This window comes from Trachurus trachurus, assembly GCF_905171665.1.
Source record: "Trachurus trachurus genome assembly, chromosome: 2".
Lineage (NCBI taxonomy): Eukaryota > Metazoa > Chordata > Actinopteri > Carangiformes > Carangidae > Trachurus > Trachurus trachurus.
Window position 1 is genome coordinate 4,133,543 of NC_139914.1, and position 121,458 is coordinate 4,255,000.

Consider the following 121,458-nt stretch of genomic DNA (forward strand, 5'->3'; position numbering starts at 1 on the left):
TTGATACAGGTATGTGTGATGATATTATGAAAATCGAATATGAGAATGAATCAGATACACACAACAGTCCACCACAGAGCCCAGTTCACTGACAAAAGACAAGTGTAAATTTTCCAGAGGTTTATTTGACATAAATGTGAGTGTGAGAATTAGAATAATAAAGTGTTTGTCAACTTTGTTAATGTTTTCAATGTAAACTGCAGGTTTAAAACTAACCTGGTGTAATTCTATACTTTGACCAGCAGATGGCGCCAGATCACCAGCTGGAGCCAAGTGAGCCACCTCAATGTTTCTGGAGAAAACACAATGTAAGTGTGATTTGTAGCTTAAGTGTTGCAGCTCAAACATTTCTAAATGTCAGGATGAGTGTCCTTCAAACACGTTGGACACTTTTGTCCTATGTGGTACATGTGCCGGAAAAAAATACGAGAGTCCAGTGGACAAAATCAATGGTTTGGATCACTAGAGGAGAAGTGGACAAGAAGATTCATGCAAAAAAATGTGGTACATGTGCCGGAAAAAAGTTATCAAACCACAAAGGTGAAAGAGAACTAGCACTTTCATCATGTACATTCTCGCCTCGCACTTTTGCCAAAAGCTGCTACTGGCCCACCTTTTAGTGTTTTGTGTGTTCCTCCATTTTAAATGAAGAAATGTATGTCTGTATTATCAGTATTGTCAGAAGAGGAGGAGGAAGAGGGGAGTGTGGGGGGTCATACAAATGACTCACAGTCACAGGGTCAAAATTTAAAACTTTTATTTGTGAACCAATGAAATGAGCTTCAGTCCATCTGTGCCTTCTATCTCAGAGAATACTATCATGAAACTAAACAGACAAAAAAAAAACAGCATAACATGACAGCTGGTGCCAGAGCAGGCATCATCATCATCATCATCACACACTGCTGGTATACGCTCTTTGAACACAATACAAAAATATGAGCTGGAAGCACAGGATCTGTTCTGTTGTTGGTTTGTTTTTTCATCTGCTATGGCAAAACACAACGCTGACGACGGACACTGTGGAGTTGAACACAAAAGGCAGCCTTCAGTGTCTCGTTTCATACAAGTGCTTTAACTTTAAAACTCTTGATTAAAAAAAAAAAAACCTACACCAGCTGTCACATATGGCCGTAACAAATAATACCATAAACCTTTGTTTTTCTGTATTTATACATATAGAAACAAGGAAAACTTACTGTTTACTCATTTCAAAAATGCAAAATGCACCCTGGAACATTTTTCCACCCCACAAATAAAAAAAAAGGTGGAGTCCATTTGTTGTCTGAGCACAAACGACGTTGTTGGATAATTGGAGAATTTAGTTTCGGGGGGAAGAAATTGGCTGATTCTCCGTTTTATTCTGGAGAGATTTGAACACATCACAACAATAATAATAATAATAGTAATAGTCCCTTCACATTAACAACAACTCATATCTCATCTCTTTACAAACTCACAAGTGTCTCAGTCTGAAGATTTCACTCCTTTGGTTGTATGAGAGAGAGAGGGAAAGTTTTGTGCAGACTCTGAAGGCCATTTGAATTTGTATTTATTTTTATTTTTCACAAGAGAGCCTCCATTTAGGTTTGACGCTTCTTCATCTTCTAAAAAAAAAAAAAAAAAAAAAGGCTCTGTATAAGCGACATCATTTCATTTCATTCACCTTCCTCATTGTTTGGGATTATTTTCAGACAAAATGAGAATGAACAGAAACATCTGAGCGAGGCGAGGCCCGGAGGAGGAGGAGACCACCAGCTTCAAATGGAAGAAATAACTCCGTTTTAAAATAAATCTCACTTTATCGATGTGCAGCGACGAAGAAAAGAAGCTTGCATCGCCACAAAGACGAGAGGAAGGGAGGGAGGAAAGGAAGGAGGGAAGGAGGGAAGGGGATTAACACCCCGAGTGTTCGACTGTCAGTCACCACTGTGAACATTTCTGAGGTAGAGATTTGTCCCGGGTGGAGGACCGATGTTTTCATAAGCTCCCCAGCCAGAAAGGTGCCAGGCCCTTTAGCTTTACACACCTCTACACACACACACACACACACACACTGGACAGTCACACACACAGCATCACTCATCTGTCTGTTCTGTCTGTCCGACCCCGCGCTCCTTTGTGAGCTGGTAGGCAGAGAAAACCATCTATGGTGACTGGGAATGAAACACTGGGATGAAACAGGAAACACATACACACATTTACACTTACACACACAGACACACAACACACGGCTACGCAACTACCAATTAGCTTATCTTCATTAACACTTTCAAGCTGAGTGGCCGTCCCATCACCTCTGCATGTAAAACACTTTTCCCTTTTGTTACCTGTTGCTACATTCGTTCTCTTTTCACTTCGCAGAATAGTTTGTTTTTTTTAAATCAAATAATCGTTATCGTCTTGATAATTCACCTTAAATCGAACTATTAGAAATACTGCAACGTCGTTTCATACAGACCTACTGATATAGAGTGAAACTGGATGAGCATGTGTAGCAGGTGAAACGTTGTGACCTGATGTAACGTAGCAGCGCTTTGACACTGAGTGAAAAATAGTGACCTCATTTATTCCCAAAAACTCCTTGTTTGTGTTTGACAGACAAACTTAAAAAAAAAAAAAAGACGGGCATCATCGATTAAAACGAGTCAAACAAAAGCAGAGGGAGAAAAAAACAACTTAAAAACAAGGAGAGGACACGTGGACTCATACTAAAGCTTTGCATACAAGTTGTTAAGCAAACAAACAAAGAAAAACAAAAAAAAGGAGCTATCTATGGCCTCGTTTGCTCAAAATACAAAAAAAAAAAAAAAATCCAATTTCTTCCATTTTGGTTTTACAGTTTCTCTTTTCCCCTGTAGGTCTGCAGCTCCACAACGTGTTTTTGTTCAAAGTGGCGTGGAAGCAGCTCCGTGGAGACGTGGGACAAAACTTTGGCAAGAACATTTTGCAAGATTGCTCGGGGTCGGGGGGTTGTTTTATAAGAGGGGGGGGGCACTAGGACGGCAGCGTCTGTTGTCCGTGTAAATCGAGCGAGGGGAAAGTTCAGACACGGTCCGAGCCGAAGGAGGAGGAGGAGGAGGCGTCGTTCTCACATGGACTCGAACTCGTCGATGCGCTGCTTTGTGTTGCCGGATCGGATCTGACGCAGCGTTTTGTACTTGTCTCGGCCCGCTTTCACGTTCTCGGCGTGCAGCACGTCGTTCTGCGTCTTCTTGGTCTCGTCTCTGGCCTCGGCCAACTCCGAGCTCAACGTCTGAGGGATGAAAGCAGAAGAAAAAAAAAGGGATGAGAGGTTGATGAGGAGAGGAAGAAGAGTAGAGAAAAACAGCAGGATGAAAGAGGCACAGAAGTTGCAAAACAAAGAAAAAGGACAATGTGCGAAAGAGAAAAACAAAACAAAAACACACCATTTTTAAAAACGTAAACACGTGATTGACGCAAAGCCACTAATCGTCTCCTGCTGTGAATTCACTGGTTTCATGATTCATGATAAACCTCAGATTCTTCTTGCCATAGCTTCAGGTCCTGGCCTACACAGCAGCCCGGCTCACGTCCACAGCCTTTGTCACATGTTTCAGGTTGTGAAGAGATAACGGTTAACGGAAGGGGATTGGATATCAATAAATAGTGTGATCGATAATAATCATCAGTAGGTCTGCTTCACAGCCAGGCTGCAGTCTAAACCAGCACATCCCCTCCTGTAGAGAGCAGGAGGTCAGAGAGGAACGGACACACGGAGACGTCGTTGCCTTATCTTACCCTGATGTGCCATTGCCTGGCCGGTGTCTCTCCATTGCAACAAAACGGCTGTTAGAAAATAATATTATCTCATCGTTATTGTGTTTTTACTGAGATCTCTGAGGCTTTTGGTGATTTTTTAAATTTTAATTTAGATCATCTGCTCAGTTTTTGACCTCATTTCATTGATTCATGTGTTTTCATGTCATTTTCAGAAAGTGTGGCCGTTCCCTTCGTCCTGTGAAGGGAACTTTGTGGTGTACGCGTCGCCACGGCAACTTTTCCGTCTCCCCCCCCTCGTCCTCACCTGCAGCTGCTGCTTCACCCTCTCGTTCTTCTGGGCCTCGGTGACGCGCTCCTCCTCGCTGCGCAGGTCGAACTGGCTGACGCCCTCGTTGGACAGCTCGGCGCTGGCCTCCGCGTGGTTCTCGTCCTGCTCGTCGTGCTCGCTCTCGGCCTGGCCGTCCGGGGGCGCCGGCACCACGGTCATGGCCGTCTTCAGCTCCTCCTTCGTCTTCTCCAAATCCTCCTGGGCCGACAGAGCCTGGAGGAGGAAGAGGAGGAGGAGGAGGAGAGAGTCAACAAAGAAGAGTGGAGACGACACAACGGAGACAGTTTGACATAAAGACGGAGCAGCTCTGAACCTTGTGCTGCCATTCTGTGGCCTCGTCCTCCTTCTTCCTCTTGGCGTCTTCCAGCAGAGCGATCTTGGCTGTGAATTCAGCCAGTTCAGCCGCCTGGGGACAGAACAAAGGTCCGACTGTTACACACACACACACACTTTATGTGTATTGAAAAGACCTGGATTGCACTAGAGCTGTCAGAACGAACTTTGCTATTCAAACAGAATTCGTAATAATAAGCTGGTATAGGTGTATATCATGAGCTAAAACAAAAAGAAAACATTAAAAATTTGAATATAATTTGAATATTTAACATAAGAAGCATTAGATATATAGATTTATAATTTTACTTTGCACACAAACCCACCAGTTGCTCCTGGTTCTTCTGCTGGTCCTCCGCCTGCTTGGCCAGCTCTGCCTTGGCCTCCTCAGCCATCTTCCTGTCTCTCTCCAGCCTCTCCGCCTCCTCCCTCGCTCTCTTTCTTTCCTGTTCCAGCTCCATCGCCTTGCGAGTCTGTTCCTCCAGCTCTGTGGAAACACACACACACTTCACATGATCTTCTGGTCTTACAAACTGACTGATAGACATGAGAGAGCAGAAGAACACACACACCTTTCTGAGCTCTCATCGTCTGCTCCTCGATCTGCCTTAGTCTCTCCATCAGCTCGTCTTTCTCCCGCTCTATCCTCTCCTTCTCCTTCTCTGCATGCTCTCGCTTCTTCTTCTCGTTCTCCAGCTGCGCCCTGCAAGGTTTCACGAGAACATGTTTCAGATCATTTTGAGTGAGAAACATGAAAGTTGCAAATATAGAGAAACACAGCAAATCTCAAGCTGCAGGCAACTGTGTCAAAGAGGAAACACTGCCCTCTAGTGGACACACAGATCCATCTGCAGCTACTCATCTACACTTAGTTCAATGATTCTCAACAGGAAATACAGTAAATTCTCAAATAAAAACCGTTTCTATTTCTATTTTCTGCAAGTTCCTGTGAATGTATGAAACCCTTCCAAGCCCACGATCGCCCGTTTGATTAATGACTGATGTTGAAAGTTGAATAATTCGTGCTAGAGTTCTCAACGGGCCTGAATCAGTGCTGAATAAACTTGTAAATGAACGCTGCTCTGGATCCGGCTCATTCTTTCTGTTCTTACTCTTTTAAAAAGTAATAACAGAACCATTTGACACCATTTTCCGTCTTTGTTGAGCATAAGATTTGTTAAAAAAATTAAATAAAAGCCTGTCTTCTACCGGAGAATTTACGGTACACTGATTTAAACTTAAACAATTTCTTTTGCAGAAGACTTTTAATTATAAAAGGAATTTGTTACCTCTCCATCTGTTTGTGGTGCTTCTCCTCTCGGGCCTGAGCCTTCATCTGCTGCACCTCGATGGTGTCGGGCTTCCTCCTCCTCATGTACAGCTCGTGGTTGCCCATGCACAAGGCCAGGATTCGCTTGTTGATGCGCAGCCGCGGGGCGTAAAACACAAAGTCCTGAAAAAGGGACAAACGTATGAAACGTATTCTTCTCCTCACACATGAAGCAGGACATGTCGACTCTCTGCTCTGAGTCAAACAGATGAACGTGACTCACAGGTGCTTTCTTGTCAATGGGTTTGATGACAAACTTCTTGTCGTTGAAAGAGATGTTTCGGATCTCGCTCCAGGGGAAGCCGATCTTTGGTGTCAGCCTGGAAGACGCATCAAACTGTGATTAATGACCTGCATGTTAAACATTTCAACTTCCACCCTACACACCGTGCAGGGTGTTACACTTTATTTTTGATTGTGGCTTGTTTTTTATAAAATCCAGCCAGCAGATGGCGCCCAACATCAACACACCAGCTTCCTGGTGTCGAGGGACTTTTCACTTTACTTTTTCGATTTCACGTCTGTTTTGGCAGGAAACAGGAGGAGGTGGGTGAAAGAGGCAGAACAGAAAGTGGGAGATCGTGTAATAACGAACACAGAGACGGTGTCTTCCTCTTGTCCAGGTGACAAGATGGAGACACGATGTGATGTGATGACCCACGATAACAGACAGGAAGGGCAGAGCAGAGAGACAGTGGGAGGAAATGCTACAGGAGTTGTGATTACATCTATCCTTTCTTCCACAAAGGGAGAAAAAAAAGTCTGTGATCAGGAAAGACTCTCCCACAATGGACAGACACTTTCTCCACCCCTCCCTCGTTTTCCACGTCTAAAAATATCTTGCCCTGACCCTGTTGGACAGCAGGCATTGTGAATCCCTCGTATCAGTCTGTGACAGCAGCTGTAACTGTGATTTCCACTTCAAACCCAACACATAAAGATAGATATAAGATTTCCATCCTCCTAGTTTTCTCTGCTTACATTATTATCTTTTATTCCCATCACTTCTTGTGTCTCTGTTATTGATCTATTTCAGTGTCTGTGCCTCACTTGTCTTCGTGTTCGTAGATGTTGAGGCCGAGGGCGTCCACGCCCAGCCACAGCTGCGTGCCCTTCTTGTTTTTGATCTCAAAGTAGTTGACGCCGTACATCTCCAAGTCCTGGGCGATTTTAAGATACTCCATCATCGAGTCCTCTCTAAAGAAGAGGAGACACAGACCCAGGAGGAATATTTTATAATAACAGCCACAGTATCAAACAAATCAAATAAATCGAACACTCCCAGTGAAGGAAAGTGAAGGCATTGTTTGGCCGTATACAGACGGAGACGGCACAGACGGTGATGCACTTCCACATCCCAGCATGACATGACAAGTCCAAGACATGTAGACGCACAGATAGAAATGTCTCTGAGGCGGAGAGAATGTGATGGGAACAGTCTGACACACCTGAGCATTCCTCTGTGTTCTTCGTGCCAAGTCTGTATCCGGTCCTCCCACTGCTCCTTGGTCAGCTTGTGTTGCTCCAGCACTCTGCACACACACACACACACAATGAATCACAATGACTTTCACCTGAAGGAATGTCGATCGGCACAGAATTGTTTCCTCTGGAGGAAATCATAGACGACTCTAGCAGGGGAACGACACACATCCTATGTCTAGAGTCATGAGGAGACGTTCAGGTACCTCTGAGGCAGCAGTCGGTCGTGTGTCAGGTAGCCAGGCTTGTGGGCGTCCTTGTTGTAGTCTCCATACTTGGCCTGGACGGCGTACGATGCCAGTAACACGGCCGTCTCCGGAGGACAGTAGTTCTCATCGTTCAGGAGGGCCTCCTTCACCTGGAGGAGTGAGACAGAGGACACGAGTTAGTGCTCTCATTTCATCTGCCCATGAAGAGTTAAAAACATCATTCTGATAATGATAAAAAACATGATGTATTATTCTGGTTGTGTCCTAAACTGAACCTATTTTCAAACGAGATGTCCCACAAACCCCTATAATAACATTATTAGGAGCAGTTCCTATGGAAAGAACAGGGTTAAATGCCTCTTAAAAATACAAAATGCATAACTATCTGATGGTTAAAGATCCCCCTACATATAATGTATGGATTCAGAAAGTATGGGATATTTACCAGATGAAGCAGATCACATTATCATTAAGGCTTCAAAACCCTGTCTTTATTAAACGATGGAAACCTGTCGTAGCTTTATTAATGTACAAAGAGTCTGTGGCCTTGGACTCCTGGTCTGGTACTGGGATGGTTTTATTTTTATTTTATTATGATATAATTGTTACCGTTTTCTATTTATTACTTTATCTTATCATACATATATATTTTTTAATTTATAGTTATGTATTTATACTGTTTTCTTACATGATTCTTGATTATAAGTGTAAAGATTATGTGCAGCTGTAAAAAGGGGAAAAATGTAAATGAAAGGAAATGTACATGTCCTTTTACCATTATGAAAAATAAATTAAAAAAACCAAACAAAACATGATTCATAGGCAAGTGAAAACATGCACACACAGCACAAACAACCCCCCACGTATTATCATTTAAAACAAAATACAATCGAGTACAACTTGCAAAACAGTAGTGGGTGAAAACACTCAAGATTTCCTGTAAACTCTGTCACGGTTTCCACAACATCTGGATGACACCGTCGTTTAGTGAGCGGCCTGTTACCTGCAGGAAGAAGAGTCTCTGTGTGATCTCTTGGATCAGCTCCTCTGACACGTCCTCGGGGAAGAATTTGGCTCTGAACTTAAACTGCAGAGGGTTTTCTTTCTTCACATCCTGCTGGGTCACCTGCAAAACAAACACAACACTTATCTTTACTCTTCACACATCTTATGATGAGACATTTCATTTAGCTTCGTATGTCACCAGATTTCTGCTCATTACAAGTTTTTCAATAACTGTACACAACACAGACACACTGGTTTCATACAACTTCAGTGCAAGGGGTATTTTCCACCACATTTTTCTGCAGTGGGGGTTTATGCTGGAGGGCTTGTTGGCCTGAGTGAAAGAGGAAGCCTGTTACAGCTCATCTGACACACCAAACCACAGCAGCACTTCAAGGTCAGTCCCAGACAAGACAAACAACAGTGGATCCCAACAGACAAACTGAAAAGAGGAGACTAGAGGAGGAGAAAGTTCAAGATGTGGAAGAAGCGGAGCTCACCTTCTTGTTGAGTTTGAGCCAGGTGACGTAGCCTTTACTGTCGGTGTACTGCAGGCCGAAGAACCAGACCTCCCGCAGACCCACCGTCTTCACCACCTGAGGACAGAGTCAAATGTAAAGCAAGTTGTAAGTAAGTTGATTGGGAGTCGTGCAAATCTGACGATCGATGATGATTTAACGGGCGAGATTCAGGCGCAAAAATCCTGATTCACAACGTAATATCAGGTAACTGATGAAGGATGTGGGGGAAAGATGGAAGAAAGATGCTTTGTGGTGTCAACATCCTTTATTTTTTTACATCTGTGGTTGTGTCACTCATGCTCACCTGGTCAAAGAGCTGTTTTCCTGTCGTGTTCGGTTGGATGGCAAACTCCAACTCTGCATCCATGGTGGTGACTCGGACATTGATCTGGGAAAACAAACGACACGTTTACCACAGGAAACCATTGTTTTTTAATTAGCTTCATACATAAAGACACTGCAGGATGGAGCCACAGCATGAACAACACAGCTCAATCTTTCCATGCTACACTACTAGACAGAGCAACCCCCACTTTTTCAAGGCAGCCGACTACTCGAGGGCCTGCGATGGGGTGGAGTGGAGGATAAGACTCAGTCATTGGCTGTGCCCTGTTAAAGCAGCACTGGCAGGAGGCCTAGCAGCAGCTGATGGCAGTCGTACAGAGCGAGGCTGACCTCCGAAGCATCTCACATCCTTCCTACCACACCTACGTGCACACTTGCTGCCGAGCTGCGGCGGTTAACAAAATTGAAAAAGAGCGTGCATGTTGCTGAGGGAGACAAGAAGCACAATGAGGAGGAGTGTGCACGAGTACAGAGTTCGGTAACAGTAAGAGCACAAGATGAGCATGTAGTGCAACAGGAAACGAGAGCGATGGTCGGGGTTGTGCTCCTCTTTGAGATAAAAGTTTCTGTCAATGAGCCAAACACACAAACACCAAGGGAAAGGAAAAGAAACTGAGGCAATGAAACCTTCCTTTTCTAATTACACACTAAACCTCAGGAATGTTTACTTTGCATTTCTCTCTCTCTCCCCTTTATTTCCTCGCCATCTCTCCTGCTGTCACCCTCACTCTCTCTGTCTCTCTATGCAATGAATAATCTATGAAACCTGTGTGTACGCAGCATATATAGCTCCCACATGGAGCTCACACCACAATGTATGCGTCTCCGTGTCCCGCTCATTAATAATTACCCATGAAAAACGGCAACACTTTCTCCACACTACAGACATCTGAGCAGGCACACTGTCATTTTAAAAATGGACAAAATTTTACCCCACATTTTAATAATCTAGGCTTTATTTTGGTTGGCTTCCCACGAAAGTGACTAAGTGATTGTGTTTTGCCTTCAGTCAGGATCAATTTTGCTTTCGTTGCTGCATTAAAATAAAAATGCTGTTCTGCTCTCTGCCAGTATCTTCCAGTGCAAGAGAGGACTTTTATTTTTAGTCATCATCAAAACCAAGGCTTAGTCCAGTTCTGGGAATCTGATACAAGTTGTCTGCAGGGCTGGAAAAACTAAATAACAACAGGAGAGACATTCGTGCACACTTTCAAAGATGTGTTGAACTGAAGATCCTCACCAAATGTTCTCTTTTCAGTACAAATACAGAAATATTTAATTGTATTATGAGCACAGGAGTATGAGCTTTACTATTGATGACGGACGTCCAGTTACATTAGTGTCAACATCACTATGCTATGGCTATTGTTACATTATAGCAGAACATATTAGGGCTTTGGCTAACTTGGAAAAGCAGATGTTTGGCTTTGATCAGATGGAGATAACTTTTATAATATGAATACAAACAACAGATTAAGGATTAAATATTCATTTAAAAAAGACAAAGAAGAAAGTGTAAAGAAAAACATTCAGCAATTCATACTACTGCAGCACAACCCGAACAAAATAAAACTTCCTACCAAGAGGAACCATCGCCCAGAAATTTGGTTAACAGAGGTAGTGAGTACTGACACCTCCACCCTGCGCTTTTCACACCATGTGAAACTGATGGGGCCGGACTAGTGCTTATGTATTAGCTTTACATTTACAACACTGGGCCTCAATAATAAACATGACTTTCTTGACTTTTTTTAATTGGTACAAGGGCTCAATGCTTCAACAGGTAGATCTTACCTTTCACCAAGTTCAACATCAGGGTTCTTCAAACAGACTGATTTAAACCAAACCTATATGAAACCGTTTAAAACTGTCCATGCAAACCCACCTACTGATGATTTAGAGAGACTGAATGAAGCCACTGTTCCATATCCAACTACACCTTAAAGTGCACAAAACTAAACCCAGATAAAACAACCCGTTCATGGTTCACTGACACATGAAGTAAGACTTTATTTGTGTTGGTTTCAAGAGCAGCAGCCTCTCTGACTTTCTCAGACAAGAGCGGGTTATGGAGAAATGTAGTGCTGAGCTGAGCTGGGGTTTCCAAGTGACCGGCCTTGAATGCCCCCCCTCCCTCCTCTTCCTCCTCCGACCCCCCACTGTGTTTGTGTGGGGCCCCGCCCGCCTGCCATCAGCAATCAGCTGTGAAAGAGGCAGCTTTTGTGCTGCATGTGTGTTACGTGTCTCTGCCAAAACATGGGCAACCCACAGAGAGGTGGAATCCTGTATGGACCAGACGGTCGGTTAATCCTCTCTCTCTCCTGCAAAGAGGGGGAGGAGGAGGAGGAGGAGGAGGAGAGGGACAACAACATGCCGAGGCACTGACACAGCTAATCACATACAGCGACAACTGAGAAGTCTCAAAGGAGCGACTTTTGTGCAGTAAGCCTGTCCTTAGACAACACTGGCCGTCTGATGACACTAGACACACTGGGATCAGATCAGTTCAGAGTTACAGCAGCACTTCACTCCAGTCCAGTTCAGACAGAGACAAAGACATATTTCACAAGCTACCAGATCCTGTGGCAGGTCAAAGCTTGTACCCTCCCACAGATTCAGGTGTGTTACTGTTGTTAGACGGAGCATGGTGTAAACTGATGTGCTAGGTTGAGGTAAAATCCTAAAACTAGTTTTTAACACGGGACTGGACGTCCATCTGATGAGGCTGCTGTGTCATGTTCCAGTAGTGGCACTGCTCCAATACATCTCAATGTCAACTAGACGTGTTATAGAAGCTGAAGCCTTCAGGTCTTCAGTAGCCACAACTGATGACTCCATGTTACTGTTACGGCAACTTAAACCATCTTGTATTTTTCTGCAGTTCAGAAAAGCAGCAATAAAAACACATCTAACATCAGAAACACAAACTTGACTGGATGTGCTGATGCATCGTCAGTGAGTAGTCAGTCATCATTTAATATTAATTTAAGGCTCATCAGTTGAGACAGGACACACTCTTGCTCACACATCTGGTTGACACTGACCGGACTCACGACGCCACACAGCTGCATTTGGTGTGGAAATTGTTTATTCTGTGTTTATTGGCTTCACCCAGCCTCAAATATAAAAGTTCAGACTAGTTAAACCTCTCTTTTTGTACAGAGCTCCTGATATACTGTCTGCCGAAGGAATCGGAGGCGTGACGTGTAACACAACAGCGTCGATGTCCTGTCCCCGCAACGCCCGCTTTGACCTTTACACAGACGATGATCCAGCTCTGTGACTATGTCCTAAAAGCCCGAACAATGCCCCCTCTTCTCTTAATTGCATCTCTGACACAGGACAGCAGACGGACCAAACAACGCAACGACGTTCCCGACTCGAACTAAAGACACGAAACTACTTTATAAATGTCTTGTGAGCAACACAGCACGACAATCTCAACAACAAGTCACTGTTCAAAGGAATCAAATCAGGTTATAGGGCGACATCATTCATAAGTTTTGTGTTTTGTGGTTCAGACTGCAGTTTTGTGATGTTTTTAAAAAAACAAAACCTTCTCCATTTCAGTGGTGAAGACGAGTTCTCATTCAGACGGGCCCCCTTGTTAAATGTGCAGCTGTTTAGTTACTGTAAGCTGTTTAGAGGAGCTTTGCTGAGAGGAGGCCTTAAGAGAGAGACACATACACATACTTCAATCAGTAGAGCTGCTAATCTGGTCTGCTGGGCTCCGAGCAGCTGTCTGTCCCTCTGATTACCCCCCCCCCCACACACACACACACACACACCACCACCACCACCACCACCGCCACCACCAGCCTCCTGCAGGGTGAGGCAGGCGTCAGAGCTGAGGGAGCAATCACCGCTACCTACAAACACAAACATTCATCCAGTGGGGAAAGGGGAATTAGGGCCGTCTCTCCTAAACAGGTATTTTTGTCTCGATTTATCTATCGATTAGTCGATTAGTCAAACCATTAACTTTTTAGACTTATATGGCTATTATTTTTTTGGTTGACGATTATTAATTTACAAAAACACTTCTTATTCAAATTCTTCTTTTATCAATTTATTGTTTTCAAACCCAACAAAGTTTTGCAGTTCAAGCTTCAAATACCTTTTGAAATTGAAAAAACAAAACAAAAAACTGTTACAAACAGTTCAACCTAAGCCCAAATAAAAGAATTAACAAGAATAAATAACTCAAAATAAACACAAATATCAATGAAGTCAAATATTGAAGACACTAACTCACATGACGACCAAGTCATTTGGCTTCTCTTTAAAAACATTTCCACGGTTTTGACATTTTCAACTGTTTTTTTTTTTTGGCTGTTTGGTCTGAAACGGACCTGGAGCCTCTGCCATTTTCCCCCCGCTTCTGTTTGTGAACGTCAGCTGTACGTCACCGATTAAGTCGATTAATCGGGACAGCCGTAGGAAAGATGCATGTAATGTGTGGGAAGCATCCCAAACGCTGTGACTGAGTTTACAAGAAACACTGGAGGGATCATTAAAGCGGAGAAAGAAGAACTGTACTTGACTGTGGACGGAGCTTTTGTGTGGTAAATGAGGTGAAAGGTCGGACACAACTGTCTGGCAAACAAGAGTTTTAATGTCGCCCAACACTGCAACTCCTCCTATCCCATAATCCTTTGTGTTGTCCTACCTTTTCAACCATGAGCACTCAAATCTCTACTTTCTCTTTTTCTCGAATTTCCCGATATTGGTGAACTTTATGCTCATCTTTCTGACTCCTTTCACTGACAGCCCCCCCTCAGTCCTCTGGTGATAATCCTCGCTCTTCACCACTGCTTCCACTGAGGCAGGATGTTGACACAGACTGGGTCGACCCCAGTACACACACACGCACGCACACAGCAGGCCCCCTCATCGGCAAACAGGAAAACAGCCACAAGCTAGGAAGCCAGCGAGGGCGCTCTTCCTGTGGGTCGCTGTCACCTCATAACTTCCCCTGTGTGGCAGCGACAGCAATAAAGCACCTTCAAGGGCGCTGGTTTAAATGATCTCACTGTGAACGGCTCCACAAAATATATACAACCTTTGACCATTATACATGTGCTCACATCCTAAAAACTACTGACACGAAGGTCTGTTGTTGTGCAGAGTCTGGATGGTTTTTCTTTACAAGACGCTGTAAATCTCAGCTGTTAAACAGTCCATTTAAATCAATGGAAGAATGTGTTGTGTTGCTACACTGAAAGTCCACTGTCGGTCTTATTATAAAAAGTTATATTGAAATGTTGCTTGAGCAGGAACAAGAAATGCAACTTTGTCAAAAAAGCAAAAAACAACAACAATGTCATTACAGATGACATCATTAAAGGGATACTTCACCCAAAATCAATAAAAAGGGTTTGGAGAACTTTTAGAGTCATCAAAAGACTACTACTACTACAACAAGGCTAAAAACAGAGATCACATTAATGTTTTCTGAACAACTTTTTCATGTGGCGGCTTCAGGACACTTGGGTCAGTACGGACGAGCAGTATGGAGGTATCTGGATGTTTCATAGTGTGTGTTAGTGAGCTCTATCCACCACCATTACATAAAAATCAGCCGCCAGCCGGAAATTCAGTGACCCTGTGCGAGCTCAACAAACAGTTTTGTTACTCAAACTTGCAACTGTCTTATGCCAGATAAAAGTTTCAAGGTTTGGCGCCGGTCCCAGGGCAGGTCACGTCTGATAGGCCGCGCTCCCACATCCTCTGTGTATTATGTCAGTGTCTCTCTGCGACAAGCTGTACTTTCTGTCAGTTACTGTCTGTGGCAGAGATGTCACTCTCAGCAGACTGTCCGGCACTTTTTTTTTTTTTTTTTTTTGGGATGCTGCCCTGGTGACTCAGGGGACAAGAGGGGGAAGTGGAGAATGACATCAGTAGCTGGCTGCTGGCTGTGCTTTGCTGTCCTTCTTCCAGACACACACACACACACACAAACACCCACCACCTAAAGAGCTAGACAAGGGATGTGCTTCATTTGTAGCAAAGCCTGTTGTTGCCGTTTCCTCGGAAAGTTTCTGATGTAACCTTCAGCAACTTGACCCTGGCATCTCTCCAGCTCGTTGTTTCAAAGTCATCAAATAAGCCGGAGCGAGTCAACTAAGAATGCCAGATATGCCGAACAGCTGTGTCATATTTAGTTTGAGTAAAGTACAGAAGCGTGGCTCTGGAACATCTTACTAAAAAAGTGTGCAACGAGCAACATCCCACTTCCCAAGTCTGTTTGTGATGAGGAAGCGGCGTGCCAACGGTGGGAATCGGACAGCCATGAAAGGACTGCAACAAATTGGTTTTGATTTGGCGTTGTTCACATCCCAGGACTCTGGCATTCTCTCCACCCTTTGAGCAACAATGGCAGCAGTGTTGCAGTCGCAGGGCCTGTGGGCCAGGCCGTACACTTCACACTCTGGCTGTTGTTTACTTGGAAGAGGAGTATGAGGAGTGGGAGCAGCCGTGGGGATGAAACTGCCACTTTTCAGAATGCTAAAATGCAGCTTTGGGCAGTCGTGCATACCAACTATTACAACAATGAAAGATCACTTCTAAAAAAAATAAATAAAAGGCAGTTTATACAAGCAGCCTAAGCAGGAACAAGAAGGCAACTTTCATGTTTCCAGTTCATATCACATATCCTCAGCTATACGAGTGACTGCTTAATAATTGTAACACCACAGCATTTTTTTTTTCACCGTGCAAATTAGCAGGGAAAGAGCCTAAATCACATTTTTTCCCCTTAGCGATGCGTTTCTGTATGTCTCTGTTAAACACAGTATGATGAAAGCAGCTGACATTTCTATGCCAACTCTCATCTAGAGCTCATCTAGCTTTCAGCCACTTACCGGTTTCGGCATCTTTGCTTCCTCTCCTCCTTACACCCGACAGCTGAGAGGATAAATCCGTCAGAGGACGACAATAACACTTGTATAACAGGGCCTGAAAGCGAAACGGACAATTGTTTCATTAGGGCACAGTGTTCACATGACTGAAACAATATGAGCTGCTGCTTCAGTACAGGTTTATTCACTTGTGTTTTAGTATATCTTGAATTAAACTTCATTTACATGTAAAGATCTGCCAATAAAGGCCTGATTTCAGCAGTGTGGACAATATAAAAGCAGAAAGCAGAAACTAACAGAATACAGTTTCGGTAGAGAACAAACAAATTACTAAAAAGTAAGGTAACTTGGGGAAAAACCAAGATAAGAAAAAACAAAAATGGAATGAATCCCATGCCTAAATCTGTTAATGACTATGAGTCACAGAAACCCCACACAGCCAGAAGCAGAGGAAAGTGGTTTCACATTCAATCTCAAGGAAGCGTGACCACTTATTGTACATATGGTAACTATTGCATGGGTGCATGTGTGTGTGTGGGGAGGGGAAATACCTAACACATAATTTGTGTGGAGATAAAAAACTGAAAGACAGTGGGTGCGTTCTGCAGTGACTCATGAGAGTCAAATAATAACAATATTTGATTTCACAAAGCATGTTCACCATTAATCAGACAACTACAGAAACATGTTCAGTCATTTTTCTTCGCGACTTCCAGCCACACCTCCCTCTGACAGAAAGTGACAAGACCCTGAACACAGGCTCACACAACTGGAAACAACAGTTTATTGATCATGCTGATTATTACTACCAGGGGCTGCCTTATGTCAAAGTACCTAATGTATCTGACCTGAAAACACACCTGAACTGGCCTATTGTTTAAGATCTTCAAACAAATTTTAACATTTGACAAAGATAACCCAAGTAAAATCCAGTTTTTAAATGATGATTTCATTTCCTACCTACCTGGCCCTATGTGAAAAAGTAATTGTCCCCCTTTGTTAAATCACGAACTAACTGTGATAAACCTAATTTTTTGGGAAAGCTGAGTTCAATTTCACTGTCCACACCCAGACAGAGCTGTTGAATCAAGACATTACTTCAATAGAACAGTTTGAATGAAGTGAAGGAGGCTAAAGTATCTCAAAGACAACACATCATACTGTCATCTAAAGAAAGAAATTCAAGAACAGATGATAAAAACAAAATCGTTGACATCTATCAGTCTGGAGAGTGTTACAAAGACATTTCTCAAGCTGTGGGACTAAAGAGAATCACAGAATCCCAAAATATACAGTGGCACGGTGGCACCCCTGGTCGAAATAACTGTTAATGTGAAGTGGAAGATGAAATGATCTCCAAAAGGCATAACATTAAGCATGAACCACTCTTTTGCAAGATTTAAAGCAGCAACCTGCAAAAGAATGGGAAACCCAGGAGACTTGAGCTCTCAGATAACTTTGACCAAGGTATCAGACAAGCTATTTACTATTTACACACTGTGATAGTTTCCAATGAGGGGGGCTGCTAGGTACTAACTATGCAGGGTGGCCAAACCTTCGCTGAGGGCCCTTTTCCTTTTCTGTTATTTTGAAAATGAAAAATTCATATTGTTTAAAATGTAAAGGGAATGCGTCATCTGTAGCTTTATGCCTTTTGGAGATCATGAATAGTTCACTGTACACATTAACAGACATTTTTACCAGGGGTGCCCAGCCTTTTGCATGCCATTGTATATTATACAGTACATGAATCCAGGAAAGTGACATATGAAAAACGGTCAATTATGTTGGTCTTTCTTCCACAAATGTTCACGTTAAAACTTTTAGCAGAAGACTTGAGTGGTGGTGTGTTTGTAGGCTACTCTCACACACACAGACACACGAACACATGTATGCCCACTTGTAGCTTCCGAGAAAGAAAATGCGCTTTGCCTATAATTCACGCGCCGAGAGTTGGCTTCTTCTTCCGTTACGTTACGTTACGTCACAATTCAACTACAATTTAGTAAAACGGTAGTAAACGTAAACAACCGCCACGTTCTTAGCCGTTAACAAGAGTCTCTTCGTTCCAGAACGCTCGTCAAGTCAAAGGTGGCCCGTTGGAAAAGGCTGACATTTTTTTTTTTTTTTTTTTTACATAGTGGGTGTAGGCGAGATAACGGGACTGGTACATGTGAAGTTTCAAAGCAACACTTATCACCATGAATTGACCACATCTGACACCAGAAAGAAGCGACAACAACAGCAACAACAGCCATAAACATAAAAGTGACTTCATAGTAACCACGTACCGCAAACTGTGGTGCGTTTACGGACACAACTTAACGTACAAAACAAAAAACAACACCGTTTACATGCGTCACGTAAAAATAAGAAACGGTCGAGCACGAGGACATCCGCTATTGCATCAAACTTGAGGAGAAGCTCATCTTTTAGGGAGAGGCAACTCACCGGGGGGGGGGGACGAAGTATTATCTTTAAAAATAGAAAAAAAAAATTAAAAAGCCTGGTATCTTCGGGTGTGGCAGATAATCCACGACGGAAAAACCTCGTAGTAGTTCCCGTTCCTTATCTCTCCGCGCTGCTTCTGTCGAGACAAATTCCCACAGACATAGAAAAACCGTTGAAGTCTAAGCAACCATAAGGCGATTTGGGGTGCTGCCGTCGAGCCGGCCGGAATGAGATGCTGCGACTTCCGGTCTCGGCTTCCAAAATAAGAGCCCCCACAGAAACGTTAGGGGGAGGAATTGTAGTTTTTTGCAGTCTAATTTCTTTGTTCTTTTTTTTTTTTTTTTACTTCTTACTTACAAGCACAGCGATTATATCAAGTATCATTACAAAGTAACAAATAGAAAAATGTGAATAAAAATGCAAATTCTGCATTCCCCAAAACCCCCTTTTATCAGTGGTTTTCAACACTCCATTCAACTGCATTGCTGCTTCAACAAAAAAACATAATAATAATTTTTAAAAAAAGACTGACACGTAGAAAATCAGCAACATTTTCGACATGAGTTTCATTTCATACTTTTCTACTCGTCAGTTTCATGCTGTAATTTGAAATTTAATTACCTTATTTCCGTTCTTCATCCCAGTTTCTGTCTCCAACTTGACACTGCTAATGTGGAGATGTACAATATGGCTGTCAGTAGGCTAGAAGTGGATGCAAGGTATGTATGAGGCATGCATCGTGGTAGGTAAAGTATGGAGGGTGATTAATGCCAGTGCTGCACTAAACACGTGAGTTCTCCAGAAATTAAAGCTGAAACTGCCCCTGCACAAACATACTGATAACTTTGGAGTATTCATGTATTTTTTGAAACACACACAGAAGCCTGCTGTGCTCCCCCTGGCAGGCAGACTACAACAGTGCATTGGCTTGAACTGAAAGCTGTGGTTACTTTTTGTGCAACCATGCACTTTCAGGTTTTGCAATATTTGCAGTTAGTTTCACTTATTGCAGCTCATACATATGAGAGTGTGGATTGATGTACTTATTTCTTCTTCCAGCAGATGTCATAGTCTCCCTTCTGTTGGCATCCTCAAGGAGTTGAGGAGAGGACCTGACAAGAGACACACTCTTACAATCCACTTCACAATAGTTAAATATAAAATATAATAAAACAGAGCTGCTTAAAATGGTAATAGGCTCCACAAATCAATTTGTTTATGTGTTTAACTATTAAAAAACAATAATGTGACCAAATAAATAGACTTAAATGTGTGTGCAGTTTGGATTTTACAAATGTACACCATCTTGATATTAAAAAAGACAGTGACATTGAGTTTTCTTTCTCCCTAATATTTTATTTATGACTTTTTCAAACATGGAGTACAAGTGGTGGAGAAAAAGGAATTCACAACACGATCAAGGAGATATGCTGAAATGGAGGGGAAAACAAGAGAAACATTTAGCTACTACTACAACAAGGCTAAAAATAGAAATCTCCAAACCCTTCCTTGGCATGATAGTGAGTAGAAAATTGGTGAATTATAGATTCTGGGTGAATTGCCTTTACTATTGTAATTTCCTAACAGGACGCAAGGAGGCAGCACAGCTCTGTTGGTACAGTTGCTCCCTTTACAGAGGCATCACATTTCTTTATGTAGACAACAGCACACTAAACTCAATTTTTTGATTAGCTAATTAAAGTTGTGCATGTTGAAATAACAAAAACCATCAATCCTATTTAATTGAAGGCTGACATTTTCAAATGTTTAGGCTCACAATTTGGTAATAAATCTTGATTTTAATTAGACATTAATTTCTGTGTTCACGCCTGCTCCTTTTTTGTGTGCCTTCTGGCTTTGACTGGATGAACATGTTCAGAGTGAGGTGTCATGTCTTTCAGAACCTTGTGCAAGAAACTGAAAGTGAGTTTGCGCGCTTTTCCCTGGACAAAAAAAACAACAAACGTGCTCCTGAAATCTGTCGACTCCTCCATTTCCATGTGCTCTGGACATCCCCGCAGCCAATGTCCGTGAACTTGGCTGTTAGAAGTGTCACATTGTGTTGCATGAGGAGCTTGTCTTGGTCTTTATTTAGCCTGGCATATCACCACGTCACAAGATCTGGGACCATATGACTAAGGGCATGCTGCTCTATTGTCAAAGCCATGAAAGAAGCCACTGTGTGGGGGGGTGGGGGGGGACTGGTAATTGGTTGGGGAATTGGACAAATTTGCTTTGATTGTTCTGCCAGAAGTCATCAGGTGTGTGCGTATGTGTGTATCTCTCACTCTGTGTGTGTGTGCCTGAGAGATAGAGACAGAGAGAGAGAGTCTGTGTTGTAAGACCAGGTATTGATGCACACACCCCTCACGTGCCAGACAGCAGATTAAAACACTGATGAGCTGCTACTGTAGGACGACAATTAGGTGAAAACAACACGAGCATGAATCTATCTTCAGTGAATTTGATTCAAAAATATACTATCAGGACTTCCAGGTGTTGGCGCAGATCACAAATTGGAGGCTATTGATCTGTGAGCTTGCAAAATTCGTCATTTGAAAAGAAAAGAAAAAACGCTCCAAGTGGAAAATCAAGTGGAAACGACTGCATGAGCTGGTGCTGCTGCGGCGGAGATATTGTTTATCTGTTATCATAAATGAACAGTTTGACCTGAGCTGACCATGCAGCACGCCCCAAATGCCAAGATAAATTTGCTGCGCGGCTCAATTGAATAAAAAGATCAAATTGGCGTCAGCAACGTTGTTAACACCAGTGAGGACAGAGGTGTGTTCCTGGTACACAGAGGCATCAATGTTGTTAGGTGTTATGCAATTGCGAAAGTGCCGGCAGTGTGAAGGCATGAGTGTGTGTGTGTGTGTGTGTGTGTGTGTCTTCCTTCCTCCTCTCCTCTCCCCTCCCCTCCCCTCCCCTCCCACTCTGTGCACTGCTGACCAAATTAAATGGACAGTGCATCAGCCTCTTTCAGTTCTCATTATTCCCGCTGTGTCCTTTCACCTGAGTCTACTGCCAAGTACGCTCATGGTTCAAGTATTGTTTTTAGCCACTGATCGACTCTAAATCCTTGTTGCTTCAGTTAACGTTTAGCATCTCTGCTCTCTTAGGAGCTGTGTGAAGTTCATGTGAAGAAGAAAAAGCCAGCTGGAGTTTTGGTGTCCTGGAGCAAGGATGGGAGACCAGCAGTCGGTACCAGAGCAGCTGGAGCAGTCGGTGGACGCGCTGTCGACTATCAGCGGTAGGTCGCTCGCTCGCTGTGTCTGTGTTCGTCCTTTAACAACACAAAAGTCACATGTAAAATATTCACACTCCTTGAGCAGCAGGTGTTCAGGCGCTCGTCGGTCGCGGGGCCGTGTTTCACTAAAGCTCTGCGGCGCTGCCAGTGTCCTGTTTCACAAATGATCGGCTCTCTCTCACATGTCCATGCATGGGGGTTTGCAATTGCAGGTTCTGGTGTTTTTTCCCCTTGATTGGTGGTTAATTGTGAAAATGATGTTGAAGTTATGTTGCAAGTCTCGGCGTGCATGTTGCACATGTCCGGACGGGCCCGCGGTTTCTAAAAACGGGATTTCACCTCAGGTGTCGTTCAGTTGAGGGAGCTGCAGCCAAATAAAGAGGGAGAAATCTGACAGGGAGAGTTTTTGATTGTCATCTCTTTATATCATAGTTTACATGATGAGTCTGTGCCTCTGCCCGTTGTTAGCGCAGCGACAAGGACGTGATCTTTATTCGCTCACAGTCAGCTGAGAAGCATTGGCCGCTCAGCCAGACCTTTCTCTGGACTTAACCACTGTGAATTCCTGTGCATTTATCCTTTAAAGAAAGTATTAGCGTTTAAACGTACTTCCTTTTGTACCAATGCTCTTTATACCAGGACCATGCGCTAACTCTAACTAATGGTGTGACCGTCTTCAGTAGCAGTGACAGGTCTGCATCTCTTTGTTACTTGGTCCAGAAAAAGCCAGATTAATCCAATTTGTCATTGCTGTGATTAGTTTTGAAGCCATTTACGAGTAGGAGGGCAACAGGTTTTGATCTTTCGGACTTGAACTAAATCTAATCGAGAAAAATGCCACTTAATGAAAAGTGCATGACCACCACTGCTTGGTACTTTTGAAGTTTAAATGGGAACTGTTTGTGTGATTGTGTGATGATAAATTAGGTAAAATAAAGATAATGCGATAGACTAAGGGAGGAGGAGACCTTTACAGATGGCACCAGTGTAATTTTAGTGTTTTCCTCTCACCACTGATGCTCCAGTGAAGTCCAAACCCGCTTCATGCCACAGTCAGAGAGGCTCCTATTGTCTGGGACGCCGCCGGAGACTTCTTGGTAGTCATTAGCTCCTGGAAAAGAAAAATCACAAAGACAAACAGGACTATTGCGTTACCGTGAATATTCGGTTCACATCGAGAAGGAATTAATGCCAGCAAAACCTTACAGTATATAAACCAGATATACCAACCTTTTTACACCTGTAAATGTAAATATATCTGGATATTTTAAAGGCTTGATAGTCGGTTTAACAGAACGCATTTTGCGCAAATTGTTAAATAGTTAAATCCACATGCTGTGCAGTTAGCTCATGCTCATTTTCGACATTATACATAACAGTAGAGGATGTTTGTGATTTTCTACTTCATACCTTGGCAACCGTCACCTTTTCATAGTAAATTCCCCCCGGAAAAAAAAAAAAAAAAATCCCCTGATCAAATAACGCCCGTCTCATCACTTGACTGGGTAACACAATGTCCCAGATAACAGTCAGACGAGCTGATTACTTATTTTGGAGGCTGTCGATTATGGCGCTGTTAAACTGTATTGTGTTATACAATCACCCTCATTGATAAAAATAGGATGGATGAAACCGTAATCTAATACATGAGCTTTTTAAAAAACGCCTTTGTCATCTGTATGTATCGTGTTTGCTGGGTGAAGCCGTCCTGAAGGAGACGAGCAACGGTTTTGTTTAGTTTTCTAGCGTCAGACGTCTAAATCACTCATCACATGTGTGATTCAAATTCAGTAGAAGTGAAACAAAATGGCCAAAATTTGATGGAATAATCTTGTCAGCAGTTCTGCTACTTCCTGTGTGTGTGTGAAAACATAAAGGAATATGCAAATATGCCTGAATCTTCTCACTTTTACACATTTTGTTGTCATATTCAACTTTAAAAAAGAAAAAACCCGGTTTTGCAGGCGCAGTCTTGGGACACGCACACACATACATTTAGCCAAAGTCAGTGTAATTAGCTGTATGGGGATTGTGTCGTACTGTAGCGGACCCTCCACCCTCTCTTCCTGTGATAAACATGAAGTGAGATAAACAATCACACATTCACAAGAGCAAACACTGAGCGGGGGAGAGGCTGCTGGTGGTGGCGGTGGTGGTGGGGGGGTAGAGAGAGGCAGGCAGACGGCTGGAAGAGGCTCCATAGAGCAGATGTAGTGTAGTGTAGCACCAGGACAATAATGTCTCTTCTGGAGTTAATTCAAGAAGGACAGGAGGCGTTGAGTCTTCTGCTTCACAATCTGTCTGCGTCTGTCAGTGTGTTGACACGACACACACACCACAGCAGCAGGAACAATCCACGCTTCTGGAGAAGAGGTTAGTATAGTTTGTATGAGTGTGTGTGTGTGTGTGTGTGTTGAATCTGACGGGACATGTCCTATAAAAAAGAAAGAAAGAAAGAAAATAGAAGAAAAAGAAGAAGTGTGTCCTGGTTTTTTAGTGTCTGTTATTGAAATCAATGTGACAGGATGACTGACAGGATTTCCTACCACCACAGGGAGATCCCCCCCCCACCCCCACCCCCGCTGTGCTTCCCCGTCATTATTCCAACAAAATAGACGAACCTCTGTCTTTAACTCCCTGCTGATGCTGCGGTAGACGCCCGCTGTCGTTGGGATGACTTGGAATTTGACCGTAGGGATAAAAACAGAGAGAAAGGCTGCTCTATTCTGTGTGTAGATGATACTTATAAGAAATCTATTGTATGTGGTCATTGAGGGGAAAAAAAAGAACATTTGAAATATTATTATCAGATGAAAATCGAGGGAAACAATCTTCAGGTTTTGCATTTGTCTTAAAAAGATGAATGACTGTACCAAAATATGTGGCATAAATGAACGTAGTATCTTATTTTGAAGGGGTTTCTGTATGATTTGAGGTACATACAGTAAATGGAGCCCTGGTCTGGTCAATCTTTTTAAATATCTGGCTTTATTTAAATCATTCTAAATCAAAATATTCACATTATTTTTAACCAAACAAATCTAAATCATCTGTAGCACCTACTTATTACTCCATGTTGATTTTGGATATATATATGTATTGACTAATGGAGGAATATGAAAATATTTTATAACTGTGCCAGGACTTGTGTGTGTTTGGACTAGCTGTGACTTTAGAGCAGGTTCTCCACACTTTGACCTTAGTAACTGATTACATGAAATAACCCTTATGAGTAGCTAATTGGTAACTCGCCTCATGTCTCAACACACACCGGCAGAAGAGGTAGAAGTGTGTGTTCAGCAGTCGGGCAGACAAACAAAAAGTCGAAGGAGCTGATTACAGAGACGAGCACACAAGCATCCGTCATGATGGCCGGACTTTGCTGTCAACGACGACCGGTAGAAAGGAGATCGAACCATAAATGCATCCAAACTGACCTGGAAGGTGAGTGCCGTCTTAAAAAGGTGTGATTCAGTTTAAATCCACTAACTGTGTGGAGGAGGAAGAAGAAGAACAAGTGGCGCTTTGGGGTCATCGAATGTTCAAGGTTCAGACGGTTCGAGGAGAAACTGCATCGATTGTTGTAAAGTCAAACAGCGCAGACTGATCAATACTTATCTCTCACAAGGCCACAGCTCTGGACTGGTCTTTGTTTTAAACATCGGATGGGTGGTTGATTTGTATTTGAAGGCCTGTGATTTTAACTTTCAAACAACAGGGAGAGATAAAGCGAAGAATAGCAGATACTATATTGCTTAAACTGCAACTATAAAAACAGTTGCAGCTTAAGCAATATAGTATCTGCTATCTGATAAAATACAAACCAGTCAGGATTACTGCTGAGAGAGTTTGTGTCGTTGCGTTGTGTTGGTTTAGAAGTGTCCGACTTGAATGTGCTCTTATTTCTTTATTGTGAAAGGCTGTTGTTACATAATTTCATATCCAGGTTGGCAGCTGAAAACACTATTATGTTCCAGGTGTGTGTGTGTGTGTGGTTAAGGTGGCAGCTAACACGTGACTATTAATATCTTGAATGTTGACTGTTTTGCTCAATCGGATATCGGTATGCAGATTTCCAAAGTGAGAGGGAGGGGCAGAGGAGAAGGAGGAGGTGTGGTATAATCTACTCGGGAAACTTTGACAGGTGTGCGTGTGTGTGTGTGTGTGTTTCTGCATGGGGAATAGGCAGACAGACAGGGAGTGTGTGTTTAAACAAAGCAGGAGGATGAGGCAGGAGATACTTGTCTCTCTACCTGTGGAGATGAGGACGACACGGGAGGCAGAGGAGAGCGAACGGAGGAGGAGGGATGGGACGAAGGAATGCGCCGGAGAACAGGAATGCGGAGGAGAGCGTTTTGTCAGCATCTCGCTGGAGGAGATGGAGAGCTACTTCAGATACACCCAGTGCTGTCAACAGCTGCTTAGTGAGTCTTGCAGGGATGAGTGTGTACGTGTCCGCGTGGCTTGTCTGAGGTGTGTCAGTTAAATGTTAGTCAGTCATTATATTTGTCGTGAAATATATAAATGCACACAAACTGCTGCTTTTCTCGTATGATTATTTGAAGCCTGTTGTTTTCTATTCCAGTTCCTAATCTCAGTGACTTGTATTGTTGCGTTATGTCTTTAGATTTATTTAACAACTCAATCAGACTTTTTAAGTAAGCTTAAAGGGACAGTTCAACATTTTGGCAAATTGGCCCATTGCCACAATCCCTATAGTCATAGCAGTAGGTTCGTTACCTTTAATTGTCGGTGCAAGCTATTTTTAGAACGGCGGAGCAGAGCCGTGAGCTGCTCAGAGCTACGCTACGGAGGCTCATGGGATTTCTTGGTTTCCCTTCATCAAACTCATCAAATACACAATCCAACAACTCCACAACGCTCTGGTGGTCAAGTTGTGACCTGCACATTCACCACGCTATGAGATAATAACACAACGTTACCAGACAGAGTTGTTTTAGAGGTAAATTCATGCAAAACCGCTGATGTGCGTTCCCGTCGGGGGCAGTTTTTCAGCAAACAGTCTCTGTATTTACCTCTAAAACAACTGTCAATTTGCCAAAAGTGTTGAACTATCCCTTTAAAAAACATTGATTCCTGTCACATCTGCACTCAGAGCAGCAGGTTACAGCTTTTCCTTGCATTTTGAGATGAACTCATGCACAGCTGTTTATTCTTGTGCATGTGAAAGAGTCGTGCTCCCCATCGATGTGGGAAAAAGTCAAGTAGAGTCTTACTGCTACATCCTTATTTACTCAAGGTGGTTCAATAAAAGGTGCCTGATAATTACCTGACAGCCTGTGTGCGTGCGTGTGTGTGCAGAGGACGGACTTGAGGGGTGTGTGCATGTACTAGGCGCCTGTATGCATTGTGGGAGGTGTGCAGTATTACCTTTTTGCTGGATGATATTAAGATGGAGCAGCTCTATTCTGGTCCACTTCCTGTGAGCGTTTGATCTGCATTTAGAGACGACAGGTGTATTTTTAGTCAGAGCTATTCTAGTAATGTCGTGTCACAGAAAGAACAGGCTGCGTTTTTTCTTTCTTTTTTTTTTTGCTCTTGATCTTATTTTCATCCTCACTGTTGCCATACCAATTCACATTCCCATCACCTGTTTGGTGCCAAATAGTGATACCAACACGTACAGTAATGCACGATTCTTTTCTCGAGTTTTTTATTTCTGCACCTGCAAAACTGAAAGTTGCAGGATTTTTGGGAAATAAACTTTCATTCTGAGGCACCATTAAATTCACATGGTTTCATGAGGGTCAGCACTCGTCCTTCCTTCCTTTAACAATCCATCATGACTTTGCAAAACTTCCTCTTTCACAGATAATCCCGTGGTTTTCTCATGAAATCTTGTGACCTGTTTGACACCTGACGACACCGCAAGTTAAAATTTTCCAGACGAGCAGTGGGTCACAACAATAAGTAAAGGGTTTAAGCTTAATAAGGCCGACACGGTTCGATTTGATTGGATGACAGCAATCGAATAAAAACCATATTTGCCATATTTTATCTGAAAAAGAGCGTTTAAATCCCATGCAGGATCCTGGTTATGCAGCCACTGATCCGTCTTTGTCTCCTCCTGCTATCAGCACATCGTTCGGTACTTTTTTTTTTATGACACTACACTTCTTGTGATTTAAACTCGTTGCACCTCTTCGTCTCGGCCCGGCTTTATTGGAGGGTTGTGAGTTGGATTTGAGCCTTCATTGTAGTCTGTGCAGCATCCCGGCAGTATTGAATTTGTCTTATTGGGTTAGAACACGGAGGATTAATGATGGACTGTAAACGAGGTCTCAGCGTTCTGTCGGAGGAAACCTGGACGAGGGTTGCATCTTGTAAAATAATAAAAGACTTGTGACAAAATCTGTCACATGTGCAGAGTATGAGTTTTAATGCAGTCATTGGATTGTGATAGAGAAAAAATAAAAAGTCATTAAAGGGTTCGGTGGTGCCCTACTGACTCTCAGAATTCATACTGGAGCCAATTCTGATTAGACGTACGAAATATATGGATGCTTTTATTATGAAGCAGCTGCAGTTTGTGGATATTTGTGCTGATAATCAATCCAAAGAAGTAGAGACGCTCGAGTCGATTGTTTGTGTTGCCGTTATTTTCTGGTGCCAAGAGTCAGCATTTGCTTTACGTCCTCTTTAATGGCATCTTGTCGCTTTTGAAAGCACTTCAAAAATCAAGCCTCCCGGCACTGAGCTTAATATAGAGGCTCTTAAATCAGAGCTGACAGGTGCAAAAGTTAAATGCACAGGCCTGTGACCTTTTTGAAAGCGCTATTTATAACACTACACATTATTTTCATATTCAGCGTCCATATAGTCCAGACACATCCCCCCAAAAACATGAGTGAGAAATCTGTAAACTGACCTCAACAGCTGTTTCATCCACTCGCTTCATCAGACTTTTCTTACCTGGAAAAAAAAAGGCAGAAAAAGAGGAATAAGTTGCAAAAATATAAATATAAAAAAAATATTTAGAATTAAAATAATCTCCAGACTGGAGGAGGAACATGCAAAGAAGAGCTAATTTTAATGCAGGATTATGTAAAGGGGAGTTTGCACGCAGAGGTGTGGATAACATGACTGGGGAAGAACTGGATCTTATTTCTGAGTTGAATGTCCCATTGTCTGACACTTAGTTTTGATTACTTCATTAGATGATTGAGCTTATGTAATTTCTCAGCGCCAGGCTGTGTCGTTAATTAGCAGTTTCTCTGTTTATGTTATCTTTAGCCTGGTCCGGCCTGGTCGGCTTCAGCGTGGCGGAATGACAGCAGACTTCCTGTTTCTGAAGCTTTATCACTGCGTGGAGTAGTAATCAATATACTGTACTATAAGTCGAGGCCTAAAATGTCTAAAAGTCCCAGGATGAATTTTAATTTATGAGAAAAAAAGAAAAAAAGTCTGTCCCAATATAGTAATGTTTAATTTTCCTCTGTCTAGGGAGTAATTTCTGCAAATGAAATTTAGCTAAAACGACTTTAACTCAAAGTGACATGTTCAGTTTTTTCGCAGTCAGACATAACGTTTATGGAGACAGTTGGTTTTGACTGACAGGACACAAGAGTGTGTTTGAACCCTTAACCCTTAACACAGTCTGTTCTGTGTCAAGTCTATGGGACCGGGACCTTTTCGGGTCAAGACTGTAACCAAAAGCAGAGTGAAATACCACAACGTACTGGTGGTGACAGAGGAAGAATCAGTTTTGTTTTGCCCAAAACAAAACAAAAAAAGGGAAGCAAATTAGATGAAGTTGGCTCATGATATCGTTCTTTTTTTTATTTCTTAAAATACATTTTCCTCTCTTTCACTTCTGTTTTTCTGTCCGGCTCCATCACTCTGTCATTGCAACTGTTTTAATATAATCTGGTTTAAACTAAAAAGTTTTGACTGATGTGTTGTTACGATTCACATTTAAACTGGCCGCTTGTTCACACCTTCCTCATCCTTCCTCTTCTCCTCCTCTGCTTCTTGTTTTGTCCTGCTACTCACTTCTCTGTTGGTCTCTTCCTGTTTACGCTCCGGCCGACCAATAGCGTTTGATCCCGGAGCGGAAGGAGTCAATAGTGTTTCGTCTTGGCCGACAGACGACAAATAAATAATTCAGCTGGGAGTTATTCTAGCTGTAGTCTGCACCGCATCCCACACACAGGCAGCAACAGGTCTCCTTAACATCCCGTACACAACACAAGTCTACTCTGCATCCCATGTAAACACACACATATTTTTAACTGTATCCTTTTAACCCCCGTTTCTCATAAGCATCCACCTTTTTTTTTTTTTTTTTTCCTCCTCCGATGACGGGAAGTAAATATAATTTGAGGACGATGACGTTCCCATAAAAGCAGCTCGGAGCTCACATCATAATAACGTTCATCATGTGGCTGGTTTCAGATGTTGAGTCATGAGCAGGAAGTTTCTTATAAACTAATAAAATCCACCTGCAACAAATGTCCGAAGTAGATTTAAGTTTAAAGTGAGTCATGACGAAGTCCTCAGTTGTAACATTCTTCAGGTAATTGCACATGTAAAAGTATAATATTACTTTATTACAACTTTGGTCTTATTTTCATACTTAATCCTCCCTTTTTTTAGTTGTAAAATCGAAACATTTCTTTTTTTCTACTGCCTCCTTGAGTGAAAAGTAGGTTGTTTTAACTCATGTCGTCATTCTGGGATCTCACTTTTACATGGACAGAAAAAATCATTTGGAGAATAGATCAAATGTGACTAAAGGTGAAAGATGTTGAGTGTTCAGTCTCCAGCGGGTGAAACCGGTGAAACCTCCTGGAGGATAAATCACGGCAGACAGGAAATGATCCATTATAAACCCTCTGCCTTTTCCTGTCCCACAGCCAACGTGCTTTATCATCTAAATCTGACATAAGGTAAACACACTACACACATTAAGCACAAGGCCTTGGCATGTGCAGCAATCGCAGAGGACGTCCTTTGTTGTATTCAGATCTTTTTTTAAATCCTCTCGGCTCTGAATTCCCCCTCGGTTTATTGATAATCTGATCTGAGACTGGTTCAGATTCATCTTTAATTTAACCTTAATCTAATTCTTAATCTCACACATCCTTGTTTTTCAACTCCTCATGCGTAATCTCTGTTATTTCAGGGGAAGTGAGTTTTATCTTGACTTTTACCTGGGAACCAGTGGGACGGGATAAAACAAAACAAAAAAAACAGAACAGCCAGAGCCTGGAGAGATATGCAGATCTTAAATTGGGTCAAGCTTCAAAAATGCTGTGGAGTGTTTTGTTTTTTGTTTTTTCTATTTAGACCCTTGGTGCCTGGGAACTTTATGCTACTAATTTGTGAATTTCGGGCTTCAAATGATCATAAGAGTCCAAGTAAAATTGCTGCATTGTGCCTTTAATTTTGCTGAAGAATACAAACCGCAGCTTGTCACACTTTAAACCTTTAATTACTTCTAAGTGGCTCGCTCATTTTAAAGGCTCAGCCAGGCTACTCCATCGTTTTTTGGTTTTTTTTTTTCTTGTCTAGGTCAAATATTGTGATTGGTGTGATGTGTTGACAAAGGTTTGGCCAGGATGATAAGATGTTATTACTCTTCTGCGCTCCTCTCCTGTTTCTTTTGGGCAGTAAATGACGAGGTTACATCTTTATTTAAGTCTGAATACGACATTAGAAAGAATCAAACTCTGTAAACCACTGACTTTATACAGAGAGAGACGGATGTGAGGATGTGTGGATGTGTGTCGGCCCGTTGATGTGAATGAGTGTGAACACGCTGCTGGTGAATAAACAGGCGGTTTTAAACTGTTTGTTTTTGCTCAGCAGGGCAACGCTTTATAAACTGACCTCCTGTGGGTCGAGTCACATTTACACCAGTCCAGCTTCTCTCTGATTCAATGTTTTTGTGTGTATGTGGCACAGTGGGTCCCCCTGCTGTCTTTACTGGCATTGTGTACATATATATATGTGTGTATGTGTGAGTGAGTGTGAGAAAAAGCAAACTCTGTTCCCTCTGGCTCTAATACGAGTGTTGTATCTGGACTAGTTACAGTCACCACGCTATAAATCATGCTTGTGTATCAGTCTAATTTTTGGAGTCAGATTTTTAATAGGAGACTATTGAGCCAGTGTGATGCATTCACATGTTGCTGGGAGCCTGGGATATCTGGCTGTTAAATGTCAGCTACAACAAAGCTTTGCATTCAAGAGCTCATTCACCCAGGAGATGAAGAAATAAACAAAAATGAACTTGTGATTTCTTTAGTTTTTCATTGTGAATGTTGCTCTTTCACATCTCTGCAAATAAGAAAAGCTAGACTTCATGAAGATAAACAACATGTAAAATGCAGAGTTTGTTCATAATTATTTAAATTTGCATAGATAGATAAACACATGATGTTTGGGGCAGATAAACTTATTAATTATGTATAATTAAGAGGCTTAAAAGAAATACATCATGCAGCAAACTGTAAACAGACTCTGGAAAACTAGTTAGCATCGACTCAGTGATGTTTGATCCGAGCCGTACATCACTGAGATCAAATTATAAACATAATAAATAACTAATGTTAATGACAGTTAATTGTTTATGTTGTTATAAAGAGCTCAGATGGTTCAAAAGGAAAATAAATGAATTAAACTGTGACAGGAAACTTTAATCATATTTGTGTGCTGTGTTCAGATTTTTCCATTTTCTGTCACATGCAGTTTTCCTCTGTCGATGAAAACAGTGTGAAATGTGAGACTGAAGAAGAGGGGGGGCGGACCGTCTGAGACTCCGCCTCCCTGGCTGGCACAAATGAGGAGGGGGGAGGTGTGTGTGTGTGTGAGTGTGGGAGCGAGCGAGTGAGCGTGTGTGTGTGTGTGTGTGAGTGTGTGTGGGCTGCGCCGCTCAGTGACAGCTCAGTAAGCGGCTGAAGTCCTCGGCTGTGGCGGAAAAATGGACCGTCTGAACTTTCACCGTGATGTCCTCTGACAGAGCATGCAGCGGAGCATGAGTGTGTGAATGTGTCGCAAGTGTGTGCATGTCTGAGTGTGTGTGTGTTGTGTGTGAGTGTGTGTTGTGTGTGTGTGTGTGTGAAAGAGGGAGGCATACATGTACCGGCGACGACGCGATGGCTCTGAACCGAGTGTCTCAACTCTGCCACGATATCACCAGGCTGTGGCTGCAGCTGAAGATGATGACAGGTACAGAGTGTGTGTGTGTGTGTGTGTGTGTGTGTGTGTGTGTGTGTGTGTGTGTGTGTGTGTGTGTGTGTGTGTATATGCGTGTGCGTGTGCATGTGTGTGTATCATGTTGTTATATTGCAGGTAGACCAGGTGTTAAAGTGGAGTCAGTGTTTTCAATGTTTGTTCAGCTGCTGATCCACAAACTGTGAGAAGCTGCAGAGCTGTGGCGTCTTTAAAATGTTTTATTCATGTGAGGAAGGACGATAATAAACTATTTAGGAGTTAAAGTGATCGTTTAAATTAAATAATCAATTATCTAGTAGTAAATATTGGGTCATGGTGTCGACTCAGGGCTGCACTATGCTATGGAGTCATGTTTTATATCATTAAAACCTCAGGATGGATGGATGCACACACACGGCACATGCTCCTACACGACTTTAAATACATTAAAAAGAAAATTGGCTTTAAAAGGTATCAGGAGGAAAAGCTATTTAAAGGGATACTTCACCCAAATTCAACAATTGTCTACTCACCGTCATGCCAAGGAAGGGTTTGGAGAACTTTCAGAGTCATCAATCAAAACGCTTTAGGAGTTCCAGGGGGGGTCCGGCTGGTGACGGATTTTCATATAATGGCGGAGGATAGAGTTCACTTTTGAATGGTCCAAAACACACACTATGAAACATCCAGATACCTCCATACTGCTCGTCTGTACTGACCCAAGTGTCCTGAAGCCGCCACATGAAAAAGTTGTTGGGAAATAGAGATTTGCTGCGAGATGTTCGTTTGTCGTTGTAAACCATTAGATGTATGATGTAAACACGGAAGAACATCTCACAGCAAATCATGTGGCGGCTTCAGGACACTTGGGTCAGTACAGACGAGCAGTATGGAGGTATCTGGATGTTTCATAGTGTGTGTTTTGGACCATTCAAAAGTGAACTCTATCCACCGCCATTATATGAAAATCCGTTGACAGCCGGACCCCCCCTGGATCTCCTAAAGCGTTTTGATGAGAATTGGTGAATTATCGATTTTGGGTGAAGTATCCCTTTAATATAACCTTTTCGAAAACACACGCTGCACCTTTAAGTTTGTTTCTACACGCTCCATTGTTAACTGAGATAAAAAATAACATTTATTTCAAGCCAGCGAGTTCCACACATTCGGCTCATCTGACCTGAAGTTGTGGAAATAATGTTCGTCATAAACCATCATAGTACAGACTAGAGGAATCATCATTGTGTAACAAATCTCCCCCGTTCGGAGCAGTGTTTTATAAATAGATGTAAAAAGTAGTTTATAAATGAGTGTAAACCACTTTATGAATGATTTAAATGAATGAACATGACCTGACTTTGTTATCCACATTGATTTTGTCTCATTGCACAAAGATGCTTTCCCCCTGCTGAAGGCATTACTATCCATCAGACACTTACGTAATCCAATCTAAAGTGGAGAGTGGACAGTGTGTGTGTTTTTTTTTTCCTGAGGGTCCTAGAAGTCAGCTCGCTCAGTACAGTCAGTGCACATCAGCGCACACTGACAGCATGTTAATCACATTTGTCCCATTAACACAGAGCGTCTCCTTCTCGTCAGTTGGGAGCATCGTGAGGACAAAAACCCTTTTCTGAGCGTTTGAATGTCAAAGTCTCCTCCCCCTTTATTTCCCCCTCTGTTGTGCGTCCTCCGTGTCCGTTGGTTGACTTTGTTTCTCTGATTGTGTGTGTGTGTGTTTTTTTTTTATTTGCATTGGTGGAGCCTATAATAACTCTGGAAGTTTGCGTTGACGATAAGCCAGAGAGATTTGATCTCGCTGTTCTTGGCTCTTTCTTTTGTGGAGCTTTTTCAGGTGTGTTTTGTTTTGTGTTGCTGCTGCTGCACAGAGACATGGAGTGTGTGTGTTTGCTTTGCTAGCAGATGGACTGACATGATCCTATGACACACACATATACACACACACACACACACACACACACACACACTAAGTACCAAGGTATCATCCTTGCAAAGAGTTGGTTTTTGCCAAGTCAAGATTAGAAGTTGACGAGTGTCAGCTAAGCTCCCAGAAGGCAATCTGGCACAGATCGTGTGTGTGCGTGTGTGTCAGTGAGTGAGTGAAACATTTATTTGCTTTTAAAAAAAAAATCTTGTTTGTATTAGGTTTGGCAGCTCATGTAAGTAATGAACTGCTCCTTTCAGTCAATTTATTTCATCCCCGGGAGCCATTAACAGCTGATGTTCAGTCAGTGCATCACGCTGTAAACAGGACAGACCATAATCAATAAAGTCAATACAGAGTTTAATTAGATTAAACAGGAGGGACGGAGCTTTAATGATCCCTAAGGGGGGATCAAAATCCAACAAATCGATCATCATAATGCAACTCAGAAAACTACAGTATGCCATTGCATTATGTTTATCGTGCAATTGAAATGCAATGGAGTAGATTTATTTTGAAAAGCCGTTGTATTTCCTGCTTTTCATCGAGGCAGCTACAAGCTTTCAAAAAAAAAAAAAAAAAAAAGGAGGGATCACTTTCTCTTGACCTTTTCATTCTGACCTCCTCGGTTTCACCACAGTAACAAACAGCAGCGACCGGCTTATTACGATCACATTTCCACTTCAACTCTCTATGCAAATAGTAAGAGATAAGTGCATGAGCTCATTGTGTCTAGTTTTTTCCTATACTGTAGCTGCAAGTTTCTTTTAGGGCAAGTAAAAACACAGCCTGCTGCCTCCTTCTCTTTCTTTCCTTCTCTCTCCCTCTCTACTCTGTCTTTCTCAGTTTCCATGTTCTGTGCAGCTGACTGGCAGCTGTGGCCAGAAGCAGTTGTTGTATCTGTTGGTTTAACTCTCAGCTGAGCTTTGACTGTTTGTTTTCTGTCCTCCTTTCTCTAATGGTGGAGAGGGAGAGGAAGGGAGGAGGACCTGGATTTAAAGCCACAAGGCGACTGTACAAAGGAGATGCCTCACGTGAGAGGGAGTGGGTCTGTTGCACGCATCCGCTTCTATTGCAGGTGGAGGTTTGCAAAAAAAAAAACATTGCAGAGAGGTCAAGTCGGCTACAGCATGTCTTTGAAACACACCTCACCTATCCCAGGCCACATTTTAAACAATGTGAAGACATAACCACTAACTGTCAGCCTTTGAAGTGGAGACTATTATTAGCACTAAAACAAAAGCAAAGGAGTCTTAACGACGCAGAAATGCTCATTACTGCTGCGTAGCCACCAGTTATTTGGACGTTAGCTCACATCAAAGCAGAGCAGACGACTAAAATCCATCATGTATTTGTTCATGTTAAAGCAATACTGAAGAACCATTTTAAACATCTTGATCTCCTGGTCGCATGCAGTTGGATTGGAAATTAACAGAAGCGGCTGTTTGAGGGATGAATAGCGATGAGATAATGTGTCTAACTGTGGCTAAACAATGTCATATCGATCATATCTTGTTGAAAATAAGAAATGTTTAACTTTGTTTTAGTACCGTATCGGCCCCCTGTATCAGCGACTGATGCACCGGCGAGTTTAAAGATCAATAAAATGTTATATTGGATCATTTCACAGTAAACACACGTGAATATCACTATTATTTGCAAGAATGTAGGCGTTTGCATCGACTTCCGTCTTTTTAACGAATGGGGAAAGGGGAAGTGACGTGTGCAGAGGTGTCATTCAACCTGTTGTAAGTCGATGTAGCGTCACAAAAGTTCTGAAAATATGATATGAAGGTTGAAAAGTTCCTTATTGTTGGTTTAATACTCATTAAGTTCATTTGCCGTCACGCTCTAGGTCTGATATATGGATGTGAGGGAGGCAGAGACGATGCAACGGGGTTGGATTCCTGCGACATCACTAATATTTTAATGTTTGTCTGGTCGCTGCTGATTTTTCTGATCCACTCTAATTCAAGCTTTGTGCACACTACACACACACACACACACACACAGAGACACACACACATTAGGCCACTGTTGGCCGTGTGACCCAGTTGTTGTTGGGCATGGTGTGTGTGCATGGTGTGTGTGTGTGTCCCACAGCAGTGACAGATGGGGCTCTGGTAAACCCTGACTACTGTAATGCCAGATAATAGAGCTTGGATTCCCTCACACAAGCGCACACACACATTTGCGCACACACAGCTGTAGAGCGGCTGGTAAATCCTTGCTTGCTATATGCAAACACACACACATGGGTGTGTCGGGCCATCTCTCCGCTGGCATTTGATACCAACGCAGCAACTTTTAACCCTCTATACCCCACCCACCCCACCTCCAAAGAGCCTTCAAGTCTACATTCCAGCTCCGTCCTCTCCGTTTGGTGCAGACCGGAGACGCCAGGCATCTGTCTTAGCCTCGGTTGTCTCTCTCTCTCTCTCTCTGTCTCTGTCTCTTTTCTATTATATTATGAACGGCTTCACTGTCGGTTCTGCTCTATGTTTCTGATGTTTCATATAAACATAATCATGTCTTTCTCTCTCCTGAACAATTATATAGGCTCCAAAAATTGCCATTTCCTCCGTATCCACAACCAATCGTAAAAGTACGATTTACATTAACAATCTATGTCATTTTACAGTACAAGTCTTTAAAGGCCGTTTTCTCAAAATGAGTTTTTCCTCAGACTCTGAGCTAGAAATCTCCACTTCAGCACCACTTAGAGACACCAAAACCTCCCAGTTGTATTCCTGTCTATACTCTGAAGGTTTTTACAGAGGGGATTGTTGATACATCATTCACAGCCTGATTTATACAACATTTTACCCATAAAAACGTGGAGAATTGTGATTGTTTTAGGGCTGGTGACAGTATTTTCTCATTTACAGAGTGATAAAAAGAGATATCCAAAATCCTCCTCTGTAAAAACTTCTGACTCTAATATGTCAACAAAATAAAACAAGAAGCTTTATCCATTGTTCAGATTTCTGTTCTGGAAATGTATGCAAATGAGCGCATATTTCATTAGATATTGCCTCATTTACATATTTAAACATACCATTTATCAAAACTTGTAATACAAAAGATATTTGTCTTAAAGCAGAAGTAAGTGATATATTTGTGTTAATATAAGTCTTAAATAGTTATATCTTCCGACAGCAATCACTTACTGTACATAGAGTGTTTGGACTGAAACACGGGTCTCTCAGTCCCTCTGCTCTGCTCTGAGCCGAAGAGAAAACATTTATCGTATCCTACAGTTTTTATCCAATGAGGAGAGAGAACGGCATGCAGGGCTGTGTGTGCAGCCAAGGAACGCCGTGAATGTGGTGACGTAGCGACGAGGACTGTTATGGTGCGTTCAAGGAAACTCGTATTTTTCCGACCGTGAAGTGGTACCAGTTCGATCTGGTACGAGTTCACCGGTCGGAAGTTACGAGTGGCCGTTATAGTGACTTTCACCGGTAAAACAGGTCGGAAAAACACGAGTGGGTTGCCTGAAACGCTACAAAGTCGTAAGTTGTGACTTGAAGCTGTAATTTACGATTTCAAAAGCCTGCCTGGAACGCAGCATTGGCGAAAACGACCGGACCACTCACTTCTGCTTTAATGTAAGTGATAAACTTGGGAAGTTTCATGGTGATATCTGTTTGTTTAGATTTTTACCCTATTCACCCCTTAAAGCAGATCTCCTGGTATTAATGGGACCTGTCTCTCTGTGTTTGTGTGTCTGAGTTGTGCGTCCAACAGGGTCATGCTTGTTTTTGTTTGCTTAGTCCCCAGCCGGGCTCCACTGTGTGTATGTGTGTGTGTTGTAGTGAACATCAGCCAGCTCTGCAGCTTCCTGTGGCTGTGAACTTTGACCGGCCGCCAGCGCTGGCAGCCATTACCCAGCGGAGAACAGCTGGCTGTCGGCTTTGAACCAACAATGTGTGTGTGTGTGTTTGTGTGTGTGTGTGTGTTTTAGCAATGCAAACCTGTAGGAGCACGTCTGCACAACAAAAGGAGGAGGTGTGTGTGTGTGTCAGTCTTTTGTGTTTCTGTGAGTGAGACGTAGCAGACGACGTTAGCTGGGTGTGTTAATGCTCCGACCGTGTCTAATGGACTGTACCTTAATGGGACTTAATTGGGCTCTTGCCTCTCCGTCACCCCGGACGACTGACGCAACCAGAGTGTGTGTCCTGTTTGACAAATTGAGTTTTTTTACAAATTACATTGTAAAGGAGTGTTAGCTGTAATCTCATCACAATCACACACTTGTGTTCGGCATCATTGTAATCGCTCAATCGCGTTAACTGCAGAGGTGAGATGCTGTTTTGAAAACGCTCCTCGTCGTCGTCGAGCCAAGAAAATAATACTTTCAATCACGTGGCGAGACGGACGCTGCAAAAATATCTCAAATACCTGCAGAGTTGGAGATACATAATGATTATTTTCTTGCTATGTCACTGTTTTGCCTATAAAATACAGTGAAAATTCAGCTTTATAATTCCCAATAGATGGTGAGGAGGTGAACTTTTAACTGGAAATAATGAGGATAGACCTTTATGATGACTATTATGAAAACCATTATCCAAAAAAAGAAAAGGAAAACAATGCCAGGGTTCAAGGTAAATCATCAGAAATTAATTAAACAAATGTTCCTGTCTTTTCTAGGCTTTAGAAATAAAACTAGCAGTCTTAAACACATTGAAATTAAACAACCACTCCTGTTTTTGCTCATCAGAGCACCAGAATATTTCAGGGTTTTGTCCACATATTTAATGAAATAACACCTCTCTCAAATCCTCAGACTTTGTACAATACAAATGGAAATGAGATTCACTGTCCACTTCATCTAACTCACACATTTCACATTTTCTGTTCTTCTCTGGAATATTTTTCAATCGACCAACCTCAATGGCCAGAGGAGGAATACCAGAAAAATTCAGGACCAAAATTAGATTCAATCCTAATAGGTCCTAAATTTTGGTTTTAATAGAACATTTTCAAACCATTTCTCTTCAAATTTCAATAGAAGCTTATTTTCAATGGAGTTAGCATTACAACACACGTTATTCCTGTAAATATACAGCACGTCCACCTCCTCGTAAATGTATTTTCATTTAAAAAATTAAATTTCAACTGGTATGAAATGATTGTGGGATCCAAACTGGGAGGAAATGAATTGACAGTCGGCTATATAGTATATATATATACACCGTATATTCTGCAGGTGTGTGTTTTACAGTTGTGAAGTCTCGTACTTGTCTTGACCCCCCACCCACCCACCCACCACGGAGAAAACACATCCACCGTATCACCTAGCACCAGGCCAACACATTAAATATGTAGGCATGTCCTCTATTTCATCCTATTGAGACACGAGCACCTCTACGCTGCTTTTTTTTTTCCGACTGCCTCATCCCCCCTCCTCCTCCTCCTCCTCCTCCTCCTCTCTATCTTTTCACCCCTTTAAATCCAGGGCTTATTCTCCCTCACATACACATACACATACACAGACACACAAACAGGCTTTCAGCTGCATGTGAATCCTTCTCGCTGCCTAGTTCAATCCTGTAAAAAGTGGACAACTATCACATGTGTTATTACCATATTAAGCATATTAGGGACGTACGTGAGAGGAGATTTGGCCCTTAAAGTTACTTTACTCTTTACTTTTAATCCAAACAAGCTGATTGAACCACACTGCGGAGTTGACTGGTGGGTTATGTGTCATTTAGCCTCCTCAGCTCGGACAGAGAGAAAAAACATGAATGAATTGGGGATGTCAGGGGCTTGGGGGGAAGGGCACAAGGAGGCGGGGGACATTCTTTCTAGGCCCCCCATAATCACTATTTGTGTTTTGCTGCATTGCCCCACTTCCAGAGAGTGTGTGTGTGTGTGTGTGTGTGTGTGTGTGTGTGTGTGTGTGTGTGTGTGTGTGTGTGTGTGTGTGTGTGTGTGTGTGTGTGTGTGTGTGTGTGTGTGTGTGTGTGTGTGTGTGTGTGTGAGTGTGTGTGTGTGTGTGTGGCGGCTATAGTTTAATTTCATTCATTCCACGGAGGACAAAGCGGGGAGTTTTAGACTTAGAGCAGCAGTGAAAAGCAGCGCGACGCCTGAATGTCTGATATATCTGCACCACTCTACCCCTGAAGATCACAAGCCTTAAAGGGATAGTTCAACATTTTTGGCAAATTGGCCCATTACCATAATCCCCATAGCCTTAGGAAGTAGGTTCGTTAGCTTTCATTGTTGGTGCAAGCTATTTTTAGAACGGTGGAGCAGAGCCGCAAGCTGCTCAGAGCTACGCTACGGAGGCTAAAGGGATTTCTTGGTTTCCCTTCATCAAACTCATCAAATACACAATCCAACAACTCCAAAACGCTGTGGTGGACAAGTTGTGAGCTGCACATTCACCACGCTATGAGATTATAACGGAACGTTACGAGACGGAGTTGTTTTAGAGGCAATGGGCCAATTTGCCAAAATGTTGAACTATCCCTTTAATGTGCACTGTGTGACTTGCTTTTCCCGCTCATGTACAAACAAACATGTAAATAATATGACATTATAACTTACAAATCACTGAATCACTGAGGGAGTTGCCAACCTGCTCTCTCTCTCTCTCTACATTGTGGAAAAGCTGTTATTTGTACCCACTCTATCATTTGCCTGGCTGTGGGAAAAAAAAACAACAACACACCCACCCACACAAAAACTATTTTGCTCGTCCTATCAGTGCCTGACGCTACTGGCCTGTAGTTAAAACCCACAGCTAAATGCTACATGTGCTTCACTTGGGAAACACACACACACACACATGCACACAAGGTAAAAGCTTCCATAAAGTAAATTGGAAAATGAAAATGTCATAGATTATAATGCAAAATAAAACAAACTGGGTTACAGGTGTTTTTCTGAGGGGAGCACTGCACATGCCTGGCTCTGCTCCAGAGACGGAGCATTACTGCCCAATGACAGGTGGCCCGCTGAGCCTGCAACACACTCACTCACACACACTATGTATGTGTAGTAAGTTGATGTTAAAATGTGTGTCAGAGGGTTCGGGGCGCTGCGAGAGACGTCTCTGTCATCATCGTCAGCTCTGGTTTGTGGCGCAGCGGAGGCTAATTACAGCCGCTCTGTTGTTCCTTTGGTTAAATTACAGGCTGGTCGACCGGAGTGGAAGCTGTGTGGTCTGTTCAGGTTTATTAAAGTGAACTACGAGTAGAGTACGCCCACCCTCTTTTCCTTCTTCCCTCCATCACAGATGACTGATAATACTGTATTTGTATACTGTTTTCAGTCGGCGTGTGATCTGCACAGAGGCTGACCTGCTCCTGAGTCACTGCTGTGACATCTTAATGTAATCCTCTGATATCTGGAGCCATGCCCGGTGACTTACTGGCATTATGACCGCGTGTACGTTCCTGCATGACCGCAGACACATGCACTCTGCGCTGCCTATTTATTCATTGCTAAACGTTATCTGAAACATGTTGTGAACAGCTGCCGACGCTCTTAACACATGCTGCTCACTCGCTGCCAAGTGTGGACTACACATGAGACATGAGAGCTACAGTTATGTGGTTATGAGTCACCGGCGTCTAGCCAGCGGCATGCTGACACACTCTATATAGCATTACTTAGGATCTAAGCTCTTAATCTATCGGGTGTCTTCATCGTATGGAGCTGCTGCAGGTCACAGGATTGGATGTAGTGTCCGCCGTATGTACAGTATGATCGCCTGTATTCATTTAATATGGTTATTACTCCTGTTCAACCAATCAAACAATCAATCGATCAAAGTCTTGAATGCGAGGGATTAGTGAGAGGAAAGCTGGCGAAACAAGTTGCAAGTCAATCTCTGATGTGACGATGTCACCTTCAAGTCTCAAATTCAAGTGAAATCTCAAGTCCTTGTTATTGTGAATGAGGTCGAGGTAAATACAGAGACTGCTTGCTGAAAAACTGCCCCTGACGGGAACGTGCATCAGCGGTTTTGCATGAATTTACCTCTAAAACAACTCCGTCTCGTAACGTTGTGTTATTATCTCATAGCGTGGTGAATGTGCAGGTCACAACTTGTCCACCAGAGCGTTTTGGAGTTGTTGGATTGTGTATTTGATGAGTTTGATGAAGGGAAACCAAGAAACCCCATGAGCCTCCGTAGCGTAGCTCTGAACAGCTCGCGGCTCTGCTCCGCCGTTCTAAAAATAGCTTGCACCGAATATTAAAGGTAACGAACCTACTGCTATGACTATAAGGATTACGGCAATGGGCTAATTTGCCAAAATGTTGAATTATCCCTTTAATCAGAATATTGTTTTATTTGGAATAAGGTCAATACTCCGATTACTGCTGCCCATGTAAGCAGGTTCTGTTTCCGCTCGTGTCTCAGCAGGATTATGCAAAAAGATCGACCAACCGACAGGACGGATCATTTACTATGAATCTGAATATTTTTGACTATCTTCTCTTCGGTTTGCTTCCCAGCGTTGGAGCCTCACAATCACGTCTCTCTCCTTCCCAAAGTGTGAACAGTTTGTTTTACTTTGCGCTGGGATGGTTAATTAATTTACTGCCCTTTCGCTGCCAGTCCCAAACATACTGCAGCTTGGAAACCTTCGCTCACACCCGTCGCTCTGCCAGCTTTTGTCTCCGGTGCAGCGATGCCCCGATCATCATCATCACCACCACGCACACACACTTAAGACGAAGGAGCCATTAGAAAAATTCTCAGTTTTCATTCACAGATGAACACATGACACAATTAACAGTCGCAGCAACAACAACAACAGGCTTTTTTTTCTCCACTCCATCTCTTTCTTTCTGTGTCTACATGTCTCAGCGGGCTAAATGAGATTACTGTAATCCAGCTTGACCAGAGAGAAGAGGAAGGAAATCCAAATGCTGTTTACTTCATCCCCTTTCGCTCGCTTTCTCCTCCTCTCTAACACCTCCACTTTCCCTCCTTTTCATCTCCATCTCGTGTTTTTGTAAATTCACCGTATATATACACATAATTCACTGAGTTATATGCATCAGTAATAAACAAAATGTGCCAGGACAGTGAGCTACAGCGCTCGATTACAATTTAATTACAGTTTAAGATCTTTTTTTGTATGTGAAAAAGGCATTAATCTGGCTATTATAACCCTCTTTCTCTTTCTGTCTCTCTGTGTTTGTCTGCAGATGACATCCTGCAGAGGGAGGATGGTCCTCTGTGTGCAGCAGAAATTGGCTCTGAGCTCCAGAAACAGTTTGCCATCCTGCCAGGTTGGTTTAAACAACTCTCTCTCTCTCCTGCACGTCATGCCTGTACTACTCATTGCTGCACCACTTCAAATACAACATAATAGTAATTATAAAATCAAATTTGATATATGCCGTGCATTTAAAATAACAACAACAACAATAAAGAATATCTCTCTCTCTCTCTGGCGTCTACAACTGCAGGAAAACATTTGCTTTTTTCATAAGTAAAGTGCAAGAAGCTTAACAAATGGAATCACATGGAACAATGTAACACGGTTAAATTATTGTGTTAGGGGTAAAGTGGTGAACTTCAGCATGAACCAGTGACGCAGAGAGATGCTGGTTCGTTTCCAAATAGGCAGTGTCATTTAGATTAGACTGAATCTGAGACGTTGGTGCAGGAATACGTTCAAGGAAACTAAAAGCAGATTTTTTTTTCTCTATCCCTAAAGCTTTGTAGATATTTTAAGGAAACTCTTTGTTTCAGTAATTTTTTGTGTCTCTTTTTTTGTCGCTTCTTTGACAGGAGGAAATGTTGAAATACATGCAACGTACAGGTTCCAGAAATAGCTCCGACAGACTTCCAAGTGGCCTCATGTGAAAGAATAGGGAACAGGGAGGGAGGAATATGTTAGTCACAAAGTATAATTGAGGCATGTTGGAGGCCCTGCCCTCTGGTTTGGAGCTCTGAAAGCGCTCACTTCATTAACCTTTAGCCATTTGTTTCATATCTTTAATTTAATTCCTTTCAGACACAGCAAAAGTCTTTTTTTGATGCCTGACGTGATCTTTTTTTTTGTTTCGTTTTATTTTTTTTTAAATGCAACCTGAGGGATTTTCATGTGTTTTCTCATCTCTACTTGTTGTTATACATTTTGCACTCGAGCCATATTTTTATTACCTATAATTTTGTCATGGTCAAGACAAAAATAACCAGCAGCCACAGCCCAGCACACACACACACACACCACCACCACCATCATCACATGGTACCTGCCCAAACAAGATCCAAACACATCACTAAAGAGGTGGTTTTACATTATTATTACGTACATTTGATAAATATAATAATATATAAATAATAATATAATTCAAGTATAGAAGAGAGAGAGAGAGTCCTGCTCCGAGGCCGGAAAAGTTTCACATTCCCTGACCCAGATACACACACACACGAACACACTTAAATACACATGCACAAACCCCCTACTTGCACACAAACATGAATCAAACGGGAGACGCACACACACACGCACACTTTAGGGCCCCTGCGTTGGGTTACCATGACGATAATGCCTGTCCGGTGACGACATGTGAATAATTTATCTCCGTGATGATGTGCTTTGCAACTTGACCCGGCAATGAAAGCGAGAGGAGGAGGCCCAGAGTGTGTGTGCATGTGTGTGTGTGTGTGTGTGCATGAGCCCCTTTTGATTTTAAAGGAGGTTTTGGAGCCGAGGTCGTTCGTCTAAATTTGTAAAACACACATCTTAAAGTTAACGCATTAATTTTGGCGATTAATTTTAAACATTTAACGTCGTTTTGTTAACTTCCCGTGGCGGCTGAGGAGAGAAACTGTGTTCAAAGTTTAAAGAAAGCTGTTCAATTAGTCTTTGAATTGAAATATACCTTCTTTGTGTTTATTCTACATGAATTTGATGATTTAACATAAATAAATATTCGTTATAAGCTTCAGTCTTAAGTGGACAAATTCAATTAATTCACTGATTAATGCGATTTATTACAGAAAAATGTGCGATTAATTAGTTAATTTTTTCTTAATTGATTGACAGCCCTAGTATAAACCAGTTTTCCAATTATGGAGTTTAGAAAAAGTTTTACATTTTGATCGGGTGAGGAAATATTAAATCTATGAAATAATAGAATTAAAAAAAGCAGAGTCACATCCTCCCCCGTGTTGACTCACTTTAGAAATTAAAATTACAGATACAAATATAGACCACGGCTTTAATCAGATTCACTTGCTTGACTGTTATTCACTGTTGTATGTGTCATGTGTCTCTCTGTAGTTTCCATCTAAATAAATCGACAGGAAATGGTCCGACACGTCGACTGTGATGCCACTTTGACCTTTTTTTTCATGTGATCTGCAGGGGGCCGCGGGATGGACGGCAATCCCATCATCGTCTTCCCAGAATTCCCAGCTTTCAGCGAGCTGGAGGAGGAGGAGGTCCAGAACGTCCTCAGCTACCTCACCAGCGTCCCCAGGTAAACACACACACAGACACACACACACACACACACACACACACACACACACCAACCAGTGGCCAGACAGATTGGAGGCGTAATACCACATGACGCCAGCAGATGTCAGCACAACACCAAAGCTTCCACAAGAAAGGAGCCACAAAGGACGAAAAGGGATGAAAAAATGCTATTTTGCAAAAAAAATAATAAAAGAAACAACAGTAGGGTGCATGGAAAAAACATCAGGGACTTAAAACTATTAAATGTGGTTGTTATCATTATTTTTAAAAAATAAAATAAACATAAACCGCCACAATAAGCCGAGCTCTCTCACTGATGATCGCTCTTGGGTGTGTCCTGGGATTTAAACGCAGACAGCAGAGTTTGTTTTTGCTAATTGAATTCAAATTAAATTAAAATACACACCTCTTTTTCTTTTATCTGTCTCTTTTCCCTCCTCCCTCTCTTTCTTTCACCTTTCCTTTACTACTGAGTGCTGCACACACACACACATATATACACTCCAGCATGCACACAGATAATTAGATGTGTATGGATATGCACAGATACCTAAATATATGTGTGTGTGCGTGTTTCATGGCGGTCTCTCTCTGTATTTTTTTTTTTTTTTTTTTTTTCACTGCTCATCACCTTTCATACACCCCCAGCCCCCCCTCCTCCCCCCCCCCCTTTCTCTCCACCAGCCGTTTGCACCCGGCTGCCGATCGGCTGCTGCACTCTGAGCTCTGATTGGCTGCAGGGGGGTGGAACGGCAAGATGCAGAGCTGGGCTTTAATTGGCTGAGGGCAGGTGGGAGTGGGAGTGGGAGGGAGGGAGGAGGAGGCGGGTGGTGGTGGAGGAGCAGAGAGAGAAGCAGGAGCAGCAGCAGGAGGAGGAGGAGGAGGAGGAGGAGGGAGATGCTCTTTAAGGATGTGAACGGTCACCTCTCTCCGTCTGCAAACAGATGATTGTGGATTTGTGCAGGAACCGACACCGACGACAACGGGAGAATGAAAGAATGAGGATTATTTCTGGATAACTGTGGAATTTTTTTAAGGGTTTTTGTCTTTTTGCCTTTTTTTCCCCGACCTGGATGGATTAGCAGCAGATTTTTTTTTTTTTTACCGATTTCCAACCGGCTGCCGCTGCTGCTGCTGCTGCTGCTGCTGCGTTCATGTGGTTTGAATATTTCGCCCACTAGAGAGATGGACTGAGGATTTTGCGGTCGCAGCGTTCACAGGGTAGTGTGTTAGTGTGTGTGTGTTTTATCAACATGTATGTGTGTGTGTGTGTGTGTGTGTGTATGTGTGTGTGATGAAGAAAAACTGGCTAATAATGGCACCCAGATGGACCCGCTCAGCAGTATTCATATGTTGGCCACAGAGTGTGTGTGTGTGTTGTGTGTGTGTGTGTGTGTGTGTGTGTGTGTGTGTGTGTGTGTGTGTGTGTGTGTGTGTGTGTGTGTGTGTGTGTATGTGTGTGTGTGGTGTTTAAATCTTCATCCTTTTTGCTCGTGTGTTCAGATGCATGTCAGTTTTTGCTGCATTCTCACACACACACACATTAGTTTAATGAGGATGCTACATATGGAATGAGTGGCAAGGTTTTCACATACACATTTTAATGCAGAGCCAAGGTTGCCATGGTAATCACAAGGGTCTCTCATAATCACCACTGATGACAAATGATGACTACAGCCACACAGGCTGTTAGCGCCGACGTTTGAACCGCTTCCTGCACCAAATATTATTGTTTCATGTCAATATATTTTTTTAAATATATATTTTTATTTATGTGTGATGACGAGTTGAGGGATCTACATCTAATCCAAAGAGAAAGACAACACAGCAGCTGCAAACGCTGCAGGAGAGAGAAGTGATCTCTGGGAAATGTAGTTCCACTTTTTTTTTTTTAATGCACTTCTAAAGGGATACTTCACCCAAAATCGACAATTCGCCAATCATCTACTCACCGTCATGCCAAGGAAGGGTTTGGAGAACTTCATCGTCATCAATCAAAACGCTTTAGGAGTTCCAGGGGGGGTCCGGCTGGAAACGGGTTTTCATATAATGGCGGCGGATAGAGTTCACTTGTGATTCGTCCAAAACACACATGATGAAACATCCAGATACCTCCATACTGCTCGTCTGTACTGACCCAAGTGTCCTGAAGCCGCCACATGGAAAAGTTGTTGGGAAAAACTTAATGTGATCTCTGTTTTTATCCTGGTTGTAGCAGTAGCTCCCAGTGGCTGCACGAGATTTGCTGCGAGATATTCTTCTGTGTTTACATCAAACATCCAATGGTTTACAACGACCAACGTACATCTTGCAGCAAATCTCTTTTTCCAACAACTTTTTCATGCCCTGGCTTCAGGACACATGGGTCAGTACAGACGAGCAGTATGGAGGTATCTGGATGTTTCATAAAGCGTTTTGATGACTCTGAAAGTTCTCCAAACCCCTCCTTGGCATGACGGGGAGTAGATGATTGGTGAATTATCGATTTTGGGGCGAAGTATCCCTTTAAATCCAGATAATAGTGGTTTCCCCGATGCAATAATAACAGTGTGTGTGTCTCTCTCCTGCAGTGTTGCAGCATCAGGAGTGGGTTTCATCCTGGTCATCGACAGACGACTGGACCGATGGGCCGCCGTCAGGGCTACCCTGCTCCGCATCGCAGTAAGAGCCCGCGTGTGTGTCTGTGTGTGCGTGTGTGTGTGTGGATCAGTTTGTTTGTTTTGCATCATCTGCTGATGAAGAACCTCTGCTGCTGACAAATGGCTTTTTTGGTGTGTGTGTGTTACTCTACATGTGATAGCGCCTGTTTAAACATGGGTCTGTGGATCTAGTTGCTGGTGTCAGCTGTGTGTGTGTGTGTATAATTTGGTTTGTCACTACTTAGAGTAATGGATGTTTGTTAGTTTGTGTGTAGTAGTCGTAGTTCAGACCTCTATTCCTCAGCTGTGTGCAGTGAGGACATGTATTTGGCGATTAGACGACTGTACAGTATTTTTTCTTTCTGGGTCTTGGAACGAGGCAGCAGGACGGGAGTTAAAAATAGCACATTATGCAGGAGTGGGTGGTGGAAGTCTCACAACATGTGAACGTAGCGTGTCGCGCAATGACAAACAGTCCTGTTGCAGAGAAATACAAAGTCCAAGCGGTGTGAGCTTTGCATCAGCATGACATTAGCCCAGTAGCCTACTTCTAGTACGGTATACAACTTGGTAACTCGTCTTAAAGATGATAAACTGAGGAAGAGGTAGAGGAGTGAGGAACAGAAACAGGAAGAGATGATAAAGAAGGCAACGTTATCTGATATTTGTTTTCAAAAGTTTTCATGATTATTTATCGGCCTAAAAATGACAGTGTCCTGTTGCACTTTGGTTTTCCATGACTTCATTCATCAGATATTCAGGGTTCCTACACATTTGAAATTTCAAAATTCCCTAATTTCCAGACTTCTCCTTTTAATAAATTCAAATAATTTGTGACATTTGAGTAAAAAGATGTGTATCATGCAAAATAAAATATGCAAGCAATCATTTGTTTTCATTATTCTGAATTTGTATTCCATTATGTCACCAAATAAACCCAAATAACTTAACTTATAACACATAAGACCAAACTCAGATAAGCATTAAGATAAATATATTTCCATACAATAGTTTCTATTTTCCATACTTTTCCATACTTGTGTAGGAACCCTGGACATTTGGCGTTCTCTCCTATAAAAGCATTAGTTTTTTTTGCACTGGCTTCCTCCTCCTCCTCCTCCTCCGCTTGTGAATCATGATGAACCCGGCTCTGCCAACATGTGGCCAAAGCTTCACCACAGCTGTTGATAAGATGCTCGTCCCCGTGTTACACCGTTAAGCGTGTTTAATATATGCAGATGTATGCTAATGTATGCTAATTGGACACTGATTACAATGACGCCTAATGGTTTTTCCATGGTATTTCTAAGAAACTAGCCCCACTGTGGCAATAATTTAACCTGAGCAAGCACAAACATCTGCACGCTCGCACACAAGACGCTGCCTCCACAGTCACAATGAACCATCCGGGGTCTGTTATCTTTCACCAGTGCACCTGCTTAGTCCATGTCCTTGAAGGGGACGTTGATGGACTGTGGGGTTTTACTGATAACGGGGAGCCGAGGGAGCCGGTGCCTCTCTGATTTAATTGGTGTTGGGTTCATGCGAGTAAGTGAGTGTGAGCGAAAACAAGCAAAGATACACAAAAATGTAGTTAAACAATGGTAAATAATGGATGGAGAGTCTCTTTTCACACTTAGCTTAGCATAATGAATGGAAACAAGGGGAAACCGGTAGCCTGGCTTTGTCCAAATGTATAAAAATCCACTAAAGGCGCAGAAAATAATTGTTTCAATCTCGATGCAGTTATGTCACATAATAGATTTTCAAATTCAAATAATCCATTCAAGTTTAATGATGTTGTTCGCATACAGAGACAGTGATTTATTCTATTTTAAAGCACAATGCCAAGATTTGTTTGAAATTTGTTTGAAATTAACAAGTGCACCTTGAAGTGGGGCTCGGCCTTTTCTTTTTTTTTGTGTGTGTGTGTGTTCAGACTCCAATGAATCTGCTGTATTGTGGAAATGCATTTAATTTTATGTAGATAAAAAGTTATCATATACTGTATATCTAACTATTCACGGTATGTTAATTAATGAAAAAGCTGCGTGTGTGATGCACCGAAACACATCGTGAGGCTTCGTATAATCGAATCGAACCGAATCGTGTGGCCAGTGAAGATGCACACCATTGAAATCCACCCTCTAAGTGTTTTAAATATTTTTTTTACTTAATTAAGCTTTAAAGTTACAAGTGAATTTCAGTATTAATTTCAGTATCTATTAGCTCAGGTAGTAAATATGAAGCGCTTCCCTTAATATATTCTTTTGTTTTTACCTTCACTGTCAATTACAAGACAAAAAACAGAGGAAAGATACTGTAAAAAGAAGATTCTCCACTCCTCCCTACCTCTTCTGCTGATCACATCACTCTTCCTCTTCCTCCTCTTCCTCCTCCTCTTGGTCCTTCCATCGTCTGCTCCTCTTTTGTGTCTCGTCTCTCTCTCTCTCTGCCCCCGTGCAGTCGTCCTCTGGCTCAGTTTCCATGCTGCACTCTGAAAAAGTGACAGAAACCACATGGGGAAATAGTGTAATATGTGTTTTTGTTTCCTCACATTTTAATTCCAGTCTGAAATCACAGTGAATACAAAGCAGACAAGAGTTAAGATAACTGGGGGGAACAAGAGTGGAACAGTGTGTGCATCCACAGACGCTGTCTCTCTGTGTAAAACAGCTGATTCAGGTGAGGGAAGCCTCTCAAATCCAGACTTAACTTATCAAAGATGGCTTCCTATTTTGTCTGTGACAAGCCTCTTATATTTTCATGAAGTTCACAAAGACACGCCGGGTGTTACAGCGTCAAATCCTTTTCATGTTTCATGTAAGGGAAGAGCTGAATACATAAAGGCAGAGAGCGTGGATTATAACTTAACCTGGAGGCATGAAGAGCAGGTGGCGAGAGGGGGAGTGTCTCCGTCGCTCTCCTTTCCCTTTCGGTCGCCTCACTCACTTCAATCCCCCGCGGCACCGTCAGTGTCCTTGTGCAACGCCTCGCTTTGTCCACCCGGCCAATGGCACGCAGTCTTACTGGAGAAACGAAGGTCGTTCATCTTCCCGTGAGATGTTCAAGTCTGTTCAAGGTCGCCCGCTGCCATTTGTTGGCTCCGCGCCTGAGAGAGAGAGAGGGAAAAAAAGAAAAGAAATGCAGTGGACAGCATTGTGATGTAAAGCCATGGGATGCATTCACACGACGGCCATGTTTGTTGCTTGTGTACAGTGGCGTTAAAACCAAAACAAGGTTGAACTCTGACCATGAGCAGACAGCCACCATGAAACAAGCAACAAATGCTGCACACATAACATACTGCGGCTTCTCTGCACTAATAAAATGAATGACATTAAGCCCTTTAGATGATGTGTTTACAGTGCTTCCCCACAAATTTAATTGCTGCATTCTTTTGAATTTATGGACTTGAAAAACGAAAGCAACAGTTTCTTTTTCTGTTTGCTCCAAAATCTCGCTGTGGATCCATCGCTTTAAAAATTCAGAATTTAACCAGGGTAAACCAAGCGAATCCACTCAGATCACGATGGGACACCTTCGTCTCATCTTTTGTGATTTAGGGTCATAAATATGCAGTCAGTCGAGCATGCTGCAGGAACGTTGCTGCAGAGGCGACAACACAGACGGCTCTGTCACCTGGTGCAATAAAAAAAAAAAGGCTTGATTTTTGAATTTGTTTTGTGCAAATGATTTTTTTAGCAGCTGAAAAAAAAAATCAGACTCTGTTGAGATGCAAAACCTCATCTCTTTGTCATAATTGGGACACTTTGTAGTTTGTGCATGTGATTTAATATGGTGGCTATCCAGCTCCCATGAGGACAATGCGGATGTCATTAGAGGACAAGACTGGAGTACCTTTCTCCTCCCTCCGTCCTCGAATATAAATCAGCCTGGTCAACAGAAAATGATATTCTAATCCTTATCATTTATTAATGCCTGCTTTTTCATCTCTGAAGTGTGTGTGTGTGTGTGTGTGTGTGTGTGCACACAGGAGCATCTGTCAGGGGGATGTACCAAGCAGCATGTGTATTGTCATGTTAATGCAAGGCTAGAAATTAAAGCAAGACCTCTCAGTGTTTATTGAATGTAATGGGTTCCAATTACACGTGTATAGTTTGTATGAAGATGATAATGATGATGATGATTTTTTTTTTTTTTACTGTTTTTATTGCATCTTTATTCTTTTCTTACAGTTTAATAACATGTGCACATGCAACTTGCTTTAATTAGAGCAGTGAAGCAGGAATACGCTGTAAAGTGTGGAGTCGTATTTAAAATAGGGAGGAAGCAGGGGCAGAATAAAAACGGTGCAGTTTTCAACAACCCGGCTGTTTTTCATCAGAATCACAGCAGGAACATGCTGAACATGAGTGTGTCTGTGTGTGTGTGTGTGTGTGTGTGTGTGTGTGTGTGTGTGTGTGTGTGTGTGTGTGTGTGTGTGTGTGTGTGTGTGTGTGTGTGTGTGTGTGTGTGTGTGTGTGTGTGTCTGTGTGTGTGTGTGTCTGTGTGTGTGTGTGTGTGTGTGTGTGTGTCTGTGCCGAAAATACATGATTGAAAGGGCAAAGCGGAGCTGCAGCACCGTCGATACTTTTAGCGCACTCCTCCTCGCAGACGGGCATCAGCCACTCTGCTTCTCTAATGCTCTCTCTCTTAATTTGCACACACACACACACACACACACGCACACACACACACACACACGCAGTCTCTCTGTAACATTGCTCCTTCTCATTTCATCATGCTCTCACTCTCTCTCTCACTCTCTCTCCCTCTCCGTCCTCTTTCTCCATCTCTCCCCATGTGTTATCCAGGGAGAATGGTGGTTTCCATGGCAACTTCATGCAGGCATTTCATGACTATGATGTATGCGTGTGTGTGTCGGTGAGAGTGCAGGTCTCCTTGTAAGACTACATTACAGCCATGTCCATTATTCTATCATGGATGGATGTTTTTTTTTTATTTTATGGGATGTTCCCTGTGATTGTGATGAATTTTAGCAGCATGGTAATGCATGAAGTCGTTGGTTGACACCATTTTGTATTGTGGACACCGGTTTCTCTGTTGTTTTCCTCACACACAGGCAGATATTTGTTGATATTTATATATTTAAAATGTAATTAGGTATCGTAAAACGTCCCTAAAATCCAACACACCTCTTTTACAGTGTAATATAATTAGGTCAGGCTTTCACTGTAATCGCTGGTGAACTGGTTGTCAGCATGAGCAGCATTAGCATCAGCATGGCTCAGTAGACACAGTTACCACTCAGAAGATCCAGGAAACAGCCACACGCTCTAAACCAAGAGGATAAAAAAATTTATAAAAAATAAAATAAAAATCTCTGCCCTCGTTTTCTTCAAACGTCTCAAATGTTTTCACTCTTTTCCATCATGTCTCTACTCAGACTTTATTTATGGCTCCGCTGAAGATTTCATGAGCTTGTCACACACATCTCCAAGCTTGCCTCTGGCCTCCACGAGTGTGTGTGTGTGTGTGTGTGTGTGTGCATGTCACCCTGCATCGATTTATGATGCCTAACAGGGTGGAGCAATTCACCCGGGGTTTTAGCCGACGCCATGACCAATATAGGCTTTCAGATGAGTGGTCTCCTGGGCTGTTTGTCTGTGTAAAAGGCAATTCCACGCTTTTAAACCGTTAGCGGGGAGGTGGATAAACAAAAACCCACGGCACGGGACGACTAATAAAATCACCTTGCAGTCACAGCTCTTTAGATGGAAAGCACAGCCGGGGGAATGAAAGAAAGATATACTGTAGTGCAATGAAATCTCGAAAAATGAAATCCTAGAAAAGGACGGTTCAGGATTTCAGCAGAGCGACGCTGGTCACACAGACTCAGGCTTTAGGAGGTGCAGCATTAAAAAGGAACTATGCGAGATTTTTACCTTAATTAAACAGCTTTGGAGTAATTGTGATGGTTAACTGACTTGTTCCAGGGAGAATGGAGGCTCTCTGCCTTCCACCTAGCGTCTCTTGGCCGAAAACCATCCTAGCTCTCGTCTCTGCGGCGCCCTATAACCCGTAATCTCTTGTTTATGACAGATAAGACTACACAAATACATATCCCATTCCAATATCCCATCGTATGCTCAAAGTGTTGAGAACAGAACCTTTAAAGAGGAACTATGTAAGTCTGGTCGCTTTTCCGCTGTTTTGCTAACCCTCATCCCGGCCATGTGCATTTGTTTACAACGAAGCCGGTGGATAACATTATTTAACATACACCCTGTTACAATGTGTATATGGAAGGCAGAGAGCCTCCATTCTCCCTGAAACAAGTTACAAGCCATTTATTAAAGCATCACAATTACGCCAAAGCTGTTAAATTAAGGTAAAAATATAGCAGAGTTAAGCTACAAATCCTGCATACCTCCTCTTTAAAACCGCAACATATGAATTCAAGACAAAAAGTTTACTGTGAACTATTTATACTCAAAAGATGCTCATAATGTATGTACGAGGCGCAGCTCTCAACATGCTTCCTGTCTTCTGAGTTGAACTTTGGCTCCAGCGATTTGAGTGTGTAATGGATGTGAAGTGTTATTTGTCAGTTTGGTTGGTTCGTTGTATGTGTAAATATGTCTATCACTATTTCCACACCTGATTTCCTGCCTCCACCTGGTGACCTGGTGTTCTCCTCTCCTCTTCTCTCCTCCTCAGGGCTCGTTTCCAGGGAACTTGCACTTGGTTCTGGTTTTGCGTCCCACTACTTTGTTCCAGCGGACTCTGTCAGACTTCCTGTTCAAGTACAACAGGGATGAGTTCAAAATGAAGGTGCCAGTATGACCTGTACTCTGCATGTGTTTGCATGTGTCCATATACTAAGTCTCATCCTACATAATGCATGTGTTCCTGTGAGACTCACTGAATTCATTATTTATAACATTGTAAGTCACTGTAGAGCTTTTAATAGCCCAGACTGACAACAAACTAGAATCATATATAATATAAAATCCATATATTCACTTCATATAATGTCAATATAACTGTTTTTTGTTCATCAGGTGGTGATGCTGAGTTCGGTGACGGAGCTTCATGCTTATATCGACCCAGGACAACTGACCACAGAGCTGGGAGGCACACAGGAGTACTGCCATGACAGCTGGATCTCACACCGCACTGTATGTATAGCACATATACACTTTTATTTTGAAATGTCTGTGAAAGTGAATGAAAGAGTGAAGAAAAAGAGCTAAACTCTGTGTTTTAGTTACAGCTACCATTACTTTAGTTTGTACCCTTCATCCCCCGTCCCATTCATGCTTTGGAGAAGTGTTCTTTTCGACAATGGTACCTTATTTTGTACATTTAATCAGTTTGTTTCCATGTTTATTCCTCTCTCATTCTTTAAAGATGCACAGTCTATGGCTCTAATTTATGAAATAATCTCTTAAATGCTTAGAAATTATATATAGGATAGGATTATAGGATAGGTGCTGTATTTACCCATAAATCCCACCACACACAGGCAATCGAGGCCTTCGCGCTCATGGTGAAGACCACGGCTCAGACTCTGCAGGCGTTCGGCACGGAGCTGGCGGAGACGGAGTTGCCCAACGACGCCGAGGCCACCATCAACCTGCTGCACACGCACTCACTGAAGAAGGATAACATGAAGGTGAGAGACGCTTTTCTGTCCTTTTCCATACACATGTGACCCGACCCGGCGGACACGCGTGTTGTTTACCTCCATATGATCTGTCCGACTTCACAGGAGGACCTACAGGTGGCGCTGTCTCAGGGTGGACGGCTGTTGGACTGCATCAACGAGCCTCTGCAGACGGACCCTGAATACAACATGACCCACGATGAGCTGGACAATCTAGCTACCGTACAGAGGTATAGATACATACACAGTAGGGCTGGGAATCTTTTACTATCTCACGATTAGATTCGATTCAGATTTTTGGGGCTACGATTCAATTCAAAATCGATTTTTGATTCAAAACGATTTGATTCCTAATGATTTCTGCTTCAGTCTGTCGGTGTACAAAGGATCCTCATGATCTACTCCAGTCTGCTTTGCAAGACAGAATGACTAAAGTGTCTTTTTCACATTGATTGAGTTTTAAACATTTATCCATGCTTAGATGGAATTGTTGAAACTGTTGCATAAAAGCAATATCACAAGTGATATGTTTGTGTTAATATAAGTCTTAAATAGTTATATCTTCCGACAGCAATCACTTACATAGAGTGTTTGGACCGAAACACGGGTCTCCCAGTCCCTCTGCTCTGCTCTGAGCCGAGGAGAAAACATTTATCGTATCCTACAGTTTTTATCCAATGAGGAGAGAGAACGGCATGCAGGGCTGTGTGTGCAGCCAAGGGACGCCGTGAATGTGGTGACGTAGGGACGAGGACTGTTATGGTGCGTTCAAGGCAGCCCGTAACTCGTGTTTTTCCGACCTGTGAAGTCATACCAGTTCAATCTGGTACGAGTTCACGGGTCGGAAGTTACGAGTGGCCGTTATAGTGACTTTCACAGGTAAAACAGGTCGGAAAAACACGAGTGGGTTGCCTGGAACGCTACAAAATCGTAAGTTGTGACTTGAAGCTGTAATTTACGGTTTCAAAAGCCTGCCTGGAACGCAGCATTAGCCAAAACGACCGGATCACTTACTTCTGCTTTAAGTAACAACATTAAAAGTGCCTCTTTATTAAAAAAAATAATAGTGCAGTTAAACATTCTGCCTTTTAAATTTTAAGGACATGGAGGCCGACAGCCGATTTTGGAACATTTTATATTGATTCTGAATCGTATTAAATGAGAATTGCGATTCTTATGTGAATCGATTTTTTGGCACACCCCTAATAAACAGATGGATAAAGAAGAGGTTGTCCTTGAGCGCATCATTGAATCTTCCCTCCTTCCTTCCTTCCTTCCTTCCTTCCTTCCTCTCAGGCTCCTGGGTCAGCTCGATGAGACAGAGACGGCGTTCGACGACTTCTGGGAGCGTCACCGCACGAAGCTGGAGCAGTGTTTGCAGCTGCGACATTTTGAAAACCACTTCCGTGAAGTGAGTCGAGGGACATTAGTTGCTCAGCTCCGCTTCACAACGAGGACTGAAGGATGAAGGTTAACTTTGTGTGTGCATGTTTTTTTTTCTAGGTGCGTGCCCAGCTTGATGTGACATCGGAGAGGCTGTCGGGTTTCTCTGAGGTCAGCGTTAGCCCCGCCCACGCCGAGCACGTCCTCAGAGAGCTCAGCAGCCATGAGGACAAGGCCTGTGTAAGACACAAACACACACACACACACAGCCCTGATTCATCCTGGAGCTCACGTGGCACCAAACACACACACTTTCACCTTTAGCTGCATCCTTGAAGCCATATGGCTAATGACATAATCAATGTTATGTGCTGCCCCTCCCCCACGCAGAGACATGAATGGACGCTGATGTTAGAGAGTGGAGGTTGACTGATTTATATAATGTAGCTGTCCCACTCCGTCCAGCATTAACTAATGAACCCTCTACAACACAGGTTGATTGATTGATCGATGCTGCCAACCTGCGAATCCTGCATATGAAAGGAATAGTTCAACATTTTGGCAAATTGGCCCGTTGCCATAATCCCTATAGTCAATAGCAGTAGGTTCGTTACCTTTAATTGTCGCTGCAAGCTGTTCATCAAATACACAATCCAACAACTCCAAAACGCTCTGGTGGACAAGTTGCGACCTGCACATTCACCACGCTATGAGATAATAACAGAACGTTACCAGACAGAGTTGTTTTAGAGGGAAATACAGAGACTGCTTGATGAAAAACTGTCCCTGAAGGCAACACACATCAGCGGTTTTGCATGAATTTACCTCTAAAACAACTCTGTCTGGTAACGTTCTGTTATTATCTCATAGCGTGGTGAAAGTGCAGGTCGCAACTTGTCCACCAGAGCGTTGTGGAGTTGTTGGATTGTGTATTTGATGAGTTTGATGAGGGAAACCAAGAAATCCCATGAGCCTCCGTAGCGTAGCTCTGAGCAGCTCACGGCTCTACTCCGCCGTTCTAAAAATAGCTTGCACCGACTGACAATTAAGGGTAGCGAACCTACTTCTAAAACTATAGGGATTACGGCGATCTGCCAAAATGCTGAACTATCCCTTTGACAACAGACATCTGTGATGTGTTTCAACAGGATGTGCTAGACCGTGCCTTGTCCCTGGCCTGTGAAGGCGACATGCTGATTGAAAACTCACACTACGCCGAGGACTCCATCAGGCCGAAGTGCAGCGAGCTGAGAGTCGTGTGCGAGGAGATCAGCTCCGTTCTGAGGAGCAAGAAGAGCCTCCTGCTCAGGGCGATGGAGCTGCACCACGCTCTGGAGAAGGTAGGAGTTAGTGAGCATGCGTCCAGTCCTCTTTCACTAGAAACAATCAGAATATGAATCAACCAATGAAAAAAAAAAACAACCTTTCCCTCCCAGGCGTCGCGGTGGTGCGAGGACGGCATCTTCCTGTTGGCCAGCCAGCCCGTGGACCGCTGTCAGTCTCAGGACGGAGCCGAAGCAGCTCTGCAGGAACTGGAGCGATACCTGGACACGGCGGCGCTGCACACCCTCACCGACCGCGGCGCCATCTGCTGCCAGTACGAGACGGTGCTCACCACTCAGCTCAGGGTGAGTAGAAGGTCGCTTCTATAACACACACACACACACACGTGTTTTGAGTATAATAAGCGTGGACGTATAAGCTGCAGTACAGTGAGTCTCTGCTTGTGTTTGGTCTCCATCAGGACCAGGTGGAGAGAGTTTTCCAGAAGCAGAGCTCCGTCCAGGAGATGTTCGAGAAGAGACGCATCAGCTTGAAGAAACTCGCCGCCAAACAGACCCGACCGGTCCAGCCGGTGGCTCCGAGACCTGAAGTGAAGTCTCCACAGTCGTCCCCCAGTAAGCCTGGATTGGTGGATTAAAAGAGATATAAAGAAATAGCATAGTTAGTGACAGAAGGGAATGAATGCACTGTTTTTACCCCTCAGATCAACAGAGGAAAGAGAGGAGATACTCGGCAGATAACGCCATCTGCAAGAAGGTAAATGCTTGAAAGAATGAATTCTGCTTGTTTGGTTTTATCTTAAAAAGAGATAAGAGACGTTAAGTACATGTCAAATATGTCCAGGTGGAGTCTCCGGTTCATAACGGCGGCACCAGACACGCTTCTCTCTCAGAAGAAGAAGAAAACCTGGCAGTGCTTCGACGGTAAGAGGGTTAAAGATCTTCCTAGGAGTCATAAGGTGTATTTCCATTACCCCTGGAAATGCGTAAAAGCCATAGACTGTAAAAAGAATGGACGTAGCGTCCGTGACGTCACCCATTGGTTTTGGGGAGTCTGTTTTGTGCCGCTACTACGGGGGTTTGAACCGCGCCATGTTGGATTCTACTTGCCATATTTGGAGCGGTGCGGCCGTTGGCTGGCCGAGGACCCGCCCACTGGCCTCGTAGCAGCGGTCGCCGGACCTGTCACTCAACGGTTCTGCGCCCTAATTGGCCAGAACTTTAACCCTAATAATAGTAAAACTGTAGAGTTTAAAAAAAATTCACCCCCCTCAGAGTGTGTGCGGGGGTAGAAACTATCGATTGAGACCAAAAAAATAAAATGTACCAGGCTGTAAATATGTTTTTTTAAGCTGTAAAATCGGCTATTTTAACATGGGGCTCGATTGGAGTTGCTCCCTTCTGGAGCCAGCCCCCAGCGACAGCCGGGGGGATTGCAGCTTTTTGAACGCGGAAGTGAGCTTCACTTCTCAGACCGACAACTGCCCCCTTGGTAAAAGCCAAATATCGCAATTAAAAGCTGGTAATGGAAACACTTTTTTCACATTTACACGTCACTCCAGGTCTGATCAGATATGATCCTGTTTTTGAGTAGGCTTTAACTTTTTTTTTTACGCTAATTTCCAACAATTTTATTTAAATGAACCTCCTTTGCACCGGTTCTACTTTAAATCTACTGTCAGCTATTAAATGCTTTCTTTTTCTAGTTTTTTTTCTGTTTCCCTTCACTCTCCCTCTCTCTCCCGTCTGTTTTGAGTCGACCCGTCCCGTGTACCGTTTTCACAGGTTATTAATGTTATAAAACTTTGGCGTGTGAGGTCCAATCATTCAACCCAGTCTGATAACTCCTTTTGTTCCAGTCGCGAGACTAGACTTTACGAGAATTGCGGCTCATTCGCAAAACACTTTTAAATGGAAAGACCTGCAAATAGCAATTGTACTTTTTCGAAATTTTAGAAATATCGCTTTTATTTTGCTATAGTCAGTTAATAGTGATGATTTTAACAGTATAAGGGTCTCATTGTAGAGTTAATACGCTGTACTTTGATGAACTGAATGCTTAGTTTATATTTGGCTTGTGTGTGTTTTCCAGTCATGTGATGAACGAGCTGCTGGAGACAGAGAGAGCGTATGTGGAGGAGCTGCTGTGTGTGCTGGAGGTGAGTCTGGTCACCACATCTGTACAGTAACTCACCACATGTGCATTTCCCTCCAAGACTAAAGGTTGTGTTGTGTGTGTGTGATGTTCAACTCTAACTCCAGGGCTATGCGGCAGAGATGGACAACCCCGCCATGGCCCACCTCATCCCCAGCACCCTGGTCAGCAAGAAGGACGTCCTGTTTGGAAACATGTCGGAAATCCACCAGTTTCACAAGAGGTTTGGCTCCGGTCGTCGCTGTTCGTCATCGTCGTCACGTGTTCTGGTTGTTGTGTTTTCAATTATATAAATATCTGCATATTGTCTGTCTCCAGGACGTTTCTAAAGGAGCTGGAAGCGTACACCGACTGCCCAGAACTGGTGGGCCGCTGCTTTTTAGAACGGGTAAGCAGACAATCTACGTACTATACATTACCTCATTGTTGTAGTGACAATTTCCTTTTGATAATCCTGCCCGCTCTTATTCTCTGTGTGCTGTAGATGAAGGACCTGCAGATCTACGAGGCTTACTGCCAGAACAAACCTCGCTCTGAGAGCTTGTGGAGACAGTGCTCCGACTGTGCCTTCTTCCAGGTCGGTGGCCACCTTTCTCCTGCCACCTCAACTCTAGAATAACAATAATAATATTTACATTAATATTAACAACATCTGCTCTGTGCCTCAGGAGTGCCAGAAGAAGCTGGAACATAAACTTGGTTTGGACTCCTACCTCCTTAAACCTGTCCAGAGAATCACCAAGTACCAGCTACTGCTAAAGGTAAGGTGACCTCACCTCACCTGAGCCTCTCTCTATCTACAGATGTGTGTGTTTTAAAGTCAGACAGGGAACTCTTCCTACAATCTATTTGGGCGATATTGCACCACATTTACTGGTGCGAGACAAATATCTTTTAAAAATATTATTAAGAAAGCTGTAACCCCAAAATGGTCACAAAAAGGCCACGCCTCCAACAGAGACAGACTGGATTGATATTGTGACTAATATTCAAAATATGGAGAAGATTACCTTTTCGCTAAGTCTACGGATGGATAAGTATTTGCAATACTGGGAAAAGCGGATTGTGTTTGTGACCGCACGCAATGCTGGGGACAAAACATTGTTTTCTCCACTTGTCCTATGTTTGCAGGAGTTGTTGAAGTACAGTAGAGGCTGCGATGGCTGTGGTGACCTACAGGAAGCCCTCTCCTCGATCCTGGGCATCCTGAAAGCTGTTAACGACTCAATGCACCTCATCGCCATCACAGGTTACGAGGTCAGAGGCATTACATGCACATTCATATTAAAAAAACTATCAAATCAAAGCCTTGTTTACATCCCAAACTTTAAATCCCCTCCTCTCAGGGGAACTTGTCAGAGCTGGGTCGTCTGCTGATGCAAGGCTCCTTCAGCGTGTGGACGGAGCATAAAAAAGGTCACGCCAAGGTCAAAGACCTGGCCCGGTTCAAGCCGATGCAGAGGCACCTGTTCCTGCACGAGAAGGCCCTGCTCTTCTGCAAGAGGAGAGAGGAGAACGGCGAGGGCTACGAGAAGGCTCCGTCGTACAGCTTCAAACACTCGCTCAGTGTAAGATCACGTTCTCCAGAATTGAAAAGTTGAGACAGAAAGTTTAAAGATGCTTCACCTCATCATCTCTCTCACTGTCTTTCCCTCTCAGATGAGCGCCGTGGGAATCACAGAGAACGCCAAAGGAGACAACAAGAAGTTTGAGATCTGGTGCAACTCCAGAGAAGAGGTTTTTATAGTCCAGGTGAAGTCCCCGATTCCCACGATACGGATCATTACAGACTAGAAACCTCATCTCTGCTTATTGTTGATGATAATTGTCTCTTTATGTCTGATCCAGGCTCCGACACCTGAGATTAAAACGGCGTGGGTGAATGAGATCCGAAAAGTCCTGACCCAACAGCTCAAAGCCTGCAGGGGTAAATGCACACACTAACACACGCAAAGTAACCAAAAATAGTTCTCCCCTTGTTCTCTTCATTTCACTTTCCTCATCAACACTTGGACACGCCCATTCCAGATTATCCTTTGATGATTAATTATATTTCTATTTTGATTTGATTTTTTTTTTACTTTTAAATGTAGTAGAGTAAAAGTAAAAGTCCTAAACTATGGTCTGTTTCAGATGCCAGCCAGCAGAAGAGCCTGGACTCCGCCTCCGTGAGTCCCACCAGCAACAACAACTCCTCCGTCTCTCTCAGGTCTGCATCCACAACACGCCTGGCTGTGTTCGACCTTTATCTACCGGTACTGCACGCTAATGTTTCCTTCTTCTCGTCTTGTCCAGTCCTTTCCGTAGCAGTGGTCAAAAGAGCCAGAAAAAGCAAGATGAGAAGAAGGCGGAGCCGGGCCCGACCCCCGACACCAACTCCTCCTCCTCCTCCTCGCCCAAACACAAAGGTGAGAGTTTAAACTAAACGCAGTGGAGAGTTTAACCTCTAGTTCCTCTTCACTGATCTGACTCCTCTCTTCTTCTTCATCACCTCCATCTTCACGGGACCCTCCGTCCGTGACCGTCCGTCTCTCTGCCTCCTTTATCTACCTTTCTCTTTTTTTTCATGATGACCTGACTCCTCTTTCAAACCATTTCACACCATCGCTTCCAGATGAACCCGTGACCAGCCCGACCACTGACAGATCATCAGTGGCTAAAAAGCGCTTTACTTTGCAGGGCTTCAGCAATCTCAAGAGTCCAAAAGGTAACCACAGCAACATAGGATGAGTTTAAAACAGTTTAGCCAATTAATTTCTTCACTTTTTAATGAATTATTAGTTAAATATTATGAATTAGACTATTTTTGGGTAAGAAATTACTATAAAAGCAGCATATTTATGTATATTTGCATTGAATTCAAATGTTTTTTTAATGAATTTCGATCAAGTGAAGAAACTAGCTGATTAGTTTCTTCACTTTTTAATGAATCATGTGTTAAAAATATAAATTATAAGTTAAAATATTATGAATTAATAACAATTTTTGGTAAGAAATTACTTTTAAAGCAGCATATTTATGTATATTTGCATTGAATTCAAATGTTTTTTATACATTTTAATCAAGTTTTGTCTTAACAACCAGAACAGTTACTATCATAATTAACTAAATTCTGCTGTGTTGTACTGTATCCAGTAATATTCAGCTTTTCCAGTGAAGTGAACCACTGGTTTCTAGATTTTATTTTGGAGAAATGCTGCCGCCTGGTGGCTCAACACTTGAACTGTCATTGTCTCAAGGCATTAAAAAGAAAATCCTGCGGTCAACATGCACCACACTGGTTTAGACACTGAATTACACTGTGAAATTTCTGCTTCTTTCTCTCCTCCTCACTCTTCTCCCTCTCTTTCTTCACGTCTTTTCCCCTCCCGTCCGTGTGGCCAGGCTCGGCCCTGAGCCCCGAACACGGCGGCTCCAAACGCCACTTGGTCAAGAGCGACCCCACGCCGTTTGGGTTCAAAGGTATTGTAGCGGTCCCCGGTCAATCATTATGGTTTTTGCTTTACAAGTATGAGACGTCTGTAGATTTTGTTGGTTTAATAGCGTTCCATCGTTAACATCCATCCATACCGTAAGAGCTGTTATGAACACAAAATATACACAAATAAATATCTATAGAATCACACAAATACAACACAATCACAATCACTACAAAGTCAGAAGAGTAAATAAAAGATACCTTGTTGCCATTTTGACGGGGCGCTCAAAAATATTTACATTAATATGCAAAGTACACTCCTTATTTCCTTTTCGTGTCTCTGCTCCGTTTACCGTTAGCCTACTGTACCTCCGTAGTTATGACAACTATCTGAACATTCGAAATTACAAAATAGAATTATGGTGATAGCCTACTACTAATGATAATATTATTAAACAATTATGAATTATAAATAAAACCATATGTTTACATGTCTTTTACACTCCCACCAAATTATAAGTGTTTTATACAATATGCAAAACATAAAACACTATTAATTTTTACGAGGAATTACTTAAGAATAAATAGTAAATACATTAACACAACAGATTTGTTTGTTTTGTTTTTGCTCACTTAAGAGGCCTCTAATAGTAGAACTAATTTATGAGCTGGACGTTCTACCATGGATACTTTGTTTACGCTTTTGCCTCTTCTGTTTAGATGTCTATCTCCTAGACATATCTTGACTTTTCTTACAAGTCCATCATCATCTCTCACTGTCTCTGAGACTCGTCCAAGTCTCCAGTCTGATCTTGGAAGCTGTTCCTCTGTATCCATTACAATGTCTCCCACTTGAAGATTCCTCCTGGGTGCATGCCATCTTTGCCTGAGCATGATGTTGTGTAGATATTCCTTTTTCCACCGGCTCCAAAACTGTTCTGCTAAATATTGTACTTGTCTCCATCTTTTTCGTCCGTACAAGTCTTCTCTGATGAACTTGCCTGGGGGAGGGGGTGTAGTGACAGCTTTCATGTTGATTAGATGGTTTGGAGTGAGTGGTTCTAAACTGTTTGGATCGTTCAGGTTATCTGTTGTAAGAGGACGGCTGTTTACAATTGCAGAAGCTTCATATAATAGAGTTCTTAAGGAGGCATCATTGAGTCTTCCAGGTGAGAGAGAGAGTGTGGAGTTTAGCACATTTTTTACAGTTCTGATCTGTCGTTCCCACACTCCACCTGCGTGACTTGCATGAGGCGTATTGAACAGAAAGTCACACTGTTTTTCTGCAAGAAAGGTTGCCAGTCTCTCAACATCCAGTTCTTGTAGAGCTGCTTTCAGTTCATTTTTGGCTCCTACAAAATTAGTGCCTTGATCACATTTAATTTGTCTCACTGAGCCTCGCAGTGCCACAAAACAACGCAGTCCGTTAATAAAAGTATCAGTTGACAAATCATCTATCATTTCAACATGGATAGCACGTGAGCTGAAGCATGTGAAGAGCAAGCCATATCTTTTTTGTTCTTTTCGACCTTGTTTAGTCAGGAGAGGGCCAAAACAGTCCATTCCGCAGTATGTGAAAGGGGGAGAGGATTCCATCCGTTCTGTTGGGAGATCACTCATTTTTTGCCCTACTGCATGTCCTCTTAGTCTCCGACATGTTACACACTGACGAATGTAGGAAGTAACTGCTTGACTTAAACCTGGGATCCAATAGCCACTGGCCCGGATTTCATTGATGGTGAAGCCTTTGCCCTGGTGTTTAACCTTTTCATGACAGTGTGCAATTATCAGTTGTGTGACATGATGCTGCCTGGGGATGACTGTTGGGTGCTTTTCTGAGCTGGGGAGGGATGAGCAGCGCAGTCTTCCTCCCACCTTGAGCACAGCATCTCTGTCCAAGAAGAGATCAAGGGGATGTAACTTGTTATTCCTTGGTAACAGATTTCCATTTCTTAATGTCTTTATTTCTTCCGTGTATGCTTGTTTTTGTAAGTCTTTGATGATCACAAGTTCTGCATTCTCTCGTTCACTGACTGTAGAGTGAGTGTTTGATTTGTCTTTCAGGAGTCTGCGTTTGAGACGAGCCACAGCACTGACAGCTTTAGACCAGGATGAGAATTTCACGAGGCGGTCAGACAGACTCACTTCTGCAGTAGTCTTTGTTAAGAATGTTTGAACCTTTTTAACTTCTGGGTCTCCTATTGGAAGATCCAGAATTACCTTTGCTGGAGGATGTATTTCCTTTTCCCACAGGAACCTTGGACCTGTGAACCACTCAGATGACAGCAATTCCTCCACTGTTGTTCCTCTGGACGCATGGTCTGCAGGGTTTTCTTTGGTGGAAATGTACAACCACTGCTGGGGTGCTGTGCTGTTGCGGATCTTTTGCACTCTATTTGCGACAAAGGTGTGGAACCGTCTTGCTTCATTGTGTATGTATCCAAGGGTAACTTTTGAGTCTGTCCAAAAGAATTCATCTGTAGTGTCATGAGCTAGCTCTTCTTTAAGCATATTACTCACTGTGACTGAGACCGTTGCTGCTGTGAGCTCTAACCTTGGAATAGTGGAGACCTTTGTGGGGGAGACGCGGGCTTTTCCCATGATGAAGGCACAGTGAACATCTCCATCCTCATTTATCAGTCTCAGATAGGAACATTGTCCATACCCAGTGGTGCTTGCATCTGAGAAATGATGCAGTTCTCTTTTCTCCACCTTTCCAAAGTTAGTAGGTACATAGCATCTGGCTATCTGTACTTTCTCCAGATTGATGAGATCTCTTTTCCAGTGCTCCCACCGTGGTTTCAGACCTTCAGGCAGAGGATCGTCCCAGCTGGTACCCTGACGGCACATTTCTTGCAGGATCCTTTTGCCACTGAGGAGATAAGGAGCAACAAATCCGAGAGGATCATATACAGATGCAATGGTGGATAATATTCCACGACGTGTGGGTGGTTGATCTTTCAGTGTGATGTTGAAAGTGAAGCAGTCTCTTTCTATATTCCAGTGAATGCCTAGTGCTCTCTCTATTTGCATCTCACTGAAAGCAAGGTCTTTTGTTTTAATGTCAGTTGCATGCTCTGAACTTGGTATACTGTTTAGAACAGTGTCACTGTTTGATACAAACTTGTGCAGCCGGAGTCCACCATTTGCACATATTTCTCGTGCCTCTTGTGCCAGCTGAATTCCTTCTTTCACTGTCTCTACACTTGTGACTCCATCATCCACATAAAAGTCTCTGGCAATGAACTGGGCAGCTAGAGGAAATGCAAGGTTGTGCTCTTTGGCTAGATTTTTTAATCCATAGTTTGCACATCCTGGTGAAGACACTGCGCCAAAGAGATGTACAGTCATTCTATACTCTTGTGGTTGTGTGCTTAAGTCTCCATTTTTCCACCATAAGAAGCGGAAGTAGTTGCGATCAGTCTCTTGAACTTTGAACTGATGGAACATTTTTTCTATGTCACACATTAAAGCTATCTGATGTTGTCGAAAGCGTATGAGGATGCCTGTTAGATTGTTTATCATGTCTGGGCCGGATAATAGGTGCTCATTCAGACAGGTTCCCTTGTGTTTGGCTGAGCAGTCAAATACAACTCGCAGCTTCTCTGGTTTCTTTGGATGATAAATACCATGGTGTGGTATATACCATTTGTTGCCATTAAGTCCATCATCTTTCGCTTCCTCAGCATCACCTCTTTTGATTATGTCATTCATGTACTTAATATAATCTTCCTTGTATCTCTCATCCTTAGACAATCTCCTCTTGAGGTGGTTAAGACGAATCTCTGCAATCTGTCTGTTGTTGGGCATATATGGCCTTTCCTTAAAAGGCAATGGCATTTCATAATGTCCTTGTTCATCCTTTCTTATGCCTTCCTTAAGTTTGTCCAAGAACATGAGATCCTCTTGAGACACTGTTTTGTCATTTTCCTTGCCTTCTCTGAAGTCTCTCTCTAATGCTCGAATTGCATCCATAGGAGTTACTGGGGGAATCTCTTTTACAGCCACACGGTGACAGAGACTGTTTATCATGTCTGTTTCATGGTGAGGTGTTTCACTGCCAACTATGCTCCACCCTAACTCTGTTTGCACTGCATAAGGCTCATCATCTTTGCCTAGTATCACTTGTTTAGGTGCTAGTGCCTTTGGACAGTTATAACCTATCAAGAGTCCAATTTCACATTTGAGGAGTGGTGGAACTTCATCTATGATAGGTGATAGGTGACTCCAGCGTTTGGCAGTTTCACAGGTTGGTATGTGCTCCCGGTTCACAGGAATATGGTCCTTTGTGTATGCAGGAGGGAGGAGAATGTGTGTTGCAGAATTGTAACCTCTAACACGGAGACCAGATATTTTCTCACTGTTTATAACTGCATTTTCTCCCATCATGGTGGTGAGTTTTAGTTTTACTGGACATCTATTTACTTGTAATTCACAGCTCACTTCCTGATCAATGAATGCAGTGTCACTTTGAGTGTCTAACAAGGCATAGACAAGCTTTTCTCTGTATGGGTTAACAGTAGTTGACACCCATACTGGAACAATCATTGAGGTACTAGCTGGTTGTCCCTCTCTGGCGACATTGAGTGATATAGCAGTTGTTGTCTCTGACATGCTATTGTGTGCTGTTTGTGCTGTATTTACTTGCCTTTCTCTTTTTATGAAATTGTCATCATGAAGGCAGGTTGGATGTTTTTTCGAGCATGTGTCACATTTTAGGCGACGACGACACTCTTTTGCACCGTGGCCTTGTTTTAAACAGCCATAACAAAGTCTGTTCTCCTTAACATATGCTCTTTTTTCTTCCAGTGACTTTTCCAAGAGGACGGGGCATTTGTGGAGCTGATGTGTGCCTTTACACAATATGCATTGAGGCCCCATGTTTTCTCTCAATGTTGTTTTGTCACTGTGCACAGCTGTTTCAGTACTGAATACACTTGCCTTATTTCTCCTAGTATCTTTCGAGTTATCTTTGTTACTGGATAACTCTGAGGAGCGAAGAGCATGGATGGAGGTGACTGGGTTGCAGGCAATTTCTGCTTCTAGCAACAGAAAATCAGCAAAATCCTTGAAACTCGGGAAGTCTTTGCCATCTAACTGGGCCTTTGTAACTTGACGGTTCCATCTGGAAGATGCCCAGTCAGGTAATTTTTGGGTCAGTTTTTGATTTTGCTCACAGTCATTTAATATTTCTAGGCCCTTTACATGGGGAATGGCTAGCTGACATGCATTAATGAAGTCTGCAAAACTCCTTAGTCCTTCAGCATCCTTAGTCTGTATCTTTGGCCAATTTGATAATTTCTCTCTAAATGCTCTTTGGACAACAAAAGCCTGGCCATATCGCTGATTTAGTTTTTTCCATGCATCTTGATAAGCTTGCTCATCATTTCTAAAGAAGGTTCCTTCTAAGCATTTACGAGCTGGACCACTGACATACTTTTTTAAATAATACAGTTTATCACAGGCAGAAACGCCTCTTTGGTCTATTAGTGATGTGAAAGAGGCTTTCCACTCAATGAAATGTATTGGTTCACCACTAAACACTGTAGGCTCAGGTATGGGAAGTCTGTTAAGTGTTATACTGTCCTGAACAGCTTGTGCCAGTTGAGCAACATCAGAGGGCACTGACAGCCCAGTAGGTGAGTATGGTGCAGGGGGCTGGGGGGCTGTAAGTGGGCTCATCTGCTCACCTTTAAATGACTGTGCATCACTTAACTGTACCATTTCTCTGTTGTAGGATTCCAGTCTGGCCCGTGCTGCCTCCACATCCCTTTCAGCTTTCAGACGTTCCAGCTCAGACCTTTGAATTTCAAGTTCTTTCTGGTGTTGCTCTTCCAAAGCCTTGATCCTTTCCTTTTGTTTGCCTTCCTCTTGTACGATCCTGTACTCAGCCTCCTTTGCTGCAAGGTCTGCAGCTGCCTCAGCTCGTCTCAAAGCGATGCATGAAGATGAAGAATGATGAGTGATTCCTGATGGTGCAGCAGTGGAACCATAGATGGAGATGGCATAATCACGATCCAGCAGCTCACGCAGACGATTTCTTTCATCTTCAGCATTAAAATCTCCATTAATGCCTGTTAGTCTTTCATATATGACTTTGGTGATGTCATGAGTAACTGCTTCACATGCATCAATTTTCCTCCTCAAATCAGCTGATGGTGCGATGTGAGTTCTTATTTCAGTGTAAAGTCTCAAAATGTCATCTCTTCCTTTTTCTAAATTGTCCACAAGTGATGACATGAGTGTGTCACTTATATCTAATTTAAGTTTCTCTCTTGCTTCACGTGCTTGCATTTTCCACTGTTCATATAAGCCTATGAGTCTCTTTTCCTTTTTACTTAACTCTTCTTTTTGATAAGCAAGCATTTTTTCTGTGGGCACTTTTGGACGCACAGAGCGGCGAGGATCCTCTGTGGCACTCTGGACGTTACACTGTAGCGCAGCCAACGTCTTCTCTTTACACTGTATCGTTTGCCGGATATCCTGCCTTGTAATCTCACTCGCATTTTGAAGCAGTCCTTTATAGTCCTGAATATCTCTTTGAAGGGTAATAATCTGTCCGTGAATGTCCGTAAGGCTCTCGGATGAAGCTTGAGTGTCTTCCATACTGTTTGTGAGATCAACTTCTGCCACTTGCTGTGTCCGTTCTCCGTTGCCGTTGTGAACCTTGAGCCGTTGCTAAGGCGCCGTGCAGCATGGCAACGGGTGGCCAAGCTTGGACGTCCTCGGCGGCGAGCAGCGGTGATATCCTCCCGTAACAGCGGCCGGCAGCGGCGATTTCCTTCCTCTGCGGTGGCAAGCAGCAGCGTCAAGCTCTTGCTCAAGCTCTTACTGTAGCGGTCCCCGGTCAATCATTATGGTTTTTGCTTTACAAGTATGAGACGTCTGTAGATTTTGTTGGTTTAATAGCGTTCCATCGTTAACATCCATCCATACCGTAAGAGCTGTTATGAACACAAAATATACACAAATAAATATCTATAGAATCACACAAATACAACACAATCACAATCACTACAAAGTCAGAAGAGTAAATAAAAGATACCTTGTTGCCATTTTGACGGGGCGCTCAAAAATATTTACATTAATATGCAAAGTACACTCCTTATTTCCTTTTCGTGTCTCTGCTCCGTTTACCGTTAGCCTACTGTACCTCCGTAGTTATGACAACTATCTGAACATTCGAAATTACAAAATAGAATTATGGTGATAGCCTACTACTAATGATAATATTATTAAACAATTATGAATTATAAATAAAACCATATATGTTTACATGTCTTTTACAGGTATAATATCTGTGTTCCATTGTGTGATGATCGTAGACGGCCATCGCTCATCTTTCCATCCCTCGTCGTCGTCGTCGTTAGCCTGTGCTCCAGTCTCGTGTGTCTTTATCACGTAGATTTCACCTGTTTTCCATGTAGAAGGTTAAAACTGGATTTGATGATGAAGCTCAACTTCGTCCTGTCGTTTTAAACTGCTCATTATATTATTATATTATTCTTTTCTTCATCCAGAACAATCTTTTTCTCACTTTGTTTAACATGCAGATGCTCTGTCATGTCAATGTGCTCCATGAACGCCTCAGTTATCACATGCACGACAACATTTCTACCTTCATCCACAGGTCACAATCATCATCATCATGTCTATGCTGCACTAACCTTTCCTCCTCATCACAGGAAGTCTGATCTCAGCTCTAGTTTTCCACCTGCTGCACAAAACGCTCCTTAAAACACTTTGTCTCCTGACTGACCAGTGAACCAGGCTGTTTTTTTTTTGTTTCGTTTTTATGTTTGACTTGACTTTAAAGTCGGTTGTTTCTCCCTTCCTCCCTCCTCCCCTCGTCTAGAGCCCGCTCCCCATGTCTCTCTGAGCAGAGTCAAATGGATGAGCGCCTCTAGTCTGTTACAGAGCAAGCGGCGAGGTACACAGCCGCTGTGAGGATCCTCCACTGAGGATGTTTGCTGTGGTTTGTGGTGGCCATGATTGATTTTTTTTGTACCAGAGGTAAAGTGTAGCAAAACATCCTCTCTCCTGGTCATTTAGCCTGGAACTGAGACTCCGTGTCTTATCTCCTGTTTCAATCTGACAACGGCCTCAAAGATAAATCTGTTCTTTTAAATGGAAATATACAATTTTAAAGGGATAGTTCAACATTTTGGCAAATTTTGGCCAGTTGCTAGTTATAGTAGTAGGTTTGTTGCTATAATCCCTATAGTTTTAGGAGTAGGTTCTTTACCTTTAATTGTCGGTGCAAGCTATTTTTAGAACGGCGGAGCAGAGTCGTGAGCTGCTCAGAGCTACGCTACAGAGGCTCATGGGATTTCTTGGTTTCCCTCATCAAACTCATCAAATACACAATCCAACAACTCCAAAACGCTCTGGTGGACAAGTTGTGACCTGCACATTCACCACGCTATGAGATAATAACACAACGTTACCAGACAGAGTTGTTTTAGAGGTAAATACAGAGACTGCTTGATGAAAAACTGCCCCTGAGGGAAACCAAGAAATCCCATGAGCCTCCGTAGCGTAGCTCTGAGCAGCTCACGGCTCTGCTCCGCCGTTCTAAAAATAGTTTGCACCGACAAATAAAGGTAACAAACCTACTGCCATGACTGTAGGGATTATGGCAATGGGCCACTTTGCCAAAATTTTGAACTATCCCTTTAAGTCTCAGCTCCAGACTAAATGACACCGTGTTTCCCTTAAAAAAAAATCAGTCACTCTCTTCTTCTACTGTTTGTTTGGGTGTTATGGGTTCAGTTAATGTGTGGCATGGACATAACAAAGAGCACACAGTGCAGCATTCAGAAATGACATTCAGTCAGAGCAGCTTTCAAATGAATCCAGGTGATTCAAATCTGTTTTCTCTAATCAGGAAGCTGTGATTTTGGTTTGTTTGGTTTGTTTTACCGGGTCTGTCTGTCTGTCTCCGTTGATCCTCGCTGGGATTGTGGAGGAGTGTGAGTGTAAGTGGATTTAAATGTCATGTTTTTGCTCATCGTGTGTCCCCATCACCCACCTACAACAGGCTGGAGCAAGGCGTCTCTGTCGGTGGACGCCTCAGAGGAGAACGACGGCTACTCCAGCGGCGAGGACCCCATGAACTCGGACCCTGAGGACGACGTGGGGAAGAAGCTGGTGAGACTAAAACCTCAGAGAGTTTTTTTTTATATTTATATTTATATTTACAGCAGCACGCAGCTTCTCACCTTCTGCTCGCCTCCTTCAGGCTCCGGGGAAGTACACTGTGGTGGCGGACTGTGAGAAGGCGGGAGCTCAGGAGCTGTCCGTCAAGAGCGGAGACGTGGTCCAGCTGATCAGAGAGGGAGAAGACGGACAGTGGTAAACAACTACTTTTTAAACCAACACTAAGTTTTCAACGTTCATATATTTATTTTATTAACGCCCATGTGGGAGGATTACCGCTATCATGGCAGAAGCAGCAAGAAAACCAAAGAAATTAAAATAGCTTTGTCTGAGGAGACTAAAAGACGAAAAGAGGGAGAGTAATGGGCAAAATACAAAATAAAACACCCGGTTGATTTTCAAAATAAAATACACCGTGTTTATGGCAGATCATATTTCCCGGCGTACTACGCCTTGGAAACGTTGTAATGGGCTGAGGCCAGCATGAAGTCAACGGGTCAGAGGTTTTCAGACACCATGAACGAGGAGATACTGATTGTAAAATCACAAAATAGGCAGATCAACAGGTCAGCACCAAGTTGTTGCACGCTACATGCCGGTGCTCATGGGAAATGGCATTTTCCTTCAGGCAAAACACTACCACTTTGGTCCACTGGCGCCACCAAACTCAACCAAAAATGAAATTTCCTTAGTCTTGCTTTCAGGGTTCCTACACATTTGAAATTTCCAAATTCCATACTTTTTCCAGACTTCTTAATAATTTGTGAATCATGCAATTAATCATTTGTTTTCATTATTCTGAATGTGTATGCCATTATGCAACCAAATAATTTCCAGGAAATTGTAGCTAGGTACAATAGCACATACAGAATAATTAACCCAAATAACTTCATTTAAGTATTAAGATAAATACAATAGTTTCCATTTTCCATACTTGCGTAGGAACCCTGTGCTTTAAATAAATAAAAAAAATATATAAATATGTAAATAATTAACGATGTAAATTAACTGTTGATTGTGTGATCCTCTGCAGGTTTGTGAAGAACCTCCGCAGCAGTAAGGAGGGCTGGGTGGCGGCAGCGAACCTCCTCAGCCTCATCTCAGAGTCCAAGTCGTCCCAGTCGCTCAGCAGCTCAGGTGGTTTTTTATTATCTGATGACGAGACTGTACAAACACCGCTGCTGTCCGCCCGCCCGCGCTTCAATAATTCATGCTGTTTGTTTGTGTGTGTTCTGTCCTTTTAGATGGCAGCGTCTCTGGGAACCTCAGCACTTCTTCCAGCTGCAGCGAGACCTACACCAGCTATTCCGACATCAAACCCTGACCTGAGATCAGTGCCCATCATCATCATTCATTCCCAGATGGATTTTACAAAAACCAGGAGCTCCAGGAAAACTCTTGACAGGAGAACTCGATCTTCTCCATCACACGGACACACGCATCTTCACAGTTTGTCCACAGGATCCGCCTAAAAAAAGAAAAAAAAAAGAAGAGAAAAATAGTTTTTACAATCATCTGCCTCTAACTGCAAAATGAAATCCAGCTCATTTCCACTCAGCAGCGCTGCTCTATCTGTTTAACCTTAATGTCTTGCAAAGGATCGGTCATTCCCGTGGCAAAATTCAGACGAAAAATTAAGATATCAGGGAAAAACAGTTCCTCAAAATCAAAATCAATCGCCTCCTGTCAGGCCTTGTGATTATGTAGCATTGAAGTAGACAAATCGAATTATCTGCACTAAATTCAAAGCGTCTGCAGCTTCCAAAGCTGCTGGTGTCAAACCCCTCTTCAAGCCGACAGCGCCCGAGCATCGCCGCAGACCCTTGTGTCCCATAATATGTCGTCGGCTTTAGCGTCAGACATCAATTGTACACTGTGAAAACTGGCAGCTGGCTGCAACAGGAGAAAAAATAAATGCTTTCAGTGCATCTTGGAGCATCACTGAGCAGGTCCCACGTTCAGGGCTAGTCTTGTTCAACTTTTTATTTTTATTTTTAGCACATGGGAGCGTTTGTTAAAATGCTGTATTCATCCCATCTTTCCAATAAGAGCTTCCCCATTCACCCGTGTTTTAAGCGATACACTCAAATGCATCATCAGGTGAATGCCACCAACAGCCCTACCTGCACTTCTCCAGCTACACACACACACTCACACACACAAACATGACTTAACAAAGCGAGCGGCAGCTTACAAACAACAACTTTTGAACTTCTCTCTTTCCTTTTTTTTTTTTTTGTTTTGGTCTTTTTTTACAAAGAGGGATTGTCTAACTCGCCTCTGAACTGCTCTGGATTATTTACCTCTCAGGAAGCCCGAGAAGTCGTGTGGGCAGGCAGGTGTGACTGCATACCTGTGCTGCTTGTGTCGACTAATTGTCTTTGTGTGTGTGCGTGTTTGCATTCTCCATATACAGTATGTATAATGTGTGTCATTAGGTCGATAATCAAACAAGCTTTACGTCATGAAAAGCTTGTTAAACCACATATACTGGCTGAAACTAATTGTTTACACTGTATATATGGTGATAAGTGGTATCTGTGTTCTATGTTCATTCTTTTTAGAAAGGTTAAACTCCAACAAACAGCAGCAGCTTTTATTTTCTGTGTTTGTGTTGTGTCATGGCCACTCTGCTCACCTGTGGTCTGCACTGCAGCAGCAACAAAACCAGGCTTTGTCCTCCTCCTCCTGCGCTCCCAGCCCCACCGAGGCATGTGACAGCAGCCGCTTCCCTCCCCTCCACCGAGAGCTAACCAGGGCCCAGACCTGCTCGACATGTTTGCACAGGCAGCAATATTTATTTACCTGACACCACAATGTAGCTGAGTAATCGACGTGCTGGAGTATCAAGGTGCAAAAACAAAAACAAAAAGAGATATTCATTCATGACATAAGTCTGACTTTGGGTGTGCATTATATTAATTAAACAGGATGGCCTCATACTGGAGATGAGGATACTGGTTGATAGCACACCACACCTCCTCACGCGCGCACACACATTAGGAATCTATGCTATTCTGAACACTGAATGATACCTTCTTCTTCCCTTGTTTTGTAAGGGCGGACAAGGTTTTTATATATTAGATTTCTACTGTAAAACAGTCTCTTTTACCGTCCTTGATGTTGAATGTCTGAGAGAAAAGACGCCGAGTGCAGCATCACGCCGTTGCACTGAAACCAGCCGCACCCCATCTATCAATAAGGAGCTATTTGTCCACTGGATTTAACACCACTCGTGGTTTTTTGTTTAAAATCCAGCCCTACAAACTGCATGTCCCTTCCTGAGAAAGTAAAGTAAATGATTTATTCTCAAAAAAAAGAAGAAAAAAAAGGAAGTTTACAGATCTTTCAGTGTCAAACTGTGAGCTAAACCTGAGAGTAAACTGTGGCTGGCATTACGTGTTGATCCATGTAAAACTGACAAATGTATGTTACACTTGTACAGATGTGTCCTCTCTATACCTCGCATAGTTTTCCTCGAGAGCATGTGTATTGTGAAGAGGATCCTGTTTTTTTGTTTTGTTTGTTTTTTACTTTAATTCCTTTTTTGTGAGTCTCTCTGTGTATCATCACTCTTTGTGGCATGTTCTTCAGAAAACCGGCGAGTATTTTTTACCTGGCACTGTTGTATATTGTGAGAGTTTATTTTCTGCCCTCTTAATGAAAGCTGACATGGGCACTAAACTTGTCAGTGTTTGATCATGATCACACAATAAAAGCTTATTGAATTATTTGTACTTTTTACGTGGAGGGCGGAGAGATGAGAAGGGTTATATTTTTTAGTTTCTTTTTATGCAGCACATTGCAGCGACCACTGTCTTTATTTTCCTATTGTATATCTACTGAGTATGGTGTTGATATAAAGATATTATAATGAGACATATCTGTGTATATTTGTAAATATGTAATTCTGAATTGTATGTAAAATGAAAAGCAGCTTTAATAAAGTCTGACATGGTTTCCTCTATTAGCCTTTGCCTTTCTGTGGGAACTGGAGCTTTATATTCCATTTTAATTTTTAATGTTGCTATCTTTAGCTGGCAATCATAACAGCTGAAGCACGTGTAGAGTTTTGGAGCCAATTTAACTACAAAAATGTGTTTATTTATTATCTTTTTATTATATTCATTTATATATTTTATTATTATAGGCATTTAGCATTAAAGAAAACACATGGATATATTGGCAGCGTTATCAATTATGTATTTTGATCCGGAAATGGATTTTAAACCACGTGATATGTAACTTCCAATGGGATTTCTCCAGTTTAGACTGTCATGTTCTGGCCTGGGCTGCGTCCCAATATGTTTAACACCCGACCTTCAGTCCTCCCTTTTACCCTTTCTACAAGAAAGAGGTCAGAATAAATGAAAACTTCTGTCTTCTGAGGTCTTTTAAATCTAAGAATGGTAAAACATTACACACTTGAGTTAGTTTGCGTGGCACAATGCGGTAATAAAGGCTCAATACGAGCGGAGGCGAACGAGACTCAGCCGCGGCTGGAAAGATACAGATCTGTCAAGCTGACGCGCGTGAGTCGGGCTGGTACCGGAAGTGACGCGAAATGCTCCTATACGACAATTTTAGCGTAATTTAGCGCGTTAATACGAACAAATATTATTCAATTTAATTTTAAAAGATTGTTTTAGACCGATTGCATCAACTCTAGTCCGGTTTTGAATTTTCACCGTTCTCGTCTCTACGTCTTTTTATTCGTTTTAACGGTTTGCGAGCCGCTGGGGAGGTTTTATTTTGAAACTCCGCAGCCGGAAGTTTGGACGTTTCTCGCCGCCGCTAGCTGGACCCAGGCTGGATCGCGACCAGATGGGATTCAGCACTGCCTTCTTAACAGATTCCCCACATTTTAAATTGTATCGGACACATTTGTAGCCGACTCCCCGGCCGACGAACAACCACCAGCCCCGGCCCTGATCTCCTGAAGCCCGCCTGGGAGTCCGAGTGGCTGCGCTGTGAACCGGGACAGAAGACCGTTTAGAGACAGACACCCCACCGCTATTACCACCACCTCCTGAACCAAACATCTTCCCCACTGTAAGTATCATTTTGTAGCCCATATAGTAATGTCTACAGAGCTGCAGCAGCCTCCAATGAAACCAAATGGGCAGATCTAAGTTAACTGCCCTTGACAGTCTTGAGAAGTTTCAGTCTGCTGTGCTGTTATTATGACACACGGCAAAAAAAACTGCCTAGTGTCGAGGCTTTCAGTGGCTTTTTTTTCTCCTGAAATGATGCAGACCAGCTGTGATTAGCTTTGGGGAAATCTGTCAAACAAAAAAGGGAGTTTAACCGGAGGCGAGAGGGGTGTAGCCGTGTTAAATCACATTGTCTGGGACTGTTTATGCGGCCTTATCTGCTGTTTACTGCCGCCTGCTCCACACGCTCCTGTTCCTCCACACACTGGCGTTCACTGGCTCTTTTATTCATTCTCCACTCGTGAAAATACACTGTGCATTTTGTTTTTGTTGTTTTTTTACCCCCGTCCTCTGCTACGTTACTTTAGACGACCGCCGTCAGGTTAGCGAGAATAAAAACAATGGCGTTTCCGGTCTCTTATTTCAAAATAAAACCGGTCAAACTTGTGTAGCAGTCTGCAGCAGTGCAAATCTGAAATGATTAGTCACACTTAGCTATTAACCAGAAAAAAAATACAGAAAATGACTTTCCAGGTATGATGATAAGTTACAGACGTGTAATAACACCAACTATTCTGTGTTTATAGCTGCTGAAATGTAATTAATTATAACTCAAGTAGCTGTGAAAGTTGAGCTATTCTTCAAGATGCACATAACAAGCGATGTGAGGAGGATGTCAGCTGGGGTGTCTGGGAAACCATTATAGACATCTTTTAGACATATTTTGTGTACTAAATAATTGATTAATTTAAAGAAATGATAGATAGGTGATCAGTTTGGAAAAAGACATTATTACCTGCAGTCCTATTGACTAGCAAAGATGCTGTGTGGTATTGCAATGTCTTGCAGAGTCACATTTTACAATTGGGATGATACATAGGCTGATTTACACTCAAATTGGATTGATAATGTTGAAGGTCAAGTCCATTGTATTATAGGACTAAATTAATTCTGGATAAATGTTTGAGACTTTTACAATAAGCTGAATTATCAGTTCATTTGGAAAAATTCATTATTTAAGAGCTTCTAAATCTGCTCAGCTTTTATTTTGAATGAAACAACACATTGCATCCTGTGTTTTTCTGCAAACAGCATATTTATTTACCTTGATATAGACAGAGCAGAATCATATCCTGGTAGGACAGGCCTGTCTGGCACTGGTTCAGATTACTGACCCATGTTAAACCCACACAAACCTGCAACACCCTATAAACTGACCTAAGCGCGTAACTGTATATACCAGAAAATGTTGAACCAGAAAAAGTGTTACTTTGTTTGTTTGTTTTTGCATTAGGTTTGGTCTCTGAGGTTCAGTTATGCAAATTATGGTAAAAACTGTAGTTGGACTTCATGATGTTATAACAGAGGAGAGGGAAGACTTGTCTGTCAGACTTTACAGAGGGCATAAAAACTTCCTCCAGTGCATTTCATAGCCTATGTTTATCTGTATTATCTCAATCAAAGCAGCTGGACCTGCATGTTTCTACATCAGGGCGTCTGTGTTTCTCCTGCAGCCAAAGTGAAAAAGAAAAAGAGACTTCTCACATCATTATCAATCTGGAGGATGTACTTGACGAGCTGATGTTTGTCCTTTTCGAGGAGCGTTCCCCTCCAGGTTGCCTGGGAGAGGAGGACAATCTCCTTGTGAGATGTGGCGTCACCTGTTCAAACACTGATTCTCATTCCTCCGGCAGGACGTTTTAGTAAGATCCAAGTACTTTAAAGCAAAAACCTAAAAGCCTTTTTGCTTTGACAGACTCCTATAAACCAGTTTTATCCAATATCAGCCAACCTGAAAGCAGAGTGCATACAGTAATTGAGTGTGTGAGGGTTTAATAATCCTTCTTTATTTTAATTTATCAATCTGAATCAGAGTGAATCGAGTGTGTGAACGTTTAGACCTGGGATTGTTAGTTGTTTTTTCTTTCTTTTTTTCTTGCTAAATCAGGCACATGACAGGTCGAGCCACGAGTCAGTGTGACGTCTGGAGTCACTATCGCTGCTGGCTGACTGGCATGTAGGTGTGATGCATCACTATCTTGCTACGTTAGCTCCTGTCAGGGAATGCTATCTCGCTGGAATGACATTAGTTAGTCATCGCTCCCACCCACTAACTGTTGGTTCGCTCTTACGACAGCGTACGTGCATGGTTTGCTGAAGGCAAGTGGGGCCTGTGGGGACTGTATAACTTTATTGATCATTCATAAATCTACTGCAGGTGGAGAATGTGTACTTGAGGTGTGAGTAAGACTGTGATCTGATACAAATGTTATCTCTGTTTATGTTTATGCAGCTGGTGACTTCCTGAACATGTGGTGTAGTGATTTATTGTTTAATTTATTATTTAAATCAAAGCGCTATTGCTCTCTTTGTCGTATGACAGTAAACTAAGCGTTGTTCACTTCCAAAAAAAAAAAATGAAGATGTCAAAGAGGACTTCCTCTATCTACACTCATCTACTATCTATTTAACATCATGACTACCACCTCCAAAGATCATGTTCACTACAGATTAGTTTTAATAGATGTTATTGTATGTTGTATATTGAAAAGAGGAAAAAAAGAAAATAATATCTAATCTGACACATTTAATTATTTGCATATTTTGTGAGAGAGAGAGAGAGACTGGAAACAGTGGTTCATTACAGTACTATTGTTAAACCCTGTTACAGTTTTGAGGTTGAACTGTTTTATCGGTATTTCCATTTCTTTCTGTATCATTGTAGTATATTATAATATATATTTATTACTATTTCTTTTTTCCCTCTTTTCAACCAGTCAATACAATAACACCTATTCAAACTTACCTGTTAGCCTATTCCTCTTCTTTATATTTTTGGTGTCTGTCATTTAACTATATTTTTGTTTTTTTCATATTAAAATACAACAGGACAGGTTATATAACATTATTAACAACTCATAAACTCACTTTGATAATAATTTAACCACCAGCAATTAGCACTTTAAGGTCCATTTCTTTTTTTTCTTTTCCTTTTTTAAACAAAATAAACATATAAAATTGACTCACCAGACAAACTTCACTCCCAGCTCGTGAGGAACACAGGTGTCCACAGGTTTTTAACGCTTTCTAGATAAAAACAGGTCACGTGTGAACACACCTGACCAAACATTTGAATGTAACGGTCGGCTAATGCGGCTAACAGCTCATGCTAACAAGATGGCTGCTACATCGGTGTCACTAACGTTTCTCTCCTCGACTTCGTCGCGGCCAACAACAGGTTTTCTTTTTTTAGACTGACACATAGTGAACCCAAAGACTCCGCTTCCTGCTCCGACGGTAATTTCAGAGGAAATCCGAAATATCCAGTTCGCAAGTCAATAAAGTCCACTACGAAAATCTTCGGAGCTGTTTCAAGTTGTTGTTCATTCGCGAAACTCACTTCAGCGGCGCACACATTCTGGATCTCTGATTGGTTACTGCTCTGTCACGTGACCTCCCAATGTCACACCATCTTCACCTGCGTCTTTCTTTGACACAACAAGCAGATTGGCTTCATTTGCAGTGAAACTAAAAAGATTTCCACATGTGAATTACTCTCAATTTATTTCTGGTTCATCAAAAAATAATTTGCCTTATTTTCATAGATAAAATATAAATTATCATCATCATCATTCATTTTTTTTAATGATTATTATTCACTGGTATTTAATATCTGTTGATTCTAAAGGAATGTGAATATAGTTTTTCTTTCACCAACAGGAGACCTGGAATTAAAAATATTTTGGTACTTAATTAATCCTAAATTGCACCGATATCAAGTCAGAATGAAATCCCTCTGTGGGAGACTTAAGTTGGATGGGTTTGATCTTTATATCTAAGCTTGTTTAGTCTCCTTACAGCAGCAACATGAATATTTCGGGCCCGTGTGGAGCTGTTTCCTGTTAGATTATAGTGAAGCGGAGCAGATATAGCTGTGTGCGTTCAAGCCCAGTGGGCACCAGATTAATTCCATTACATAACATTTAGTCAGTGTTAAGTAGGCTCCAAGTAAAAATGAAGGCTTCACAGTAACCTAGAGCTTAAGCTGTCCAGGACTCAAAGACGTGTTATTAGATGATTAAAACAGGTCCTTTGAGTATTCTTTAATAATCTGAAACATTTAGTCACAGCAGCAGCAGCAGCAGCAGCAGAGGGGCGAAGCTGGAGCTGGTTATTACCTGACACAGGAGTTCATACATGGGGGGATAAAGAGAGCAGGTTATTTTGATAACTACTTCCTCGTTGCCTGTTTATCCTTCGACAAATATTGACTAGGTTCAAGTTTTGTAGTCATAACGTTACACGATGAACAAGTGAAACAGAAGAGAGTCCTATTGTGTGTGTTTCTACCTCAAATAAATTTCTGTTTCTGCTGCTAAAGAGGATGAGATCACATGTTCGATGCCTCACTGGCCCATTGTTGCAAAACAAACTGATGCATCATATTAATGGGTCTCTTCTGTCTTAGCTAAATTAGCTCCTCAAGTTCAGCCTGACCTCTTGAAGGAGTGTGTGTGTGTGTGTGTCGTCTCCTTCCATGTCATTTCATTTGCTAAATGTGAATCAGCAGCCTTCCCTCTGACCGACGCCATTGTCTCTGTCAGAATAAAAGCATGAAAGAAACACACACCATCTGCATCTTCATCATCATCACCACACAAATTAAAAGCTTCATTTAAAAAAAAAAAAAAAGAACGCACAACGCTCAGCCACAGCAGGGAGAATCATAATTAAAACCTCTTAATCAATCCTGCTCCGCCAAAATAAAAGGTCGAACACTGTGAGTCAGTGTGAGTGTCTTTGTCAGGTGAAAACCTTGTGATTCCAATTCGAGCTGTTTTCTTGTTTTTGTGGGTGTTGAAGAGGCACTTATGTAATTTTACAAATGAATGCTTTTTATTGTTTTCTACTTTAATTAACAGTCACCTCCGCGTCTTCCCGATTCTGCAGCTGTTATCTTGTTAGGACGCTCCCTCATGAAACCTAAAGTCCATAACATTTGTCAGGTTTCGTGTCTCAGAATTAGATTTTTTTTTTTTTTTTTTTTTTTACCAAAACGGAGTAAAAGTGATAAGTTTGTCACTCTCCTGTTATTGTGTCATCTGCTCCCGGAGCGTCGAGGAGAGCTGACGACACTTCGAAAGCCATCTGAGCTTTTTCTTTTTTTTTCTTTTTCTTACAAAACTCGATCAGACAAAGAGGTGCCGAGAGGCTGACATCTCCGACTTTTCAGTGTCAAGTGACTCGGTGTTCAGAGGGAGGACTGGTGGAGAGGAATGAAGGTGGGAGTGGGGGTTAATGGAGGGGGGAGTCAGTCTAATGCCCTTTTACATTCCCAGATGGGGATTACCAGTCACAAGTTTTCTGACCTGGCCTGGATTGTGAAGGCTGCTGCTGCTTCCTGGATCCTTAACACACACACACACACTCAGTCAGTCAGTCAAGCACTAAACCACTAAAACTAAATCTCTGTTTAGTTTTCTGCTTCCTCTCTTAACACCACGTCGTACGTCTATAGTGTATCTGCAGCAGCACACTGACTGCGCTAACCTACATCGTCTGGCACCTTCTGCGCTGTTGATGCCCAAACAGCTCATGACATTCTGACAGTACCAGGGCAAAACACAACCCCAGGCCTGCGTGTGGATATTATGCAATGAGCAAAACTCCATTATATGAATCATATACAGTCCAGACAGCAACTTAATGGAGCCTGGACTATCTCAATTTCAATTTCGCTGCGACGCCGATCCACTGTTAGTTAAAAGCTGGTCTGGTCTGTGGAGTGAGCTGTCCGTCTATTCATAGGCACAGAGAGCAACGTGGCGCAATATCATGCTTATTATTAAACAGAAGTGTGGTCTTTAAGGTCTTTAATAAATACTGTCCTCCTGGGTCAAGGAAGGAAGGAAGGAAGGACCAAGGGAAAGAAGGAAGGGAAAAAGGAAGGAAAGATAGATGGAGGGAGGGAACAGATTGGGTCAATTGGGTCAAAAAGGAAGGATGAAGAGAAGGAAGGGAGGAAGGGAGGGAGGGAAAAAGGATTGTGGAAAGAAGGAAAGGAAAAAGGAAGGATAGAAAGATGGAGGGATGGAACAGATTCATTCAAGGAAGGAAGAAGGGAAAATTAAGGAAAGAAAGATGGAGGGTCAATTGGATCAAAAGAGGAAGGAAGAAGAAGGAAGGACGAAGGGAAGGAAGGAAAGAAGGAAGGGAAAAAGGATTGTGGAAAGAAGGAAGAGAGAAAGGAAGGGAAGAAGGAAGGATGGAGGAAGGGAACAGACTGGGTCCATTTGACCCAGAAGGACAATGTTGTAGTGTTAATTTTAAGGGACATTATTGTAGTGAGTGTTGAGCCTGAATGGTTCATCTTTGCTTTGATTATGGATAAAATATAAATTCAGAAGTTCACCACTACTGTATGTTTTGTTTTTGTGGTGTTTTTTAGGGGGCCGGTCTATTTTAAACTCAGTTGTGTTAGATACTTTCAGTTCTGTTCATCCTTCAGTTATGTAGACCAAGTCCTTGTTGCAACAGCGATGTGGCCTTTTGCTACATGTCGTCTCCTCTCTCTCTCTTTCTCTCCACTATCCCGGCAAAATAAAGGAAAAATGCCAGAGAAAATAACTAAAAAAAGAAGAAAAAAACGTTGTAAATACAGTCGAGAGTGGTGATGGCACCACTTATGCAAGAGTTTCCTCCACAGACTCCATCACGTTCTCCTTTATAATCGGCCTTGAAAAGCGTGACTGTGTTTGAAGATGAGGTTTAAACGGTGGGACGGCAACCTGACCGAGATGTGTCAGTGTTTACCTCCGTCTCTCGGAGCGTTCCTCCAAACTGCAGCGTCTATTTTTTGCCTCGGAGCCGCCGCCGATTTGTTTCAGGAGGACGATCCCAACAAACCCGTCCGTTGTGTTGTTGTTTTTCCGGCCGTTGCGTAACGATCTAATACATCGACTATGACTTTGATTATATGGGAGGGAGGCGGCCGGGCGGTGTGTGTGGCTGTCGCTCATGCGGACCGGAGGAGACGACTCTTGGAATGTGTCTCTGAGGTGCCGGAGGAATCCTGAAACACAAACACACACACACACACACACACATACACACACAGGTCATGCTCTTATTCCTCTGTCAGCAGCCTTTTGTTGAGCCGTCTCACCGGCTGCATGAGGAAAGAGCAGAGGTTGAAAAATCCCTCCATTCCTGACATTCCTCACAGCTGATGAATTCCTGCTCACTCGCCCCGAGATGGGATATTTCTGACTCTGTAATAACTTGATTTCTGTTCTGCTCTGTTCATTTACAACTGTTACATTTAAGTCATCCTCATTCACTCTTTCATTAGCCTGTCTGCTCTGCAGCACAAACTGATGAATGATAGAGGAATGTTAGAAAGCATCCTGAGCAGAGAAACATGAAAACACTAATACTTATCGTCGCATTCAGCTTGTCACTAACTGCTCTGCATGTGTGTGTGTGTTTGTTTCCCAGGTTGCCGAGGCGACTGTGCGTCCATCATGCCGCTGTTCGGTAAATCCCACAAGAGCCCGGCGGACATCGTCAGGACTCTGAAGGAAAACATGGCCATCCTGGTGAAGCAGGACAAGAAGACAGACAAGGTAGAGCAGCGCTGTGTGTGTCTGTTTGTTAGTGTGTGTATCAGTGTGTGTGTGTGTGTGTGTGTGTGTAGAGGCCCTGGGGTGACAGCCCTCTGTGAAATTAGAGCAGAGAACAGCCTGGTCCTGTCATCTCCTGACACCTCACTGTCAAGATTGTGCTCTCTGTCTCTCTTTCTCTCTCAACAGTTGCATCTTCTCCTCCTTCCTTCATCTCTAATGTGCATCTCTCTCTCCTCCTCCTCCTCCTCCTCCTCCTGCAGGCGTCTGAGGAGGTGTCGAAGTGCTTGGTGTCCATGAAGGAGATCTTGTACGGGAGCAACGACAAGGAGCCTCACACGGAGACGGTGGCCCAGCTGGCCCAGGAGCTGTACAACAGCGGGCTGCTCATCTCGCTGGTAGAAAACCTGCAGGTCATCGAATTCGAGGTAACGGAGGGACGAGAGAGATGCTGATGTGGTTGTCCGGCGGCATTGTGGGCGGAGCTTGATTGTCTAATGTTATATGTGTGTGTGTGTGTGTGTGTGTGTGTGTGTGTGTTTGCAGGGGAAGAAGGATGTGTGTCAGATCTTCAACAACATCCTGAGGAGGCAGATCGGGACGAGGAGCCCGACTGTCGAGTACTTCTGCTCCCACCAGGAGGTTCTGTTCATCCTGCTCAAAGGGTGAGACACACACACACACACACACACACACATATGCACGCCACGCTTGGGAGCAAGGGCTACCCAGAATGCAGTATTTTCTTTGTTAATAGAGATATAAATATTAAGAAAACCATTGTATTATCTTAGTTTTTAGGCCCATTTTATGGATTATTTGCCTCATTGTTGCGTATAATAAGATTGATTTTTTATTTTACGATCTTTAGTCAACAGCCGGCCGGTGCAGACACCATGTTGCTGTGGTTTAGTTACTAAATTCTCATTTTTCTGGGTGGTAATATAGTTGTTAAGTTGTTTTATCAAGATACAGCCTACTACGTTAAATGTCTGACCGTTTATCTAACCATAGTTCCAGCTGCTGTTTACCTTTCAATAAGCCGTGGTATGTGGTGACTTTCAGCTGAATGTGTCCCTGGTTGTGGTGTTTATACAGACTATTTGTTTGAATATCAACTTAGAACCAACTCAACTAACTTATAGGCTACAGAAACAACTAATAACCAAAGTAATAACTGACAGATAGTCCACAACAATTACAAAAACATGTCGATGATGGCTTATGATTATGATGATCTGCATTTAAGGGGCGTCCCATTTCTAGGTCACAAAATATCCCTTAACACTTGGTTTTAAGGGGCTACTAAGGTTAAGGGTTGAGATTGAGGGTTTACTCTCTGCGTCTCTGCTCCAAGGTACGAGACGTCCCAGGTGGCGTTGAACTGTGGGATCATGCTGAGGGAGTGCATCCGCCACGAGCCGCTGGCCAAGGTCATCCTCCACTCGGACGACTTCAACAGCTTCTTCAACTACGTGGAGATGTCCACCTTCGACATCGCCTCCGACGCCTTCGCCACCTTCAAGGTGCCTCGCAGCATTTTGGTTTCTATTCTAGGTTAACGAGATAACAGGAGCAGTTACATCTAAACTACCGGCTTTATTGCTTTATTGATTTTATTTCCCCGTGTCTCCGTTCGCAGGATCTCCTGACGAGACACAAAGTGCTTGTGGCTGAATACCTCGAACAGAACTACGACGCCGTGAGTGGACCCCGACTCGCACGCACAACACAAACCGTAGCTCAGGAGACACATGAGTGTAATCGCTGCCGACACACAACCACTTTGAACCGGTGTCGGCTTTTTTTTGCTCATTTTCCATTTTCCTGGTCAACCATTCTCCAGGTTTTCTAGGAAGCGTGGGAACCCTGCAAGCGCTTTTTTGGAAGCATAAACATAAACAGTGTCCACGGCTCTGAGCCCGAGAGAGGAAACACACACACACACAGATACACACAACCAGATCAGGTGTCGGCTCAATGGCCCAGTTGTGCATCCAGGAGAAGGTTGTGTGTGTGTGTGTGTGTGTCATCAAACACTCTGGTCTATTCAATCAGGGCGAATGTGTGTGAAGTGACAAATAAAGTTTGGACTGAAACACTTGAGCTTCCAGGAAAAGTGAATCCTGTCAGTGTCGCTGCGTCACCTCGCGGCTCGGGGCACAAAGCTCCAGTCTGTCCTCCCCCAGGCAGAGGGGGGTGGGGGGAGGGAGGGGGGGGGGGGGCGGGGGTCTCGGGCTGAAGGGCCTTTTTACATGGATGTTGACAGATGTCAGGAGCCCAAACACAGCGCGTTGATCAGTGATCTGCTGGTGTGACTGTGTTAGTGACACACACAACTACCACGTGGTTTCCTAAAAACACACTGTGGTCATGCTGATTTAAAGGGATAGTTCAACATTTTTGGCAAATTGGCCCATTGCCATAATCCCTATAGTTTTAGCAGTAGGTTCGTTACCTTTTAATTGTTGGTGCAAGCTATTTTTAGAACGGCGGAGCAGAGCCGCGAGCTGCTCAGAGCTACGCTACGGAGGCTCATGGGATTTCTTGGTTTCCCTCATCAAACTCATCAAATACACAATCCAACAACTCCAATACGCTCTGGTGGACAAGTTGTGACCTGCACATTCACCACGCTATGAGATAATAACACAACGTTACCAGACAGAGTTGTTTTAGAGGCAAATACAGAGACTGCTTGATGAAAAACTGCCCCCAAGGGGAACGCACATCAGCGGTTTTGCATGAATTTACCTTTAAATATAGAGATCTACTTTCTTTCTTTCTTTTTCAGTTCTGTATCAAAACCAGAAAAAAAGGGAAGTTGTGGTAAAGATATGCCAGAGCTCGGGCTTTTATTTTGAAAATCTGGAGTGAGCTCATGTGGTAGAAGAACAGTGGATGTAGGTTCAAGGTTTCAACCTGTGGCCTCCGCTGTCATGTTGTAATCTGTGCAAACAAGTCAAGAGGAAGTGGACTCATTCCTCTTTGTTAACTGTGTGTGTGTGCGTGCGTGTGTGTGTGTGTGTGTGTGTGCGTGTGCGTGTGTGTGTCGTCGCAGGTGTTTGGAGACTACGAGAAGCTGCTCCACTCTGAGAACTACGTCACCAAGAGGCAGTCCCTAAAGGTTTGACCCGGACTTGACCATATGATTGATTCGTCTTCTTCTTCTTCTTCTTCTTCTTCTTCGGGGCTTTTTGGGATTGTTTTGGTTGTTGCCATGGCAGCAGCTCCTTCTGTTTAGTCAGGCTGTCCATCAGGAGTAGACAGAGGAGAGTTACGCCCTCTCTGGCCAACAGATGGAGCTGTCCACTCATCTCTGAACCTCTATTCAATCAAGCTACAATCAAATCTCAGTTTATAGTAATATCATTCCTGTATTATTATGGTTTATTTATTCTCTCTCTCCCCCGTAGCTTCTGGGCGAGCTGCTACTGGACAGACACAACTTCACCGTGATGACGCGCTACATCAGCAAACCTGAGAACCTCAAGCTGATGATGAACCTGCTCCGAGACAAGAGTCCCAACATCCAGTTTGAGGCTTTCCACGTGTTTAAGGTACGAACACGACTTCATATGAACCGACTCGACTCACAAACACAAGAACCAGGAGGGAGAGACGGTGCAGAGACACACACACACAGCAGCAGCTGATGTGACACTCACTGATGCAACACAGGCAGTTTGTGTCTTTCTGTGCATCCTCCAAATACACTGCCCATTGGATAATCACTGCATGGAAACGACTTATCTAACCCTAACTGATGGAGTCTCATTTCTTAAACAACCATGTTAGAAGTCACATCCTGTGTTAATCTGTTTCAGAAAGGTCAAATTATTGGCTTGAATCAAGCAAATAAAACATCTAAGGAGATTTATGAGACTAAAATTGAGTGAAGAACTGTCCGACGTATTATTAAAAACTGGAACGAGAGTGGGGAACGATCTTCTTCAAGGAAGAATGAGTCCAGACCTGAACCCCATTGAGAATCTTTGAAAAATTAATGCAACTCTGGACGAAAATAAATGTTGTGACATTGCAGAAGCTTATTGAAACGATGCCACAGCGAATGCGTGCTGTAAACAAAGCTAAAGGCGGTCTAACAAAATATTTGAGTGCTACAGACTATCTACAGATTAAATGTCGCTCTGGCTTCACTCCAGAGTCGATGAGTTCACGCACAAATGCCCAAACCAGAGCTGAGATCAGGTTTTTTCCATTCAGAGCTGAAGGTGGAGGTGTCAGTCTTAACAACTAAAGCACCTCGTTCTCGCCCCTCAGGTGTTCGTGGCGAACCCCAACAAGACGCAGCCCATCATCGACATCCTGCTCAAGAACCAGACCAAACTCATCGACTTCCTGAGCAACTTCCAGAAGGACCGGGCCGACGACGAGCAGTTCAACGACGAGAAGACGTATCTAATCAAACAGATCCGGGATCTGAAGAAGCCGGCCTCCTAGAGGAGGAACCCCCCCCTCCCGCCTCCCTCCCTCTACCCCAACTTTTTATCAATAAGAACACATAGAAAAGAAACACATTAACAATAATGGTTATTCTATTTAAAACGACAACAAAAAAAAATCCTTAAGGCGTTATTTGTCTTTTTTTTTTTCCTCTCTTTGTTGGTTCATTAAAAACTTGTGCAAGAGTAGTTCTCAATCACTGATCTTTTGTAAATTTTTTTCATAATCTTAGTTTTTTTTTTTTTTTTCATCTGTAGCATGTAGTGCCACAACTCCTGGTGTTGGAGGCAGCTGATCTGCTTTGTCAGGGGGGGAGAACCAGCGGTTCAAAAAGCTTTGGCCAAAAAAATGGTCCGAGCGGCTGTGGAACAAAACAGACGAGACCATTTTTATACTTTTATCACCAGTCGCTGCACACGAGCTAAATCTGTTTAATGAAATTGCTGCAAAATCAGAGAAATAATGAAGAATTTCTGCATTTTTGTTATGTTTTGTTTGTTGTTTTTGCAGCTGGGTCAACGTGTCTGCTCGGGATCAGAGCGACTTCTCGGTCTTTGCTAAAAGCTACAAAGCTGCTAGACAGAATATCTTTTTGTTATCGTGCTGCCAAATCCAGTGATTGCTTTAAGTTTCTCTCTCTCTCTCTATGATGAATGGATTCACAGTGAAACACAACAAGTCTCGTCTTCCAAAAAGACACACTGCACATTATATAAACTCTGATTTCACTATGAAATCTGCTTTATGAGATCTTCAGATTTTTAAGGAGGTTAAACCGGCTCCGACTCCTCATAATCAAATCTGTGATCCTGCACTTTTAAGAGGTTTAATCTGAATTAGTTTAACATGCAGAAAAGGTTTGTTGTTTTTAAATGTTTGATGCCAGGTCTTTCCAGTTAAATATAATGTCATCAGCTCTCAGGAGCGTCCGCCTGTGCCAATCTAATGATCTGAATGAGACTGAGAATAGACGCCACTTGGTTCCAGTCGCCGTTGACCACAGCTTCGCCAACCACAGTAGTAATTGTGAACATATTTTGAAAAGAAGAGCCTTTTCTTTTTCTTTTTTGTTTCTTTTTGTTTTTCTTTTTTAATTGAATGGTGACATCGGGCTGCTATCGGTACAGTAAGCTTCAATCATTTTTGTTCACTGGTTCTCTTTGCTGGTAGCTGATAGCACTTTCTGTATGATATATAAAATAATAATATGATGATGATTCAGTTGTTTTGTTTTATTCATCTGTTTTCACACTATCTTTTTTTTTTTTTTTTTTTACATATACTGTAGTTTCATTTGTTGTCATGTACAGTGTATTAGGTGAGTGTCTGCCGATGTGAGTGTGAACGTTAACAGGAGGCAGGAAGAGGAGGAGGAGCTCCTCGTCAGCAGCTGTGAAGACGGCCGTTTGCATTTTTGTTTCACTCCTTTTCTTCCCGTTGTGTGTCGTGTGTGTGTGTGTGTGTGTGTGTTGCTCTGATTTGGATCTGGCGTTAGTGTAACGAGAGGAAACAGGAGAGAAGATTCAAAGGTGCCTTTTGGTTTGGTGTGTTTTCCCTTCTTCCTCTTCTGTTGTTGTTGTATCTTTCCCGGGGGAGCTTAATTATGTAGATGAATATGAATATGCTCCGGATGGAACGTATTTGTTGCGATTAAGCAGTGAACCTCTCAACTCACTATATTATATTTGAGTTACGCTGTCAAATAGATTTTTTAAAACTTTTTTTTTTCGATTGCCATTGTGTCACTAGGAGTTTGTCGCCATGGTAGCACTAATTCAATGCGGGGATTAAAAAGCTGTGTCGGCTGTAAAAGGCTCATTGGGAAACTGTGAGGATCAAACAATGGTGAAGTGTAACTGTGAAAAAAAAACACTAATTTTAACAGCCATTTTTTCCATTTTCTAAGAAAGTAATTCTGGATTTTATTTCCTAATCGATATTCGATCTGTATCAGTGGGTTAAATTTCACTCAATCTCAGGCTGTCAGAATCAAACAGGAATAAAGGAGGTAGTTCGGTTCAGTAGGAGACTAACACTCATTAACATGTAAGGTGCCATTTTGCATAAAAATTACAGAAAAATTCAATTTTTTTTTCTTCTGGTTGAAAAATAAAAACAAAACCAGCTTGTTTGGATGTTAGAAGCTAAGACAGTTTTCATGCTACTGTGTATCAGAGATGCAAATGTAGATCAGACAGTTTGATTCACTGATTTCTCTGTTTTGTTTTGGCCTGTTTTACAACTATGGTTGTGCAAAAAAAAAAAAAAAATACAATGATACAAAAAAAATAAAATAATAATAGTAATAATAAAAACAAAACGACACATTTCTTCCCAACGCTCGGAACGAAAGCAGCCACCTTTATCTCCCACATTGATGCTACTGTACCACATTCGCAGCAAAATAAAAGGATGGGAATGCAGACGTTTGGTGTGTGTGTGCTCGTTTGTCACAAAATCTCTTTTATTCTCTAAATAAGAAATGTATTTTCTATTTTTTTTTTTTTTTTGGTTTAACTCTCAGTAATTCAGACTTTTACTTTGAAAGGCATCTGAACACTGAAGCACATGATGTTTTTTTCCAGTTCATTTATCAGGTAGAAACACAGAAACATAAAAGATGAGACGTACAACATGAATGGAACAGGTCCTAGTGCAAATAAAGTTAAAGCTGCTGATTCCTTCATATTATAAATGATAAATAAATCTGAATATTGATGACACAGTCTCATTCTTAAAGCTGCTTATCAGTATTAATATCTCCACCTCCTTCAAACTGAGTGCAAATCCTGTTTAAAACCACATCATTATAAAACCTACAAAAACGTTCTGGTATTTTCAAGTTAACTACACACACATCTCTCTCTCTCACACACACACACACACTGTACACACACTCTATGCAGCACTTTGTACCATTAAAATTACCTATTCACAATTAATAGTGAATTTATAAAGTGTCCATACTGATAGTTTCCCATTTTGTTCTGTTGCAGACTTGGATGGATTTGATGTAAATACTCAGAACTTGAACTTTAAACATTTCCTTTGATCACCTATGATCAATTCATCTGATTGGCCGGTCCAGACCATGACAGCCTTGAGCTTTTACACTGTTGCCCCCACTAAGTTTGCATCTCTTCAGACGTTTCCCTCAGGAGGGAGTTCCCCAAAGTTCATAGCATTGTGAAATTAGACATTACGGTTACCATAAAAACGTCTTAAAACTGAGGAAGTAATAAATTAAACGCTACACTGATGTGGAATTCGTACCAGAGTGAGATTATAAATCAGCACGGTAGCAGCTGCTCCCAGTGCTGCGTTTTATAAGAGGGGGTAAAATAACGGAAATGTACGCGTGGCACAGTTTTGACCTTAAAGGAGTCATCACCCGGAAAACGCATTTTTCCTTGTTAAAACATGTATACTGGTGTTGGACCTCAGTGGAGACTTGCCTGAAAACCTGGGGTTTGAAAGTGGCTGAGTTTTTTGGTTTGGGCTCTTTGTTTAAGCCAGAGTAGCTCATGAGGCTGCACACAGCAAAATTACGAGATTTTGATTCTGCTCCTACGGTGACGTCACCGTGGAGCCTGCTTTCATAAACACATCTCTCTTCCACCACCCGACTTCCGCCGCGCCGCCATTTCTTATTGTTTTATTTCCCACTGTAGCGCTGTTATTTCGTCACTTTATTAAGTTTTAATAATTTTTCATGCGAGAAAGTAAGGGTTTAGATCCCGAATATGTGGTTAGTTTATCCAAATGACGGCTATTTAGAAGTTTTCTCCGCGTTGGGAGAAGTGAAGCTCCAGCGAGCTGCAGACAGAGGAGCGCAGGAGTGACTGTCAGCAACCCGCCTGCAGCGCTCGTTTAGCCAGCCGAACGACATCGTCATGCCGCCGGAGGAAACGGTCGTTAATTTATTAAGTTTTAATAATTTTTCATGCAAGAAAGTAAGGGTTTAGATCCCCAATGTGCAGTTAGTTTATCCAAATGATGGCTGTTTAGAAGTTAGCTCCGCGTTGGGAGAAGTGCAGCTCCAGCGAGGCAGAGGAGCGGAGAGTGACTCGTCAGCAACCCGCCTGCAGCTGCTCGTTAACCGGTCAAACTACGTTGTCATGCCCGCGGAGGAAACGGTCGTTAATTAACTTACCCGCAGGTTTGTAGAGGTTTACCGCCGACTAGTTAAATTCTTTTTAGGAGATAAATGTTGGTCTCATTAATGAAATCTAACAATTGTGGCAGTCGTATTAGTTTGTTTGAATGAAAAGTGAAGCTTCACACAGAGCAGCAGCAGCTTTGCACCGGGGCTCTGTAGCCTACGTACAGAAATCACCACATTTGCATCATGTTTTACAATGAACCGATTAAATTTTGTTTTATTTTATGAAGTTATATATGGTTACGGTACACGACAGAGAGCAGCATAGTATGCGGTTTCCAATACAGCCTGCATGTAGCCCACTGGGCTCTGTCCTTCCTGCGTCCAATCAATGCGCGCCTCATTACATATTAATACAATGAACATCCGGACCAGTCAAAACCTCGCGCTTACTCTCACGAGAGAAAGTTGCAGTATGAAAAAGTGTCAGAACAAGCTCTATGTTTGAATTTAAAAAAAAAAAATGTTTCCAATAATTTTTAAGAACTGATTCAAAGCCATTTAAGGGGGATTGGATACATAAAAAACCAGGTGATGACTCCTTTAATGCGTTTCTACAAAAAACGCCTCACTTGTGGCACGTGAGCTAAAAAAAAAACAAAACACGACTCTGTGTTGTGGTTGTCGGAGTGTCCGTTAATCCGTGTGTCCACCTGATGCTCAGCTGACCGGAGGTGAGTCATGGGATGTGTTCACGCGCAGCTTCTTGTTGCTGTGGCTCTCCTGCTCCGTCTGTCTGCTGTGCTTCCCCACGCAACCGTCTGCAGGAAGAAGACACACGAGTTAAAGGGATAGTTCAACATTTTGGAAAATTGGCCCATTGCCATAATCCCTATAGTCACAGCAGTAGGTTCGTTACCTTTAATTGTCGGTGCAAGCTATTTTTAGAACGGCGGAGCAGAGCCGCGAGCTGCTCAGAGCTACGCTACGGAGGCTCATGGGATTTCTTGGTTTCCCTCATCAAACTCATCAAATACACAATCCAACAACTCCAAAACGCTCTGGTTGACAAGTTGTGACCTGCACATTCACCACGCTATGAGATAATAACACAACGTTACCAGACAGAGTTGTTTTAGAGGCAAATACAGAGACTGCTTGATGAAAAACTGTCCCCGACGGGAACGCGCATCAGCAGTTTTGCATGAATTTCCCTCTAAAACAACTCTGTCTGGTAACGTTGTGTTATTATCTCATAGCGTGGTGAATGTGCAGGTCACAACTTGTCCACCAGAGCGTTGTGGAGTTGTTGGATTGTGTATTTATTTGATGAGTTTGATGAGGGAAACCAAGAAATCCCATGAGCCTCCGTAGCGTAGCTCTGAGCACCCGTTCTAAAAATAGCTTGCACCAACAATTAAAGGTAACAAATCTACTAACTATCCCTTTAATCCACCTATACTGGAGTATAAGGACACACACACACACACTGCCAAAATAAGAGCCTCATGAGTTGGAACTTACTGGCAACAAAAGGCGAGGATGCTGGCGGGCTCCTCTGCCACTGTGAAGACAGAAAGAAACGTCAGATTCCTGCAGCGGGAGTCTTTGAACGCACCATGAGCAGATTTCAGTGTGAAACAGACAGAACAGGTGTGAGGTGTGTGAGGTGTGTGAGGTGTGAACCCACTATGTACTTGCTGACGTCCTTCAGGCTGCTGAACCTCAGGTAGGAGATGTCTCCCTTGTCTTTGTCCATGTCCTGGTCGGTGGTGTAGATGTGCGTGACGCCGGCTCCTCTGATCAGCGGGACGCACTCGTCGCACGGACACTTCGTCACAAACATCATGGTGGGCTCCCCGGGCTTGATCTCCCGAGTCCTGCAGAGGAACAAACAAAACCGTCAACCCACTACTTTTTACTGCTGATGGTGATGATGCGTTCAAGGACCTGAACGCTCTGACCTGAAAGTGAGGGCGCTCTGCTCCGCGTGGACGATGAATCTGTATTTGCGTCTCTGCCGGTCCTCCTGCTTGGTGTCCATCTGGGGGTACTCTGCGTACTGGGAGCCCGCCGGGTAGGCGTTGTACCCACAACCCACCAGGTAAAGACGCCCCGTCCCGTCACAGCCGGCCTGGGACCCAGAGAGCAGGTCGTTAAGTCAGGCTAGCCGTTTCCCTTTACTTTCAGTCTTTGTGCTAAGCTACGCTAATTGCCTGCAGGATGTGGCGTTACGTTCAGGGTTTATTCAGCTTTTTAAAAAGTGACACAGGCCACAGTTATTATAGTTCACTAAATCTAAGACTAGCAGTGAAAAGATTATTTAGTAAACTGAAATAAATAAATAAAAAAACTAAAATGAATGAGAAACTAAAGCTTAAGCTAAGACTAAGACGAAATAAATACTAGTCAATTCCTGCTTCATCACTTGTTGAACTCACTAAAACTAAACTGAAATAAAAAAAGCATGTGAGATATTTTATACTATATAATAAAAACAGAGATAAAAAGATGGGAAGTTTTGGCAATAACAAAAACTTGAGATGAAGATTTAATATAGTTCAATGTTTTTTTTCTTTCTTTTGTTTTTGATTTGAGTTCTGAGTTACTTAATCATTTATTTATTTGAGTTATGATATGAATTTATGGTGCATGTACAGTATTAAAAGTTGAGAGATCTGTAGTATGCACATACTGACTATATGTTTTGATCTATTTCTATGTTGTTAGATGTATGTTTTGTTGTAGATGTATGTTGTTGAATATGTGTTGTTTTATGTTTGTTATTAAAAAGGGGGGAAAAAAAGAAAAGCAAACTGAAGAGAGACATTAAGCCGAGCTCACCGAGACTCCTCTGGCCCAGATAACAGCGCCCACGCCCACTTTAGGGTCCTCTGGAATGACAAGCACAAGTTTCTTAGAGTGAGAAGCTGCTGACAAATGTGACAAAAAGAATCGTTCAAAAGGAAACGCCTGTCACTCACATCACCGTCCGACAGGTTTCTAGACGACTGATGACCTTTCTATCTGTCACCAAAGCTAGAATGTGGTTCACTGTCATCCAGTCAAACCTGAACGTTCACATACACTCAAATCAAATTTTTATTTGCATAGCGCACTTCAAACAACCTCAACATTATAATCAAGTGTCAGAAATATAAATGACAGTAAGATAAACAACATGAGTCACCATCACTCATTCTTATTCATTGTGATGATACAATGAGGACATTGATGGATTATCATGACCGCTGAATGATTTTATAATAAATAGTAGTGGGGCGGATTAGCTCAATATTTTACACCAATCGTTCACTTTGTGATAAAAGCATGAAATTTGGTGGATGTGTTGGTGAATATGTTTCAAACAAATCTGGATATTGGGCCACCCCAAAAGCGCCCCCTAGTGGCCGTGGCAGCTATTTGTTATGCAAATAAATGAATGATGAATAAAAACTGCCCTTTTAATAATACCAACTGGTGATATATTGTATATTGTTGGAAAGCCTGATTAGACACCTTTACAACGAGGTACAGCTTGTAAGGATTGTGCGTTCATGGAGTGAGCAACGGGGCTAAACGTGTGGGTAGCGCACCCCAACAATGTGCATCCCCTGTGGGGCGGATTAGCTCAATGAATCACAAGAATTGTTTATTTTGTGACAGAAGCACAACATTTGGTGGAGGTGTTGATGGATACATTTTTGAAACATGGTTTTTAAGGACCCTTAAGGTGTCTACTTAAGATTTTTGCTTGTTGCCCAGGTCAACTAATGTCCCATGGGGGTTTTTTCGGTGGCCATTTTGAATTTATGTCTGCACGAATGGCGAAAACGCCAATTTTCATAACTCCTCAACCAGACATCATACAAAGACAAATGAACACACTTTTTCCAATAATTATGACACTATAATACATAGTTGGTATTATTAAAAGGGCAGTTTTTATTCATCATTCATTTATTCGCATAACAAATAGCTGCCACGGCCACTAGGGGGCGCTTTTGAGGTGGCCCAATATCCAGATTTGTCTGAAACATATTCACCAACACATCTACCAAATTTCATGCTTTTATCACAAAGTGAACGATTGTTCAGCTAATCCGCCCCACTATAGTTGATTTTGTCTTTTCAAACCACATACATTTTTTTTAAATACCCACACTTGGTATCTTTGTTTTCAGCACAACTTCATCTATATGATCTGATAATTATTTTTCCACTTTAACTGTCTTTATTAACACAATGGGCCAAAACACCAAACCTAAATTGAAAAAACAACATATAACCCCCCTCCGATCCAAGTTAGACAGCTCTGGTATTTGTAAAATACAAATTTCAATTTTCATTTAATTATCCAGTAGTTGAGGACATTTTTTTTTGTGGAATCATCAAAAGTTAACTTTATTTACTTTTTCACAAAAATTTTAAAATCAGGTGCAAAATATCAATGTATATATGTTGATTATTTGACCAGTTTGAATTGAATTTAAATCACATTTTGTTTCTGAATCCACCAAACTGCTGGGATCAGAATAAAACGGTTTTTTTGGATCAAATTATCCCAATGCTACCAAAAAGTTATAAAACAACACAAACTGAGGGTTTGATCCGGATTAAAAACAAGATTGGATAACGTGACCCGATCCAATCTCAGAATCCGTTTTTAGTTTTGAAACGACCCATTTTCAAGATTTTATCCGATCCATTATCCAAAATCCAATTAGATTAACTTTTCAACAAGTGGAGAGAGTTTCAAAGACGCTTTTTTGACTGGAAGGTGCTATAGCTTCATGTTTACGGCGCTTTGAGGACGTCATGTGATCTGATCAGAGACCCCAGAGGGTTAAGGAAAGAGAAGCCGAGCAGACCTGTTCTGTAGGCCAGCAGCCGGGCCTGGATGATGCAGTGACGAGACACTTCCTGGGAGACTCCTTCAAGAGGTGGCGACGTCTCAGGGGTCGGACACCGTTCCCTGAAAGACAAAAACAAACAACTTTATAACAAGCGTCTATAAAAAACCGGGAGCCGTGGTCTGGTGGCCGACTGAGCGTTCCCGACCTGTAGAAGCCGTGGCGCTGCAGCGGGACGCCGGCCGCCACCGCAGCCAGAACCTCCACCAGCTGCCTCATGTTGGTCCTCAGGTTGGAGAAGTACGGCTCCACGCAGAAGTTCTCCAGATGCATCCGCCTCAACACGTCCTGGTGCTGCTGCCACGTCGCCACCAGGAACCGCCTGGAGAACTCCTTCACGAGTCTCAGTCGTTCTCTGGAAAACACACGGAATAAAAACAAAAACAGATGAAGAAGATGATGATGATGCAGATTTTGAAACGTTGTGCATTGTAGTTTGATTAAACTTCAAAGGGGCTCCAGTCTCGCTTTATGCACATTTTAGTCCGTGTGCATATTTCATGAGCTCCTGATGACTTGAAACTAATGTGACTTGTGGCAAATGAAGAAGATATTTCGGCTGCAGATGAAAGACATTCAGCATATTTAACGTTTGATTCGCTGATTAAAGCACAGGCCTGATTTCCACTGAGCGCACGGCGTGCAATCAAATTGCTTTAGGAGTTCCGGGGGGGGTCCAGCTGGCAATGGATTTTCATATAACGGCGGCGGATAGAGTTCACTTTTGAATGGTCCAAAACACACACTATGAAACATTCAGATTCCGGTGAGTAGAAGATCGGTGAATTATCGATTTTGGGTGAAGTATCCCTTTAAGCGGTGTGTGTTGTACCTGTTGTAGAGTTCCTCTGCGTTCAGCTCTGGTTCATCGTCGGCCACTTTCTCCATGAAGTCGCAGCCTCTGGACGTCTCGCTGACGTACTGAGCCAGGCCGGGCGCCAGCGGCTGCAGCAGCACGCAGATGTGAGGGCGGCTGTTGGACTTCAGCTTCTCTGTCGCCACGGCGTCCAGCTCGGCCTCCTCCGTGATGCTGGAGCGCAGCATGCTGACCTCAGGGTCTCCGGGCCAGAAGGAGATCTGACCGACTCCAGCTGGAGGAGAGACGACAGTTAGAGAAATGTTTTTTTTTTAAATGCATCGTTTCAAATCGGAGATGGTTTCAATCTGCTCCTCACCGTTGATGATCATCTTGAGGCAGGTGGCGCAGGGTCTCCTGGAGAAGAACAGCTGGCACTCAGCCAGGCGGGGGCCATGTTGGATGATGGCCGCCTGCCCCGCGTGGAGCTCAGGTCCCGAGCAGTGGAGTCCCATCACCTTGCTGTCCCGCACCACCACCAGCCCCATCCCACGCTCCTGCAGCAGCAGCACGGACCGGTCAGAATCAAACTCACCCTGACTGAGATACATCATGTGGTGCATAAACTTAAAGGGATAGTTCAGCATTATGGCAAATTGGCCCATTGCTCCGCTGCTCTAAAAACAACATGCACTGACAATTAAAGGTAACGAACCTACTCCTAAAACTATAGGGATTACGCAATGGGCCAATTTGCTAAAAATGTTGAACTATCCATTTAAACTTTATTTATTTTTATAGCACTTTTCTTCATTCACAGAGCAAAGAAACACTGGAGCTAAAATCTAAAAGACGAAGACGGTGAGATAAGATAAAAGATATGAAATAAAGTACAATACCCTTAATCTTATAAAATGGAATTAATAAATGCTCCTTAAAAAGGTTGACACATGGAGTTAATATAATCTAAAAACAGTGAGATAAAAAGCATCAAAATTAAACCATGTAAATAAAATAACATAAAATAAAGATAAAATCAGGTAAAATCTTGTGAAAAGAAGGATAAGATAAGAGCATAAAAAGATGCAATGCAATCAACAACCTATCACTGTGTTTGCGTGTGTGTGTTTGTGCAGCGACCTGTGTGTGTTCGTCCTCATGTTGTTCCCGAGGAAACAGCTCCATCCACAAACTCAACAGGGTGAACAGATTGACCTTTGATAACCTGGAGCCATGACCTGCAGGAGGAGGAGAAGGAGGAGATAAAGGAGATGCTGCACTTTGCTGGATAAATGCAGATGTTCAGATGCAGCAGGAAAAACAGGGTCATGTCTTTATTCTGAACTAAAATCAAATCTAAATACCAAAACCATCAAAACTGACTGGAACAACTGCATGAACTGGTTACTTTTTATTTCTAGCATTATTAGAATAAAATCTATAATCTGTGAATATATACAGTCTAAAAATGGATCATAACACAGGGAGCAAACTAAAGCTGCTACACATGTAATATGTATTTGTTTTATTTGTGTATTTAAATAAACAGCATAATAATGTTTTAATGTTAATGTGATACTATGTAATAAACAGGAGTAATATACATAATATTATTTCTTGGTAAACAGAAGCAGAGAGCAGCTCAGCTAACACATTAGCTACTCACCAGGAGCTCTGCTGTCGGTCTGGGTGCTGCCGTCCCTCCTGTCCCGGTTCGGTCCGGATTGGCCCGCATCGGCTCGGTTCCTGGTCTCGCTGCCTTCCATTCACCCGGACCAGCGCTGTGTAATGAGGTCACACCTGGGCTAACCTAACCCCGACACCGAGACCAAGGACAGCTGTCAAACTGCAGCGCTGCATGCGGCTGCATGGATGTATTATAATAGCTTCCGGGGTGTTTTAGAGGATTTCCGGTCTCTCAAAAAATAAAAGCACCAAGTTCCAACTACAGTCACGTTTGTTGCTCCAGACTCATCACAAAACGTCGAAAAGCAAGAATAATATTTATGTGGTGTTAAATCCACTTCATTTAATTATTTTGTTCAACTAGATACTCGTTATGGTTCTTAGCAAACCTCTTATTTTGAAGTCGAAAAAGCCCCTCAGCTGGACTGCACATCAGTTTATTCCTAGGTTTCATTTTTCCAAAGTTTTCCAATGAAAACGTGACTCATGAGTACTGAGTAGTCATATATAAATATGATAGGTTGTATTATAAATTATAATACAACCTATCATATTTATCATCTATTATAATTTATAATAGATATAAAACTTTGGAACTAAACTTAGATTAGATGCAACAATGTCTGAAACCTAATATAAAAGGTAAGAATAAACTAACTTAGTACAAAATATGCATGAAAATGGGAACAAATTAGATTTACAGTCCTTTATTTATTCACAGAATCATATCAACTCTGAAACTGAATATAAAAACAAAGTAAAATAACACGTGCCAGATATGTAACAGCAAAAGAAAAGCACAATTGTAATGCTGCTGTAAAGTTGAACTGATGCATGACTGGTTGCACTGTTTTTTTTTTAACAAACTGGTCCTATGTAAATAAAAGCTTAAGAAAGCATAACAAAAATAGATTTTCATCTTAACACAACACTTTTGTTTGGTTTTTTTTTTGTGGGTTTTTTTCCAGTTTGCTTTGCAGTTTTCATATAAAAAAGAAAAAGTGTAAACCTGCTCCTCATTTCATTAAAACAGAAACCTAAACTCAATGCTCCTATATTTATCGATTTATTGTGCTATAATAATAATAATAATAATAATAATAATAATAATAATAAAAAACTGAGGCGGTACTCAAGTTCAAACCAGATAAAACGTCCTCTTTCAACCATCTGAGTGCATCAAGGAATAGAAACCTGACAGAGGAAACTGAACCTCAGCAGACTTACTGACCTGAACTCACCTCCAACTCCTCCTAGATCATCACAACATGTAGTGGTGCAGCAGAGAGGAGGAACTTAGACCTGTAATCTTACCCTGAAGCAAATAAAATATGAAAAACACTTATTTCTACTGACTCAAAGCGTGTATTGCTTTAGCTTGCAGTGTTTGTGCGGGTTCAGTCCAGTGCATTCTCACTGTATCTGCAAAACTACTTAAATAAATCATGAAGGAATGTACTGGTAAAGCTACTGCCCCCTCTGTTGCTTTTTAATGTAAAATAAAATCCTTTGACTTTGTTATCTAGTCTTTTCTCCCACAGGGGTTTGAAACTATTTCAACTGTTACAGTTTTTACTGAAAAAACAAAACAACTGTAGTTTCTTAAAGTGCAACAGAGCAAACATGGACGTCAGGCAGGCGGAGCTTAGCAACAGAGAAGGAAAATATCACACACCTCTCGTCCTTGTCCACAGCAGCTTTAGAGCATTAAGTGTGAATTTGACATTTCATATGGGTAGTGTTGCCTGAATACGCAAAAGCCTGAAAACTAAATACTGTGATACTAGTGTCCTGGCCAGTGTGAGCCCTTACCTCAGACCTGTGGGTTTTAACATCTGATCACTAGTGGGCAGCTTTTAAACCCTGTCACTCACCCAACAACACACTGCTCCCTGTTCCCTCTCTTGGTCTTTGGTCTTCGCATAATAGGGAACTTTCCCAGAGGATAAAGGGAAGAAGAGTGTTTTAGTGCATTTAAGCTCGAGGAAAGAAGCGAAAATTCAAGTATACACACACACAGCATGTACAGAATACAGTTTGGTTTGTATAGTGACTCCACAGGAAGTGCTGATCCGGTCCAGTATCTCGTGAATGACGCTGCTTTATGTGCCAACAGCAAATGCAAATGCATAAATCAACTGCACTGTAGCTTTTCTCTCAGGAATGTGATCAGAGCAGATGTTTTCTTTTCAAACCACATCCTTTAGTCAGAATGTGGTTTGTAGTAAAAAAACAAAAAAAAACTAAACACAGGAGTACCACTCAGTTCTTGAAGGCTCCGCAGCGACTCGCTCTGCTGATGAACTCCTTGAGCATCGCTCCGTCCACCTGCCAGAAGGCTCCGGTCTGAGTCACCTGAGTCAGATGGTTGACACAAAACCTGAAACAAAACTCTTCCAGGTCCTGGAGAAAAGAAAAGAGAGACATAATAAATAAAGAGCCGGATGAGAATATGTAACAAAAATCTGTAGTAGTAATAATAATAATGCAGAGAACAGAAGAGAAACTACACAACAAACTCGATCTCTCTGGAGACAACAAAGCAGCAGCAGCAGCAGCAGCAAACACACAACGGCTCAGTGTGGCTGTCGTTTCTAGAACAGAGGGGAATGTGACACCGTCCGCGCAGTTCACAGGCTGAACACTGGGTGGCGCCTTGTTCTTTTTGCTCAGTAGAGGAAGTTTACACAGCTGTGTACAGCGTGTGTTAGGGTTGGGCAGTGATATCTTAAAATAGCAACGTTATCAGTTTCATTACCGTCGTTAGTGCACGATACTATCAACTAAATATAGTTTATTTTACTGTCTAAATAATCAGTGTATGTCCAGCAGCTACATGTGTATGGTTGAGTTTTCAATTTTCGGGAGATGTTTGATAAAGTTGATGGACGTGAGAGGAAAGGTTTTTTTTGTTTTTTTTTTATATCTGTGAACATTTAATACAGGCTACCACTATAAACTGTGGCGCAGAATGTATATGTGAAATGCATATGTTTGTTGAAGCTCTGCAATTTGTTTTTCTTTTCTTTTTTTGACAAACATAAAGACATAACACAGCAGGCAAAAAACAGTAGAGAGTTAAATAAGAGATAAATTGTGTGGCACCTCTGCGTCGTATCGGATGGCGGCAGACAACAGGGTGAAGGCGTTTTCCACGGTGATCCCGCTCTTGATGATCTGCTGACACAGACGTTTCAGACGGTTCTCACAGTAAGAGGTGGCCAGGTCCAGCAGGCCTGCAGACACACACACACAACAACAACAACACGTCACAAACCAGACAAAAAGAAAAGTGAAAGATGGATGTTGTGTTGTGTTGTTGTGCGTGAGTGAGCGCTGACCGATGGCGTCCTCGGGGGGAAGGTCGACGGTGTCGGTGTAGAGGAACTGCAGGAAGGACCTGTAGACGGGGTAGGAGAACTGTCCGATCTCGATCACGTCCTGCTGGTCCTCCGTCCACTGGGAGCGGAACATCGATCGGAAATGCTCACACCTATTGGAAAAAAACAATCACAGGGGATCAATACGTGTCTGTTGTTGGGATTGTCTGCATTGTCTGTTTTATATGACATCATTTGACTCTTTGATAGGGCTGGGATGATATACTTTTCTCCCGATTCGATTTTTCTACGATTTTTTGGATGCCGATTCGATTTAAATTGCGGTTCTACGATATTGCAGATTTTCTCGATTTTTTGTCTGCATTTTGAACACCAGTGAAACAGTTGAATGATTATGATTGTCTACAGACTATTCCAGGGAACCATATTTCCCCCAAAAATACACACAAGTCAGTTTTTAAGATTTATTCAGCAGCAATATACGTATATGTTTACTCTCTTTTCAAAAGCCTGGACTGCATAAAAGAGGCAAAAATAGTATAGAATATACTAGTATAGTATAGAAAAAACAGGCTTTTGAAACCTTTCTGACAAAATGAGATATAGACTGAGGTGAACTGCTACATTTTAACATTTATCTACACACAAATACTGCAGGAGCCTATAAATGAACATACTCCATTATAAAGGGAACTTAAACCCTTTTCAAAACCTGGACTCTCTGTATGTAAATAAGACGAACAAATGCACATTGCACAATATAAAAAAAAAGAAAAAAAATTGATTTAAAAATCGTCAAAAAAAATATCACGATACTTATGTGAATCGATTTTTTCTCCCACCCCTACTCTTTGACACACTCACCTGATCTTCAGCACAGCTTTGTGAACGTGAATGCATTTGCCGTCGACGCTGAATTTAAGGTCGGCCGTCTCCGGACTGTCAAACTCTTTCCTCAGAGCCTCGGCCACGGTCAGGAAGTCGTCGTGCTCTGGAGTAAAAAACACAACACAACAACAACACTGTGAACAAAGACAATAACCACACACACAAGATCAACCTCTCTCTCTCTCTGTGTTTTACCCAGGGACATGAGCCTCCACATGACGGAGGGCGTGGCGAAGCAGGCGAAGACGTCGTCGGTGTTGGTGAAGTGTGTGAGGTGAGGCATGACGATGGACTGACCCCGGCACTGACCCCACATGTAAACCTGGAGCAACACATCATACCACCTCAGTTCAATTTCAGTTCATGTGAAACATTCAAAGGGATAGTTCAACATTTTTGGCAAACTGGCCCATTGCCATAATCCCTATAATCATAGGAGTAGGTTCGTTACCTTTAATTGTCGGTGCAAGCTATTTTTTAGAACGGCGGAGCAGAGCCGCGAGCTGCTCAGAGCTACGCTACGGAGGCTCATGGGATTTCTTGGTTTCCTTCATCAAACTCATCAAATACACAATCCAACAACTCCAAAGCGCTCTGGTGGACAAGTTGTGAGCTGCACATTCACCACACTATGAGATAATAACAGAACGTTACCAGACAGAGTTGTTCTAGAGGTAAATGCAGAGACTGCTTGATGAAAAACTGACCAAGAAATCCAATGAGCCTCCGTAGCGTAGCTCTGAGCAGCTCGCGGCTCTGCTCCGCTCTTCTAAAAATAGCTTGCACTGACAATTAAAGGTAACGAACCTACTCCCAAAACTATAGGGATTATGGCAATGGGCCAATTTGCCAAAATGTTGAACTATCCCTTTAAACAGCTGTAGACAAGATGAGCTGCTTGTGTACCTGGCCGCTCTGCGTCTTGGCTGCTGAGGTGTGTGTTGAATGGCAGGCGGCCACTTCCACGATCCTATCAATAGACACAGCTACATGTTAACACACACACAGACACACACAAAGGCTGTGTTTCTATGTATAAACACTGTTGTTGCTGTGGTGGAAACTGCTCTGAAGTTTGTGTTTATGGAGGGAAGACGACTTCCTTCTCTCTGCGCGCCACCTCTTAAGACCAGGAGGAAGTGAGGGGCAGGAAACAGGAAGGTGGAGTCTACACACAGGAATGGGTGAGACGGCTCCTCTACCTCTCTTTGTCGGCCAGGATTTGCACCGGGCTGAGGTGGTTGGTCTTGTTGCCGGTGCCCAACTGGCCGTAGGTGTTTGCGCCCCAAGCGTAAAGCAGCCCTTCATCCGTCAGCGCCAGGCAGTGGCTGTAGCCCGACACGATCTGGAAGAGCAGAGTGTAACGGTGTGAGCTGCCAATTACCTACTCTATTACTTGTTTTATTTGTTCGGATCCCCATTAGTCTTCCTGGGGTCCAGATTTAAAACCAGTACATTTAAACATACATCTACAATCACAATACGAAAAAGACAAGACAAGTCAACCTGCCTGTCTGGTGGCATACAGATACCGGTATGTGTATGAATCATGATTGTGTTTTAGCTCACGAGACAGGAGGCTGTGGTTGTGGTTCGAGATAATCACCAACTGGATGAGTCGTTGAGTCATTGGGTTAATTTGACAAGCGGTCGGCGTGACAACAGCCTGCTGGCTCACCTGTTGGATGCACAGCCCCTGGAGGCCGGTGAGGCGACAGGGCGTCAGCTGGTTCCCGTTGTTGCCGACACCCAGCTGTCCGTTGCCGTTGTAGCCCCATCCGTACACCTGGATACACATAAACCCCCCCCCCTCTTTAATATATGAAGCTCAGATTTCACACCGATCCTTAAAGGGATACTTCACCCAAAATCTATATAATTCACCAATCATCTATTCACCGTCATGCCAAGGAAGGGTTTGGAAAACTTTGGGAGTCATCAATCAAAACGCTTTGGGAGTTCCAGGGGGGGTCTGGCTGGCGACGGGTTTTCATATAATGGCGGCGGATAGAGTTCACTTTTGAATGGTCCAAAACACACACTATGAAACATCCAGATACCTCCATACTGCTCGTCTGCACTGACCCAAGTGTCCTGAAGCCGCCACATGAAAAGGTTGTTCCGAAAAAAAGAATTTGATCTCTGCTTTTAGCCTTTTTAGCCTAACACTATGAAACATCCAGATACGTCATACTGCTCGTCCGTACTGACCAAGGGGGCAGTTGTCGGTTTGAAAAGTGAAGCTCACTTCCGCGTTCAAAAAACTGCAATCCCCTTGGCTTCCTCTGGGGGCTGGTGTCAGAAAGCAGCAAATCACCATAGACCCCCATGTTAAAATCGCCGACTTTACATCCTCAATAAACATGATCAAAGCCTGGTGTCAGCACATTTTTTGGTCTCAATCGATAGTTTCTACCCCCGCACACACTCTGAGGGGGGTAATTTTTTTAAAACTCTACCGTTTTACTGTTATTAGGTTAAAATTCTGGCCAATTAGGGCGCGGAAATGTTGAGTGACAGGTCCGAGCAGCTCCGTGGACAGCTGCTTCGAGGCCAGTGGGCGGGTTCTCGGCCGGCCAATCCAACATGGCGCTGTTCAGGTTGCCATATTTGAGCCACAAAAACGACTCCCCAAAACCAATGGGTGGGATGCTACGTCCATATTTTTTACAGTCTATGGTACTGACCCAAGTGTCCTGAAGCCGCCACATGAAAAAGTTGTTCAGAATATAATAATTTGATCTCTGTTTTTAGCCTTGTTGTAGCAGTAGCTCCCAGTGGCTGCGTGAAATTTCATGTGGCGGCTTCAGGACACTTGGGTCAGTACAGACGAGCAGTATGGAGGTATCTGGATGTTTCATGGTGTGTGTTTTGGACCATTCAAAAGTGAACTCTATCCGCCGCCGTTATATGAAAAGCCTCTTAAAGCGTTTTGATGACTCTGAAAGTTCTCCAAACCCTTCCTCGGCATGACGGTGAGTAGAAAAATTGGTGAATTATCGATTTTGGGTGAAGTATTCCTTTAAAGCTTCCACCGTGATGCCATCGTCCTCACCTCCCCGTTGTCGACTAGCGCCATGGAGGAGGTCTGTCCACAGGTGATGCCCACGGCGCTCTTGCCCTGCAGGCAGCCCGTCACCTTCCTGGGGTAGGGCTGGTTGGCCGTGGAGCCGGAGCCGATCTGCCCACAGTTGTTGTAACCCCACGCAAACACCTGGAGCATGGAGAAGCACCACGAAAAAAAAAAAAAAAGACACAGTTAGTCACACCTCACATAGCAACAGCCTCCTCCTCCTCCTCCTGATTACCACGCGCACACACGGAGCCTAATTAGCTCTAATGCCTCAGGGTTAATAAATAAGCTGCTTAGTCTGACCGCAGCTGCACAGGAGGTTCAGGTGTTCAAGTGACCGTACATACAAAAAAAAAAAACACATAAATACAGGTGTATGTAAATACGTTAATGTCTAAATCCAGTGTTCTTATTCATTCAGATAAAACCCAGTGTCATTCATGTGTTGACTGACATTTCTTTAAGTATTTTTCCATGCACCAGCTGCACCATGTTCTTGTAACAGGCTGTCTCCTTCTAAATCAGTGACTCATCATTGATGTGCACATGTCCAAATGTCAGCGATAGAAGATTAGTACACAACAGAGTCATAGCTGAGGTATCATACCGGATTTGATTTGATTTATTCTATTTGTATCTCCATTAGCTGATCAACTATTCTTCCTGGGGTCCGGTTAAAACATGTAACAATAGGAAAACACAATCAAAGCGTAAACAAAACAAAACTATGAATTCCAACATGAAGCGGTGGTGTTACCTCTCCATCCTGAGTCAGCGCCATGGAGTGATGGGAGCCGCACGCCACCTCCTTCACCTTCTTGTTCTGCAGGTTGGCGGTGACCAGCACCGGCGACAGGCCCTGGCTGGTCGCCCCGTTTCCCAGCTGACTGTAGCCGTTGTGGCCCCAAGCAAACAGCTGCCCGTCTGCAAAAATTAAAAGAACAAAAAGCATGTGTAATCTTTTGCCTTTATGAAAAACATGACATTACTATGACATTGGTTGTTATTTCTAGGCTATTTCTTGACATTATCATGTAATTAATTGTTATTTCTAGGCTATTTCTTGACATTACTATGACATTGGTTGTTATTTCTAGGCTATTTTGTGATATTATCAATAAATTGTTATTTCTAGGCTATTTCTTGACATTATCACGTAATTAATTGTTATTTCTAGGTTATTTCTTGATATTATCACGCAATTAATTGTTATTTCTAGGCTATTTCTTGACATTATCACGCAATTAATTGTTATTTCTAGGCTATTTCTTGACGATATTACGCAAATAATTGTTATTTCTTGATATTATCACGCAATTAATTGTTATTTCTAGGCTATTTCTTGACATTACTATGACATTGGTTGTTATTTCTAGGCTATTTTGTGATATTATCAATAAATTGTTATTTCTAGGCTATTTCTTGGCGATATTACGCAATTCATTGTTATTTCTAGGTTATTTCTTGATATTATCACGCAATTAATTGTTATTTCTAGGCTATTTCTTGACATTATCACATAATTAATTGTTATTTCTAGGTTATTTCTTGATATTATCACGCAATTAATTGTTATTTCTAGGCTATTTTTTGACATTATCACGCAATGAATTTTTATTTCTAGGCTATTTCTTGACGATATTACGCAATTAATTGTTATTTCTTGATATTATCACGCAATTAATTGTTATTTCTAGATTATTTCTTGATATTATCACGCAACTAATTGTTATTTCTAGGCTATTTCTTGACATTATCACGTAATTATCAGCCTGTAAATTAAAGGGTGACTCTGCATTTTACTTATGCGGTGTTATGATGAGCTAACTACCCTCTGTGGCCAGCAGGATGTGAGGTCCGCTGCCGTAGCTCAGGCTGACGACCTTCTTCCCTCGCAGGAAGTCCAGTTTCTTGGGCACAATGGTGCTCAGGCTGTCTCCTGTGCCAAGGCAGCTGCTGCAGTTCACTCCAAACACAAACACCTGGAGATGAAGAACCACACGTTGGGACACAGACGGCTCCTGCTGCTGCAACATGAATCGGATGCTATTTGTGGATGTGGATGCATGTGATGCGACGGTGTAATCTAGGACACTCTAGTCTCCTCACCTCGTTTCCATGGGTGATGTAGATGGCTTCGTTAGCGGAGGTTCCAAAGACACAGGCCTGCCGGAGCGTGGCGAGCTCCTCGGCGCTCAGCAGGGAGAACAGAGGCCACTTGCTGACGTCCACCATGGCGCCGACGAAACTCAGCCTTCCTTTCCGGGGAGGAGGAGTCAGGGGCGGCAGAGGGGAGGAGGAGGGAGGAGGAGGACCGGGAGGGGGATGACGAGGAGAAGGGGGGACTTCAGGAGGAGGGTTTGATGTCGGCGGTGGTGGTGGAGGTGGCGTGCAAGGGGCAGAATCATCCCTGCTGACACTTCACACAGGACGAGAGAGAAGGGAGATGTGAAAACCAAACAGAGCAGACACACGAGAGCTTCTACAGCAACAACAACCGAGATCTTCTGGTATGAAACTGAAACTGAAACTGAAAATGAAAATGAAAACAACCGCAACTCATAAAAAAAACATGGACAGAAGATGCACACACAGAATTACATGCAATCACATATTATGGTCCTTAACCTGTGTTGACAGTGAGAACCAGAAATGTGTCTTACAGAAACTAAAAGGTGAATTCCTGATCTAAGTCGTGTCTATCTCATCCTACGGTATTAAAGCGTAGCATGCAGTCAAAGCAGCAGTAATCTATAGCAGCGAGGCTTCATGACTCACAGGACCAAATTCTACAGAAGCTTTGTTTCCTCTATAATAAAGTTTTTTGTAAGTGATTGATTGGACAGAGTGCGGGAGACCCTTTTTTCCTTGTTGACTCCAATCCCATGCTCTAACGCACCTGCCTACTTAAGATTTTTTTTAGGTCTGCACCAGCCCTCATACCTACTGTAGAGAATAGATAATAGCTTTGCCATTTCACAGCAGACACATGGAACTAGTTTGTATTTTGTTTTGACCACACTGGCTTAAAAAAAAAAATGGCTCCAAGATACAAATAGAAGTGTCAAAAATGTTACAATCATCCCTGGTCTCCCCTATTTGAGTATGTTAAAGGTTTCATTAAAGCCTGACTGGCCCATTAATTCAGTGACTACTGTAAACTGTCCTGTCATTTCCTACAGAGTATGTAAACATGCAGATAGAGGTTGACAAAATAATAATAATAATAATATGTCTAATTGTCATAATGATTACCAATAGCTAAATAGACCATATATTTAGCTGGATATGTCCCTATTTGACAGACAGTGGCTTGGTTTGGGTCAGGACTAGTTAACACATCACCTACTGTCGCTCTGTCACCGAGCCAGGAGCTACTGCTGTCTAATCCCACAGTCTCTTTACAGCCTGCTGATACAGTAACATGAAACTGTATTATACATATCCATATATAAAATAAAATAAATCAAAAAGCACGACAGCAAACTAAATGGCAGTGAAGCTGAAGCAGATAAACAGGAGAAGCTCGATAACAAGCGCTTTTCTGCTTCTTCATACCTAAAGCATCGCTCCATGACAACGAGCCGACTGGGAAAAGACACAGACACAGACACACACAGTGACAACATTTAAACACGACATATAAAACACACACACGTACACGACACGTTAAGTTAACTATGAATAATTGATAATTATAACCCCGTATAGACTGTTTACCTGGTGTTGTCAACAGAAGCGCTTGTCTGGCTGAACTGCGTCGACTGCTCTTCTTCCTCCTCTTCTTCCTCTTCGTCCTCTACGGCTGCTGTGTTTCTGGCTCACTGAGCTGCTGCTGCCCCCCTCCGGCCGCCACGGGAACTACAGCTAGTCCAGATGTGGGTCGGATGTGGGTCGGGTGGAGCTCTGAAGTGTGGGGAAAAGTTTAAATACATATAGTTTTTATTCCTTACTATGTTTTGTATAATTTGTCTAAAAAGAAAAGATTCCTGTGTGCTCAATTGAGAGCTGGTATTCTTGGTCTTCATATCGAGACAGGCAGATATGTTGGCACAGCAGACGATAGAATTTGTAATTTATGTGACATCCAAGAGGTGGAGAATGAAATTCATTTTGCGTTCTACTGTCCTTTTTATGACTCTATAAGACAAAAATTGTTTAGTGAAGTAGATCCAAATAACGAATTTGTGTGGTTAGACAATGCTGAGAAGCTAAAACTTCTTTTTCATTTGAATATTTTTTGCATTTTCTTTATTTCTTGAAAAGGCTTGGGCAATGAGACGAAGAGCGATATATAGCCTAGTTGAGGACTGAAAGTTAAATTGTTCATTTATGTCACACCTGTGTGGCAGGTAACACCAACAGGAAGGACTGTCTAGTCTTTTTTTTGTATTTGTTATTAAATGTTATGTGTCTTGTAATCTCATATGGGATGGGCCACAGTGGTGGCATAACATGAAAATAAAAAAATTCATTCATTCATTCATTCCTTACTTTGATTTCCTGATTTACTTTACATGAAAACGAGGGGTTTATCGTACGGATTTATATAATCTAAGTTGATACATATGAGAAAAAAGACTTGATCAAGTGGAATAGACTTCATGTTTTTGATGAATTTGACTTTTATTTTTTAATAAGTCACATCGGCTACATTTTTTTTCCAGTAAGAACCATTTAGTATTTCTTATTATTTCAGTAAAAAAAAAGGTCTTATATAAGAGTAAAAAAGATGATTAGGATAATGATTTGTCTAATGTCTGGGTGATTTTTGTTTACGTACAACCGCCTGCTTTGGCTCTCACGTTGCCCCACTCGTACAGAAAAGTCACATGTCATTTCATTTGTAAAAAAAAAAAACATCCAGGAGCACATTGTGTTTATTCTGAAGATTCACATGTGATGCCTTCAGAGTTGCATGTGGTTTTCAGAATCAATAATCAATAATCAATCATAATAAAGAATGTATTCTTGCCCTATTCCGACAAAACCTCTGAAACTAATGTAACAGACAGTGGATTTAATGTGTTTAAATGATGAATCCAGGCTCAAACATACACACAATTAATTTGTAGTACTTTATGTAGCTATTTCTTCTCAAACACACATAAATAAATAAAGGACACTTGTTGATTATGCACACGCTGACGTGTAGTTCCCCTTGTTGACCTGCAGGTGGAGTACGACCACACAGATTGGATGTGCTGCATCATTTGGGATGATGCTCAGTTCAGTTTTACTGTAATCATGATTTCATACTGATAATCACATCAGTTTGTAAGTAGTGGCTCTCAGTGGAAGATGTTTTCATTCAGTGGTTTGACAGATTAACTTCTCAGTCTGATGATACAGCAGCAGCAGCAGCAGCAGCAGTTCCAGTTCAAATGAGGTAAACGTGCTAAAATCAAAGCTTCAGAGCCTGCAACAGCCTGCAAGTGGAAGGATTTCTGGTATTTAAAAAAAAGGAGAATGAGATTAAATATGAATCAGGACTCTCATTTCCTCTTTGTGCTCCACTCTGGTCTTGCAGTCGGTGCGGTGGCTCAGAGGCAGGTTATACGATCTCCCCTGCTCACTCCATGTTGTGCTTTTTCCTCTTGACGCTGCAGACAACAGATCAATACATGAGCGGCCTCAGTGCTGCTGCTAACCCACTTCTACACACTGTACTACAGACACACACCCACACTATGCCACTCCAGTGGAGGAGAGCCAAGGGAAGGAGCCGTAAATATCATCAAATGCTTTTCTTTCTTTCTTTTTTCCAGTTCTGTTTATATTATGATTTTTCATGTTTCACATCACAATTCATCATTCACATCCATTCATCTTTAAATTACAACTGAATCACACAGCAGTAGCCTATATTTGTGATTCCATGAATAATACAGATATGAATGATTGGTCCTCCCACAATAATAGCTGCTGTGATGAAAAATCTTGTGATGTTTTTCCAGCAAAACTCTCTTGATCGTGTTGAATTAGAAGTTTTCCATTGTCTCTCACATGAATGTTCCCAAACTTCGAGGTTTCCTTCCCTCTCCCATTTCTGTTTTACATGCAGTGAGTTATTTGCTCAATATAGATTGAGAATATGACACTAGAATGACATCACGAGACATTATTATATAGATTAATGTCTCGTGATGTTGTTCTAGTGTTATATTCTCAATCTTATATAAGAATATAAAGTGTATAATGAGAATAATGATGTCATTCTAGTGTTTTCTACTGTTTATACTAAGGCTGAAGAAGCAACAGGTTCTAGAAAACCACTGCAACCAGATGACACTAAAGTGTTTCCTTCTCTCTCCCAGCCACTGTTTGTGTTTGTGTGTAACAAGCGCACACACACTGTGCACACACACACACACACACGGTGCGGTGCGTGCAGCTGCGGCTGTTTGCTCACTGAGCTGAGGCGGCTCTGTGCACACACACAGATGATACTTTGCCCCCGCGACGACAGCGATCCCACTCCGCAGCCTTGAGCTCTTCAGAACAAAACGAGTCGTGAACGGAGTGTGAAAGGAGAAATCTGCCAGCCGTCAGTCATCCTGCGGTAATGACCGTGTGTGGGTTTAGTCCGTGTCTCAACGTGTGTGTTGTCTTTGTTGTGATCCACAATACACACACACGCGCAAGACAAATTGAGCAGGAGATGTGTGTGTTATTGTGTGTGGTCATTATATCCTGGACTCATTTGCCGCCAACACTGCAGTGCAGCTGAGAGAGAGTTGAATGGTTTCTGGAAATTCTGTGTTTTTGTCTCCAGCCTCTGCAATAGTAAAAAAAAAGAAAAAAAAAAGAGAAAATATTATGCACAAGCATTCCTACCTCCCACATATCACTGTGTACAAATGAGACCACCTGCTTCTTATCATTACTAAGAGGATTCTTTGTTGAAAGTGATTTTTCCCATTAATCTTTTTCCTTCTTTTCATCATCTGCATCGACAAAGCAGCACCTGATCCCTTTCTCTTTTCTGTGGTGAAACAATCCATTTGATTCTGCAGCGAGTGGTTTACTGGTTTAATATGAAACAGATAAAATCCCTCAAAATCATGACATGAAGAAAGAAACACAAGTTACAGCTGTGATCGTAGCACAACAAATTATTAAAAACCCCTCAATAAATGATGTGTCATTTGAATAAAAGTGCTGTTTCTATTGATCTTCAAAGGCAAAACATTAAAAAAACAGTAATAGTGAAAAAAGAACAGCTGGCAATAAAAAACATATTTAACTCAGCTTGCTTTAAATTTCTCTTTGATTCCTGTTGGGAGTGAATGGCTGTGCCCACACTTTCTGTTTTTGTCACTTCAGAAAAGGGATTTTTTGTGTTGTTTTTTTATCACACTGCAAACATCAAAGGTGTTTCCTCCATTAAAGACTCTCCTCTGTCCTTGGTTAAACTGCTGTTTTTGGGTTCAGGTTTTTATTAACTGAGTGATTCAGACTCAACAGAAGCAGAGCGCTCTCTCTCTCTCTCTCTCTCTCTCTCTCTGGAGACTTTTAAAAGCCTTTCAAGATGCCACAATGCTCTGAGGGATGTCAGAGTTGTATTAACCCTTTTACTATCTCTCTGTGTGACTGTGATCATTTCTATCTACACTGTAATGAAGTCGAGTTGGTTTGTTTAATTTAATCGGTCAGAAATGTCAATGACACACACACACAGACACACAGAAACACACACACACACTGTTATCAGGCTGCAGAGAGCTCATGTGTGTGGTGTCAATAGGATAATGGAGCTGTCAGCCGATGTGGATTCAGCACTCTGGACAGCTCCACCTCGGAAAACCACTGCAGCGCTTTCACTTTTAAACACTGACAGTGAGTCCATGCACATCCGAGTGTGAGTCAGACACAACAAGCTGCACACACACACACACAGACACACACATACACACACCTCAGTCAGCAAAACGCTCTCTGACTTCAGCTGTTTCCCAGTGACCACGCAGGAAACCTCAGGAGCCCCCAGTGCTGCAGGAGAGGAGTCGTGCAACAGGTGTGTGCAGTGGCTGATGGGAAATTGATTGAACTGCCTGCCTTTTCCCAACAGGGGTTTGGAGTGGAGTGACGTCTTTCTGACACAAAGCAGGGAGACACGGCTGCATGGAGACAGACTAGGTATCTACGTGGTTGTGGTCTCCTGCCCGTATCAGTGACGCCATCTCCCCCCACACCCCCACCCTCCCCTCAGCGTTGCCGGTTACGGGTCACATCCAGTCAGTCCACATACTGACGGTGTGGGAACCACATGTCTACGTAACTGTGAACAGCTGCTCTCAGAGGGGCTGCATCAAGCTGCATGCAGGCAGACCGGAGGTAGCTGCGCCTTCACAATAAAAGACCCGGGAGACCTAAAGCTGCAAGAGGCTCCATCTGAAGGTCTATTTGAAATAAACAATGGTTAACCATCACTAGTGTGATTGGGACAGGTGATATGAGGAAATCTAGGTGATTTTTTTGCATTTCAACTTTAATTTGCTCCACATTTTTGCTTTATAGCCAATGTATTGACTTAAATGTCTACATAATGTTGTTGTGTAAAAATGTAGAAAAGGCCTAAATCACATGAATAAGTACACGCTATTAAGCATTAGTTAAAGGGATACTTCATCCAAAATCAATAATTCACCAATTTTATCACCGTCATGCCAAGGAACCCACCTGGAACTCCTGAAGGGTTTTGATGACTCCAAAAGTTCTCCAAACCCTTCCTTAGCATGACGGTGAGTAGATGATTGGTGAATTATCGATTCTGGGTGAAGTATCCCTTTAATTTACTCTACATTTTTGCTTAATGTATTGACTTAAATGTCTACTAACATAATGTTCTTGTCTAAAAATCTAGAAAAAGGCCTAAATCACATGAAAACGCGGTAACTTTGTAGTACCCTATTAAGCATTAGTTAAGTTATGAAATACTGAATTCATCTTTGACAAGCACTAACTGTATTTATAAACTTCATACTAATGAGTATCCATGCGTTATAATAGAAGAATTCTGTATTTATTCATGCCTAATAGTGTGTAAGCGACTTATTATAAAGCTCTGCAGTCTCCTTAAAAGTTAAAATGCAGTTCAAAACTTCAATGTGTAGATTGGGGTATTTTATTTTGAAGGGTGCCAACCGGAGCATGTGTTGTGTTGAACGGCTCACACTTTGCTGCTGGTTGGGTATAGATAGTCAGTGCACCTCCTCGCGCCCCACCGGCCGTCGGTCGTCTCGAGCGCAGCGGAGGAAAGACGCTGAAGCAACAGAGAAGCGCGCGGGAGGAGCACGAGCCGGAGCCGGTCTTCTTCTTCTTCCTCTTCTTCTGCATTTAGTTTCCTGGAGTGTCAGCAGAGCCACAGTCCAGCTGCTCCTCTTCATCAGCAAGGTGAGGAAGAGGAAGAGGAGGAGGAGAGAGGAGAGGAGAGGAAGAGGAGAGAGACAGACAGCAGCAGCAGCAGCAGCAGCAGCAGCAGGATCTTGGCGCACTGGTGGAGCTTATGGATTATTGAGAAGTGGAGGCCGAAACGCGGATCAAATATTCATCAGGACTTTTTTTCCAAGAGGGAAACACAGCAGAGTGGGACAGAGCAGAGATTCCCTGCAGTGATTCTTCACCTGGCTGGTCCCACTGACTGACCGGAGATCAGATCAGATCAGAGAGCCAGCGCTGCTGCTGCTGCTGCTGCTGCTGCTGCTGCTGCTGGAAGAGGATTCTGCATCTAGTGTGTGTGTTTGGAGAGGAGCCCCCCTGCTGCAGTACTTGCCTGCTGCTGGTGTGAGTACAGCAGCTACGGGGATGCCACCGACTTGCCGCTGACGGACACTCGGGTAAATCCGCACTGCTCTGCTCTGCTCTGCTCTGCCCCCCTCCCCGGACGGACGCACCGACCCCTGCGCTCCAACACTAATATGCAATGGTTTTTTGTGCAGAAGCCGACAGCTGCTGCAGCGTACCGCCGACTTCACGCTAGCGCCGCCGCATGCAGCAGCAACAGCAGCAGCAGCAGCAGCAGCAGCAGCGACCGCTCCTCCGCCGCTGAGGACCACCACCACCGGCCTGGGGGGGGGCAGCCGGGGGCGGAGAAAAGCGCCGCAGCGGTTGCTCTTTTCGACGCGGAATACGTGTGCCTGCTGGTTTCTGGGCTCGTGGAGGAAGAAGAGGAACCGGGCGAGAAACCGGGCTTCCTGCTCCTGTTCTTGTCTATGGTGCAGATCGGGGGGGGCAAGCACCGCCGAACTGAGCCCGACAGCAGCTGGCCGGCTCTGCTGGCATGCAAACAGGGGGGCGGACCAGCCCCCATGCGGTGGGTGAATTTTAGGCTGCCGCATCCGGAGCGCCTCTCGTCCCCCACCACCACCACCACCTCCTCTTCCTCCTCCTCCTCCTCCTCCTCCTCCCCCGTCTCGGCCAAATCCATGCGGTTTATTTGGAACAACATTTTCAGCAAAGGATCGCATATGCTGCAGTGTCTTTGTGGCAGGAGCCTCAAGAAAAACAAGAACCCAACTGGTGAGTTTGTTGCTCCAGGTGATGGAGAAAGACTTTATTGCGTGTCTGAGCCTCTGAATGTGTATGTGTATGTGTGTGTGTGTGTGTACGCTGTGTGTGTTTCCTCCTGAGACTGCACTGTTCGACTGCTTGCTGGTGTTTCTCTGCAATCGCAGTTGTGCAGCAAGTGAGTGCACTACAGGGAGGAGGAGGAGGAGGAGGGGGGAGGAGGGGGAGGGGTTGTGGGGTGATAACTTATTAGCACAGGTAGATCCAGTGGCAGAGCGTTTGGGAAGGGGGAAAAAAAGAAGAAGATTGGTTGTGTTGTGTTGTGCTGCAGAAAACCAAGTGTAATGCAGCATGCAGACAGTCACCTGCACATGGCCTTATTTAGACTTCCACTGTGGATGTGTCCTGAGTGGGGAGTGGGAGAGGAAGAGCCCAGACTCTCTCTCTCTCTCTGTTTCTTCTTCTTACATCTGACGTTCAACATCTCCCCCTCCTCCTCTCTGGAGATCCTGGACTTTACTTTCTTTCTCATGTTGCTGCCAACGGTGCAACACTTGTCCGTCCTCGGAGGCTGGATGTGTTTGACCCTTCTGTCACATGTCTCTGGCTGTATTCATCAGGGTGCAGGGATGATACAATTAAGAGTGAAGGGGGCCTCTGTTAGATTTGCCAAGCTTTGTTCTCCAGATTTTTCCGCCGCCGTCCTGCGTGGGGGAGGGCAGGCCACAGATTGACACTGGCAACTGCATGTAACAGGAAGTGGACGATGTTGATGTTGACATTATTGGCATA

The 121,458-nt window shown here is 42.7% G+C and overlaps 7 protein-coding genes across 7 annotated transcripts in view; 3 read left to right on the forward strand and 4 right to left on the reverse strand.

Annotated features, from left to right (window-relative positions):
- Nucleotides 1-747: 747 nt before the first annotated feature.
- On the reverse strand, nt 748-16,255 carry LOC310999423 (radixin-like). Its single transcript, XM_083989847.1, has 14 exons — nt 16,161-16,255; nt 9,257-9,340; nt 8,932-9,027; nt 8,430-8,552; nt 7,424-7,575; nt 7,184-7,267; nt 6,786-6,932; nt 5,959-6,055; nt 5,695-5,858; nt 4,978-5,108; nt 4,732-4,892; nt 4,386-4,478; nt 4,049-4,285; nt 748-3,256 (listed from the first exon to the last, which is right to left on the reverse strand). Exons 1-14 carry the CDS (start codon nt 16,170-16,172, stop codon nt 3,092-3,094), a joined length of 1,746 nt encoding a protein of 581 aa, XP_083845973.1. The 5' UTR covers nt 16,173-16,255; the 3' UTR covers nt 748-3,091.
- Nucleotides 16,256-21,698: 5,443 nt separating this feature from the next.
- LOC310997897 (uncharacterized protein) lies at nt 21,699-51,563 on the reverse strand (the record flags this gene model as incomplete). The annotated part of the gene is made up of 5 exons (XM_083987728.1): nt 51,438-51,563; nt 28,748-28,791; nt 27,250-27,314; nt 22,870-22,969; nt 21,699-21,894 (listed from the first exon to the last, which is right to left on the reverse strand). The coding sequence occupies exons 2-5, from the start codon at nt 28,762-28,764 to the stop codon at nt 21,699-21,701; spliced, it is 378 nt and encodes a 125-aa protein (XP_083843854.1). The 5' UTR covers nt 28,765-28,791; nt 51,438-51,563.
- On the forward strand, nt 32,744-78,070 carry mcf2la (mcf.2 cell line derived transforming sequence-like a). The gene is made up of 30 exons (XM_083989836.1): nt 32,744-33,051; nt 44,156-44,239; nt 46,330-46,444; nt 49,017-49,107; nt 55,770-55,883; nt 56,114-56,230; nt 56,578-56,727; nt 56,824-56,948; nt 58,015-58,129; nt 58,222-58,341; nt 59,250-59,441; nt 59,538-59,729; nt 59,846-59,999; nt 60,089-60,141; nt 60,229-60,308; nt 61,477-61,543; nt 61,647-61,762; nt 61,858-61,927; nt 62,024-62,116; nt 62,208-62,300; nt 62,671-62,796; nt 62,886-63,107; nt 63,199-63,291; nt 63,388-63,466; nt 63,673-63,748; nt 63,835-63,947; nt 73,998-74,107; nt 74,199-74,311; nt 75,150-75,253; nt 75,361-78,070. The coding sequence occupies exons 1-30, from the start codon at nt 32,889-32,891 to the stop codon at nt 75,438-75,440; spliced, it is 3,420 nt and encodes a 1,139-aa protein (XP_083845962.1). The 5' UTR covers nt 32,744-32,888; the 3' UTR covers nt 75,441-78,070.
- An 836-nt stretch (nt 78,071-78,906) lies between these two features.
- Nucleotides 78,907-92,575, forward strand: cab39l (calcium binding protein 39-like). The gene is made up of 9 exons (XM_083986186.1): nt 78,907-79,168; nt 86,767-86,894; nt 87,155-87,319; nt 87,438-87,556; nt 88,249-88,417; nt 88,534-88,593; nt 89,953-90,018; nt 90,308-90,451; nt 91,176-92,575. Exons 2-9 carry the CDS (start codon nt 86,793-86,795, stop codon nt 91,353-91,355), a joined length of 1,005 nt encoding a protein of 334 aa, XP_083842312.1. The 5' UTR covers nt 78,907-79,168; nt 86,767-86,792; the 3' UTR covers nt 91,356-92,575.
- A 3,471-nt stretch (nt 92,576-96,046) lies between these two features.
- cdadc1 (cytidine and dCMP deaminase domain containing 1) lies at nt 96,047-103,024 on the reverse strand. The gene is made up of 11 exons (XM_083986404.1): nt 102,836-103,024; nt 102,310-102,407; nt 101,549-101,726; nt 101,206-101,464; nt 100,522-100,728; nt 100,332-100,435; nt 98,305-98,354; nt 97,425-97,594; nt 97,151-97,340; nt 96,985-97,024; nt 96,047-96,281 (listed from the first exon to the last, which is right to left on the reverse strand). Exons 1-11 carry the CDS (start codon nt 102,933-102,935, stop codon nt 96,181-96,183), a joined length of 1,497 nt encoding a protein of 498 aa, XP_083842530.1. The 5' UTR covers nt 102,936-103,024; the 3' UTR covers nt 96,047-96,180.
- Nucleotides 103,025-103,818: 794 nt separating this feature from the next.
- Nucleotides 103,819-113,936, reverse strand: rcbtb1 (regulator of chromosome condensation (RCC1) and BTB (POZ) domain containing protein 1). Its single transcript, XM_083992142.1, has 13 exons — nt 113,878-113,936; nt 112,267-112,576; nt 111,989-112,139; nt 110,915-111,081; nt 110,140-110,298; nt 108,763-108,870; nt 108,287-108,429; nt 107,991-108,054; nt 107,280-107,406; nt 107,061-107,187; nt 106,197-106,348; nt 105,961-106,091; nt 103,819-105,258 (listed from the first exon to the last, which is right to left on the reverse strand). The coding sequence occupies exons 2-13, from the start codon at nt 112,390-112,392 to the stop codon at nt 105,118-105,120; spliced, it is 1,596 nt and encodes a 531-aa protein (XP_083848268.1). The 5' UTR covers nt 112,393-112,576; nt 113,878-113,936; the 3' UTR covers nt 103,819-105,117.
- Nucleotides 113,937-120,584: 6,648 nt separating this feature from the next.
- The window catches only part of LOC311001151 (fibroblast growth factor 14-like), a gene marked incomplete at both ends in the record, with an annotated part of 38,412 nt that continues 37,538 nt past the window's right edge, over nt 120,585-121,458 (forward strand). Inside the window, one exon of the mRNA XM_083992153.1 lies at nt 120,585-120,678. Within this exon, the coding sequence (XP_083848279.1) occupies nt 120,585-120,678 (94 nt within the window). The remainder of the gene's footprint in view (nt 120,679-121,458) is intronic.

Bases quoted from the DNA above. Each gene is read 5' to 3' on its own strand.
- LOC310999423 (XM_083989847.1), bottom strand. The intron at 6,933-7,183 runs GTGTGTCAGACT...CCTCTTCTTTAG, and splicing joins GAACACAGAGGAATGCTCAG to AGAGGACTCGATGATGGAGT. The intron at 4,893-4,977 runs GTGTGTGTGTTC...GTGTTTCCACAG, and splicing joins GACGATGAGAGCTCAGAAAG to AGCTGGAGGAACAGACTCGC.
- mcf2la (XM_083989836.1), top strand. From the start codon at position 32,889: ATGTCTGAGTGTGTGTGTGTTGTGTGTGAGTGTGTGTTGTGTGTGTGT. The intron at 60,142-60,228 runs GTAAATGCTTGA...AAATATGTCCAG, and splicing joins ATAACGCCATCTGCAAGAAG to GTGGAGTCTCCGGTTCATAA. The intron at 62,797-62,885 runs GTCAGAGGCATT...CCCTCCTCTCAG, and splicing joins TCGCCATCACAGGTTACGAG to GGGAACTTGTCAGAGCTGGG.
- cab39l (XM_083986186.1), top strand. From the start codon at position 86,793: ATGCCGCTGTTCGGTAAATCCCACAAGAGCCCGGCGGACATCGTCAGG. The intron at 87,320-87,437 runs GTAACGGAGGGA...GTGTGTTTGCAG, and splicing joins TGCAGGTCATCGAATTCGAG to GGGAAGAAGGATGTGTGTCA. The intron at 88,418-88,533 runs GTGCCTCGCAGC...CTCCGTTCGCAG, and splicing joins ACGCCTTCGCCACCTTCAAG to GATCTCCTGACGAGACACAA.
- cdadc1 (XM_083986404.1), bottom strand. From the start codon at position 102,935: ATGGAAGGCAGCGAGACCAGGAACCGAGCCGATGCGGGCCAATCCGGA. The intron at 102,408-102,835 runs GTGAGTAGCTAA...CTCCTCCTGCAG, and splicing joins GACCGACAGCAGAGCTCCTG to GTCATGGCTCCAGGTTATCA. The intron at 96,282-96,984 runs GTAAGTTCCAAC...TTCTTCCTGCAG, and splicing joins ATCCTCGCCTTTTGTTGCCA to ACGGTTGCGTGGGGAAGCAC.
- rcbtb1 (XM_083992142.1), bottom strand. From the start codon at position 112,392: ATGGTGGACGTCAGCAAGTGGCCTCTGTTCTCCCTGCTGAGCGCCGAG. The intron at 111,082-111,988 runs GTAGTTAGCTCA...TAATTTTTGCAG, and splicing joins CATCCTGCTGGCCACAGAGG to ACGGGCAGCTGTTTGCTTGG. The intron at 108,430-108,762 runs GTGAGCCAGCAG...CTGCTCTTCCAG, and splicing joins AGGGGCTGTGCATCCAACAG to ATCGTGTCGGGCTACAGCCA.